We start from the raw sequence: 144,179 nt of genomic DNA, 5'->3' as shown, positions 1-144,179 counted from the left end.
CCGGGACAACACTAGTGACAAGATGGTTTAACATGGGAGAAAATCAATTTCATGGGTTATCTTGGCATATTGATTGTGCATGGAATCATAGGGTGATTAGCCTACTATGGAATGAGCTAGTAGGAGGAGGTGGCATCAGCAGACCACCAGACCAGGAATTACATGGATACGGTGCTCTATTATTGGTATATTGGACACTGGAGCTACTGAGGATAGGCACAATAGTTTCATTCCCATTGGCATGTGAGGATTCAGACCACTCAGGTCTTTGAGGGTAGATGGGGAGATGTATCCCACATCATGGAGGGATTACTAGCATATTGGTGGATGCATTGGCACATGCAGGATGGCATATGATACAGGGTGGTACAACAATAGGTAGTGGTACCTAAGGGTGCACAAGGATATGCCGCAAAGTCCAGTCTTATGCATAAGGATGCAACCTAATGCATACAGACCCAATTTTAGAACCTAGCATCCAGTTTTGTTTAGAGGTATGCAATGATGGGCAATGGCCTACAGAGGAGCATGGAGATGCGTAGTTTTTTGATGTAGCATGTTGGTTTGCATTTAGTGACTCACCTCGCATCAAGTACATGTGGGGAGAGCCAGATACAGTGACAAAGGCAAGATACGAGATGGTACAGGATGGTATAGCAGTAGCACGGGGTATCCAGTGGTGTACAGGAATAGGCTGCAGGGTACAGTGCCAAGTTGAGGACTACAGGGATACTCGATGGGATGCAGGGGCATATGGTGTTGCACAGTGAGGTCTTGTAAGATTACCTCCAAGGAGACTTATGGATGGAGACACCAGGAATACCTTTGGGTGTACTTCACCCAAGATTGACGAGGATGCAGATGAGTGATACTCGATGGTATCCACGGGGACTCACATGCATGTCCCTCTTATAAATCACTTACAGGCACAGAAGACTTGGATGTTGTCCTTTAACACTCTGGGCATGAGCATCTGGGGACAAGGAGCTCACTTGAGATATTGGGATGACACTCAATACACTAGGGGAGAGACTTCTCAGTGGTGTCATTGGGTCGGTGCACATGTTGACAACCACAGATTGGGGGATGAGTTGATCATCTGCAGGGGTGGCATATCGTTCATTAGTGAGCCTACGCCTATGGAGAAGGCCACAAGGGAGACATGTGTCACTCTTTCCATAGAGCATGTCAGGACCATGCATGAGCAGAGGATAGCGTGTACGATTGAGGCAGCTTTCTAGTATGTGTTTGACCTCCAGACATTGTATTGGCACATTATCGAGAGGGCGGATGGCAGACCCAAGGGAGATGGTTGGCAGGGACAGGAAGGGTCCACATACCCTGAGTCGATTACGAGTATCGGATACCCATATTTTGGTTGCATTCAAGGGGTAGCTCTTTGGCACACATGGCTCCAAACGATCATCGGTACTACATAGTGGCAGGCACATGGCAGATTAGCATGCATCAGATTAGCCCACGATATATTGAGCCTATATAGTGATCACATGCAGGGACTAGAGATGAGGGCCAGAGGGATTCCATTCGTTGATAGGGCTATTCCACAATAGGTCTGGCTATGGGATTAAGGGATTCAGTTGATCGATAGATCACTTGTGATGATCGGAGTCGTGGAAGAAGGTGATATAGTTTTCTCATGGGATGACACATGGGCGTTCAAAGAGGGTTTCATCATATGGGGAGGTATACATTCTTTGTTGTTGCACAAGTTCGAAGTTAGATTTGGATGGGTAGGCCTTGGTGCCATGGAGATGCCCAGGAAGGATGTGTCTCGCCTCATTCATTACTCCACCATAAAGTTCCAGGAGAGGAGGATACTATCTGTGTACAATGGAGAGTATTAAATAGTCAGAGTAGCGCAGTGTCAGCATGGTGGCACCACTCTGGGACTAGTAGGGAACTGGGGCATCACAAATCTTCACAGCTCAATAAAATTTAGGGATGCATCGTCTACTACAGGGGGAGATCATACATATCTTCCATTGGGATTTAGCGAGTCACTGATGGAGCAGGGGACTTCTGGTACTTTCATCGGGCAGGATAGTGAATGGAGCGAGGGGAGCTTCATGTTGGACAAGATTGCCTCAGATCCTAGTATTGAGGGATTCTTTTATATCAAGATAGTACAGAGGTGAGGCATGATCCAGTGGCACATCTGGGACCCTGGCACATTTTGCAGTGACAGTGGACAGCAGTAATTAGAGAGGATGCTTTCTTAGGCATTGCTTGAGGACAAGCGATTTTTGGTGCATTGGAGGAGCTTTCCGGATGAGGATGCCACCTGGGAGGGTGAGCACATTTTTGAGCACCCAACTTTGAGGTTGCTTGATGGCAAGCAACATTTGGGAGGGGAGGATTGTCATGTCCCTTCTCAAACACATTTGTAACAGGGTGCTTACACACATTTTTCAACAATTTTGGTTAAGGGAAAGAACCTAGTATTTTCGACTTAGGGACTTAGGAGGAAATTCGACTTATTTTGGTTCCTAATGGAAGGTGGGGGCCACCCACGTGGGAATTTTAACTAGGCCATTCCAATGGTTTGGAGAGAATTCAAAGTGCTATATGGAGGGGCCCACATGAGGCAAGGAAGGCCCACAAAGATAAAAGGAGGAGAGAGCTCTCATTTGGATTCATTCTTTCACCTTGCAATCAAAATTACTTTATTGTTCATTTTGTTGTTTAGCTAAGTCAACCGGTTGTTTAGCCACGAATATCTCAAGTGGGAGATTCAACCTATACTTTGGGGGAGCATCTGTGCCCACCCTAGAGAGGCAGTTCCATAAATATTTAGGAGTTCCGGGAGTGTGTTACAGCACTACCATTCAACCACAACAGAGAGTGCATATTTCTGGCTAGCTGGAGAATACGCAAGATGAGTTTGGAGATATCAGTGATCAAGAATTTGATGGGAGATTTAGCGGATTGGGAGAGCAACAAAAGGGCCAGCCTTTCTTGTGATTTTGTAGCCAGCATAGCTAGCATCCCGGGAGTCCGATTTATAGTTACCTGGGCCTACGCAGAGAGCCATCACTAGGCTCACGTGGGAGTTGGAGGAAGGAATTGTATAGCTAGAGATGGTCGGGAGAAGTAGGATATCACTTGGAGGGCCATTTGAGGAGGATTACTAGAGTTGGGAGAGAATATATTGACAGGATTAGTCACCGCAACAGAATTCAAAATTGGAGGAGGGGTAAGTTGTGAAGGGTCAATTTTTGAAGGTTGGAACCATGGGAAACCCTTTTTGGGTTTTTCTAGGTTTTGGGGAAGGATCACACTCCTAAATTTATAGAATTTTCTGGTCAGATCTAAGTGGTCAAACAGGGGTCCCAACCCAGCCAGCAGCTAGAGGAGCCAAGGGGAATTTTGACCAAAATTCTGAGGTCAACATTTGGCCAATTCCTTCGTGGGTTTTTCTAGGTTTAGGCCAAGGAGAATGGAGCTGAAATCTCATAATTTTCTTAGCATGGGAAGCAATGATTCCAGCCCTTTGAAGTCAGAAGACATAATAGTTTTATGGGGCAACGCAGTTCAGTTCAGTATTTTCTCACCTAGGTTTTGTCATGCTTGTCCATTGAGACAAGCTCAGGTGCACCATTCTATTTTACTATTGTCTTTTATCCTAAAGAAGTAATAAAATGGCTCAGCATTTCTCTATTTCTAGTGTTTCCATGGATGCTTAATGTATATTTCTTTTTTCTTATTGCTGGATTGTTTGCATGCTTTGTATATCGCTTGCATTCTTGTTTAGGAACATTATATTGCATGATCAGGGCCTACCACTACACTTGTGGGTTGAGGCATGCAACACATTGTTTTATGTTCATAACCGTAGCCCACATTGAATACTTGAGATGAAGACACCAAAGGAGGCTTATTCCGGTAAGAGGCCAAATGTTGGTCACTTTAGGATTTTTGGGTCATCAATGTATTTCCATGTGACCAAAGATGCATGGAAGAATCTTGATCCTAGAGCAGAGTTGGGGATATTTGTGGGGTACATTGATACACCTCACAACTATCAGGTGTACTTGCCAACCAACAGGATGAGAGTGGTTCACAAGGATGTCAAATTCGATGAGGAGAAGGCCATGCGATTTTCACTTGAGAGGGAGCTTGAGCTACACGTGGATGAGGATATTTTAGCTCCTAAGGTTGAGGAGCCTCATATTGATGTTGAGCAGCCACATGCAGAGGATTTGGGAGTGGAGACATCCACTCAGGCAGAGTCTTCTGGAGAGGGAAGAAAGCACACCAGAGAGGTTGACAGATTTTTGGATGATGCACAGGAGAAGGTGGTAGCACCCACTTCTCAGCACAGACAGAGGAGGTCACCTAAGAGGTACACGAGATACATGGCTCTTATGGGCGAATATGTTGTGACAAAGCCATCTTCCTTTAAGGAAGCAATGCAACAGCCAGTTTGGGTTGATGTCATGATGGAGGAGTATCAGTCCATAGTCCATAACAGTGCTTGGGATGTGGTCCTGAGACCGGAGGATAATTCAGTGATGAGCTCTCGTTGGATTTACAAGTAAAGCAAGTTGAATATGGTAGTGTGGAGAAGCATAAGGCTAGATTTGTGGCCTGTGTCTTTTCACAGGTAGAGGGGATTGACTATGATGAGACATTTTCTCTTGTTGCAAGGTACTCATCAATCAGATCTATATTGGCAATATCAGCATGGATGGATTGTAAGATACATCATATGGATGTGAAGATAGCATTCCTTAATGGCATGATTGAGGAAGAGGTGTACATAGAGCATCCTGAAGGTTTTGAGACCTTTGACAGTGAGTTGCATGTGTGTCAGCTCAAGAGAGCGTTGTATGGGTTGAAGCAAGCACCCCGTGCTTGGTACACCATGATAGATAGCTACTTCACTAGGTTTGGCTTCACAAAGAGTGAAGTGGATGCAAACCTATACCACATAGTGGTGGAAGGTAAATTGTTGATCATTATACTTTATGTTGATGATCTCACACTGACAGGAGATGATCAATTGATCAAGTCTTGCAAGGAGGACCTTGCAAGAGAGTTTGAGATGAAGGACATAGGGCTCATGCATTACTTTCTTGGTATTGAGGTATGGCAAGGAGATGGTGATTTTCTTGTGTCTCAGAGAAAGTATGCCAACGAGATACTCAGGAGATTCCACATGGAGAGCAGCAAACCCATGGAGACTCCTCTAGCAAGTAACTAGAGGAAGGAGGATGTTACTTCACGGAAGTAGTGGAAGCTATTGTTTACAGGAAAATTGTGGGTTCACTCATGTACTTGGTGAACACACGACCAGATATGTGCTATGCAGTTAACTATCTTATTCAAGCGATGGTTAGGCCTACCAAGTTGTATTGGAAGGTGGAAAATCATATGTTGAGATACATCAGGGGCACTTCTTAGTATGTAATATGGTACATATGGGCAGAGGGAGTGAAGCTTCAAGGCTTCACTGATGTAGATTAGGTAGGGAGTCCATCCAACAATAAGAGAACATCAAGAGGGATATTCAATATTGGGTCAACGGCAGTTTCTTGGTACATCAGGAAACAGAGATCGTTTGCACTCAGTTCAGCAGAGGCAAAGTGCATGGTTGTGAGTCAGGTAGCATGTGAGGCCATCTAGATGAGGAAGATCCTGGTTGGTTTGTTTGGTCAGCAGATGGATCTAACTGTGATTTACTGCAATAATCAAAGTTGTATCAAACTCTCTGAAAAATCCAGTTTTTCATGATCGGTCCAAGAATATTGATATCTGATATCATCATCTCAGAGATTGTGTATTGAGGTGGATTATGTTGTTAGAGTACATTCCCACGAAGGAGAAAGATGCTGACATTTTGACAAAGGCATTGTCAATATGTAAATTCGAGTTTCACAAAGACAGGATTGGGGTAGCTGATAATCCCTTTCTTGTTGAGAGGGAGTGTTGAGAAATGGCAACAAGAAATTCCAGTTTAATTTGTCCTTGAATTAAACTAAGAATTAAAATCAAATTATATTCTCATAGAAACTTTTGAATAGTTAATTAAGCTTAATTGACTTAATTAGCTTATGAGTTTCAAGTTGGAAGTCTTTCTGAACTCGTGTATATGTTCTCCCTAAATTTTAGGGGTCCAGTATGAGTTTAAATTGAGTTGGAAATTAGATCACTCAGTTTACTGAGTTAATCTTAGTTAAATTAGTTCCAAACTATTTGAGGAACTAATAGAGAGTTAACAGTCAGTTAGTGCACTAGTGCATCCACAAGTGTCACTCTAGTTAACTGAAGATTCCCTCATCAGAAACTCATGCATGTTGATTCTGAGAAATACCCAGTTGAGACTAGAGTGTAGGGACAATGTACTATCAGTTGTATTATTTACTGGAGTGTAAATATCATGCATGCATCATAGATTGATCCTATGTTTGGATTGTGCAGTTTTGGGAGCATGAATTCCCTTTAAATACAGGTTGTTCATCCTAGGAATTACGCAAGATATTAGGAGATTGGAGAGCTACTGAATACACTAAGGATTTGGCCAAGAGCTAGCTTGTGAGCTGAGCGAGTTGAGTATACTTGTGTGGAATTGTTCTAGTGAGAACAAGATTTGTATCTTCACTCATATTTCTGATATATGCAATACAGATAGTCAGGTTTTGAGTAGTGGCTTTCCCAAGATACATATTGTGTTATTGTTATTGATTTATTTTATTCTTATTCATATTATTTTCATTGGTCTATTGGCTTCCGCTGGTTGAAAGTAGAAGTAGATTCTTGTCATGTTCTTTAGTACATTGCATGAGCTTGTGAATCTACAGGATTTTCTACACCTCTCACACGTGGGAAGCTGATTATGGCATCTTCTAATTGTAGCAAGACCGAATTGCAACCACCACAAGGGGTCAAATCTAGTGTTAAAAGAATCAAGTTTGCAAATCTAATTTCCAAGGAAGAAATAGAAATCTAAGCGAAGGAGAGAGAAGGATAAAATTTCCATTTTTCCCCCATGTGTGAATTAGGGTTTCTGTAGCAGCAGCCGAAAATTGTAGTCCTGAAGCAATAGTCGAATTTCTGAAGAAGAGGTTAAAATCTGAAGTTTTGAAGCAAGTTGACTTGGGGTTGACTTTGTGAGAAGAAATTTCATCAAGAAGAGGTTTTGACTTAGTCCTTGAGGAGTCTTTGTTAAGGGTCTTAGGTCTTGTAATTTTTCATTTGAAGATTCTATAAGAAGAGAAGAATTCTTGATGGTTTTCCTCTCAAGAGGAGAGGTTTTAGCCCTATATTGCAGCCTATATCTTATGTCCTCTTGTCTTATTGATCCTCATTGTTTGGTAGTTGTTTTATGATAAAGAACACTATAATAATCAAGTAAAGAATAATCTAAATACAAAGTACATCAAGTTAAGTAAAATAACATCACAAGCAGTTATCAAAGTAAGATAAATCACCCTAATCTAGTTTCTCTTGATTTCTCAACATGGAATTAGAGCTAAGGTGACAACAACAAGGAAAGGTAGTTTGAAGATCATCCAATTGAAGAAGGATAAATAAGGGCTGAGCACAAGGAAGAGAATCAAGGAAATCAAATTATCAAGGAGAACGTCCATATCATCACAAGGATCATATCATCTAGAAGGAACTCTTGAATAAGACCTCAAAGACCCTGCCTTCATTCAAACAAGGACTCTACACTTGAAGCATTCTTGGGGAGCTTACACATTCTACAATCATCAATCAAAAGAAGAAATAATAAGCACTTCATCATCATCAAATGAATCAAAGTGATCTCCCTCTCTTAAAATAACACATCTCAAACATCCTTGAAGAAGGTCATCTCTCCCCATCTTGAAGAAAAATTATTTCCTTTTGAAGAAATAAAATCATCAAGGAGGAATCTTTAGTTGTCAAGAACAAAGGATTAGTGGAAGTCAAAATCATCAAGAAGACATTAAGTTGATATATAATCATCAAGGAGAATCTTCACTTGACAAGTAAGTATTCTATATTTTATGTCTCAATTTACAATGACTTCTTTGTATAAGGAGAACAACAAACTTGTTGGGGCATTGAATTACCTTACATGGAATAATAGAATAGATTTGATCCTATTAGATAATGAAGTTAGTGAATATGTAAAATAATCAATCACCAAACCTTCTCAAGAGCAATATCAAGCACTAACAAAGTATATGAAAGGATAAATAAGGGCTCAAAGAATCCTACTAGAGTCAATCACGGATTCTCTCATCCCTTATGTAGAAAAGTTGAATACATCTAAAGAGATCTATGAAAAATTGGTGGAGTTGTTTTTTTGTAAGAACTATAGGATAAATCATATCTTTAAGAACCAAACTATACAAGATGAAAGTCTCAAGGGAAGAAGGGGCGGCTTCATATTTCATGAAGTTATCTCAAATTAAAGACCAACTACATGAACTTGGAGAAATAATGTTTGATCTAGAGATGGCCACCCTAGTACTCAATGCATTACCAGATGAATGGGGGGACTTTGTATCAAGCATCTATGGGAAGAAGGAAATCACTCCATTCAGTGAGTTGTGGTCATTTTGTAAAATTGAAGAAACTAGATTAAAGGAAAAGAATGATGTTGGATAAAATGAACAAACACAAGCATATGCAGCAATGGTAAGGAAAAAAGGGAAATTTGAAAATTTTGAGCCTCGAAAGAAGTTTCAAAAGAACATTGATGTGTCTAAGATTCAATGTTATGAGTGTAATGAATATGGGCATTTCAAAAGGAATTGTCCTAAACTCAAGAAGGAAAACAATAAGAGAAAATAAATAAATGAAGTTCATATCACCGAAGAAGTAGAAGACCCGGAAAAGAAGACAAAGAAGGAAGAAGTGATAGACCTCCACTATTAGAAGGTCTCTCACACATTTAATATACTCTTCAAGTACATAGAAGATAGCAGTCATGATGGAAAGAATCAAAAGTACGATATGATGCATTATAGCATAGATAGATATGACATCATAATAGAGGCATGAAATGATAGTCGAAGCATAAATATACATGGTTGAAGCATACATAGTACATGATAGAAAAGAAATATCTCATGGCATCTATATTGGAAGCGTATAAGGATAATTGAAGTAACAATTTAAAGCGAGTCATCTAGAAATATAGGAAGATAAAATTTTGTCACACCTCATCATCATTGCAAGGAATCATTTGCTAAATAAGGATCATTAATATCCTCCATTGGAACCCTTGTTAAAAGGTTCACCTCCACTTAGAAGAAGCGAGTGTCACACATAGATGGTCTACATTCCACATAGTATGGGATCCACAGTTTAGAAGGATGATGGTATGATGACAAATATGTGCAGCATGTCAAGTTGGTTGAATTATTTTCATCTTCAATCAAGGAAAGGAAGCTTCTAGAAGAAAGTATAGATGACTACATGAAGGAAGAGGAACGTATATATTTGGTAATAAATAGATAAACTCATGTCATCACTTGACTGCAGATAGAACGAATAGAATTCTCTATCTCATGAGCATGATGAAAGAAGAAGAAAATCTTCCATAAGAATAATGCATGAAGGCATGTAGACAATGTTCCTTTAAATCTTCTACATATTGACATGATATGACCTCATAAATAATATGAGGTGGTTGGAAACTATGTTTCCTATAATGAAGGAACTATGTATAGAATATCTTGAGGAAGCAATATATGGAGAAAGGTGAAAGAACAGCTCGTGAAATGTATCTGAAGCCACGTAAAATAAGATAAGTGATAAAAATATGATAACAAGAAGGATTAGCTACATGACATCTCCATGAAGAAGGTATGAATACCCTGATATGTATGTTTGAGAAGGAGAACCTTGGTAATGTATATCTTGGAGATGAATTTATACAATATGTGAAAGGATGTTGATGTTGCAAGAAGTAGATGTCATGACAAAGGGCCATCATAAAGAGGTAATGATGATTTGATGTTCATTTTTTATTTTTGATAGAAATCATCTAATTGGATTGGAACAGGGCTATCTAAAGAGAGTTGTAGAAATTCATCTACAACTAATATTAGATGGAAGATCCTAGAAGGAACATGACTTGGAATAGGTAGCAGTATGAAGGATAGCCAGATGATAATGAAGAAGGTCACATCCTGATGAAGACAAGGATGACATGACTATTGGTTCAACGTGATGTTTCGTTGAAGGGAAGTGATGTAGAAGATGGTCGAAGCCCTACGATAAATTTATGAAGAAAATGGCTGCATGATGAAGAAGTTGAAATTCATCCATGAAATGATGATGTTGAAAGCAGGAACCCTATAAGCAACTGATAGTACCATGATCTTCACCGAAGAGAAGATAGTTGTTGTCGATAAAAATTTCCTATTTAAGAGGGAGATTTGGTATATTCATTTTATAAGAATGAGTATATCCTCCCTAGTTTTGTAGAAATATGGTGATAGAATTGAAACTAATCAAGAAATTTAATCTAAAATTAAGAGACACGATTCTACTCTACTAATTTGTGGAATTTGATTCACAATTTATAACAACATTCGCAAACATGCAATAATAAAAAAAAACACATGCATAGTATTTTTCTATGGGAACCCAACTGTGAAATACCCCTCAAGCCTCTTGCATTAATAAGATGAATAGAAAATGTATTACAATTTCTTTCCCACTATTAACAAAATTTGCAAGTGAATATCATCTCTCTGCTCAATGAGAATCTCTAACCCAAACTTAGTCAATTTCTACCTTATCTTGAGCCCCTATTTCCTTGCGCAAATCCTAATGAATTATGCCCTATTTTTTAGGAATTTTTCCTCCAATTGATTGTGCAATTCCCAAGGATTGATGATCTGTCTACATTCAACACATGTACACTCAAACTAGTTTACAATTACTTGTTACACTGCCTTGGAATCTCCACCATAGCTGAGGAACTCAAATTTCTTGCATGCACTAGCTATTTTGAGCTTATTGATCTATTAACTGGATGATCACTGAGTTAGACTATTGTCCCACTACACAAATTAAATTACACTAGTTCTAGCAACAGTTGGAACTAGTTTAATTGAATACAATTGGAAATAATGGAACTGGATTACTAAAATTTAGAAATCACACATGCTTAGTTGAACTCCAAGCCCTCTAACTCAAATTTACTGAGATAACTAAGTGACAAGAGCCATGTCACCTCAGTTAACTGCCTCCAAGTTGTCTATTGATGTGGAAATTCGAATTTTCTCAATTTGACAAAGGTAAAGTCAAATTGAGCCTTTCTTGCTACACTTCTCTACACTCCCTCTTCGCAAGAAAGGGATTTTCAACCTCCCCTATCTTGCACCTGTGGAATTAGAACTTCCTTATTGACAAGGCCTTTGTCAATATGTCAGCATCTTGTTCCTCTATCAGAATGTATTATAGCAACATTATCTGTCTCTGCACACAGTCTCGTAAATGATGATACTAAATATTTATATGCTTGGATCGATTGTGAAATATTGGATTCTCAGAGAGCTTGATGCAACTTTAATTATAACTATAAATCATAGTTGGATCCATCGCTTGACCAAATATTCCCACAAGTATCATTATCATCCAAATTGCTTCACATGATGCTTGACTTGCAGCCATGTATTGAGCTTCTGTAGAGCTAAGTGCCATACACCTATGCTTCATGTTGTACTAGGAAACCACTGCAAACCCAACACTGAAAATTCCACCTGATGTGCTCTTTGGTTGGATGGACTCCCTGCCCAATCTACATCTGTGAAGCCAAACAAATTCACTCCCTCTATCTTTTTGTACCACAATCCATATTGGGTAGTGCCTCTTTATGTACCGTAAAGAATGCTTAGCTACCTTCCAATACAATTTGGTTGGCTTAACCATAGCTTCGCTTAGTTGGCTAACTGCATAGCACATATCTAGTCATTTATTCATAAGATACATCAGTGAACCCACTAGTTTTTGATAAATTGTATCATCAACCCCTTCACTTGAAGTGGCATCCTCCTTCCTCTAGTTGGTTTTAGAGGTGTCTCCATGGGCTTGCAATTCTCCAAGTGAAATCTCTGCAGTATCTCGGTGGCATACTTTCCTTGAGACACACACAATTCCCCATCACCTTACCATACTTTCAACCCGAGGAAGTAGTGCATGAGACCCATGTCTTTCATATCAAATTCCCTTGCAAGGTCCTCCTTGCAAGAGTTGATCAACTTCTCATCACCTTTCAATATTAAATCATCAACATATAAAACAATGATAAGAAATTTACCTTCTACCAAAATATGATAGAGGTTCACACCCGTTTCACTTTTGGTGAAGCCCAATCCAGTGAGATAATTGTTGATCCGAGTGTACCAAGCTCGAGGTACTTGTTTGAGATCGTACAAATCTCACCTGAGTCTGCACACATGAGACTCCTGAAAAAATGTATCGAAACCTTTTGGTTTCTCGATGTACACTTCCTCCTCAATAACACCATTGAAAAAAGTTGTTTTGACATCCATCTAGTGGATCTTCCACCCCATCTATGCAGCTAGTGCAAGAATTGATCTAATGGATGAATACCTTGCTACTGGAGAAAAGGTTTCCTAATAGTTATTTCCCTCAACTTGAAAGAATCATTTGGTCACAAATTTGGCCTTATACTTATCCATGCTTCCATCTGTTGTATGCTTAACATTGAAGATCCATCTTGAACCCACAACTGATTTATCTGTTAGCCTTGGGACCACTTCCCAAACATTTTTCTTCATGATGGATTTGTATGCTTCCATCATTGCATCAACCCAAACTTGTTTATCAATTGCTTCCTCAAAAGAGGATGGCTCAGCCTCTACAAGCTCAGTCATTAGAGACATGCAGCTAGTGTACCTCTTAGGTGACCTCCTTTTCCTGTGAAAATTTGAAGGAGCTCCCACATCCTCCTTTGCATCTTGCACTAATCTATCAGCTTCCCTGGTTATTTTCCTACCTTCTCTAGATGGTTTTTCTTGAGTGGGTGTCTCCATTATGCCTCCTCTATGTTCCTCCATTTGTGGCTGCTACACAACTTCTTAAGGCTCCTTCTTTGGGGCTAAAATATCTTCTTCTAGGGGCATATGAATCTCCCTCTCAAGAGAGCACTGCATCACTTTCTCCTCATCAAATTTTACATCCCTTCACACAATTGTCATTTTCAGGGAAGTTAAGTACACACGGTAATTTTGTGGAGTTTTTATGTAACCCGCAAAAACCCCAAACTCTACTGTCAACTCAAGTTTCTTCCTCGAATATTTGGAGACATGGAAGTAAACAAAGGCTCCAAAAATTCTAAAATGAGACACATCCAGTTTTCTCCCCGAGAAATCCTCCTCCGGTGTAATCATACCAAGAATCCGATGAGGACTCCAGTTCTACAAGTATATTGTTGTGTGGCATGCCTCTACCCACAAATGCAGTGGTAGGCCTTGGTCATGTAGCATAGCTCTAGCATCTCCAACAATTCATTGGTTATTTCTCTTAGCAACCCCAGTTTTTTTGTTGGTTGTGGCGTGTTGTCAGGTCTCTTTGAATTCCTTCTTTCACATAGAAATCCTTGAAGTCATTCAAAACATACTCAAATCCATTTTCACTCCTGAGATCCTTCACCTTCTTACCGATCTCTTTCTCAACCATTGCCTTGAATTCTACAAACTTTTAGAATGTCTCGTCCTTCTTTCACATGAATAATATCCAGCACTTTCTTGAGAAATCATTAATAAAAATAATAAAGTACTTATCTCTGGAAGTGGAGGTTATCAAGAAGGGTCCACAACCATCAGAGTAGACTCTTTCCAAGACTACATGTGCTTTGGTGTCTCATTCAAGGAATGTGGATTTCACATACGTCCCTAAGGTACAACCTTCGCAAACATCATGCTGCTCAAGTGCTCTTTTAGGAAGGCCAGTGGTTATTCTCTGCATAATTTTCAAGGCACCATGATGTAAATGGCCCAATCTCCTGTTACATATTTCACCAACATCGTGACTCTGCGCTTTCTCTTCCTTATTGCTTAATGCAGCATAAAATTCCACATCCAACTTGTACAGGTTCTTCACACGAACCTTGATCTGCTTCACCTCTCCTGTGGTTATGTGCCTCAGAAAGGCTTTACCTTTATTGAAGATCGCATCATCACCACGGTCTTCCAAAACGTCAATAGAGATGAGGTTCTTCTTTAGGCCAGGAATAAACATAACTTCTTTGAGTCAAAAAGCGGATCAGAATTCCCTCTTAAAGGTTACTGTACCAATCCTAGAAGCATTGTACCTTCCATCGTCCCCAAGCTCAATATGCATCTGGAGATATTTCTCCTCCATGTCACTGGAAAACTCTCTACACCCTCTCATGTGGAACGAGGCACTTGAATCCAAGTACCACACACTCCCCGTCATTGTGTTCGCCATGCAAGTGATGAGGGTGAAGTTTGACTCGAACTATGAATCCAATGCTTCACCTACTTCTCCTCTTGAGTTCTTCTTACTAGACTTTTTGTGTGGACACTTTGTAGCATAATGCACAAATTCATGACAATTGAAGCATTTTATTTTGGAAATGTCTTTCTTCTTACTACCATGGCTAGATTCTGGTTTGATTTGAGATTTCTTCCCTTTTCCCTTCTTTCCCTTTCCAACTAATGCAAAATTTTATTCATCCTCTCCCTTGGATGAGGTTCCATCTCTGATATTCCACCTAATCTCTTCTTGTACCAAATCATACCATAAGCATTCCAAATTTGATAATTTATCCCTCTCGTTCACCGAATCCTGGTAGCTATGACAACTTTTGGGAAGGCCTAGAAGAGTTGGGCTCACTAATTCATCTTCTGCAACATTCACACCAACCCCTCCAAACTCATCCTGAACTTGTGTAAATTTGGTGGGATACTGTAGAATAGTGTCATTCTTCTACATCTTGATATTTCGAAGTTTATCTTTGAGTGCCAGTTTTCTATGGTCACTTCTATTCTTGAATAGCTCCGTCAATTCCTTCCACATTAAGAAAGGAGTTTATTTCCCATGGATATTTGAGACAATGTGGTCTCTCACTCCCTCCAATATTGATCTCCTTGCATTGGCTATATCTTTCTTCCATTGGGCTAGGTTTTGTGCATCAGTTGATCCTAGTTTTGGAACGTTTGTCTTAATATATTCCATCAATTTGTTGTCATCAAGAACTTCCTCCATTCGATCCTTCCAGACTATGAAATTTGAACTACCCTCTAATCCATACTCCAATCTCAGGCCATTGAAAGATAGTCTCCCGATCTTGAAGAAAAAATTGTCGCACTCACTCTGCTTGCACTCACACTACCTGCACTCACACTTCCTGCACTCAAAATTCTTGAGAGAGAAGTTCGAATATTGGTTCTAATTTGATTTCAGGGCTCTAATAGCATGTAGAAATATGGTGATATAATTGCAACTGCTCAGGAAATTTAATCTAAAATCAAGAGATGCAATTCTACTCTACTGATATGCGAAATTTAATTCACAATTTAGAACAACATTTGCAAACATGCAATAAGAAAAACCACACATGCACAATATTTTCTAGGGGAACCCAACTAGGAAAAACCCCTCAAGCCTATTGCATTAATCAGATGAATAGAGAACATATTACAATTTCTTTCCCGCTCTGAGCACAACCTGCAAGTAAATAGCCTATCTCTCTGCTCAATGAGAGGCTCTAACGTAGACTTAATCAATTTCTGAATTAGCTTGAACCCTTATTTCCTTGCGCAAATCATGAGGAATTAACCCCTATTTTTTAGGAATTTTTCCTCCAATTGATTGTGCAATTCCCAAGTATTGATCATCTAACTGCATGCAACACATGTACACTCAAACTAGTTTACAACTACTTGTTACACTACCTCGGAATCTCCAACGCAATTGAGGAACTTGAATTTCCTTGCATGCACTAGCTATTTTGAGCTAATTGATTAGTTAACTAGATGATCACTGAGACTTTTGTCCCGCTGCACAACTGACCTTCCACTAGTTCTATCAATAATTGGAACTAGTTTAACTGAATACAACTGGAAATAATGGAACTGGATTACTAAAATTTAGCAATCACACATTCTTAACTAAACTCTAAACCCTCTAACTCGAATTTACTAAGTTAACTAAGTGACAAGATCCATGTCACCTCAATTAACTGCCTCCAAGTTGTCTGTTGATGTGGAAAATCAAATTTTTTCAATTTGACCAAGGTAAAGTCAAATTGAGCATTTATTGTTGCACTTCTCAACAAGTTGGGAGGGATCAATAGACACATCATTCTTGTCTTATTTATGAAGAAATAATGGAGGATTGGGTAAGCATTTGATAATAATACCAATACTCTTTGAGGATGAGGTAGGGCATCCAAAAGGTAAGAGTAGTCAAAGAGGAAATTCCTTGAGGATGTGGTAATCCAAGACAGATTGATCCTAGAAGGACATACCTTGTGAACATACGGATGGGGTATGTTCCTTGAGAGACAATGATGAAGGTGTCTATAAATCATTTGTCTCACCATCATTGTGCTCTAATCTTGTGGAGAGATAGATTTTTTAGTCAAGGTCTTACTATGTGCAATATTGGTTGATATGATGAGATGGCTTACCAGTATGAATCTTCTTATGAGAATTCCACAGTATGAGAATGTCCAAGTACCTTATATGTATTATGAATACCTCCCTAGTTAAGAGGGAGTGTTGAAATATGTAACTAGGCTCAGTGTTCATAAATATGAAATGTACCCTTGATCCTTGTATATTGTAAGAAGAAAGAAAAAATATTATTATTATTTTTGTATCATGGGTTTCATGCTCAAGGTCAATTTATTTGTAGTTCAACCACCCATTGAGTGCTTCTAGGGTTTGTCATGGATTCAAGAAGTCAATTGAGTCATTGTTGTATTAAAAACCCCATTGGGCACTTTGTAACATGTAAAAGAAATTTATTTAGAGTCAAATGTCCTCCAAGACCAAATCAACCTGCAAGAAGGGAAGTCGGCCTACAAGTGACAAGTCGGCCTCATGAAGAGAAACTCAACCTCACAAGAAGCCTATATATAGGAGCTTGACCTCATTTGAAGTGGCAATCCAAGAAGTTTGTACAAGGACAAGAAAGAGATCAAGAAAAGAGCGAAGAAGAGGAGAAATAAAGGACAAGAAAGCGAATTGTTTGGAGACTATTTTGGGCTACTTCCTCTTACACGTGTGAAGAAAATTAAGGCATCTTCTAGTTGCAGCAAGACCGAATTGCAGCCACCACAAGGATCTGAATCTAGTGTCAAAAGAATCAAGTTTGCAAGGTGAACTTTCAAGGAAGAAGTGGCAATCTAAGCGAAGGAGAGAGAAGGATAAAATTTCCATCTTTTCCCACATGTGTGAATTAGGGCTTTTACAACAAAGGCCGAAAATTGCAGTCCTGAAGCAACAGCTGAATTCTAAAGAAGAGGTTGAAATATGAAGTTCTGAAGAAGGTTGACTTGGGGTTGACTTTTTTAGAAGCAAGTTCATCAAGAAGAGGTTTTGAATTGGTCTTGGATGAGTCTTTGTCAAGGGCCTTAGGCCTTGGAATTTGTCATTTGAAGATTCTATAAGAAGAGAATAATTCTTATCGGTTTTCCTCTCAAGAGGAGAGGTTTTGGCCCTGGCTTACAACCTATATCTTGTGTCCTCTTGTCCTATTAATCTTCTGATTGTTTGGTAGTTGTTTGATGATAAAGAACACTATAATAATTATCAAGTAAAGAAGAATCTAACTACAAAGTACATCAAGTTAAGTGAAACAACATCACAAGAAGTTATCAAAGTAAGAGAAATAACCCTAATCTAGTTGCCCTTGATTTCTCAACAATCAGGACAACAACATAATTCTCCACAAATCGTCTTTTTACTCTGAATCAAAATTCACAATGCTTATATGAATTTTAAGGGCTTCAATTCGCTACAAGAGTAAAATTTTGAAATTGTATCACCACATTTGGCCCAAAAGTGTAACCCGTCTTCATGCATTCACCCAAAACACTCACTACCGTTCTATGCTACGCACGAGAAAATGTGGGCCCCGCTCTAATATTAAATGAAGTTTACTTTTAATGTGTAACTATTAACTATGTTCAGTACAATGTATGAATCTGTACCTTATCATTTAGTGAAACATATGAAAAAATCTTGATGTTCCGTGATAATTCTAAGACACATTGTTGAGAAGCCATATGTGCGAAATGTAAAGATGTTGATAAGAGCTATGTGCAAAGATAAGCGAAAGTGGAGAAGCATTACGAATAATAAAAGTTTTGACTCCACTTTCGTACTCTGTACAAAGATAACATTGATTTCCCTTTTGCACTGCACATAATTAAATGTGTGTTTCCCCTCCGCATTTCGCACTTCCCGCACTTATGCAAACATGCAAATAACAACAAATTGTGGAAACGCAAGTTGCTTTTGAATAATGAGAAAATGTAGACCCTGCAAAAAGAAAGATAGCCTTGGTATCTAAGACACATTGTTGAAGGGCCACATGTGCAAAGTGCGGAGGTTCCGACAATAGCTACGTGCAGAGATAAGCGAAAGTAGAGAAGCGCTTCGTATAATAAAATTTTAGATTCCACTTTTGCACTCCACACAAAGAAAATGTTCACTACCCTTCTACATTGTGGCCTTAGCATCTAATATCAAACGAAGTCTCCTTTTAACGATTAACTATGTTCAATACGATGTATGAATCTGTACCTCCACATTTCATACAATATATCAAAAAACCATGGAATGATTGTATCTTCTTTAAAAACTAACACAAAATAACTTCTTTGTGAATAAGAAAATATTAGAAGAAACAAAACAACAATGCAACAATGCACAAGAGCGGAGGTGTCAACAAGATCTATGTGTGGAGATAAGCAAAGGTGAAGAAGCGTTTTGTATAATAAAAAAATTTACTCCACTTCCACACTCCACACAAAGAAAATGTGAATTTCACTTATGCACTATGTTGTTGGGTTGTGTTATATTCTTTCCATGACTAACCTACGTAGTGAACCGGGGGGTTAGAGGGGGGGCGGAGCCCCCCCTTTGTTGCGTCGATTGCACAGCGAGGGGGTCACAGGGGGGTGGTAGCCCCCCCTATCTGGGGGGTTTGAGGGGGGTGGGTAGCCCCTCTACGAGGTCCGGGGCAGCGCCACGGGAAAAAAAAAATTGGACCCTATATTAGGTTGGGCGAACCTACCTATGGTTTTCGGTCCATGGTATTGGATGCTTCGGCATGTATATATATGTATTGTCACATTGAAAGGAATATAATGAAAAATCAAGCTGGTAGTCTCGATTTTGGGATCCAGGGGAAAATCTCTATGTATATGTGTTTTATGTGTTATGCTCTCGCATTGTTTATTTTCTGTGTTTTAGAATTCGTATGAAGGTAATTTCTGTACGAGTTTAAAACCTACATGTGCACTAGAAAACATAGGCCCTGCTCTAATTTTAAATGAAGTCTCCTGAATATGCGTAATGTATGAATACCTTAGCATTTCGTACAATGTATCAAAAAATCTTGATATTTTATTATAATTCTAAGACACATTGTTGATCGACCACATGTGCGAAGTGTGGAGGTGCCAACAAGAGCTACTTTTGGAGATAAGCAAAAGCGCAGAAGCTCTACGTACAATAAAAGTTTTGAATCCACTTTCACACTCCGCATAAGGAGACTGTTCAATGTCCTTTGTAGAAATTCTCACTGTAGATCACCTAATAATGCAATATACTAAAACAAAATACTTGATCTACTTCTACAAACAAACTTGTGGAAGCTTAATCGATTTTGAGCAAGATCAATTAGAACACATCTAACAGAGAATGAAAAATCAATCACACATTAACACAGAAGAAAACTCTGGGGAAAGCCTCAGCTAAAACCCCCGATCTCTGTATTATTATACAAGTGGAAATATATCTGGATTACACAAAGCTTTAGCTCACAAGCTATCCAGTTCTCAGTACAATCCCTCTGTTGCTCATAGATAGTCAAAGGCTTCTCACAAACCTTCTCCTCTGCCCTCCAAGCCTCCTATTTCCTTGCACAGTTTCTCCTGGGGTCCAATGCTGCCACCTGTGTGAATTCACCTCTCACACTGCTCACTAAACTCAGAAGTAACTGCGTAATCCTGAAGGAGATAATTCCTTCTGCATGGATGAGTTTCCTATATAGGAAAAATCCTAAAACTGATAGTACAGTGTCCCTTCCTCTGATCTCAACTGGGTCTCTGACTGAACTGACATGCATGAGTTATTTATGAGAGAATATTCAGTTATATGAAGTGCAGCAGTTACATGCATGCATGCATTAACTAACTGAACTCACAATTAGTTCAACAAACTATTTGAACTAATCTAACTGGACTTAACTCAGTTAACTGAGCTAACTAATTACAACTCATCCTTATCTCTTTAACTAAGGGATAAATTCCTCAATCAATGGAGAAATTGTTGCATGTCTTCACATAGACTTCATGTTTGATTTCCTACAACTAATTAACTCAAGATGAATTAATTAATTATTTTACAAACAGCTGCTAAGATCAAATTTGAATTTTACTTCTCAATTTTAGTTCAGGGACTAATTAAAATTGGAATCTATCCCGAAATGTTATTTATAGCAATGTTATTTTTAGCATTTCCAATTTTCATTCATTGTTGCTATATCCAACACTGGTACCTAAGACGTTATTTATAGCATTTCTATTTTTAGCATTTCTTGTTGCCATTTTCAACACTCCCTCTCAACAAGAAAGGCATTCAACTCGAACCCGATCCTAAACCTTTGGAATGTTTTGCATGCAACACTTCTACCAAGTGTTGTTGCTCCAACAACTTTAGAAACAAAAAATCTCCCAACTGACCTCCCTGTAGGGCTAGAAATATCCTCTGATGTTGAAGATCCCTTGTCGCTGACAAGTGCTCCCTCTATGACCTCTGAGCTGCTACAACACTCCATGCATCTCGCACCGTTTCACACCTCTCTGTGCCATCCTGCACTGGTGCAACATTCCTGTGCCTCTCGCATTGTTGCAGCCTGCTAGCTCTGCACTGTCTTGGGATTCCTGCACTATAGCTCTCTCTACCACTCCATCTGTATCTATCTCTACCCACTCAGCCAATCCTGCTACTCCTCATCAGGGCTCCCATAGCAAGGTCTAATCAAAGAGGTTAGGTACCTCAATGATCCTACCCCTATTCCAGCCTTCTTGGGACTGTCACTCCACATCGCCCCACCTCCGACCTGGAGGTATGGATGCATGTGATCCCTATGCCCACTTGGCTCAAAATTTCCCCCTACTAGAGGTCTCTGCATGAGTGGATGCCTCCACTCGATCTCCTCTCAACTTTTCCAGTTGTGGCTGCTCCACAACCTCTGGAAGCTGCTTCACCAATTGTGGCTCCTCCACAATTGTCTGAGACTTCTTCTGGCACTACATGTTGAGAGGTAACGTACTCTCCCTCTCAACCACCAAGTCTCCAATAGTAGCCTTGCTCCTCAAGGCTTTGCATGCATCTTGAACCTCAAGAGAATACAGGTTCTTGACTCGTGAACCGATCTGCTTCACCTGTCTCGTGGTGATGTGCCTAAGGAAAACCTTTCCCTTATTGAATACTACATCATAGCCTTTATCTTCCAGCATTACGATCGATACCAAGTTTTTCTCCAATCCTGGCACATACTTCACATTTGTCAAGGTAATGCGAGCTTCATGCTCCCTCTGAAAAATAAATGTGCCTACTCCTGAGACACTATACTTTTCATCATTACCCATCGCTATGAGTATCTGGAGATCTTTCTCCTCCAAGGTACTGAACAAACTCTTATCGTCAGTCATGTGGAATGAAGCTCCACTGTCAAGAAACCAACCACATCCCACCATGGATGAAACCATGCATGCAAAGAGGGTGAAATCCAACTCGAACTGTGAGGCCAATGCCTCACCTTCAGATCCTTCCTTGGATCCCATCTTGGATTTCTTCAATGGACAATTTGTTGCAAAATGGCCCACCTCATGACAATGAAAGCATCGCACTTTCGATTTGTCAAACTTCTTCCCACCATGGGAAGAACTCGATTTGGGATGAGAATCCTTCTCCTTCCCTTTCTTTGCCTTACTTGCTAAGGCACAGTTTTCTTCATCCTCCTTGGATGAAGAACCATCTCTGGTGCTTCTTCTTATCTCCTCCTGCATCAAATCCGACCAAAGTTGTTCCCAATCTGGCAGTTTCTCTCTTCCATTTACCGAGTCTTGGTAGCTATGCCAGCTCTTAGGAAGACCGAGGAGAGCAAGACTCACCATGTCATCATCAGCTGTTGTGATCCCTACACTTCCAAGCTCATCCCTGCAGGTGGTGAGCTTGTTCAGATATGTAGAGATCATGTCGCCCTTTTCACACTTGATTTTTCGAAGCTTGTCTTTCAGCGCCAGCTTCCTCTGATCGTTGTTGTTCTGATATAGATCTTTCAATGTTTTCCACATTGAAAATGGTGTCTCCTTCCCATGGAGACTCGAGACTATGTGGTCTCGAACTCCTTCCAGAAGGATTCTCCTCTCTCTAGCCGCACATTTCTTCCATTCCACCAATTTTGTAGCATTAGTCGCTGCTGGCTTATGGACTTCTTGATCAATGAAGTCCTTTAGACCGTTGTCCTCTAATACTACTTCCATGTGATCCTTCCAGGCTATATAATTCGAGCTGCCATCAAGGGCATACTCTAGTCTTAAACCGTTAAATGTCATTAGTGAAATTTGAGATGTGATAAGAATTCAAATTCTATATTCAAGAACTTGAAACTTCAAACTTCTCCCTTCTTTGTATACTGTTCTTCGCTTTGATCACCTTTTCTCCAATACCATGTAGAAATTCTCACTGTAGATCACCTGATAATGCAATATACTAAAGCAAAATACTTGATCTACTCTACAAACAAACTTGTGGAAGCTTAATCGATTTTGAGCAAGATCAATTAGAACACATAACAGAGAATGAGAAATCAATCACACATGAACACAGAAGAATACTCTGGGGAAAGCCTCAGCGAAAAACCCTGATCTCTGTATTATCATACAAATGAAAATATGTCTGAATTACACAAAGCTTTAGCTCACAAGCTATCCAGCTCTCAGTACAATCCCTCTGCTGCTCATAGACAGTCAAAGGCTTCTCACAAACCTTCTCCTCTGCCCTCCAAGCCTCCTATTTCCTTGCGCAGTTTCTCCTGGGGTCCAATGCTGCCACCTGTGTGAATTCACCTCTCACACTACTCACTAAACTCAGAAGTAACTGCATAATCCTGAAGGAGATAATTCCTTCTGCATGGATGAGTTTCCTATATAGGAAAAATCCTCCAACTGATAGTACATTATCCCTTCCTCTGATCTCAACTGGGTCTCTGACTGAACTGACATGCATGAGTTATTTATGAGAGAATATTCAGTTATCTAAAGTGCAGCAGTTACATGCATGCATGCATTAACTAACTGAACTCACAATTAGTTCAACAAACTATTTGAACTAATCTAACTGGACTTAACTCAGTTAACTGAGCTAACTAATTACAACTCATCCTTATCTCTTTAACTAATCCTTATCTCCTCAATCAATGGAGAAATTCATGTCTCAATAGAATGTTTGATTTCCTAAATAATTAAGATGAATTAATTAATTATTTTACAAACAACTGCTAAGATCAAATTCGAATTTTACTTCTCAATTTTCGTTCAGGGACTAATTAAAATTGGAATCTATCCCGAAATGTTATTTATAGCAATGCTATTTTTAGAATTTCCATTTTTCATTCCTTGTTGCTATATCCAACGTTGGTACCTGAGATGCTATTTATAGCATTTCTATTTTTAGCATTTCTCGTTGCCATTTTCAACATCCTTTGCATTGCACACAATTAAAATGTTTATTGCCCCTCTGCACACTGCACTTCTCACTCTTATGTGAACGTGTAAATAATATTTTTCAATAACGAGAAAATGTGGGCCCTGCAAAAAGGAACATGGCCTTAATCAATTAATTAGTGGTAGAGGTAGGGACTATGCCCTTGTTACTTCTACTATTAAACATATATTGAGGAGTCATCGACTATTTCACACCAAAATTTGAAAACCCTATTCTTAATTTTCATTGTGCAAGATCTGAAAAATCCACACCTTAAGGATCAAAACACAAAAAATGAAAGAAAGGCAGTACAAACAATAAGAATGTAAATTGTAAGTAGTGTGGCAATCCAAAACATGAAGATGTGATTTTTTATAAAGCAGCATAGATCTATCTTAACTGGATCTACCAAGCATTGAGAGGGAAAAATCTCATGAAATGCAACCTCTTATAGAGTAAAAAGAGATTTGATCCCTCTCGATGGATCTTGGTTGTAATTTCCCCCTTTAAATAGGCTATATTCCACATGAATACCATGGGTCAATACCTCTATTTTATTTTAATTATTAATTCTATCTTTTATTTTATATATATTCTTATATTAGAATACCATAGACAAAACTCTGGGTTGTCAAAACCTAGAACCAAGAAACCACCAACTATAAATTGACTATTTTACCTTTATTTTATTTTAATTATTAATTATATTTTATTATTATTATTATTATTATATATACCATGGGAAAAACCAGGATTGTCAAAACCTAAACCAAAAAACTAAAAACCATAAATTGACTATTTTATCTCTATTTTATTTTAATTATTAATTTTTTTTTTTATATAAGTTTTAATTCAGTCCTATTTTATTTTATTTTTATTTTTATTTTTATATAAGTTTTAATATAGTGAAATGTTTACAAAGCAAGACATTACAACATCTCTATTCTATTAAATTAAAAAAAAACCTACTTTCTGACATCATCCAGAAAAACATACTTTCCTAAAAATAAAAAATTTAGACTTTACTACCGGAAATAATTGATTCTGTTAAAAAGTTATGTTTAATTTACTCATTCAAATTGATTATCATAGATGAATCAATGGATAAAAAGTTTATCTCCGTGAACTCATCAAATTGGTCTTGGCTAATCGCCTTGCTTAAAAAACATTAAAGATTAATATCTTTGTAATACCATTTTTTGATGTCATCGTGAAGCACGTGAATTCTCTCACAGCGACACCTTCCTTACATGATATTATAGGTTACGAGAAATAAAATATGTTGTCATTAAAAAGAGATCATCATGTTTCTTACTTACCTAGGTAAATATATATATGATATTGATTTGGTCTTATTATCGCTAAATTATTAGTAATAATTACATGTTACAGATTATACTATTATTATCGTTTCATACTTTGGTGGTGAATTATTAATCATAATTTTTCATTTATTATAATACATAATTAAATTATAAAGATTAATACTCGTAAAATATTATATTTAGTCATGTATTAAACAGGAGCCACTGCCGTGGCGGTAGCCCCTGCCGGGGTCTGCAGGCAGATTGCAAGTTAGCTAACAGCAAATGGATTGCATCAAGCAGGAGCTGGACTGAATTGCAGAACTTGGAAAAGTTGGCCTGGCGGAAATTGTCCCAAGTCTGGAGAGGATGGGAGTCAGAGGTCAAGGAATAAATGGACTGTCATTCAATCCTTTTATTACTTCACTTTGCTTCCTAACGCTTGGGCATTCAATGCCCGTGATACCAAGCAAGATTGAAAGGGCTATATGTATGCTTTTTTCGCCTATGTTGGAGGTGGGGGCTCCTGCCATTTTCAAACAACATAAATGAAACCATTATGAACTTAAAGAAGCTTTATTTGAATGAAGATGCTAAACAGAAATGCACAGAATCATTTAGGAACAGGGTTTGGAGATACAAAGTGATCGAATTCAGCCCTTTCAATAATGCTCAACCACAAATAAACATTTTGTTGAATCTTCACTGAAAAATTAATTGCCTAGACTGAAAAATATCTTTAAATCTTAAAACCAATAATTCATATAAATCGATAAATCGATCTTTAAATCATTTCATAGTGGATGCAAATATTACATAGTAACAAAATAGCTATGGGGCCAGTTTCTTGACTGGCCTACATGCTGCAGAGCAGCGACCATTTGCATCCATCTGTCCAGGTATGACAAGAACCATTATGAACTTAAAGAAGCTTTATTTGAATGAAGATGCTAAACAGAAATGCACAAAATCATTTAGGAACAGGGTTTGGAGATACAAAGTGATCGAATTCAGCCCTTTCAATAATGCTCAACCACAAATAAACATTTTGTTCAATCTTGACTGAAAAATTAATTGCCTAGACTGAAAAATATCTTTAAATCTTAAAACCAATAATTCATATAAATCGATCTTTAAACCTTAAAACCAGTAATTCATATAAGTCGCTCAAGGCAGGCAGGTACTCTCAGCCGTAAATCATTTCACAGTGGATGCAAATATTACATAGTAACAAAATAGCTATGGGGCCAGTTTCTTGATTGGACTATGTCAGAAGCACTTCTTGCTGCATTAGTTGCATCAACAAGAGCAATTCCTATGTCTGCCTTCTTTAGCCTGCAATCGTTTAACAATCTCGTACTTATGCTCTGCAATGACCAGTCAAAATCAGGAAGGATATGGAATCAAACACTAATTAAGGAAATGAAAAAATAAAGGTATCTGAAAAAACACAGAAGTAAAAGATAATTGTTGCTCACCAGGGAAAACATCAGCAAAACCATCAGCCTTCTCTATCAGTTCATCAACTGGCGAAGCTGCAATTGATTCATCTTTGTCCTGACCTAGTAAAGAGGATGATGGATACATGTTTGTACCCATGCCCAGTCGGCGACCTGTCTCCTTGGCAATAGCTAATTGATCTCCTGATGAACATTTGCAAGTAAATAGTTAAATGTCGGCTCGCTGCATTACAAAAACAGTAGTGAAACTGATGACACCATAACCTCACCATACCTGTGATCATTTTGACATTTACACCAAGATTAAGAGCCCTTGTGATTGTTTCAGCACTGTCATGGCGTGGGGGATCAAAAAGAGGCATCAATCCTGCAAACATTTTGAGATAGCTATAAAGATATACATAATCAACAAGAAGAACTTACTGGGAAGATTTAGCCCACGGATAAAGCAAAAGAAGCCATATTATTAACCTGATATGCAACTGCAAGAGAGCGAAGTCCTCGTTTAGCAAACTTGTCAATAACTGTATGAACTCGCCAGTCAATTTCTGGCTTATTATGTGCGAGGTTAAGAATCTAGCAGAAAGTATTTGGTCATTTCAGTTTTAATAGAATGTGTACAAATAAGTTTTGAAGCAGTTTCTAAACAATACAGCCCATTACCAAGCCTAATGAAGAAGGTCAAACATCCAAAGAACAATACCTGCTCTGGAGCACCTTTACTAACTCGATGCATTTTCCCTTCATTGTCAATATAAGTGAGAGTTGTCCTCTTGTCAGTTGGATTAAAAGGAAGAAAATGGACCTCTTGAATGCCTGCCCGCGCCTTTTACATCCATGGATATTAAAACCCACAACAAAAGATACAAATCAGTAAAATAAGCATAGGCCTGCTTATCAACTAAAATTTAATATGATGACATAAAAAAAATACTTGCCTCCTTAGGATCCGCAAGCATCCCAACAATTGTCGCGTCAATGGCATCTTGATTCTCTGTTCTGGATGCTCTTGCAGCTATCAGGACAACAGCATCCTTGTCATATCCTTTCGTGAAAACCTATTCATGACAACAATTAGTAATTGATACTTGTTTGAAGGAAACTAACAGTACTGGATCATCCAATATTACCACGGACCCTAACTAGCCAATTTGGTACAACTGCAGTATCACCAAAAATTATGTATTTATGAAATAAGAGAAAGGACAAAAAAAGAATCAGAAGCCCAGAATAAATAGCAACCTTTTGGAAGTGGCCAACTTGGTTTGTACTGTCCACAATATGTGCTGCTTTACCAAAAAAGGTATGGACCCCAGTAGCAATGACAACACATTCAAGGTCACCCTGTTTGCAAGTAGAGCCAGAATAAACCCCATCGTCAGGACCCTTTGTTACTGGTAATGACTCACCAGTGAGGGCAGACTACACACATTCAAAAATATTGTCATAAAACGTGGCTCAGGAAAAGTACCAAAACAGTCGAAGTTAATCCCAGAAACCATATAAAAGCATACCGAAAATTCCAGCACTTGTAATCAGAAATAAGAAGTAAAGAAAAGGATTGGGTTAAGACCTGATCAATCTTTAAAGGATCTGCTTGAAGAAGACGCGCATCCGCAGGAACAATATCTCCAAGTTTGATGTTGATTATGTCACCAGGAACAAGCATCGCTGCATCTTCTCCACTCCATTGTCCATCTCTGAGAACCTGTTAAGTTCAAAGTCTTAAGTCATTGACTAAGGAATTTAAAACTGCAGCACCCATGATCTTAAGAGGATTCTGAACATCCAATTGCATGCTTCCCCGCAAAACCAAGGATAGAAAACTGAAAATATCGGGGCTACCACTCATACAAAAGATAGTGAACAGACCTTGCTCTTTGGAGCCAGCCGAGTCATCAGTGGCGCAGGAGCATTGCCAGCATTGTTTTCCTCTATGAAACTTATGGTAGAGTTTATAACAAGGAATGTTAGAATACCAACAAAATCTTGCCAGTCAGGAGGTTTTCCGTGCAAAGATACAATTTACATGATTAAAGCCTCAATTAAAAAGAGCGGATAGGGTATGTCGTGACTGATACTGGCTACAAGAGAGAAATATTGTGACACGGTAGAACAAGAAGCCATCTTCTTTTCCGATAATATGCACAGGAACCATAAGGATGAAGTAATACTGTGAACTGGCTATGGGGCCAGTTTCTTGACTGGCCTACATGCTACAAAGCAGTGAGCATTTGCATCCATCTGTCTTATGCTGTCTAGGATGATAAAGAAGACAAGAGCCGTTGGAAGGTGATATTCCGAGTTATATTCAATGGCTTAGTTTTCTCTTTCACTGGCGGCTTTCTCAGAACCTGTAAATTTGACAAAATGCACTTTATAATATAATTCAAATAAGAGACTTTGGATGGCATATTGAACTTTTGAAATAGGAATTCAGTCATTCAAAACTATCATCAGCATGATACTTACAAGTAGTAAAGTTGAACTCTGAACTATGTGTTCAACATTCAGGCATATTTCCAAATTATTTTCCGAAAATAACTTACTGTCAACAATAATATTTATCAGAAATAGGTCTGATATTCAGAAGTTTGACAATGTGTCCTCAAAAATGTGACTTGTTATAGATTGTCGTAGATTCCTATGCTCCTGGTTGGAGATGTTATTATTAGTGGCTATTTCTTGGTTTCTTTTTTCTTTGTGCTTCTACTTTTAGGATGTCCATAATCAAAAGAGTCATGAGAAGAAGTGCTAAGAGAAACGATGCTGCCAGTTGAGTAAGTTGGCTGATGCTAATGGATTCCATGTTATGTGAAGCAGAGAGATGTATGTCAATATGTAGGTGGAGAAGGAAGTTATGTTTTGTAGGCGAGAAAATAGACATTGCTTTTGCCAATTTATAAAAAAGTTCAACGTGTTTGCAAGCTGGTTTTAAATGTGAATGGAACTGAGTTTTTGGGAATATTTTACTATAGGCAAGAGGTAATCATTTGAAAATATTGAAAGACAGTGGGTAATGGGTGTTTGTATAGGCTTCTTCATCCTCGTGGAACGAGCGTTTTTTGAACCTATGCGCTAAAATAGATGTAACCGAGAAGTCCTGTAGAACCAAATAGGGAAACGCGTGCAAGATTGCAACACTTGAATCCGGGATAAATTTCTGACAGGTGCAGTAATAAATACATATACGGACTGATTTGAAATGGAGCTGAAATACTTCAAGATCAGATGGGAGAGGATATAATCCAATATGAAGAGCATTTATTAGAGCAAACCGGTGTTAAAATGTTTTAAATGCTTATTACCTAACGTTGTTGTGGTATTTTTGCATCTAGTCTTTTCAATCTTGATTTCTGTTATGGCATGCAACTCATAAATAGATATACTGTCCGATTTGAAATGGAACTGAAATAGTTCACCTAGAGCTGTTATGGCATGCAACTCATAAATACATATACTGTCCGATTTGAAATGGAACTGAAATAGTTCACCTAGAGCTGTCAAATCGACGGTGATGTGCGGAATTTGATATGCAATTGGTGCAGTTAAGTGAGTACTACAATATAAGAGTAGGGTTGCTTATTGAAAAGAAGTGGTCACCATTTTTGGAAATCATGCACGAAAGGATATAGTACCCTTTTTTTGAAAATTTAAAATTGTACTATTCGTTTCTGAGAGGGCGAAGATTAAGGTATGGTTACGAATTTGCTGACCATGGTGACGCAGCGTAGGCGCACTTGAGAAATGCACCAATAAGTGATAAGATGCCTTAAGAGCATTTAACAAGAAACTGGGGCATAAACCACCACAATATAGTGAGGGTTAGGAGCTAATTAGTCGGTGCTAGGTTTGAAATAAAGTTAATTTACATCAGGATATGCCAAGCAACAGTTAGATATCACCCAATTGATGAAAAAACGAGTTACCTTTTGATGCACAGGAATGACATCTGATAATTGATTGTTTAAACCAAGAGCAAGAGATATTCTTGAGTTACCATTTGAGAATATGTTGAAATAAGGACAACATTGCTGCTGTCCACAGATACCAGATCTAATTTATGATAAAAATATGCATAGAGTGCAGGTTTGGAGAAAGGAAAAGCAACTGACCTCTGACGAAGACCCATTCTGTTTCGCTAAACTGAACCGAACAACAAAGCTTCAATCTGCCTTCGCCGAACAAACTTGCTACCTTCCCTGAAAGATCTTGCTGCTTGGATGGCGTTGCAAATTCAATGTGTGATTCGTTACAAAAATTTCAGTTCGAAGTAAAACATATATTTCAAGATTGTTAAAATATTTTAAATGGTTATTACCTCATGTTGCTCTGGCTCATGCCCATTGCAAGAGACATATGTCTGAATAACATCTATCAGCCCGTCTTTAGACCTGGCAATAAGATTGGATCACATCTGTTTAATAACATGCAAAAAATTTAAGCAAATTGTACAGTTAACAATAAACAGAAACATAGGTAAAATAAAATAATACCAAATGCAATACAAACCTCTGTTGTGCCTCGAGGGCAATGTACAGAGCTGTCCGTTGATTAGCAAAGCTCTCTCATCATAGCTAGTTATCAGTAGATTTTGTATAGCACTATGCCATAATTCCATCTTCAAACAACATAAATTCATTTTAAAGTCCATATAGTTTGGTGCTATTTATAAAGTTTACCTGGTATGGTAACATATTGCTTCTAAGTAGTTTGCAGTACTTAATTTAATAGAGGAAAGTGCCATAGTACAACAAATTAAATAAATTATTAATAATTAATAGATCTATACAGGGAAAATAAATTATTAATACTTAATAGATCTATCCTAGGTATGGATTATTTAGGTTTAGCTATTAAAGCAGATATTAAGCTATTAATACTTTGATATATTTAGCTACTAAATCAGCTATTGATACTTGGGACATCTATGCATTTCGATTTTGTAGTGAGATGAACGTACCATTACAACTGTTCACCAGGGTTCCAATTCCCTATAATCCAACCCAACGTGTATAGCAGAGTAGCAAAGAGAGAGGAGGCTAGGTTGAAAGTGCTAAATAGTTTGGTGGAATCTGGCAGTTAAGCCCACGGAAGTTCATTTTTGCAATGTAGCATTTCAGTGTATGTATCTGAAACTAGGGAAAATTGGGAAAAAAAAACAAATAAGAGATACCACCTCCAGAACTTCATAGCTTTCAGGCATAACATAGGAAGAAACAGAAATGAGTAACCGATTCAATATACAATTTGTCATTTAACTTCACTGGATAATAAGCACCATGTTTAATCAATCTATGGAACCTTTGGTGTTCGCATTCAGCAGCCATAGATACAAAATTATTGCTCATCTGAGGTTGCATTTGTTGTATTCAACGATATAATTTAAACCAAACACGGTACTTTTTAAGATGGAGCAAAAATATAAATACAAAAGGCGGCAAGAGAATGTCTGATTGTCAAGCTTCAACCATGTTGCAGGATGCGTTCCATTTGAAATACAGGACATTTGAAATACAGGACAGAAACAGAAACAGTACAAACACACATGCATAAAGACTTTCCAGCCTTCTTTCCTGAACCGTTATCTACATTACCCAAGAAACAAAAACTAACAAAACAAGATGGCTTACAACAAGCTCATTATGACTAAAATTTGAAGTGACAACAGAAATTTAAAATCTTCTCTTCTCGGTTTGAAGTAGCAATGGAAAAGTTGGCCTGGCAGAAATTGTCCCAAGTCTGGAGAGGATGGGAGGCAGAGGTCAAGGAATAAATGGACTGAACCACAAATAAGTAATTCATATAAGTCGCTCAAGGCAGGCAGGTACTCTCAGCCGTAAATCATTTCACAGTGGATGCAAATATTACATAGTAACAAAATAGCTATGGGGCCAGTTTCTTGACTGGCCTACATGCTGCAGAGCAGCGACCATTTGCATCCATCTGTCCAGGTATGACAAGAACCATTATGAACTTAAAGAAGCTTTATTTGAATGAAGATGCTAAACAGAAATGCACAAAATCATTTAGGAACAGGGTTTGGAGATACAAAGTGATCGAATTCAGCCCTTTCAGTAATGCTCAACCACAAATAAACATTCTGTTCAATCTTGACTGAAAAATTAATTGCCTAGACTGAAAAATATCTTTAAATCTTAAAACCAATAATTCATATAAATCGATCTTTAAACCTTAAAACCAGTAATTCATATAAGTCGCTCAAGGCAGGCAGGTACTCTCAGCCGTAAATCATTTCACAGTGGATGCAAATATTACATAGTAACAAAATAGCTATGGGGCCAGTTTCTTGACTGGACTATGTCAGAAGCACTTCTTGCTGCATCAGTTGCATCAGCAACAGCAATTCCTATGTCTGCCTTCTTTAGCCTGCAATCGTTTAACAATCTCGTACTTATGCTCTACAATGACCAGTCAAAATCAGGAAGGATATGGAATCAAACACCAATTAAGGAAATGAAAAAATGAAAGTATCTGAAAAAACACAGAAGTAAAAGATAATTGTTGCTCACCAGGGAAAACACCAGCAAAACAATCAGCCTTCTCATCTGTATAACAAATAGTTAGTTATAATAAAATGATAACATTGTGAATTGAAGAGAGGACATATTTGAGACAAAAGATGTTAAGGCATATGTTCATGTACCTTCCATTTGTTAGCCGACATGTAATAGCTCACTATCTTCACTGAGTGTGAACTTGGTGTGAATTTTGAAGTCACGTAACATGTAAACAGTGGTAGCTTTCTGTTGCAAATATGCCTCATATGACATTGCTTTTAAATCAGGAAGTAAGTCATGTAATAAGGGTTGCCTGATAATGCACTGGACAAAGTTATTTGTAATGGATTCTATTACAGCATTTATACAATGCTTGTAGATGAAAGGGCAATTATCATTGCATTGTGAACAAAAAATTGTCCCATTGGTTATCACTATGGATGAATTGACTGGAGAGTTACAAATTGCACAAAAAGGTTCGAAAGGAGTTGAATATGGATTTGTTGCCATCAGAATACCTTCGACCTGTTTATAAAATATTCAAACGTTAATTTACATTATTACATGGCAAATGCAAAGCTAGTAAAAACATCATTATTGTTATACTTACAGCATAGGTAGATGTAGTTAGTTTTCTGAGACTGTTCACTGCATCTGTGTTAAGTTGAGTCATGAACGTTGACTTTGATGCCCTGAATATTGTTTCTTTTGTGTTTACCTTTTTTGTTAAATTTTTGAAAAGGATGAGGGGGAAGTCTCCTTTCTGCAGTTGTTTTTCCATTGAAAGGAAAAATTGTTCATACGTGTCAAACAGTTGCAACTGCAAGAGAGAAATTGTTATCTATTGAAAAATACGAAAAGTAATATGCAAGTACATTGTTCGTATGTGTTGAAAAATTGCAAGTGCAAGAGACAAATTACAATAACTATATATTGAAGTGATGCATGTTATCTACTGAAAATTAGGAATAAGTAACATGCAAATACATACAGTTGTATTGTCATTTTCAGAATCTCCATCTTTGATATGGAGTATGTAATGCAATCCAACCCATTTGGCAAGTGTAACGGCTGCAGCGATTGTGCCAATTGGGTACATTTCTTTTTTGTTTGCAAATTTCCTAATGGTTGTATTGGGAATGAAGCAATATTCTTTGCAAACTTCAGGTACAGTTTCTATGATACTTGATTCATTAAGCAAAATTATTTTGTCACAATCACCGCGATCATAAACAATTTTAGGCAATATCCTGAAATTTGTAATTGAGATGTTGTTGCCTTGCAAAATTTTCTGTTCATGTCGCTCCACTAAATGTGCAGGTACAGTTAACGTTATAGTCATCATTCCTTGAGCATCTATCAAATCAGCGCGTAATATTTGACGTGATTTGTTTGCTTTATCAAGGAATGCAGTATAGACAACCATTATGTCTCCAACAAAATAGCTGCCCAATTCTACGACTATTGAGATCTTCAATTGATACTTTAATTGGCAGTATCTGTTTTTGCCTATTAAAATTGCTTAGTTAGAAATTGCTATAAACATTTCTACAATGCTATGTTTCTCCTAAAAACTGAATAAGTATAAATAGATTAGAATGTTGTGTTTCATATGCATACCTTTCTGATGTATCATTTTGTACATTTGTTGAATCAAGTTTTGTTGTGATTGTTTCAGTTGGACTAACACAAGTAAATGCACATTTCAATATGATGTGGATATTATCACATGTATTTTGTGATAAGCAATCAATAAAGAAATTATGATATCTAGCCTGTACATGTCTTCTTGTTGCATTGTTTGGGGGGACTTACTACTAGTGCTTTCTCCACTCGTCCAACATTTTCTAATTTATATACATTTAAATATACATATGTAAAAAGAGAATGCATATATAATAAACATTAATATTTTAAATAGAAAATAGCATATTTGTATAGCTGTCATACACATACCTTTTCAAAACAAGTGGTTGGTTTGCCTTTTCTATTTGAGTTATGCCCTCTATTTCTTCAATTGTTTCTTCTCCTTTTTCAGGATTTATGCTATGTTATAGAATAGCAACATATATTTAGTTCAATTTGAAAGAGCATATAGAAGTAAAAAGTGAACAAGAACATTAAAACCATAGAACCATACATATGTAAAAATAGAATGCATATATAGTAAACATTAATATTCTAAATACAAATTAGCATATTTGTATAGTTGTCATAGACATACCTTAGTAAACATTAATATTATAAATACAAATTAGCATATTTGTATAGTTGTCATAGACATACCTTAGTAAACATTAATATTCTAAATACAAATTAGCATATTTGTATAGTTGTCATAGACATACCTTTGCAAAACAAGCGGTTGGCTTGCCCTTTCTAATTGGGTTATGCATTCTATTTCTTCAATTGTTTCTTTTCCTCTTTCAAGATTTATGCTATGTTATAGAATAGTAAGACATATTTAGTGCAAATTAAAAGAACATATAAAAGCAAAAGTTGAACAAGAACAGAAGATCCATAGGAAAGCAAAAGGCAAGAAGAATATACTCTATTTGTTTATGTTCCATGTTGTTGTTCTTTTTTCTTGGTTGTTTTGTTCAATTGAAAAAGGTTTTACTGGTACAATCTACATTCATAAATAGATGAGGTCATATCTGGAAATTTATGATAGGATGCTTGTGTTGCTTAATTGAAAAGGGTTTCTTTGGCATAATTTGCATTGATGAATATATGAGGTCATATATGTAAATGTACAATAGAATGCATAGTATGTATAGTATTATTATTTGGTTTAGTACAAAAAGAATATTGTAATATGCTTTAGTAAAATAGAAATGGTAAAAACAATGAGGTATTGCAAAAATGTCAAAATTTGCAATTTTGTAAACTGTTTCATGTGTATATCATAGCTGAAGGACAAGAGATATTGTATCATGGTCAGACCAATATGTATCCAATATGAAAATTCTATATTTTATATTAGCTAGATTTGCCCAAACATGGTCAATGAATGATTTATGCATGGTATTAGTTTTGTCAATAACGAAATGAAGATTGTAGTTTTCCATGTAGGTTTCTAGCTACTTTGTTTTTTGATTGCAATGTACCATATCAATATTGAAGTCCCCTAATATAACTATGATATTGTTTAGATCTAACTGGCATAAAGCTTTTGCAATGACATTCAAAATATTGTTTACATTTGCATGTGGCGATGCATATATATTGAGCATTGCAATTTGTAATCCGTGAACTTTTATTTTTGCGAGCAATGCTTCTACAATTGCTCTTCAAAATGGGTATGTTCAAGGATAATGATATTTTTCTTTATCAATATCATTACTCCATGCTTAATGCAACTTGAGATGCAATTGAAATTTTTGAAATATTCATTTTCCATACACAATGACATATGTGTTTCTTGTAAGCATAAGATATCAGATTGCATTGTGTCATAATCATTGCATACGTCAGTAAGATGTGCATGAAGATTATGAGTGCCCAATGAAAGAATAAAGATGGATCGCAATGATTGTATTGATGAAGAGTCATATTCTAATTGCCATTTTGCAGTGGTTTGCAAACGTTGCATTTCACAATTTACTTTTTGCTTAACCTTAAAATTATTGTCTTTAAGAGGATTAAGCAAATACAATGATTCTATGTTTCTGACACGTGATAGTGCTGTGTATACTAGGCCATGCACTTGTACTCCAGTAGGGTCGAATGCAAGCCTATCCAAGGTTAAGCCTTGTGATCTATGTATTGTGCGTGCACATGCAAGTTGAATTGGAAATTGTTTCCGTATTTTCAACTGGGCCATCTTTGATGTGATAGGCATTGCTTTTGATATTCGCAGTATTGGTGTCCAATTATGTGCTATGTCTAAAGTATACAAATGAGCCAGTTTTCTAGATTGTCGATGACCAATATTAGGGTCGTGGAACTTAATCCATAGAACATCGACCTTATCTGTATGGGTATATGATTTAACTATTCCATCTGCACCATTTACTAGCCCATCTGGTGCATCATAATTGCAAGCATACATTTCAACTAACATGTTCAACTTTATCAGAAGTTGCGAAGGCAAAATAGTTGTATGTTGATGGGTTGGGAAATTGTCGTTATTCTCCTCATTTTCATCAATTGCATTAATTAAAATTTCTTTGCCAGGCATCAGCATTAACATTTTCTTGTTATGCATTGCAACATCTTTGTTTTTGTAAAATAAATAGGGAAATGTCGAATCATTTGGTACAGGGCGCATGCAACTTGTATTCATATATGTTATATCATCAAATGTTTGACAATTTGTTCGCATTCTATTTAACACTGATATGAATCTCTCATTTGTTTGTCGCATAGTCATATGCAATTGGAAGCACTTGACATTATCCTTCCAGAAATCATGTGTTATTGTTTGATTGTTGATTCTTGGTTGTTCAAAAATAAGAGAGTCTTGAATAGGTTGTGCTTGATAGAAATCACCACAAAATATGATGTCAATGTTGCCAAAGTATTTGGTTTGGACATGTTTTATGTTTCTGAATCTACTGTCAATAGAATATAAGAACCGACTACCAATCATCGAGACCTCATCTATGAAAGCTAGCTGCAATTCTTGATATAGCTTTGATAAGTTGTCCAATACTTCTTTGCTGAGTGGGAACAGTTGAGACTTGTTAAAAGGCATTAGCAATGCAGAATGGATTGTTGTTCCACCTGCATTATATGCAGCTTTTCCTGTGTATGCTAATATTAGACCTTTTGGTTTCATAGGATCAGTTGTGTTTTGTGAATCATAAATTCGTATAAGCATTTGGAAAATTGCTTTTTATGTGTGTTTTACCTACGCCTGCTCCACCTGTAATAAAAAGGTAAATTGGTTCCTTGGGGTTTTTTTTTTTTTAATTGCAACATCTTTTACAATTGCTTGTTGCTCTTTGTTCAACATTCTTCTAAGTTTGTAATACTCATTGTTCTCCATTAAAAATGGATGGGCAGTAATTTGAAATCCAAGATTGATTTTTTTCTTCATTTCAAACTGTTTTGGAAATTACAAGTCCGATTGCAAATCATATTCCTCATAATGGGAACTGTTCTCTTGGTTTCGCATATTCATTTGGTTAGTATTCAAAGAACTAATTTGCTCATTTGTTGCAGTCTCTAAATCACCCCATGTTGGATTGATGTTATATGTAAATTTGGCTTCATTGGCTTGAATTGTTTTTTCATGTAATGTATATGCAGAGAGCCATGTAGACAATTCTTGTTTCAATGTATTTTCACAATTTTCAAATGGCATATATAATAATAATTTCTCTCGGCAAAAGTTTTCAATATCATTGTGTTTGTTATATTTTACAAATCGTATAACATTTGGCTTTTTCCTTTTAGATATGGGTGTGCCATCTTTCCTGTAATTTGATACAAATTCTGCAAGGCAGATTTTGCTAATGGAACTTGGGCGTCTAATGTAGTAGTCAATAATGGAATGGCACATAACATCTTCTGAATCATCAGGTTCTTGTTTCAAAAGAATAAGCGGTTTAAGCATAAATGTGCGTTCATCAACTGGAGATGTGTTTACGAATATACATTCCCTTGAACTACAACTCAATGGCAATGAAAGTGCTATATGCACTGCTTGTTGAGCTGACATTTGTTGCAGATTGAGTAATGTATTGCCAAGTTTACGAATCATTTGCATAGCATCAATTTCATTTTTCTGATGCTCTTTGTGTATTCTTCTAAATGCATTTGTCATAGACTTGTCAATTTTGGTCATATATGAACTACAATATGATGCTGCGGCATATGCATTTAGCACAAATTGTGCATCTGTATTTGCATTCCATAAAGTAGGCATAGCCTTCGCAAAACTGTTATTCCAAATGTGAGAAGGTTTTCGTTTCAGGAAAATTGTTGGTTGCTTTATTGTATGTTGTAATAGTTCTATGTACTCACTTTCTAGTAGTCCTATTTCCAGGAGGAAATTGTCATGGGTTATTGAATCATTGTAGTTTGTTTGCTCCAAGAATGCGAAAAGTGATATTGATTTCTCTACGATTTTTTTATTTTGTGCATTGGTTGGCTCGATGATCATTGTTGATTTCATTGGTGGCATGGGGAAGTTGTATCTGCAGTTTGAATTTTTTCGCTTCTTACAACTTCTTGTATGGTGATGTTTATGCAATTTAGCAACATCTGGGTCCAAATGATCTGTATTACAAGTTATGTAATTGTCAAGAAACTTCTCAATTTCTGAATTGCTTTGTTTTCCATATATTGGAGCATTCTCTATCCATAACAGTCCATGTTCATGTTCAGTTCCTCTATTTTGAAATTCTGTTACGAAATAGTAATCAGATATTTTTCCAAAGAATGTAGTATCTTGACGTATCAATCGCTTTACAGCATTAATTCTATGTCTATAGTACTGGCTACATGTGACTGGATATTTTCTTATAAGGTAGTCAATGTCATCATCTTCTAATATATCAATAGCATTTTTATTTGCTTTATTTCTAAACAATGTGACGAGTGTATCTACTAATGGTTTCCATCGATGTTCTGCACTTGTAAATGTCACAAAGAAAGTTGGAGGTCCCAATTGTCGTATCATTGCAAATATGTTTTTCTTAATTTGTTCCAAATGATCAGAAGATATGCGAATGTTTTTGAAATCTATGTATCCAATATCAGATTCCAATAACTTTTCCAAATTTGCTCGATACTTGACATCTTTTGCTAATATTTTTCTGCCTTTTAGTTGTCCTTTTCTTATTCATACCCATATGCAAGAAAGCACTTTATCAATTATTATTCGCATTATCTTGAAAAACAAATTTGTTGTATGATATGAGAAGTCACCAGTTTCTTGTAACAATTCCCATTGTACAATTTTTTGGTAACTAAACCTATTTGTGATGTCATGATCACGTGCATCGCCATAAAATAATGTTGGAAAGTTCATTTCTTCTACATATTTGTCCTTGAAAATCCCCAGTGGTCGTTGTCCTTCAGCCGGTGCTAGTTCAATAATCTTGTCTTGCAAATCGTAGATGTGTTGTGACTCTATTAATCCATGCACCAATGTTTCAGTAGGTGCTTCGTTATTTGCATCACTGTCTGTATCACTTTCATTGTCGCTGTTTGAATTTTGTACAATGTATTCATTATTCTCTTGTAAAACATGGGCCCAATTCTCATTTATACAAATGTTCTCAGCTTTATAAAGACTTCTAGAACATAGTTCGTTCAATGCTTTCATGACAATAATTGGACGTACTTTACCTGTTTGGTATGCATTTTTGTATTGCAATCGTCTTTTTAATGCAACTGCAATTGTCATTGTATCACTTAGATATTGTGGCAATGCTTTTTGCACAACGTCCATATGAACTGGTACATTGATAATTGATCCTGTTAAGCCAATTTGTGATCACCTATATCCCCATTGTCTGATTTGTGCAAATGCAATTCTCAATGACACAAGTCTTTCTTCTAGATCTGAAAGTGTATTTACAGTTGGCAATGGAATGTTACGTCTTATTTGTTCAGGTGTTGCAAATTGTGGAAGCTTTCCATTCTTGAGTGCTTTTTTGCAAGCAACACATATGTTTTCATTGCTGAAGGTCCTATTATTAAATGTCAAATTCATATGCTTTTCTTGCAACTCTATAGTGAAGAATCTGATATATTTTGCAAAATGCAATCTGGTACAAACTGCACATGTATTCCTAGGCGTGTCTTCGACTTGTTCCATATAAATATGTACTGCATCTTTATTGCTTGTCATTCTTGACTTCTTATTAGAAGATGCTTTTTTGCATATGTCATTGCATTTGCTTCTTGTACGTATGAATTGCTTCAGTTTGTGATAATTGAGCCTACGACGCTTAGTTGGTCGCATTTGTTTTAAATGAGATGCTAGCCCAGATTGAATATTATTGTTAAAATGTACTTGAGATATACATTGTTGTTTTTCTAGTAAAAAACAATCAATGTTCTCAGGCACAATGCATTGTAATTTGAATTTGTCATTGTCAACATGTATTATTTCTTCCATCATTTCCAATTGCTTACCAAAGTTGCTAATGCAAGAACTAGGTTGTTGATTTTCTAGTACATGATTATCACAAAAGATGTTATCATTGTTATGTACATTGCTGCATTTGCGTTTTGTACGTATGAATTGCTTTAGTTTGTGATAATTGAGCCTACGATGCTTAGTTGGATGCATTTGTTCTAAATGAGATGCTATCTAAAATGCAATATTATTGTTAAAATGTACTTGAGATATACATTGTTGTTTTTCTAGTATATGCTTATGATGCAATTGATTACAATCCTCTTTTGCTTCCATGTACACTTGTTGAGAATTGTGAACATATTTTTGTATCATTGCGTGGTAGTGAATATGTGATGTATCTGTCCTGAATGACATGATGTTAACAATATGATTGCATGTCGAATAAGCAGAACTGTAACTAACAAAGTTATTAGCAACAGAGGACCATACCTGGATATTGACTTTGAATATCACAGATATCCATTGCAAACAGAATGGTCCTCCTTCTACCTGTCCTTTCTCATATGGCATTGCCATATTTATGAGATATTGTTGCCAGTTGTTGTTCATTGCATAGTGTATCACATCAACTACTAGGTATTGTTCTAAACAATGTAATGCATCTCGATTCTTATGCATAAGTGCATTGCAAAAAGATTGGACGATGTAAAGTCGCAAACACTGTGCATCGAATTCTGTTGCCACTAAATAGCAAATTGCATTAAAGAGACTGTCACCAAAATTAGATGTCATTTGCTTTGCGATCGTTAATTCATTTAAAAGCATATTATCTGCAATATGCATCCAGTGGCTTTCAATATCTTTGCAAATAGATGACAGGTAGATATTAGACTGGCTGCAAATGCATATTGGAAACTTTTGGTAAAGCAATGGTTCATAATGACCACTAACAGGATTAGCATCATGAAAGAGAATGCAATATGGAATTGTATTTTCATGTTGATTAAAAAGCAAATATCTTGTTTTTCTTGTCAATTATCAAACTGCAATTGATATATCTAGCCATTTAGCTAACCAACGTATGCAAAAGGTATCACCCCATAAACCTCGGTCAGACTCCTTTATATTTGTAGATGCAGAACAACGCATTTTATGAAGATATGTACCAATATCATTAATTCCATGTAACTCGTATAGGAAGTCAGGTGCTAGTTCATACTCATATGACTCTATTGCTTCAACATCATTATTGTTTAAGAAAAAAAGAAAATGTTCTATTAACCCATTTCGTAGTTCATTTGAAGTATAACGAAAATGTAGAAGCATTTCGAATGAGTCAAATAGACAATCTCCTACAGTATATGAAAATGCATTTAGTCTAAAAAGACCATTTCTTTTTAATACAGTATCAACGTTGTCAGGCAAAATGCATTGTAATATGAATTTGTAACTGTCAACATCTATTATTTCTTCCATCATTTGCAATTGCTTACCAGACTTGCCTTCTGCAATTGTCTTCTACAGCTTTGCAAAAAATATTGATCAAATTAGCAAAAAGTGAAGATAATTGTTTCGAACAAAATATATATATATTAAAAAAATAGGCTCTTGCATTATGTTGCCAAACAAATATCAAATTTCTAGCAACAAGTCATATTTATAAATAACAAAGGAATTGGAAATGGAAACAGTGGAAAGACATAATGAAAAAATGCAGCATAACTTTAAGAATATTTCTGCAAGTTAACAAAAGGAAGCAGTGGAAAGACAAAATGAAAAAATGCACCATAACGTTAAGAATATTTCTGAAAGTTAACATTATTGTTGATTGCATTTGTGAAATATAACAATAGATTGTCTATTGAAATCTATATTTTACTAGTTAAACATGTTGCCCAATGTTGTATATTGCCTTTATAACATCACTTGGATTGTCATGAGTTATGAGCACTGAAAAATAAGCGATAGAACAACAGGAATTTGAGAAGCTTTGAGAAAAGATGTGAGATGTGAGTTATCTAACATGCTTGCTTTTAATTTTTGACGATTGACCAAACAGAACAATATAGGAACTGTTCGTATGCTTTAATTTGCAAATTACAAAGGAAACAAAATAACAAAAACTTGATGAGCGCATACCTTAACATTAACAGAGAGTTAACCTGTTGTGTGAAATTAAGAAAAAGCATACCAGAAATTAACAGTATTGAGAATCATATATCCTGAAAACAAAAATCTTGAACCTAGAAAACGTCAGGTTCCTTTAGAGCTAGTGTAACCTCTCTCTTGAGAAAACCTCAGGTTCCTCTATGTATCAACGGCAAGATGCAAGGATAATGTTTGAAATTTCAATCGATCACTAACTTTTTGGTTTGGTCCCTGACGCCACGGTGAAGAGCCAATTTACTTTAGAAAACACTTGATTCTTGTTATTTTATAAATTGACTCTTCAGCATTAGTTTACTCACATTAACTTTTTGGTTTGGTTACAACATTCAACATAGTGAATTCTAAAGATGACAAAAAACTAATCTGAATGTTGTCAGAATCTTCATGGCAAAAACCTAATCTGAATGTTAACAGATTACTAATATTTATGGCAAAAAACTAACAACATTCAAGATAGTGAATTCTAAAGATGACAAAAAACTAATCTGAATGTTGTCAGAATCTTCATGGCAAAAACCTAATCTGAATGTTAACAAATCACTAATATTTATGGCAAAAAACTAATCCGAATGAAAAGGATTTTCTGAAAATGAACATTTTCTCATGCTTGGCCTCAAACTCTTCATGGACTATGAAGCATGGCAAAGACCTAATCTGAATGTTGACAGATTACTAATATTCATGGCAAAAACCTAATCCGAATGAAAAGAAGTTTCTGAAAAATGATACTGTTTGTCATTGTGCAAACAATTTGAGGGCATAATTGGTACAGGTACCAGACAATCACAGCATGATCTCTAAAGATTTGGGAGCCTGGAATTTTGCCCAGCTATAATTCCCCTGTAATCGTGGCACACACCAAATCTCGTCCTTAACAACCACAGATCTGAACCAGAAACGACGGAGCCTAGGCACAGAAAGAAAGTTTTGTTTACAGTGATGCATTATGTGATGCCAAAGAGAGAAATGTTGTCACTGGATTTATTTTTCAGCACGAAAAAAACTGTATAATTGTAGTCATGGGAGGAAACAAAATACAACTGCATTATCTCAGATATATTGTCAGAGAAATATGACTGATGGGGATTTGGCACATTCTATAAAGATGACTAAAAATATGGACCATATGCAACCTATATTGCGATAGTTACATTGGGTATGGAATCAATAGGACTAGCAAAATAACAAAAACTTGATGAGCGCATACCTTAACATTAACAGAGAGTTAACCTGTTGTCTGAAATTAAGAAAAAACATACCACAAATTAACAGTATTGAGAATCATATATCCTGAAAACAAAAATCTTGAACCTAGAAAACCTCAGGTTCCTTTAGAGCTAGTGTAACCTCTCTCTTGAGAAAACCTCAGGTTCCTCTATGTATCAACGGCAAGATGCAAGGATAATGTTTGAAATTTCAATCGATCACTAACTTTTTGGTTTGGTCCCTGATGCCACGGTGAAGAGCCAATTTACTTTAGAAAACACTTGATTCTTGTTATTTTATAAATTGACTCTTCAGCATTAGTTTACTCGCATTAACTTTTTGGTTTGGTTATAACATTCAACATAGTGAATTCTAAAGATGACAAAAAACTAATTTGAATGTTGTCAGAATCTTCATGGCAAAAAACAGATTACTAATATTTATGGCAAAAAACTAACAACATTCAAGATAGTGAATTCTAAAGATGACAAAAAACTAATCTGAATGTTGTCAGAATCTTCATGGCAAAAACCTAATCTGAATGTTAACAGATTACTAATATTTATGGCAAAAAACTAATCCGAATGAAAAGGAGTTTCTGAAAATGAACATTTTCTCATGCTTGGCCTCAAACTCTTCATGGACTATGAAGCATGGCAAAAACCTAATCTGAATGTTGACAGATTACTAATATTCAAGGCAAAAACCTAATCTGAATGAAAAGGAGTTTCTGAAAAATAATACTGTTTGTCATTGTGCAAACAATTTGAGGGCATAATTGGTACAGGTATCAGACAATCACAGCATGATCTCTAAAGATTTGGGAGCCTGGAATTTTGCCTAGCTATAATTCCCCTGTAATCATGGCACACACCAAATCCCGTCCTTAACAACCACAGATCTGAACCAGAAACGACGGAGGTCCGACCTAAGGAAAGCTAGTGTAACCTCTCTCTTGAGAAAACCTCAGGTTCCTCTATGTATCAACGGCAAGATGCAAGGATAATGTTTGAAATTTCAATCGATCACAGACATTTAAAAGAAACAGGCACCATGATTCAGACAATTGAAATAATATGTTTACTAAATAACAGTTCCAAAGATAAATAAAAGATATACTTAGTTGATAAACCAGTTAGAAGTGGATCAAATGCACACCTCAATATATGTTTATATAGACCAATGATGGAAGGCTAGAAACGAGACGAGGAAACATCAAAAGAGTGTAGTCAATCAAGTCTACTTAAGAAAGGAAAGATTAGACAGGCTAATTGAGCACCAGACAATGCATCACATATTCACTGTTTGAGCTAGCATTTAGGAGGCTAGACAGAATCACTTGAAGCTGTACTGCTTGTGTGTTGATTTTATGAAGGCCTTTCACTCTGCCTCTTTATATGTGAATATTGTGAAAGAATAATGCATACCAGAATACTGCGGTTTGCAGGTCGCCAATTGACCTCAACCGCTGTAGCAATTCAAATGTATAAAAGCAAAGACAAACTGTATTGTAACAAGGTAAACCATAACAAATTAAAGACAAAGCTTTTAAACAAGTTAAAGACAAAGCTTTTAACTAGACACTTGTCACACATGCAAAAAGAAAGGTATAATACAAAAACATATTTCAAACACGTAAACTACCGTGGAGCCCACAACTTTACCAGCTGCCTGCCTCTCGTCCTTCATGCATACCCAACGTCTTTACCTCTGTCTCTTTTGAATGTCCAACATTACAAGGCTTAACCCTGAACCCGGGAATGCGCCAGATGACCGAGAAATCGCATTTACGGAGCGGTTGGGGGAGGGCTGACCTAACTCGAGGTCTATTACAAACAAGGGGAGGCTACTCGGAATGTTCTTTTTTGTTCATTGAATTACAGTCAATTTAACTTAAAATTAATGTTTTGAAAAGGTTTTTCCTTTGAGCCAATTTTTATTAGGTCCGACCTCGTCCATATCGACATAATGCTTTAACTATGATATTTTACTTCTTAAAGCCCTTGTAAGCATATAATTAGGTTACTTCCATTCTTTTTTCCAAATATTACTTGTATACACTTCACTTGAGGATTTTATGAGTCATCTATACCGAATATTGCCCATATATTTTGTTCATGATTATGGACTAATGCCCTATTTTCATATTATTTTTGCAATTTCCCATTTCTACAAGGGATTGGAACCTAGTACTAGTTTGTTGTTCATTCTATCATATTTCTTAACATGGTATACATGCAGAAGAGTAGTTATGCATGATATGCCATTTTGATTTATGATAATATGTATGTGTTAATTTATGCCATTTTAATATTTTTGCATACAAGAAGGGCTTGTCTGGGTAATCATAATCCTCCACTGTCCGGTTAAGACAGTCATTTGCACTCGCTTTCTCAGTAAGGACGGCAAGGAGTTGGCTGGAGATTCTCGAGCTGCAAGGCCTGGCATGTTTGGGATTTCCCCCCTCGCGTTCAGCACATCGGTCCTGAACGCCTTGGCCTATATATGAGATTCTCGATAGAGGGACTATAGACAGGGATTCATCTCGGTGACTGAATTCCAAATCAGTAATAGTCGGTAATAGAAAGTAGCGAGAACGGCTAGGTGTGTGCCTTTGTTTAGGAAGGGAATCCTGGTGAAAGCTTCAATCTTGTAGCAAGGGTGATGAATGGGGCATAAGCTTAATAAGCAGAAAGATCTGTTTCCGAAAGAGAGGATGAAGCCGATGAGACGGTTATAGTGGCTTTTCCAGCAGAATAGGAAGTCCTTGATACGGGAGGCGATGCTTTTCAAGCTACAGGGCAGGGATATCCACGGCTCCATGAGCGACAACCTCAAAATCCAAAGAAGGCTTTTCTTCTCTCTGCACAAAAGAAGCGAGACATGTGCTTGTTGTGAAACACATTACCGTGAGGGCCTGGTCTAGCTAACCAGCGGCTTCTGCGAGATTATCAGTTTCGCTAAAAAGCCACTTATAGAATAACAGAGGTTTTGCATAACTGAGTGTAAAGAAACCCCTTCGAGACGCAAGCCAATACTATCAATCGACTTGAAGCGTCATAGGTCCTGACATAAAACAACAATAAGATATCATGGAAATTTGCAAGTCTGAACAACCCTCGAATAAGTTATTAAACTCTAAATTGTTGGGACTACTGAAAACAGGTCGAAAGTAGCACCTGGAGGAAACAAGCACTTTGTATAAGCATGAGAGGCCCTCGAGAAGATTAGAAAACTCGCCCAAGAACCAGTCAGGAAATTTACCTGCAGAAAAATATTCACCACACTGGTGGAATCAATTAGTTTGTTCTAGGCATGCAACTAAAAAAAACATTTGCTAGAGTTAATTTTGTAAACAAAAAGCCCCGCTTACTTATGTCGGACCTCTCGTCGCCGTGTTGGTCTGCATGTAGCAAAGGGTGTCAATGTACTGCAGTCACCCTCAACACAACCACCGAAGACTTTAACTGAAAAGAAGGTAGTGTGTCCGCTCATGGAGAGGCAAAGACCATACCTGGAATTAACAACAGAACTTGAGGGAGTTTGACTGTAAGATTCCCCAGAAAGCCTGTGCGGTTGATGGACCTGCAGTCACTGCCTTCAATTCCGTTAAATGTCCAAGCAATAAACATGGAAGAACTGAAGGGTTGAACAAATTTCGGAATAGGAAAACTCACCGTGGTGTAGCGACTAAATGGCAACCTCTAGTGTTGAACTCACAGTGAAGGAAAGTGTTTGAATACAAAACCTTAACGCAAGTTGCAGAGCTAACCTTCTAAACGATATGCATACTTCAACGATATCCAAACATCTGGCACACTTCAACCATATGCAAATATATGTCCTGCATGCAGGACACGCAGCAGGTACCAAAAACTTAGGACAAACTAAGTTGTGCTTAAAATGTTCAGCTCGGAATGTCCTGAAACCTGCGAACTTTGAGACAAGTGGCATATCAACCGTACTTTGGATAACATCATATTGCCCCCAATATTTTTGCATCGAACAACGTGAAGCCTGTAATAAGACCCCAATTCTTTTCCAAACCAAAACTTTGGTTAAAAGTTTGTTGAATAAAATTCCGAGCATTATTGAATGAAATTCCGAAAATTAAACTTAGGTTAAAATGCCAAAACACTGAAATAAAAACGGTCAAACTATAAACTAATGCTCGGTCAACAATCGATCGATCGCTAATAGTCCCAAGCAGGACTAATAAGTACTTCTAGTAATAAGTATAATGATATAGATTATATTATTCTCGTTGGTTGTAAATAATTAATTATAATTTTTCATTTATTATATTATATAATTAAATTATAAGAATTAACACTTGAAAATATTATATTTATGTATCCCGTTATAAACACTTCTTAATATTTAATTTAAAACTTCACATTTTAAAATTTAAAATTGGTTCGTATTTGTAATGAAGAAGTATGGTCTTATTCGGCCTGGAGTATGCCATAAAACTGCTTCTGCTTGGCTAAGAGCTCGTCTTCCTCGGACGTAAGGAAACAGGTTATCTGGCAGGAGTGAAAGCCTGCTCCCTTACAGACCACCAGCGGGTTATTACAGGTGGCGTGGTTTTCCTTGATAACAGTGATGAGTCAAACCGACATTCGCGGATAACAGCCAGAGATGGCTGTCCTCACTGTTGGTTTGACACCTGAGTTTGATAGGTTTTGCCACCTTCGGAAGAAGAAGTATGGTCTTATGTGAGTTCATCAAATTCAAATATTACCTTTTCTCAAATACCCCTTTTCATTTTCTTATTTTTCAAATTTCCAAATACCCTTTTCATTGTCTTACTTTTCAAATTTCCAAATACCCTTTTCATTGTCTTATTTTTCAAATTTTCCCAAATGAAATCAAAAGGAATGTTATATAACATGTTATATATTATTTTTAATATTTTTAAAAGTGGTATTAATTATATGTGTGGGAAATAAATTTAAAATATTCAATAAAAATGAATTTTATATAATATGTTTTATATTAAAATTAATTAATTATATATATGAGAGTGAAATTTAAAATGTTCACTAGCCCACAGGACTTTGGATTGACGGTGAATGGGTGCACTGTTAAGGCACTCCTTGTGATAGGTCACTGGTTCAAATCCCCTATGGGTGCTTACCTACCAAAAGAAAATTCAAAAATTTAGTTAACAAAAACACCTCTTAGAATTATATATTAAAATTTTGATATAAAAAAATAAATAAATTTATATATTACTAATTAAATTAACTATATTAATAATAATTAAAATTAATTCAACAACACAACCATATAAATAACAATCCTTGTTGGAGTGAGTTCTAAGGATTATACTAGGGTAGTTAGGTTTAACCCTCCAACATGCGGCAATTATAATGAGATTTCGTGCTAGCAGGTGGGCATTGGAACAATGCCTAGGGAACCTTCTCGATGCAATGTTCATTATATTTACAAGGATAGCAAGAGTGATGGAAAAGCTGATCTACCAAGAAATGAGAACAGGAATTGTAGGGAAAATTGGTTTTGTCATGGAAAGTCTTCTCTAAGCCACTAGCTGGTTCTCTGGAGGAAGGGAGACTCAACTAAATGAGAAACGGGAAATTGAGGGTTGTAGAGCGCCAAGGGTCACTTACGTACCCATTGTTTGTTACCTTGGTGCAAATTATTCTCAGGGATTTGAGGCATTGGAAACATCTTGGTTTGTCATCCTCCCTTCTAGAAACAGGTGGTGGTGGAGAGTATTCATGCGGATATCATGGGTGGGCATGGGACCGTCTCTACTTGTCTCACAGAAAATCAATCTTTCTTCTTTTTTATTTTGGTTGGGAAATTAAGGTGTGTGCATACTTCAAAATCCATCTCTTGGGAACTCTGTGAGCACCCCAAGACTCTCGCATCGTCGTTGTTAGAGAAGGGAGGTAGCAGACTTGTTCAATTGTTGGAACAAAATTGTGGGTGTCGGTCGAAGGCCTAGGATGCATATAAGTCCAAGCCTGGTTAGCATCAATTTTAAATTTACTATCCTAGTGTCGACTATGGTGGTGTCGGAGCTCGGAGCGTGTCTTTTTCTTGCAGGATCTTTGGGGGGTCAGTGGAGCGATAGTGTGCGGGGGTTGTGGAATCACATTGTACCTTCGAGAGGGTCCTCATTTGGCCTCTCTAGTCGGGTCAAAGACAACTCAATGATACTCCGCTAAATTAGTCGACCTCGGCAGGGGGCCTAACCACCAGGGCAAAGGGGATAGACGAGCGAGAGACCAAGCAGAAGAAGGGGAGCTCGTGGCCCCCTGTAGATATTTGTCAGGACATGTATATTTTATGGCCCCCTTGACTCCATAGAAGCCCAAATTCGACTCCTTTAGCACTTAGTGGACTAGTTAGCCCAAACGCAGCAAACATGTAACACTGACTTGGTAAGTTTTTTTAATGACATTATGCACAGACAGGGACGCATTTTGGATCATCATGCATCCCTCCAAAGGAACCAGTGGCGGCTACAAGAATGCATGGACATATTTGAGGGTCGAATGGCACACATGGAGTCCCATATGCACAATGCCTTCCACCATCCAACTGATCGAGGTATTGAAACAAATGACCCTAATGAAGGACATATGTAATGATGCAAGTAGGCTACCTGCAACTTTTTGATAAATTTTGTCTGGTGGGCCTTGGATAAGAGGAGAAACAATTTTACCCAGCTACTTTCAGTTTTTTTCATGTACTTAATGGCCAACAAATCCAACTGGAGTGAGGCCATGTTTGCTAGTATGAAGAGCCTAACACGATGTATCATTTCCATGACTTAATAGAACAATGTTGAATTACAACAATAACAAAAAATCATATAAATAACAAAAAAGGATATATTCATATTATATAAATAACTTCAGCAATGAGTATTAAATCTATTTATTTATCTCGTGTATCTTTCACTTTCTTAAAGAGGTCTTGTGGTGATATTGAACTTGTATCTTTTACTTTCATATACAGGCCTCGTGGTAATATTGAACTTGTGCCTATGAACACTAAGAATCAAGGAAAGAGAATCAAAATTCATGGACCCAAGGGTTTCAAATTACCAATGAATTTAAATCATAATAATTTATTTAAAAACATAGTTAAATTTTATAATTTAAAAGTTAAAATAAAATTAAGTATAATAGAAATATTGAGAAAGATATATACAAGTAGAGACAAATGTATGATGACTTTATGACACAAGAAGAGGAAAAAAATTATATGAAATAGGATTGACAAATTATGATTACCATTAGCAAAATTGGGGGACATCTAGGGAAGATATCATAAATTTATCAAATGATAAAATGCACCTTATAACGCAATAGTTAAAGTGAAGCATGGTGATACCACAACAAAAAATGAACCACCACCAAAAGGAGGGATGGAAGGAGTAGATTTGTCACTCAGTTATCAAGTGCAACCGAGACCTTAAGGGAGGAAAAGGAAAAAGAATTCATTAATTGATTAGACCTAGGTTTAAAGTAACTTAGGGATATAGATTGATTATTAGGTAACTTCAATTAGACTTCAAAATATACATCAATTAGTTACTAGAAATAAATACAATTCTAAAAAGAAATATAGTTTACCTCCATGTTAGACTATGTGTACTATTTATTGAATTGCTTGAAGTAAGAGAGGAAAGGGGCAAGATGCTACCTAGTTTAACAGAGACAAGAAGAGTTGATCCTCTCAAAACAATCTAAAGTCCTAGAACCTTCTTGTTGAACAAAAATGAAAAAACCATCTCCAAAACGATGCAATCCCTACACTACTAAATCAAGCATACAAGCATTCAAGGATAATGTCATCAAGTATGGAAAATGAAGTGTGCCCTTAATGATGAGGTGCCCTCCATATAGATGTCGTGTTGGTAACTCAATTGATGTGTCTTTGTGGATGGTACATAGAAACAATAGGGATTAGGTAAAGAACCCCTACATTCTAAACCATTGATCCAATAAATGACAAAAACCAAACAATTGGAAAAAATAAACATGTGAGGGAAAGTATCTAACTAGTAAAAGATTGAAGGAGACAGTTGGTCAAAGCAACTTAAGACATTAAGAATGAGAATAGATGGCTTTGAAATGTGAATCTAGAATTTCAACACTTTAAACAGTGGGATTTCAAACATAAAGCGAGACACAATGAAGGTACTTATAGAAAAGGGGACACCAAAGGAATGTCAAAATCCTTCATTCATGGATAATAGTTTGTGACATTGATTGGAAAAACATAAGTTGAACAAAGAACTTGTGGGTTTTTACCCACTAAAGACAGTTTTGTTCCATGGATTAAGTTATTACATGGGAGAGAGTAGCAATTCATGCTAATCAACCCATGTATTAGAGGCAACAACAACAGTAGAAATTGGTGAGATTATTGTGGACATGTGCACTCTTAAATGGACTTGAGATTATTGTGGACATCAACAAGGCATCAATAACTAAACAATGGATAAAATATAAGTACACATGTCAAAATTTATCCAACTAAAAATAGAATGTTTAAGTCAAAACCCCAAAGAAGGCCTAACAAGGGCAAATAACAATCTAGATAAAGGGGCTAAGCATCTCACCTAGGTACTTGACATCAAAAAATGGAAAACCACATTCATACATCAAACTTGTCATAGGAGACACATAGGCAAGGATAACTAACATATAAAAACTATGAGACAATTGAGAGGCCTCATGTCATCCAATTTAGGAGTTATGTGCATGGAAATGCCTAGAGAAAAATAACATATTGCAACTAACAAGGGATGAGATATCCATACACTACAAAAGCACAAAAAAGGTAAGAAACCAAAGAGAAGTCAACCATTCCTCAATGGATTAGACCAACAAAGACTTGCATATCAATATTATCTAGCAACAAATCCTCGAGAAGAAAAGCATGATCATCTAGGAAAAGACATGTGAATAATTATAAAAAAATCATGCATGCAAAGAGCCCATGATGGTAGATTAGACAATCATGCAAGTAAAGTACATATAATTCCACCCACCTCCTATATGTAAAAAGCGAATAGAATGATGAATATAAAAGACCGCTACCTAAGGAAGAGAGTTGAAAAAAAAAAAGATGCAAACCCAAGCAACCCCACACATAAAGTATGGAAAAACCCATTGAAACATGAACGAGAAAAAACCTATGTGAGAAGACATACTATTTGCTAAGAGAATTTCTCAAAAACAAAGTCAAATTAACACAAATCATGCACAGTTGGGGGATTTTGTAGATCAAGTGACTAGATCATCAAAGTGCCACAAGATGATTGAAAATGGAGTTGAAGGGAAATTTATTGGTTATTTTGTATACAATTTAGAAGGTCAAAAAACATTTTTCAAGGTTCATTTTCCTAGATCATTTTTAGATCCACAACTAAATTGTCATCAAATGGGGAAATAAATTGAGGTAATGACCTTAGATTTTGGATCTCATATTTGTTGGGTTCATGTAGATAACTGCAATAGGATAGAGATTTTAATGGGACTTTTCATGTTGTCAATTGTATTAAGGGACCGATTAAGGCTCACAAAGATTGTGTTGAGTGAACAAAATAGTGGTGTGAATAGAGTTTCCTCCATGTCATATGGGAATATGCTTGAGCTTTGTCTAAGTCTATTAAGGGAGATGAGTTTCTAAATCACGCAAAAGTGTATCAAAGGAGGCTTTGGATCCTAAGCCAAGTCCTTTAATGTCTCATGGGTAAAGTCTGGTAAAGTGAGTGTTGAAGTGAGGAAGCTAAGAAGAAGACCATTGGTGTTGTGGCACAGGACCATGAGGAAGATAAAGGGGTGCAAGCTGATGCTAGAAATCAATGACATTATGTGTTAACCAAAAGACCTATTGACTCAAATTAGTGTTGGGGGAGGATATATACATGAATGCATAAGTGGTGGAACTTGTAGATCAAGCCCTAAATGGACATTTCTTTTATAAAAGGTTATAAGGAAGATGGTTCTATAATGGATGGTTTAAGTATAGCATTCAATGCTTGCTTATATCCCTATTTATCACTTGTAGGTTTTAGATTGGTTGGAAATCATCTTTAGATCAAAGGGGAATGACTAGTGAATCATAGGTATTCATTAAGGGGGGGCCTTTGTCTTAGACACAAGGAAAACTCTTGAAACTTCATTTATATTTTGTCATTGGAGGTTTTTACGGCCATCAATTTGAATGTTTTTTGGTATTATTAAATATCAAACAAAAAAGTTAAACAATTTTTGTAATCATGTGTTGAGTTATTGAATATATTGTCTTCAAAAGTATTATTTTGTACATTGTATTTCATCCTTGTTTAGACAAGTAACACAAAATAATATATATTAAATGTCTTAATATAATAACTTGATAAAATAACAAAACCACATGTTAAAGTGACATTAAATTATTTGTATATATAATTAGGATTGATTAACTAGAGGTATTTATGTCATACATAATTCCCACATGGAGGTTTTTTGTATTTGTAATCCAACACTGAAGAGACATTAAATTATTTGTATATATAATTAGGATTGATTAACTAGAGGTATTTATGTCATACATAATTCCCACATGGAGGTTTTTTGTATTTGTAATCCAACATTGAAGAGAAATATTGGTTGTTTATTTGTATTTAACATGTGAAATTAGTATCAAATAGCATCATCATTCATTTTTTTCTTACATGAAGGTAGAAGGCAGTCCCTTATGGCTGCCCTTACTAGCATGAGGATCATGGTATATTTCAACTTATATGTTCTGGAATACTAGTCTCAACAAATGTAGGATAATAATTTTTGTATAGAGAAGGATTTATGTCATAGAAATCATTACAAGATTTCTATAATTGAGTATTTCATGTCACACTGTGACGAATCAATCATTTTGTTAATGTAAGGACTTAATTGCTTAAATATCTCCATTAGCATAAAGGCTTTAGGTATAGTGTATCACATGTTGTAAACCACTGAACTCACCCAAAGTGGGATTGCAATTTTTATAGAACAACAATCCAATCACAAATAAATGGATAAACTCTCTCAATAACACCTTTGTGAATAATGTGTTACATATTGTCATTCATAGTCCGTAATAAAGTGCAACTCTAGTTCAGTTAAGATTTGTCATCTATAATGTTAATTTTCAAAATTAGATTGTCACTTAAAAAAATAGCCAATTTAAAAAGAAACATCATAATAATCATACAAATCTATGATAAAATAATCCAACATAAATCAAATTTTACTTGAACAAAAAAAAACACCTCTATTTATTTTAATCCATATTTATGATCATTTAATTTTGAAATTAAAATAAATCTATACTAATAAAATAATATACTTCCAATTTTATTGTGTATTTTTATGTGTAATAAAAAATAAAAATGTCACCATTTATATCTATATAAAAATTAACTTAATACCCTTGTATTATTAAATTATATCACGCACACCATGATTTCAGCCCATATCCATATTAAAATAGTTCATATTCATTTATTATTAGATTGTATGGCACATACTATTATTTCATACAAAATACAGCAATTTTCCAAAACCAAAATATATTCTCAATCAAGTGCTACTTATTGACTCGTAACTTATAATAAAAATAAAAATAATATTCATCAATTTTTATGGTTATTAACAAGTCAGCCACCAAAATTGGTGTTTGATACCTTCTTGATGATGGAACAAGGGTCCCAACTTTGCTCAAGAGATGTGCTAAAGTCTATGGAGGTGTATATACACCCCTCTAGATTTGGTTTTGTAACCTTTTATGATAGAAACAATGCGCTTATAATTATAACTCTAAGATATATACTGAAAATCCATTTCACCAAAATATAACTCTTAAGATAGATACTGAAATCCATTTCACCTAAGTATAACTCTAAGATCGATACTGGAAATCTAAAGTTCAAGTTTCTTTCTTGATAACCAATTAAACAAAAATCTTTGGTAAGCCAAAAACGCTTCAAAATTTGAGCATCATCACTACTAACGAGATATTTAATTTGACTTTGGATAAGGGAGGCTCAATTATAGACTTTATGTGGAAGTATAGATTCTACTATTGAAACGCAAGACCAGTGAATCTTTGTGAGAGAGATGAGTTGTCAAATGACTGACAATCTTCAGAGAAGTTGTTGTTTCGATATGTAAGGGTTGGCGATGGAAAGGTGAATGAACGACATGATGCGGAATTACGCAAGAACGCAACAAACCACAAATATAAACATAAACACAGAGATGCGGCACAAATAAACTTCATTTCTTTAACATCAAAGAACTGAAATATTCTTACATACATAATGGAAATAAACTAGCTTGAGCGATGGTAGTTTATCTCTGAGAAGAGATGGGGTGGCTACAAGCCTCTGAATTGTGTTACAAAGAAGTTCAATGGTCTTTTTATTATTGAATAATAAAAGAAAGTCCTAAACAACCAAAAACCTAACCCAAGGAGATGGAACCCCAAGAGATTGTGGGCCCCGTTGGGGTTAGTTGGGCAGCGAACTTCCCAAGATCATAACTTGGTCATATGATCTTTGTTAGGCGCGTACGATACCTCGTTAAAAATTCTCTCCAAGTACTACAAGATTTGAGACAAGCCCTTGCCTATGGTTATGTGCATGCGACAAACCTCAAAAAAACGTCGTTTAGGAGGTCAAAAAAGCTCTGGGAGTTCAAGACCCAAAAAATTGCTAAAAATAATAAATGTTGCTATAATCAAAGAAACTGATTAAACCAAGTCTACGTATAGACAATAGACAAGTGACCACCAATATCCACCTAGATCACGACATCTGAAATTAAAGTTTGGGTACGTAAGCAGACCTTCAATAATCACAACAAACTGAGGACAATGCAACAAGATCACAGAAATTCAACCAGTTCATCTTGGGATTGCAAGCCTAGCCAAAATATGTAAAACATCATAGGTTAGCAAATATAGAGTGCAGTGGACTAAGTATATATTTCATTAGTGGATTAGTGTATTTTTAAGCTTTATAATAACAAAATTCTAAAGTACCAAATAAATAAATCATTATTCATAAATAAATAAGTAGATTTTACTTAAATAAGTAAATTATTTAAGTAAAACGCTTCTGATAATCCAATTAGTTCAACAATATATATAAAGCTAGCATTTTTCAAGAAAAAAGACGAAAGAAAAGAGACCACCAAGGGGACACTTTAACAGCGATACTAAAGTCCACAAAACCAAAAACTGAGACCAAGGGGACACTTTAACAGCGATACTAATGAAGTCCACAAAACCAAAATCTGATGCAGGGTGCAATGCCTATGTGATGAAAGTGTCCCATTCAATTTCATGAAATTGTAAAACGCCATTTCTGAAAACCATACCATTTTTGAAAGCCATAGCTTTTTCCATGTTCCAGGTAACAGAAAACATTCGTCTATCAAATAGCTAATAAAGCTTTATACTAATTGCACCAAAGGTACACCTATTATGTTAGGGGAAGCACTGATTTTTTATGTAATGGAATGTCAAAAAAAATAATGGACTCAACCCAAATTTTGTGAATTCAATTCCGTTTTCACAAATAATGACCATGAACAAAATATTCCTGGAAAATCTGTGCAAATGCTTCGACAGGCATATTACAGAAACTCAAGGCATATACTGCCAATGAATACTCTCATGTTGAATGAGCAGCTCCAACACAAAATAGAGATTATTTGATCATGTGTTTCTGTTCCAATTCACTGTCAAGTACTAAGCCTCTTCCATAGGCAATCATTCACAAGCTACGTAATCATATGTATACCACTCCAGTAAAAATAAAGTGATACACATCTGCCTTGGTAAAAGAGGTTAAACAGCTATTTCGCCTCTCTGCTACAGCTCTCCAACAGTCATCCCAAAACCAAACTTGTAATCTTTCTTCCAATGATCAATCTGCATTCGAAATAGAGACTCAACTAAACATTTACCAAAAAAAAAATCATTATAAACGAAAATCAACACAGGCATTAGTGATAATAAATAGCAACCGCTCAAGCCCACCTCTGCAGAAAGAACAAAATTCACTCCCATATTCAATCTTTCTTCAAGATAAGCAGCAACACAACCATTCGTATCAATCCTTCCCCTCAGGCGGCACTGTACATCAAAGCCCCAAAAAAGAGATTGGTCATGCCGACTTAGCCTTCTGAATTGAAGTTTACTAAAAAAAATATCATATTCTGTGATTTAAAGTTTCAGCACAAACACAATTATTAAAGGATTCTTCTTTCTCAAATAGATTTTCATAGCTCTGAGAAATCGAGGTCAAAAGCATAAACTCATTTGTGCAATTTTTGGCATCTTAAAGTCTAAAAAGTTTAAAAACTAGGACTGTTTCCTAGTTGATCGAAGAAATAACCTTTGAAAAGCCCAAGATATTTTCGCTCAAACAAGGAAAAAGGAAAAGAAAAGAAAACTCCATAAGCAATACAGTACAAACAAAATTATTAAAGATTCTTCTTTCTCAAATAGATTTTCATAACTCTGAGAAATCGAGGTCAAAAGCATAAACTCATTTGTGCAATTTTTGGCATCTTGAAGTTCAAAAACTAGGACTGTTTCCTAGTTGATCGAAGAAATAACCTTCAAAAATTCCAAGATATTTTCACTCAAACAAGGAAAAAGGAAAAGAAAAGAAAACTCCATAAGCAATACCTGCCGTAGTAGGTAATCATAACCGACACTAGCTGTTGAATCTCTTGACATGTGATTGTACATGAAATCAGATGCCAGTGACACCTGCAAATTCACAAAATGGTCACATCTAAGCTCAAAAGACATGCTGGAAAAAGAATTATTAAATTTTTTATGTAGCTTCTAACACCCAACGTGCTACCTTTTCGGAGACTTTCTGCACGTAGCTCAATGAAACTATCCCAGTGCTTGCAAATTGTCCGATGCCAATCTGTGATAAAGGAGTTCAATCCACAGTTCAGCAGAGCTTCAGTTGTAAAACAACTCGTGAACATAATCAAATCAACAGTGCCATAAATTAATTATTAGCATCACGAAAATTCAAGCCAAAAGCTCACAAATTGTCAGTGAGTGAGCAAAGAAGAAAGACACATACACTTCGAGATTTTCAAGTTAATAACCCTACGTTAGAAGGGCTGAGCAGGACCTTATTAGGTGTGGGTTGACCTTTCCGGACCAACAGTATGCTCCACTTGCACATAAAGGAATTCCCATAAATCAGGAAAAAGTTGGTCACAGTGAAAACCAAAGGTAAGGACTTGAACAAGAACACCAGGAACAGTAACTCGAGTTAAGGGTAAGTAAATAGTCAGGATGACTAATCAGGTCCTTTCCATCATATGCATATATGCTCTTATAGCCCACCCAAGTGTGTAGAGAAACCCCCTTAATCAGCAATGACGTGTTCCCGCTATAGTTCGTGTTTATATTATATAACATAGATTAATATACTTGGTCAAAAAGCTTCACGTCTGGAAATGCTAATAAATGTTGAATGGATAACTACCAACTGGAAAAGTTGTGTCTTGTCTTTCCTCATCTCTCTATACTACATCAGTGAAGAACAAAAATGTCAGCACAGCTTCAGACTAAGCCTGTAATTGTGATAGGATATCAGGTAAAAAAATGAAATGAATATATCCTGTACATTTTGCTTTGAAGTAAAATGAAGTCACATACACCTAACATTGCACTCTTGATTGTTTGCATTGAGCGGCTTTGCAGATGTATTTTTGTTCAAGGGATTTATAAAAATATAAAATAGCCATTCTCTACTTATATTAGACAGCAAGGCACCCACAAAGATACTAATACAGATCCATACTGGTGTACACAGTTTTAGTTTATGCGTCCATGTAAATATAACTGTTGTATAAGGTCTGTACAGTAGTAAATGTTAATTTATTAATACAAAGAGGCTAAAAGGATAAAGCATAAAAACAATAATTGGGACAATACAAACTTGTTAGATTTTCATAATGAACACAATCAGGCGTAATTCAAAAATAACATATATACACAACTCGTCACATGGATGCATATGGGCAATGTATTTACTATTTAATATTTATTATTCATTTTCCCATGATGGCCATCTAGCAGGCAAGAAAGCTTTTAATCCCTAACTTAATTTTGGTTATTCATGTTTTTCACACAATGAAAAATTTATGATTAATAAATGCATGCTTATGAAATGTGCAGAATTGGAAGTCAAGACAATTTTTTAGAGTTTTTATTACCCTAAGAATTCTTGGAAATATAAAGAGCTGATTCAGAAGAGAAGAAACATTATTGGATTTAACTTGTCACTGAATTATTACAAAAATTATGATGCATAAATTATGTGCTTGCCTTGTCCGTAACTTCTTATAACAGTTGCAAACAGTAATGTTCTAACTTCTTACGTTCAGATAATTTGTGTGATTACTCTTATAAAATGAACTCACATTTAATAATAAACTGATCTATATTATTTGAATAACACTATTTTACGTAACAGGTTTCCTCATTTTTAAGCATCCCATCTAATAACTGTAATCTATTAATTATATGCATGATATTTTACAATATTAATACCATAGTTTTAAAAACCAGACGGTCTGAACTGGTAACTCGTTAAAACAGCCTGTCAGCAAAGTCGAGGTTTCCTCATTGTATAAGCATCCCATCTAATAACCATAGTCTATTAATTTTATGCATTAAATTTTACAATATTAATACCATAGTTTTAAAAACCAGCCGGTCTGAACTGGTAACTGGTCAGCAAAGTCAAGGTAATGAACCAGCACATAAATCCATTTTGGGGACCAGTTGATATCGGTTAGGTACCATAACTGATACCAACAGGTCCACGCCGGCCAGTTATGCTCCAAACTGGACCGGTTCAGCAAAATATGCATGTCATGAGGGGGAACTGTGGGTGATTATTTTAGGTCGTTTTTAAGGAAACCAGGGGTATATTTTTTTCGTGGTTACTGCTACAGCTACTTAAGTGATATAGGAGTCTGAGGCGTCCTCAGACTCTAAGCCAGATGATGTTTATGTAGCTCCTGGTGATCATCCCATGTCTAGTAGTAGTGATGAGTTTGATGAGTGATCATGTTGATCAGTTATTTGTAGTCGGCCAATGGCCCAGTAGTTTGAGTTGTAACATTGTTTTTGGACTCTGGAAGCCATTTATAGCCTAATTGATTGTTGATTGTTGATGATATGTATTGCACCTGGTCCCATTTTGATATATGCAACCTTACATGGTATTTAGATGAGCAAACTTTGCATACTTTGTCTCTAATGGTTTGGAATCATGGATTGAAATCTTAATAGTAATTTTATTCATTAAAAACTAATTATTTTCTGTATTTTTTTCAATTCTAGTTCAAACCCCGGTTTGATATGTGATCCGGTTCAATACCTGGTTCCCATTTTTATTTGTAGTCGGCCAATGGCCCAGTAGTTTGAGTTGTAACATTGTTTTTGGACTCTGAAAGCCATTTATAGCCTAATTGATCGTTGATTGTTGATGATATGTATTGCACCTGGTGCCATTTTGATATATGCAACCTTACATGGTATATAGATGAGCAAACTTTGCATATTTTGTCTCTAATGGTTTGGAATCATGGATTGGAATCTTAAAAATAATTTTATTCATTAAAAACTAATTATTTTCTGTATTTTTTTCAATTCTGGTTCAAACCCTGGTTTGATATGTGATCCGGTTCAATACCTGGTTCCCATTTTTAAAACTATGATTAATACCTGCTTGGAAGCTTTTCTAACAAAATTTATGCAAAATATGACAAAAATGTTGAATCACCACTATCATCAATGGCAGTACTTCAAAAGGATTTGCAATAAACACTTCAAGGGATGTTCACTAGATGGCTCTTCCACTCAAAAGACATGACCTTTAATGTGGTATCTAATATCTATACATAATCATCTCCAATCCAGAGATCAATAAATTGAATATAGTGTACAGATGGCCAGCAGTAGCACTATACCATTCATGTACTGGCATGGTTAGTAGGTACATTGCGTGATATAGACAACATTTTTATATCACACAGTTCTCAAATTATATCCATTGAAAGAAAACGGAAAAAGCAGACCTAAACTGAATGTATGAACTTGAATAAAGCATAAGCCCTAATCTTTTGGGGTGACAATAGGTTTTTGACGAAAGTGGAGTAATCAAAGAACTGGCAATTTTACAATTTACAAAATCCATCCTCACAATCAAGATTATTCATAGACATCGTATATGAGAGGACATGCTTGTCACAAGGATATGCTAAACATGTATGGACAAAGCATTTATTGTTGGCTTTTTCATGATGGTCATCTAGTAGATAAGAGGGCTTTTAATCCATAACTTAATTTTTGTTATTCACATTTTGTGGATAATGAAACATTTATGCTTAAGAAATGCTTGCTTATGATATGCACAGAGCCGGAAGTCAAGCCAGACATTGTTTTTATTACCCTAAAAATTCTCTGAAATAGAAAGGAATTAGTCAGACGAGAAAAGATATTATTGGACTTAACTTGTTACTGAATTGTTACAAAGTTACAAACACAATATGAGCCAGCCATTATTGGCGTGCCTTTACTGTCATTCTTGTAAAAGTTGCAAACAGTAATGATTTTACACTCAGATACTTTCCCTAATTACTCTCATTAAATCAACTAACATTTCCTCTATGTTACCAGATCCGGCACAGGGAGGTCCAGGATCTGCAGATCCGATCCGGATCTGGATCCATGAAAAAAAACAGCAACATGGTGGATCCACACTTGCAGGAAACAGATCGTAGGCTGAGGAAACGGATAGTGGGCTGAGGAAATGGATCCCCTGCTAGGTAGACGGATCCTGCAGATTTCAAGTGGAATTCTGTGGAATTTCCTCTGGGGTTGCCAAGAGTAAATCTACCACTTCTTCACACCAGCCCCCAAATAGATTCAACAGCCTCTCTTTTTTACCTGCCGCACACAGCAATTTGACTTGCTTATTTGCCAACAAAAATGTTCTCATTTTTCGCTTTGCTAAAAGAAAGGGAGCTCAGGATCCTTTTCTTCTATGTTGAAGTTTTGTAAAACAAACTATATTAACTGCTGGTATCAAATTTGCATACAATTCAAGTCCCTTGTACAACCAATGATGGCTACCAACCCCCATTTTGATTTTGCGGGCTCTTCATCTATTCCTTGTACTAATGCATCCAAACCCTTCCACTATATTCCTCCCTCTTTGGAGTCCATGCAAAAAAAAGGGTAAGGGTAAAATGAAAAAGAAGGGTGATATGAATATCAAAAGTTATTTTACTGTCACACCCTCCTCTCCATCAGATGCACATGGTCCTCAAGCTAGTAGAAGTCATATGCAGCCCACTTTAGATGACCATTGGAAGAAAGAATTGAGGGAGACTTCTTGTGATTACATATCCAGATGGTGGTATGATGCTGATATCCCATTCAATGCTTCCCGTTCACCATATTAGGAGCCTATGTTTGATGCCATATTTGCTGCTGGAAAGGGCTTCAAAGGCCCTACTATGCATGAGTTAAGGGGGTCTCGTTTGTGAAAAGAAATTTCCTCAATTGATGAGTATTTGAAAGATTTCAAAAACTCATGGGTAAAAACAGGATGTCAAATGCATGGACTGATCAAAGGAACCGTACCATCACAAACTTTCTTATCTTTTGCCCACAGGGAACCATGTTTCTAAAATCAGTTGATGCATCTGATAGGGTGAAAGATGGACAATTGTTGTTTCAGCTATTGGATGAGATTGTTGAGGAGATGGGGGTGGCTAATGTTGTTCAAATCATCACAGATAATGCCTCTAACTATGTTCTTGCTGGTAAATTGTTAGAGGAAAAACATAAAACCATCTTTTGGACCCCATGTGCTGCACATTGCATAGACCTCAAGCAACCCCATGTGCTGCACATTGCATAGAGCTCAAGCGACCCCACGTGCTGCACATTGCATAGACCTCATGCTTGAGTATATTGGCAAATTAGATTGGGTCAACAACACTGTAGATCAAGCCAAAAGCATAACAAAATGTATCTACAATCATTCATGGATTTTGAGCCTGATGAGGAGACACATAGGGGGCAGAGATATTATTAGGCCTGCCATCACTAGATTTGCAATTCATTTTTTGACATTGCAATCTATGCTTTCCCAACATAGAAACTTGCAGAAGATGTTTTCCAGTGATAAATGGAATGAAAACCAGTGGTCTCACAAACAAGATAGCAAAGATTTGAAAAAGAAAGTTAATGAAGGAATATTTTGGAAAAAGGCAGCAGAGATTGTGAAGGTTGTTGAGCCACTGGTTAAGGTGTTGCATTGGTGTATGGGGAAAGATTGGCTATGGGCTTCATTTATGAGGCCATGGATCAAGCAAAGGAGCAAATAAAGACAGCATACAAGGATAAAGTGGCTAAGTATGGGCCCATTTGGGCAATCATTGATGAAAGATGGAACAATCAACTCCATCGCCCTATACATGCAGTTGGATATTTTTTGAACCCAAGGTATCATCATAAAGCTCTAGAGGCAGGAGCTTTGGGTGGGGAGGTTAGAGATGGATTGATTGACTGCATTGATCACATGATCCCATTGGAGAGTGATCAGTTGGAGATACACCGATAGGGCACTTATTTCAGCAAAGCCACAGATACCTTTGGCAAGAACCTAGCAAAGATTACAAGGGAAGCAGATGAGCCAGGTAAACAAAAATTTCAATTTTCAAATTCTTATTTTGTTAAATTGTTTATAATTTGGAAGTTGGATATAATTTGTTGAGCTAACTCATTACACTACTACGTTTTTTGCAGCACAATGGTGGGAGGCTTTTGGTAGCCTTTTTCCTTTGTATTGAGTCAAACTTGCAGTGCTACTGGGTGTGAGCGCAATTGATCTATATTTGAGAAGATTCACACAAAGAAGAGAAATCATTTGGATCATAAACGGTTAAATGATCTAGTCTATGTCCAATACAACCTCCAGCTCAGACGAAACCAATTGCTGAACAAAAGACCTGATTCAAATCCCATTGTGTTGGAAGATATTAATCCAACATCAGAGTGGGTAGTGGAGAGTCATCCAGCAGAGTTTGATTCTGATGAGGATCTTGATTTGGATTTACAGACGGAGGCATTACTTGAACAAAATGTTCAGTTGAATGCAGATCCACTTGCACCAGCCTCAGGCCTAGCCCCAAGTCCTCCAGTTGCAGGCGCTTCCTCTGCTCAGCCACGACAGAAGCGCATATCTCATCTATCTCAGCGTGTAGCTATTGCACAGCATGCCAGTGCTACCACTTCTACAGTTGCAGTTGGAGATGATGATGAGGAGGAGCCATGGGTTTCCTTGTCTGACTCTGATTCAAAGTCTGGGCCAAATGATATTGGCTCCTCTAACAGTAGCCAGTAGTACTAGTGACTAGTGATGTTTCACAGTTTACTTTTGTTGTAGAGGCCATTTCTAGCCTCCTTGGTTATGTGTTTTTGTTTTGATCTCTATATCATCATTCGTGTATGTATTGGACAGTGCATTGGGTGCCATTTTGATATAATGGATATATTAATGAGCCTAATTTGATCATATGTTGTCTTCTCTCTATATTCTAAAGCTTTGTGCTTGAAAACATGAATGAAAACATTTAAAATTATGTTTTTTTATTAAAAAAAATTAATGTACTTTTTACAACGACCGAGTCATTGAAATCAAACCGGCCGAGTCGATACCAAGTCGGAGTTTTAAAACATTGGTTAGACGCACTGCGCATTATGATATTAGTAGAGTGATCATAGATGAGACACTCGTTTTTGTACTTACTATTAAAATTTATGATATTATCCTTTCTGTATGAAGGAGGATGCATCAGTTCAGTGTTCCAGTCTTCATATTTATAATATATTTAATGGTTTCACCGTTCCATTTCTAAATGTAGTGATTTATAAATGGATTTGATTTTGAACTCAAGTGTTTTTTTCTAATTTTTAAAATATTATTATATTCTTTTGTACTTGACGTATCCTTGTTGTATCGAGATCCTGGATTTTCAAAAATCTTGCAAATCCAGATCCGGATCCGTATCCGTATCCGAATCCTGGTAACTTATCATTTACTGCTAGCCTACCTACATTATTTCAATAATATTACATCTTCCATAATAGGTTTCCTCCTCTGATAAGCATCCCATCCAATAACTAATAAATTTATGCATAAAATTTTACAATATCAATACGTGCTTGATAAATATATGAAAGAATGTTAGCAGAAAATATGACAAAAATGTCGAAACACCTTAAATCATGAACTGCATACCTCAAAAATATTTGCAACAAATAGTTCAAGGGATGTTGAAGAGATGTCTCTGTGGTGTCTCTCTCTCACTCAAAAGACATGACCTAAAATGTGGGGCCTAATATCTATATAAAGTTATCTCCAATACGGAGGTCAATAAATTGAGTATAGTGGGCAGATGGCCAGTTGTAGCACTCTAAGCATACACGAGGAATTGGAATGCTTTGCATGTACCATTGTCTGAAACAGGAAGCATCTCGGTTGTTATTGAACCATGTATATTACACAATTCTCAAATTATACCCATTGAAAGAAAACAAAATGACACCCTAAACTGAACATGTGAACTTGAAGAAAGCAGAAGCCCTATACTTTTGGGTTGATGTAACACAAATTAGACTTACTGACAAAACTGTAGTAACCAAAGAACAGGAAATTTAACAATTTGATAATTCCATCCAACTCACAACCAAAATTATTCAATACAGCATACATAAGAGAACATGCACATTAATACCTTGGTACACTCTTCAATGCTTGTTTGATTTCACTTTACATTTTTAAATTTTCAGTGATAACCATAACGGGAAAGAAGGGTTGAACAGAAAACAAAAAGGGCATTGAACAGGCATTATCATTCCAGCATTAAAATTGTGGTGTTCAAGGAAGCATATCCATAACAATGTGCAAAAAATAAGGCCATGTATGTCGGAACAAACCATCTTATCGGTGTTGTATCGAGCTGCAAAACCAACCCCTGATTTCCTTTGGTGTCCCAGCCAAAATATTTCACCTCCAAGTGCCAAGTGTGGAGAGACACTCTGCAAAATAATGAATTGCTTAGAACAGTGGAGTATCCGGCATGTTTTATTTAAGGAAACCAATTTATCTATGACAATAGAGTCAGAATATGTTCAAAATGATAGAACTTTTCACTTTATAAAAGTATCAGACAAAGCTACACTTCATTTATGTAGAAAAACTAAAACTACAGAAAATTCACGAGTGCCTCAACTAACTTGAAAGTGTTCAAAAACATGACAACCAAGAACTAGTAAACAAGCTATGAAAATTTGCATCATTAAGTCTACATGCAGTCTCCAGAGAGACGGTAAGAATATACAATCCTCTAGATGCATGCAAATTGCTGTAGTCACAGTAATTATAATCAGAGCACTGGAGAAAATAGACATTATGGTAAGATGCTATTATGAAACTCTATATGTCCTCTACATAATTATCTTTTACATAAATGATAAAAATTCAATCTGAACGCCAATATCAAAAAGAGACTAACTTGAACCCAAAAAAATACATCAGAAAGCATTATTTTTTATTTAAACATTTCCACACTTCTTATATCATCTATATCATCCCCATGTTGGAGGCTATTAGTAGTAAAAAAAAAATAGCACAAGAAGAGCACAACACAGAATATGTTTTGCCTTCAACAAGAAGGAAAAACAGTCCCTTCAGTTTGAAGGAGCATGAGATACAAGAAAACTACTTTCCAAAAGTTACCATTAGTATGTCCAGTGTTGCATGGCTGTGGTTGGGTGCAAGCGTGGGTGTGGGAATGGTGTGTCACAATCAGAGTAAACATTTTAAACTACAAATGCAGCACTATGCCAGTTTTCCTTGACAAATGAGGAGGTTCTCAGAATGTGTCTACAGCAGACACAGGTGTGGGGAATAGAAGAACCCCTTTAACTTGGTTATGCCTCAGCAATCTCACAATATAGAACAACAAAATACTGAGCTTTTTAACATTCATCAAACAGACTTAATTTAAGTTCAAAGGAATATAATTCCTAAACTGCAGTTAACCAGTTTTACAGCTATGCGAAATGCCAGAGTATCGTTAAGGAGATGTGTTGAGTCAAGTGCCTTGTGCTTCTCCAATGGAAGCTTTTTTCCTCTTTCCTTCAATGACAACGTCTTCTTACTTTGTCCCTTTTATCTTGTCATGTCTCAGCTCAACCCATTGGAATCTACCTATCAAGGCTTTTATGTTGGTTGTTATATTACTATATCCTGTAATTATATATGATCAGCTTGTATCGTGTTCCTTTCTTATAAACTATCTTCCTTACATCATAGTGTCCATTGTCTATCCATCATTAGGAAATATGGTCACCCAAGAGTGGTTTAGATCTGTAATGGTTTCTCCCCTAGTTTTTTCTTGATGTATTAATAATGCCAGCCTTCATGTATTTTTTTCATCCATCAAATCTTCTTCATCAGTCTTCCATCAAAGAAATCTAGTCGCAATGGGCTCTCCCAAATCCCAATGTCACTTCTTTCTCCCTTTTGATGACCAATTACAATGTTGTTCTCTCTCCCTTCCTCTATGTGCCTTCTGTGTCTCATCCGTCAAGGTCATTCCACCATAAAATTGGTCACTCCATATGACATCATATGTAGCTTATGATGACATTTTGTATGCAGTGTTACCGTGAATACTTGGCCATTTTCTTTCTTCCTATTATCAGAGCCCTTTTCAAGTTTCAATGCATTCCATATAGAACTTGAATGACTTCTTGTCGTTCCCTTTTGCAGGTTACTAAATTCTTAATTTCATGAAGTGACCTTCACGATGTCTGTGGGGATATATTATCAACTGCTTTCTTTTCACTTCCATGCCTAACTATACTATTTAGTCTTGAGGAATATATCTTTTGGCAGAGGCAGCTCAAATTTGACGTGTCCTTGACACCATGATGGTGGGTGGTTCATCGAAAGGAAACTCATCTTGCTCCTTAAGAAAATCCCCAAAATCCGTAGAATCTCATCATCCTCTTCCATTATAAATAATTATGAAAATTGTGTTCCATATGAACCTCCCCAAAATCTCAATGGTGAATTGTATGGCTTGTCTCAATGTGTCATCTTATAGTTGGATATGCAAAGCATTGAGAAAATCATTGAAAAGGGCCATTTCAATTCAACCAACTTGAATATCAAACATTGGACTTGACATTTCGACCATGCCAAGGAAGAATTCTCAAGAACACCAAAATGGATCATCCTCACAAATCAAAAGAGAAAATCATATATGATGTATCCACAAATGTATTAGTGATCTTGGAATATTTTGACACTTGGAAGTTAGTTAAGCTCAACTCAATATAATGTGTCTTTAGCTAAAGTGTGTTTCTTGAGTTTTCAGTGCGCTTTTGTACTTATTTAATATGACATTGACAATTATGTTATAAACACAATATGGTCTGATGGTTTATCTTCACCTCAATACTAACAGTGTTTGATCTGTGGCCTAACACTCAATTGATCCATGATATCTATTTAAAGATCGTGGAGGTTTATTTGCTAAAGATTGATTTTGAGAGGTTTATATGTAAACTATTTTCTATTTGCTTTAATATGTTGCCTCAAGTAGCCGTGTCAGTTGAGGTTGTAGATCATTTCCTTCTCTGATGACTTTAACCACATAATACACTAGTGTATTAATCTTTGATCTATTTGTTGTGTGGGCATTTTCCTTAATACGTTTGACCTATGAGAACTACCCCTATTTATTGAACATGGTATTAAAGCTCCTATGAAGGCCTGCCCCTGTTATTGATCGAGAACTTGAACCTATGTCACTACATGCATCAAAGGAATTTGTATCATGCTGTTCCTGAGTAATTATGGGCCAAGTGAACCACTTCATCGCATCTGGAGCATCATTTTCAGCTGGATACCTTTTTGTTACACCCGAATACATTTCCATTCATCCATGATAGTTAACTATATTAAATCTAAATGTATGCAACTTTTTTGGTTTTTAATGTCTCTTTAATATTGTTCTAATAAGACATTTCAGATTTTATGTTTATAAATCGAGTTTGCTTCCTTTCCAATCAATGTATGCTCTTTTCCCTATGACTTGTGCAATCTTGGCAAATCAAAAATAGTGAGGAAAATTTTATGGCCTATGTATGCTCTTTGCCTTGCGCCTTGTGTGATCTTGGCAAATCCGAAACAAGATAAAAAGATCCATTTTCCGAGTAGACTAACCAAGATCTAACCCCAAGCTCATAAAGATACAAAAATAAATAAATAAATAAATAAATTTCGAGAAATTTGCTTTTTTTGTCCAGTGTAGAATGAGATTTATTTTTTGAAGGTAAAAACAAGGGTTTCAAGCAATGTTCCACCAAGACTCCGGTGCAAGGAAACGCACAAGGGGGATGTGTTAGAGTATCCTCAAATTTTAGGGAAATTTTGGGGGTGCTGGGGGACGTCGAGGTATATAATATATATACATATATATAATTCAAGTTCATATTCAATAATGAAACCATAAATAAACTAATAGTAACACATTGATCCACACAAAATTTAAATTCATAAGTGAATTAAATAATGACATACATTGATCCATCCTCATCATTCATTTTGATAAATACATCATTCATATGACATACTCATCATTCATCCATACCATGAGATTCAATAATGAAATATTCAAATACATTGATCCATATCATTCACCATTCATCATTCTATAATCTACATTAATTTAAAAATTAAATTCATCATTCATTATTCTATAAGAGCTCAACGGTGGGCAAGAGATCAGAGCTCAACAGTGGCAATAGACCACAGCTCGATAGTGGGCAAGAGAGCACAGCGCGATGACGGCAAGAGAGTACTCAACAAAGCTTGACAGTGAGCAAGAGAATTTGGGAAATGAATAGATAAGTTAACCTAGGTAAGTTTTAACTTTTTAATTTTTAGTTTTGTTTTATTTTTTACTTTATTTTTTAAGTTTTTTAATACGTGAATTTTCAAAAAAAATTATGTTGAGTGTTATTAGACAAATTCGAGGGGGGATGCACTAGGGGGGACGCCCAAAAGAAACTTTTTTGGGGATTCGCATCCCCCACACTGGAGAGACGCACCTCTATGCATCTCCCCAAGACTCCCCAAAAGTGGTGCATGGGGAAACGCAACCTTAGACGCCCCTTGTTCCGGGTGAGTGGGATGCGAGGGGTGCGTGCACCCAACCCTAGGGGACGCGTCCCCGTGGAACATTGGTTTCAAGGTAAGCATGCACTTTGAGGAGGGCACAAGTTTAAAAAAATACAATAAAAAATTCAAAAAACAAAAACTCCTTTCCAACATTTGTTATATCTTTTGTATATTAAAAATAGAATCTTTAGTTCAAGTCTTTGTTTTGATAAGTTACTTTTCGAAAAAGTGCATGCAACTCTAAATTTTAATATAAATTTATTGTAAAGGGCATAACGTTAAATCATATAAGTGAGCCACTCTTTTTAGTAACATTTTGGTATGCAACTTCAAATTATTAAGCAATTTTATTTTAAAAATGATTCACTTAGAAAAGGAAGGCAAATCTTTTTTACTTTATATAATGCACCCATCAAGATTTACCTTTTATCACCAACTTCATTGTGCACCCATCTTCACCTGTCACATGGCACACTGGTTACTTTTTATCCATTTCTTCAAAAGGGCATAGGGCCAACCTTCACCTGACACGTGACACACTGGTTATACTTTTTATCCCATTCTTCAAAAGGGCATAACATTGACATTTAGAATCTGTTTTCCGTGTTGTTTTTTACACAGCCTATTTTTTCATTCTCTTTCTTTCTAAATACTCAATTTATATTTTAAGCCATCTTATCTACATAATCTGATATCACTACTTCAAATGATCTCATCCTTACTAGTTCAAACTAGTAAGAATGGAAATCTCGAGTGGTTGATTTACAATTAAGTAGAGGACTTTATCAAGTTTCCTTGGGAACAGCAATTACCCTTCTTCAATCATAGAGAACCAAATGCAATAGTAAAATGATGAAGAACCTGGAATACTTAGAATATCCATCTCCAAGGGTTTCTAGTTTCATATTCATGACATTAAGACGCCCGTTGCATGTTCAATAAATAGGTATCTGTTAGGGTTCTACCCTAACCCCCTAATTTAGGATATTTTATTAATGTATGAGGCCACCTTCCTTGGATAAGGCCCACTAAATAATTAGTTAATAAGCCACTTACCAAAAAGAGCATCCTCTTTATAAATAAGGCATGAGTTAGTTAGTAGGCCTTGATCTATAAACTGCCATGGATATTCCCACTAAAACAATTCATCACAACAGATCTAATAAAAAGTTGAAATCCTTAATGTAATAGTTAATTGACTTTAGATCCTATTAATTTTCCATGGCACCTGGGAATCTATGTTTGGTCTTAGAATCTTTGACACAAACATACCCAAATGCTTCAACCATCCTACTTTGCATAGTGGAATTTACACACATCAGCGAATCAACTAGTGCACATGACAATTTTTAAATTTTTTCAACTCTCCTTCGTTATATTAACAAACTATAATACAACAGTCTAGGGCTCTCGTACTAGGGATCGTGGCCCTTATACAATCACTGATACAAGTACATACAACTCAGCTTGGTGTCAATCCTTTGACAAACAATCTACCTTGAACAAGATACAACTGACCTACTAGCTGATGTAAGTGCACCTCACACTTTCCATTGGTTGTACCCTCAACACATCTGCTGGTCCTTCTGCTCCCAATCTGCAACTCTGCCTCTATCAATGAATCTTGCTCCTTTAGGTCAGTAAATACAGCTCACCAATCTGCCCTCTAGCTGATTATTAGTCCATCAACGAATCAAGACATAGGGTCTTCTTGCGAGTTGTTCACGACTCCATTGCGAACAACCCCTAAACTGCCCACTGCTGCTCCTCAACACTTGGGGACTTCTTCCCTCTATTGCCTTCCTGTGTTGCTCCAATGAAGGCAAACTTAGGACACGGAGGCTGCCCACTATGACTGTCAAAAGTCCTTCTCCAACAGTCAACTTAGGGCTGTCCATTTGGCTCTCTTGGCTGCAGTCCCTAAACTCAACTTCTCTGCCTCTCCTAGCAGGCTTGTGGCCCTTAACAATGGCTGGACTTAGGGCACAATGGTTAACCTTCCAACAGCCCTCCACTCTATACTTAGGCTGCCATACATGTGTCCAATCTGGACTCTTCAGATATGCCCACTTACAGTCCCATCTGGACTGATCTAGGCCCTACAGGACTGCCCTCACCTAGGGCTTGTAGATCTGCCCTCTGACAATGATTTAGCTGCCTCCTCATCACTGCTCTTTGGCTCCAACATTCTGCCAAATAATCTGCCCTTATATCTTGGACTTGGCACCAGATCTGCCCTCATCTAGGACTTGTTCTTACTGTTGTTCCACCACGAAACAGACCTCCAATAACCATTCCTCTGGCGCCTTTCTGAAGTATATAACTGTGGATTTTCGGCCCCTCTGTTAGCGTAGTTGTGCATCCTGAAACCAGCCCTAACATGGCCTCAATCTATCCACTTCTCTTGCACAGATCTCACTTTCTTGACTCTACTGCTACAGCATATCACTAGCCCTCTCTCTTGCTCCTTAACGGCCCTCCTTGGCACATCAATACAGGGGTCTCAGCCCTCCTCAAGAAGCCTGTAACCAGTGTCATAGATCTCAGAGATATGTGTCATTTATACTCATAAATCTGTCATCATACTACCCTAAACTAGGGCCATAGATTTCTGTCCAAATACTTGGACCATCCTCCATCTCTGCAAGACATTCCTCACCATTTTGGCAAGCTGCCAACCTTACCAGCCATGCCACACAGACCCTAACCCTTCCACAGGTCTGTAGCCTCCAAAACAGGGCTAGTACAAGGGTTTCTAGAACACACAGGCATTTTCTCCTTTCATGTTGATGAGGTAACATTCTGCTGCTTCTTTCCATTACTTAAACCTCTTATCCACTTCTCAGGACCTACGGCCCTTTCTCCACAAGATTGTCCACTGTCATAGAGGTCTCAGCCTCTCTTCTCCTCACGGTGAAGCCATTTCAGGGTTGCAGCCCTCTTTCTTCTTCTACCAGCGGGCAGTCACAATGATACTAACCAACATATGACAGATTTGAACCTTCTTGTGTCCTCCTTCCACAGACAGCAAGGTCACAAGCGTTGTAATTTCCTCCCGTAGCAGAACTTAGGCATCTCAGCCTCCAGACTAGGTCTGTGGTTCCTCCTCAAACCAGCAAGAAGACCCTTAACTCTTTGGTTGCCAAAACCCTCAAGAAACTTCTCAAACTCGCTAAGGATGAAACCCTTCCTTCTCTGCAGCTTCTTGAGTTCTTCTTCATGAGATGTCTCGCGTTAAGATAGCCTCTCCCTTAGCAACCATCTCAGCCCTCAAAATAGGGCACTCTTAGGACTACATCTTCGACCTCCGCTTTGCTCAATCAAGCTCATTACTTGATTGCCTTTAGCCTCTCCTAGACCTCCTCCTTTAAATAGCTTCTCCTAAGCCTCTTAGGAACCAACTAGAAGTTTAGGGTTTTAGTCCTCTCAGACTTGGGATTTACTTTTACTTTTAAATCTCTTTTTATAATTTTAAACCCCATCTGGGTCTAAAACCCCTTCACTTGGGTTCATTGCCCACAAAATCTTTTCGTGACCAAACTCACACAAACCCCAGATCTAGGCTTGTGGAGTATCTCCCAAGCTACACAATTCAACAAATCTCATATCCTTTATTTATTGTTTTTACGCTTAAATGACTAGAATTGTTGAAATGAAAGAAATTTATAACAATGTTGCAAATATAGGTATCAAGATAAAATCTGCGAGGGTCCAGAAAAACAAAAAATCGTAAAAATCGAGAAAATATAAGTAAAAAGCAGCAAATGTTCACAAAATTAAGATACCGCCAAAATATTGGAAAAAATCAGCAAACATCGGCTAAGCCAAAAACTCGTGGTTCCACAATAAAATCGGGATGTTATCGAGACATATGCAACAACAGTACAAAACAAAAGGAAATATGCACGCCATCCACAATAGACACAAATTTTACCCTAGGAAATCTTTACAAGAGAATCAAACTAGAAGGTGAGGCTACTTTGTTGTCTTTTCTCTAGTATGGAAATATGCAAGTACAAAGGAAGAGGTACTATGTATGGAGTTACCTGAGACCTATGATCCATGAGGCTGCTACAGAACCTTAGGTCCCCCCTTTGTTCTTCTCTCTAACTCCCCACTCCTAGTTGCTCTACTCGACTATGGAACAAAATACAATAGCATGGGATGAAACCCCTACTCATTGCAGTTGGATATTTAATACAGCCCAATAGCCAACTAGGGATAGGGTTTGACACACTCAACCCTCAACTAGAGTTATGATTTGGACCTTCTGGAGTCTCTTGAAATTCCACATGTGGCTAGCCTCTCATATGCATGAGTAACGAGGGTGGACATCACATCCATGAGGTGTAGACCAATTGGTTTGAGTGAGGTTTAGTCCCCACCAGGTCTCAGGTTCAAACCTCATGGGGAGGGATTGACAATGGAAGCCACTTTGGAGGAATTAAACTATCAAATGGCGCATCCAAGCTTGATCGAGCTTTGGACAATCTCGGTTATAGCATCCCATTAGTGGGTAGATCGTTCTTCCTTCCAATAGTCAACTGGCCTTGGACTAGGCTCAGCCTAGTTAAAAATTAAATCATTAAATAAAAACAAGGGTGGACATGGCATCCTCTCATACCACAATGGTCAACATGGCAGGTCAACTTGCAAGGGGCATAACTTTTACACACAAAATCCAACTAACGTGATTCTTGCACCATTGGAAAGGTCTCTAAGCGTACAACAACACCAATGTCACTTTTTTGAAGTTATTCATGCGTGTTTCAAGAGAGATATTCACTATTTGGTGCGACTTGCCAAGTTACTCCAAGGAGGCTCAATCATAAACTTTATGACAACTTTTGAGCAATTAGCCATCTGTATAGAGAACTTCATAGATTCTTTGTCTAAAAAAATGTTTCAATAGTGGCCTCAAGGAGGAGATTCAAGCACAATTCAAAATGCAACATCCTGCAATCTGGTTGGAAGCAACATCTGAAAGGGATCTAGAAGTAAAGACAATAACCAATGCACAAACCAAAAAACCTCTTTCATTATGCACACCTACCCTCCTCGAGTTAATTCCTAAAGCACAACCCCTACTCATCTCTTGAAAGTACAAAGGTCACTCAAGACTTTGACTTTGCTATAATTTTTTATGAAAAATAAGCTCCAAGTCATAACTTAAAGAATAAAAATTGTTCCAAATTGCTATGACAACACAAGTCCTAACAAAAGACATAGCTACCATAGAGAGGTTGGAGTTATGAATTGAAGACACCAACACTGCTACTTAGGAAGCTATTATTGAACCTTGATTCCCTAAGGAAGAACCACTAATACCCTGAATGCCTTATCAAGCATTTCAACTCCACAAACCTTGAAACGTAGGGGCTACATTAGCACCAACAAGCAGTCATCCTAGTTGACAATGGCAATATTGACATTTTCATCCACAAGCTAGTTACAAAAGAAACCCATTATTTTGTCTACCTAGTGCACAATTACCAAATCATGATCGCCAAGGGAGGTATGATGAAATGTGGGGGTAGAGTGAAAATGTCAAACTCCAAATGGGAAACTATCAACTCAAAACCCATCTATTTACATCAATATAGACGGATGTGATATAGTATTGGGAGTAGAAAGGTTGCGCCCTTTGGGACCAACCACCATGAATATCAGGAAACTATAAATGAGCTTCACTCCATGGGATCAAGTACACACCCATCAAGGGCTTAAAGTAGACCCTTCTACAAATAGTCAACTCTCATCACATGGAGAAGTTATGAAAGAAAGGCCACTCCTGTATTATTGACAAATTTAATGCCATATAAGTTAAGGAAAGCTTGACACGAACAATCCAACCAAATTTGCAGCTACACCTCAACAAGCATGATTGGGTCTTTGAGATACTAAAGGGTTTAGCACTTTCTCATGGAGGGCATGACCATTATATTCCCTCGATTCTAAGAATTCTATCACCAAATATACATCCTTATCGACACCCTTTTGCACAAAAGAATGAAAGAGAAAATACCATTCACGAATTGTGAGAGGCAGGGGTCACACATCCCAGTACAAGCACTTACTCATTAAAAGAAGTCATGGTGTCAAAAAGGAATGCACTTGACACATGTCCTGATTTTAGGGCTCTCAATAAGTTGACGATCAAGGACAATTTCCTATCCCAATTACTAATGATCTACTAGATGAACTTCATGGAGCCAAGTTTGTCACAAAGCTTGATCTGTGTTCAAGATACCGCCAAATCAAGATGAAAGAAACAAAAACCCTTAAGATAGCATTTCAGACACGCAAAAGTCATTATGCGTTCAAGTGATGCCTTTCTACCTTTTTAATGCCCCATCCACTTCCCAAAGCCTCATGAACAATATTTTCAAACCCTTCCTACACAATTTTGTGTTGGTGTTCTTCTATTACAGCTCGGTCTATAGTAAAGCATGGGCGTCACACATAGCTCGTTGATAAGTCCCTGTGACTCTTGAGGGGCAACCACATATTTGTGAAGCCCTCTAAATGTGTTTTTGGGGCTCCCAAGGTTGAATATGTGTGTCACAATGTAAGTCAAGAGGGAGTACAAGTAGATCCCAAGAAAGTGGCAATTATGCAAAATTGGACACAATCCTAAAACATTGAAGAGCTTGTGGGGATTCATAGTATTTTCAGGCTACTATAGGAAATTTGTCAAAAAATATGGCAAAACTGCAACACCACTGACTTCATTCCTTAAATACCTCTCTCTAGAGTGACATAGCAAAATAAGCCTTTGTTGCTTTAAAGGATGCCATTTACACTACTATAGTATTGGAAACGCAATATTTTAAAAATATTTTTGTATCGAAATGTGATGGCTCAAGAAGAGGTATAGGAGCACTCTTCATGCAAGGAAGAAACCCCTTGGCATTCACCAATAAGTAGTTGTCTGACTACAATTTGAAAAAATTCCAAGTATGAGAAGAAACTGATAGCTATCCTTCCTACAATGAAGACTTCGCAACCATATATCGCATAGGGGTTTCTAGATAACTGCTAAACATCATAGTTCAAAGTACTTCCTCGAACAACGATTGCTTCACCATAGCAACATAAGTAGGTCGCTAAAATGTTGGGGTATGATTACGAGATCATATATAAGAAGGGTAAAAATAATGTTGTCGTTGATGCTTTATCAAGGCAATTTGAGGAGGATGAATCATTACTTGCCTTATCCTTACCAAGTCTAAGATGGCTCAAGGAAGCCTACAAGGAATCACTAGCAAATAGTGCTTTAAGGCAACCCACCCAACAAGGAAGGAGAGGATTATGCTTTTATTGGAGGAGGTAGAAGTGTGGGATGTTGTTGAAGCAGTTGTGCAAGCACCCACTAATCCAGCTCAGTTGGTGGAGTTCAACAAGAAGAATGTGAAAGCAAAGAGGATCCCTCTAGATGCCATCAAGGACCATTTATTCCCTCATGTTTCAAGGATGTGATATGCATATTAGAAGTGGGAGTCCTTGGTCTCTTTGCACCAGAGTTCTAATGAGAATAGGAAGATGGTGTTGAGACAAAAACTACGCAACGTCAAGATGACCAAGACCGACAATGTCACCTCTTTCCTCACAAGAGTCGCACGGGTGAAAGATGAGTTAGTTGCCATTGGTTACGAGCAGTTGGTTAGGATTTCCTTAGATGGGTTCACCGAGAAGTGGGATGGATTTATCCACGGCTTGGTGGCTAGAGAGCACTTTCCTGGTTGAAGGAGGATGTGGGGACGATTTCATCCAAGAGGAGATCAGGAAGAGCACGAAGGGTGGTAGCAAGAGTGGTGGGGTAGGTGAAGAGGGGAATGTTGCTCTAGCGACTAAGGGCAAGAAGGGAAAGAATATCAAGAAGAGGTCTTTTAGTGGAGCAAAGCAGGAGAAATGGAAGCAGAAAGCTAAGGAAAAGGACATGAGCAAAGTGAAATGCTTTTCTTGTGGGAAGAGGGGTCACTATGTTGTTCAATGTCCCAACAAGAAGGGTAAGAAGAAACAAGGAGTTGTAGCTTCAGCAAATGTGGATGATTTTGCGACTATGTTTGATTCAGAGTGTTCTTTGGTGGTGAGCTTAGCCACTCATGTCACATCTTCTCGTGCATGGTTCATAAACAGTGGAGCATCCTTCTATATGATCGACGTTAGAGAGCACTTCACGAGCCTTGTAGAGGATGATATTGACTTGGAGGTTGTGCTTGGCAACAACTCCAAAGTCAAAGTGGCAGGGATAGGGACAGTTTCATTTCAAAGGGAGTCATCACCTCCTCTGAAGGTGAGAAATGTTCTTTATGTTCTGAGGTTGAAGAAGAGTTTGATATTAGTCTCTAGCTTAGGGGACATGGGGTATGAGGCACTGTTCCGGAAAGGACAAGTGTTGGTATATCCCAGGGGATCCAGTATCAAGTCTGCTTGTGTGATTGGAGCTCACAATGGGAGACTATACAGACTTATATTTCAGCCTCTTAGGTCTATGGTAGCGCAAACCAGTAGCAGTGAGTTATGTGAGTTGTGGCACAGGAGGATGGCCCACTTGCACCATGGAGCCTTCATGATGTTGAGGGAGATGGTTATAGGGTTGCCTGACTTAAACACAGAGCATCATGATGTGTTGAGGGGGTGTGCTTTGGGAAAATACACCAAAACACCTTTCTATAGCTACAGCAGAGTTGCAGGTATCCTTGACTTCATTCATTCTAACATATGTGGTCCTATGTCCCATGTTTCATTGAGTGGATATGAGTACTATGTGACATTCATTGATGACCACTCTAGGAGGACCTAGATTTACTTCCTGAAGACCAAGGATGAGGTCTTCCGAAGATTCCAAGAGTTTAAGGCTCTTGTGGAGAACCAGACAAGGAGGCAAATCAGGGTGTTGAGATCAGACAATGGGGGTGAGTACACTTCTGCGGAGATGAGGGATTTTTGTGGGAGTGTTGGCATCAAGAGGGAGCTCATTGTGCCTTATAACCCTCAGCAGAATGGGGTGGCAGAGAGGAAGAACAGGACCATTGTGGGTGCAGCTAGAGCGATGTTGCATGATCAGAGTTTACCTTTCTTCTTGTGGGCCGAGGCGTGTAACACTGTTGTATATTTGCAAAACAGGAGCCCACACAGAGTCTTGGGGAGCAAGACTCCTGAGGAGGTGTATATCGACAAGAAGCCGAAAGTTGGGCACATCAAGATATTTGGGTGCCTTACATATTCACACATCCCTGAGGAGAAGAGGACGAAGTTGGAACCCACTACAAAGAGGGGTATCCTAGTGGGTTACAGTGAAACCAGCAGGGCCTACCGTAAATCTCTCCATAAAAAAGTTGAACACTCTAGAAGCATGCTTCGACAAATGGGTTTATCTAGTTCGATAAGGAGAGTTGAAGCATCTACCGGGAGGATATCTGGCCGACCTATGGGTGTTTGATGTCCTGATCCCAAAGAAGGAGGGTGGTGTTGGTCTTGGAGCTCTAACCTTGGATGTGCACCTAGATCCCTCGGTTGATGGTTATTAAGCCTGATGATACCTAGAGTGGTTGAAAACTTTAGCCAATCTTAGTCCCACCCAAATAGATAACTCTGGTCAAGTATCTAGTCTGTGGCACTGAGTGTGCTTGAACTCTTCGTAGTTCATATTGGAGATCTTCCATGTACCTCTATATGGTTGTAATTATGAATAGCTCCCTAGTTAAGATGGAGTGTTGAAGAGTGTAACTACGTTCGGTCTTCATAAATGTATTTAAGTATCAATATAATGTATTTGTCAGAAAAAAGAAAATGAAATTTTATTATTATAAAATTGACTTATTAAAGCATGGGTTTCATGCTTGACTCAATTGTTTTTAGGTCAAAACCTTCATCGTAGGCTTCCAGGGTTTATGTCAAGTGTACTTATCCATGTCATAATGTAAAGAACCCTTCTTAGGAATTATTTGTCAAGAAAGAAATTTATTTTATATTAACATTTGTCTTCTAGGCCTCCTCCACCAAGTCGGCCTCAAAACTAGACAAGTCGGCCTAAAACTGGACAGCAGAATCACTATATAAAGGCAGCAACTCCGCCTCATTTGTCACTCACACACAAGAAGTTCGATCTGCAACTTTTGGGGCCAGAAAAAGTATGAATTTCAAGGAAGAAGAGGAAGAAGGATAGCTAAGGAGAAGGAGGTTTCTCACAAGCATAAGAAGTCGAAATTTTCTCTCTTTCCCACACGTGTGAAGTTGTGCAGTTGTTGAAAGGGGGCTGAAATTCTGCATTTACTGGGAGGCTGAAATTTTGGTGCTAGGGGTCGAAATTCTACAACTAGGAAGTTGAAGTGTTGGATTGTTGTTGGGTTGAAGTTGTTGGATAAGAAGAGATTACTGCATCGTTTTATAAGGTTGACTAGGTGGAGGAAGAAGGTCTATTGGTCTAGGGTCTTGGTCCATCTCAATCTAAATTACTGAAGGAAGAGTTCTTGACTGGGATTTCCCCTATATAGGTGTTTTAGCCTTGGTTGTCCACCTACATCTGGTGTCCCCGATCTTCATGTTTTGTTTTTTATAATTGATTGATGAAACAAAGATAAAAGAAGAACATAAGAAAGTTAATAAGAACGTAAGAATATCACAAGTAATTATCAACAAAAGAAAATTCTTTCTTTTCTGATTTTCTAACAAGAATAGCCTCTCATCACATATAACTTTGGAAGTCAATGCTTTTAGAATATCCTCCTCCACAAGCTATGGATTATCACACAACATGGCACTGGATTAGAGTAAGATATTTTATCTATCCAATGGAAAACAAGAAATGATTATTTAAGATTGCACTACAACATGATATTCTATCAATCCTATGGAAAACAAGAAATGATTGTTTATTTAAAATCACACTACACAACACTGCATAAAATTTCCCTAACATGATAACTCCTTAAGATATGCACATTTTATCTATCAATCTAGAAACGACCACAAAAGGTGGAATCATACCTAGTGCATTTGTGCACACTTATGGATTATTTGACCAATGCACCCTACATAATGAGCAAAGTCCCACCAAAGGAGCACTCTCTAGCACATTTAGCTCACCCTAGAGCTTTTGGTGGTCATTAGCCTCAACACAAGGCAAGTCATGTTGTACGTGACCACCAAAAGAGGTAACGGAGGTGGTTGTCGTCCTAGGCCTTAAAAGCCCCCAAATTTGACAAGTGTTTGACCATTACTCTAACTATTTTTTAAACCAAAGCATTATAATGAGTTCAAGTAAGGATATGATAGACAGGAGCCCCTCAAGGCCCATCATGATACCATAGTCAATGGATGGGGTACACCCATCAAGGACAAAGAAACCCCTCAAGCCACAAGCAAGACTACAACAGTTGCTTGACATGACATCTCCCTCTAGCCAGCCACTTGTTTATTATGTTGTTTCATGTTTATTTGCCTTGGAGGTTGTGGCACTTGAGAATTATTATTTTTTGTCGTCATGCATGGCAAAGTTGTTTAACTAGGTTATTTTGCCTTTCATCCTTAGCTTGTGGTGGTTCCTTGTTGTGCACTATTTTGAATATAAATAGAAAGCAAAGCATTTTACATTATATATATCTATACACACACACAGCATTTTATATTGTGTGTGTGTATGTGTGAGGATGTGTGTACACACAGTCTCGAATATATATATATATAGCCTGGTTTGTGCTGGTTTTGTCCCAAACCGATCAAGCCTGTTGTGAACCAGCCGAGCCCATTAGGACACAAGTTGGTCCGCCATGAACCACCTGAGCCAGCTAAGGGACCACAAGCATATTTTTGGTTCTGCACTCGGGTTGAGGCAGTGAGACAATGTTCTGACTGTGACACACACACAGCATACACGCAGTCTCAGATATATATATATATATATATATATATATACAGACTGGTTTGTGCTGGTTTTGTACCGAACCGATCAAGCCTGTTGTGAACCAGCCGAGCCCATTAGGAGACAAGCTGGTCCGTCATGAACCACCTGAGCCAGCTCAGGACCACAAGCATATTTTTGGTTCTGAACACAAGTTGAGGCAGAGAGACAATGTTCTGACTTTGTATGTCCACACAAGCTGGTCCGTCATGAACCACCTGAGCCAGCTCAGGGACCACAAGCGCAATTTTGGTTCTGCACACGGGTTGAGGCAGTCAGACAATGTTCTGACTGTGTATATCCAGTATATAATGTTTGTGCTTTAATTGTCCTTTCTACCAGCTGGCCAGAGCTGGTTGTCTTATAGAAAAGTATTTAATAAGGACCTTCAAGCCGTTATCATGAGGGTGGCCTTAAATATGCATGGAATGGGTCTAGACTCTAAAGAAAGGATCACTGCATATTCACATCAATAGAATGTTGTTCTCTAGGCAGTGTTGCAATAATCCTACATGTGGAAAAAAAAAGTCACCAGGAGCTGACAGAAACATCATCTTTTCATCATTTTATGAACCAAGAACCAGTGTCAGGTCAACGTGGGAGAAGATCTTAAATATGTTGAAATCCAAAAATTAAAAAAAAAAAAAAAGAATAAGCTGATGCTATTTGCTGGCAAATGCTATTCTTCACCCTATATTATGTTCATATTATTGTTAACTAAGGCACATCCATGGTTTTTGAAGGCTGTCCAAGGTTTCTATAAACAAGCAAGACTGTCTTGCTGGCCAGAATAAATAAGGATCTAATTGCATTTCCAGCAAATGATTCAGTTAATGGGGTTATTACATGCAGACAAAAGATTGGAAGTTCTTGGTAGCCTGCCTGTTTTCAAAAAATCTTAAGTTGTTGTCAGCATAATCTAAAAAATATTTTTTTCATTGAAATTTTAATTATTTTATGTACTTTTTGAAAACAGAGTCATCAAGTCCCTGTGGAAACCCAAGTTGTAGGTGGCCAAGTCAAAGTCTGACCCAAAGACATTGATATATATATGTATGGCCCCTCTTGCATGTCACTCACATGCTAGAAAATAATTTCATTTGAAGTTCTGAATTAAGGTGTTTCTTAGCAGTTTGCATTTCCCTTGCAGCTATTATAATAGAGAGAAATCACTCTCTTCTTTCATTATGGTTGAAGGGGACTTTCTTAATTACCAATCATGAATGTTTAAAAACATTCACCTCCGTTAAATAGAGTTGGTATGCATAGCAAGGTTGCTTTTGCTGTGAAGATCTCATTTATAAATTTAATATAACAAATAATGTTCAAGCCATTATTATCCTTTGATCTCGACCTCATATGACTGTTTAATTTTTGTTAGGATTATTTAGTTAACATAGATTGATGCTTGTGACAAGTATTTCTATCAATACTCTGATGTCTTCTTAAATGGTATTCTGCAATAGATTTAGGGGCTTATTTGTTGTGGAAAATTAATTTTCAACATAAACATGGTAAGGTTAAACAACCTCTGTAACCAGCAATTGTAACCATGTTTAAAGGACTGTGGATAGGCACCCAGTCCATAATTTCCAACGCCCCACCCCCGGCTCTATTGGGAATCCTCAAAGGAAGAAACTATATTTAATTTGGTGTTCTTCAGTCTGATGAGGACATCAAGTAGATTGATGGCAAATACCACTTTCCATTAATAAATGGAACCAAAACTAAATACAGCTAGCATGCTATTGTTTACACATTCTCACCAGAGACCATCAGCATAAACTCATTATTCTTCCTGCTATTCTGTGAAAGAAAGAATATATGGCTTTATGCCAAATTCTGTTCTGAGTTTGCAATCTAGTAGAATAGTTAATTGTTTAGAGTCTGTTTTCTTAACATTTTGGGCCTTAGATGTTACGTTTCTGTGATCCATTCTATTTGAAAGACAGTTGATGAAGGCAGGATCCAGGATCCTGTTCGGACTTCAGTGAATGAAGCATTGGTTTTAAGTATACTTAATTAATTAAAGGTTTTCTTTAACATTTAGGGCATTTCATCTCTTCTGGGGTCTATCATTCTCAATACACAGTTGATGAAGTCAGGCTACAGGGTCATGTTTGGACTTCACAGTCACTTAAAGTGATCCATGCATTTGTGTTAAGCATATACTATGCATAGACCGCCTTTTGTGTTTCTCAATGACTGTTCAGCCACCTCCCCCCAACAGCCATTCAACAGAAGACAAATGCTTGCTCATACTACATATTGTGCCACTTAATTTAGTGAAACTTTCTGTTTGAATCCTTCGGTCTTCGACGTATAAAAATGAGTAAATGGGGAATTATGAGATTGTAACAAACAATATCATTTTATGAATCTCATTACTAAAATTAATGCAATTACCACCAGGCAGAATAACATACCTGGATATAGTTGCCACCATAAAAAGCATTGTTCCCCAGTTGAAGTTGACTCCTGAAATCTTTTCCCTGTGCATAAAAATGTCCAATGTTTATTCTCACTTGGACTCAGCCAGAAATTAACGCAGCAAGCTCTACATATCTATAATACAAATTGAAAGCAATAATCAGAACCATTTCAATAAATTGAATGTTGTTAGCTCACAAGATTTAATTTAATTTAAGAGGGTCATGATTAATGCTAATGACCCACATGAACTATGCATAGATAACTTATCACAGGGTGTATGAAAGACAGCCTTGTCAATTTATTCAATGACTCATTAGTAAGTGATAATTTATCTCTCTCATGTGATGATCGAGTATCTTTCAGATAACAACAGTTCTATCATAGCATTTATCAATCTGAGCCTGGTGTTAATGTTTGTGTTTGGTGGCATCTCAAGAAAGCTAACGTGAAATAATCATTTCAGGAATAAATTTTAATTGGAATATGTGAAAAATAAGAAGGGAAAGTTTCATTTTTAGTCACAGTATGTTAGTTGTACAGTAAAGCATAAATTAAAAATGAAGTCCCTGTCAGCACATTCCTCGAGAAAACAAGAAATACGTGAATTTAGAAGTTGCCAATTAAATCTGCCCCGTCTTCAGCGAACATAAAGTTGATGTATATATTAAAAGCACTATTATATGGACAGAATTTTTTTTAAAGTTCATAATTTATTTATTTAACTTGGCTGATCCGCAGCATTCATAATGCCATCACATCTTGACCTGGTCTTTCACAAATTACGTTCTGGGCTTTACAATTATAATTCCGTTGCTCAGCATATATAGAATGCTTGATCATCACCATGCCCATCTTGAAGTCAACAATAGGAACCCGCTAAACATTTGGTGAAGTTGTCATGCCTGGAAACACAATTCACCGTAACTGGAGATTGAAATGAAATCAACTCTGTTATTATTTGACATCAACTTCTACATACACTGTGCTATGCAGTGTTGCAGTCTGCATAAATGAAAGAAGTGGTGTAAATACTGAAGAACTGCAGCAGCATAAAATGACAGCATAACAGCTGCAACTTTATGGGTAGAGTAGACTAAAAAACAAATAACCATTGATTATAAAATTTGGCTTCAATTAAAACTCCTTCCTAAGCGACCACATGTGAAAGTTTTTGCAAATAATTAAAATGCTCACTGATTAAACAAAGTCTACTTTCCTAGGGTTTTAATATGATCTTCATTTAAATCAGAAAAAAAACAAAGCATTAGAGGAGTCACAAAGACCACCCCCCATACACCTTAATTTATTAAGGTTGACAATTTTCATTTAAATTTCTGCCACTCATTTCATATTACATCATCCATGACTTGGTCTACCAAATACTTACGTAGGTCCATTGACTAATATATCCATTTGTCCTTCGTGATGGAATGGTAGGGGTGATCATTTTTATGCCTTTTTGGAAAATAGAGGGTAAGGTTGTTGTTCCGATGTTTTGTAAGTTTATAAGACATTCATGGATCTGGAAGCAAAGTAGGATCTGGAAGCAAAATAGGATTGGGGTTGAGAAATCAATGCTAGTAGGATTAGGGTTAGATTTCTCTTTCTTGATAATTACTTGTGAAACATGTTGGCTTCTTTTACTTATTTGTTATATTATCTTTCATCAAGAAATTACCAAATTATGTGTGCATGAAGATCACAAAAACACAAGACACAAGATGTAAGCACTCTGCCAGGGCAAAACCCCTATCTAGGGGAAAACTCAGTCAAAATCTCTTGCTTCAATAGTTTTTCTTGAGACTCTTCAACCTAGACAAAGACCTCCTCCACACCAAGCCAGCCTCTTCTTCTTCAATCCAACCTTCGACCTAGTAGCAACAGCAGCTTCGACTTTCTGGCTTCAGTAGCAACTTTGACCTTGACAAGGAAACTTTGATCTCCTAAACCAGCCCACACGAGAGAGAGAGAGAGAGAGAGAGAGACCAAAACTTTGATTTTCTTCTTCCCTTCCTTCTTGACCAAAACTCGCACTCCTTTTAGCCCCTTCCTTCAACTTCGCACTTTTCCAGCTTAAGATATCGAACTATGCTTCAGAGAGATAAGATGCTACAAATGAAGTTGAACTGCCTTGTATATATAGTCTTCTAATGAGGTCGAATTGCCTTCCCTAAGGCCGACTTGATCTTCTTGAGGCCAACTTGGTGTGGAGGTTACAGAATTCATTTTATACTCAAAATTAATTCTTTTTACATCGTTCGAATAAAATGTTGACCCAAGCATGAAACCCATGCTTTAATAAGTCATTGTAACAATAATAAAAATTCTTTTGACAAATACATTTTATGAAGACCGAACCTAGTACATTTTTAAACACTCCCTCTTAACTAGGGAGGTATTCATTCGAAAGATCTCAAACTATATGAATTCTGAAGAGTTTAGGCTCTGCAATGCCATGGACTAAATTCCTGACTAGGGCAGTCTATCCAAGGTCTCTCAACAGTTTAGGCACCGCAATGCCAAGGACTAGATTCCTGACCAGGGCAATCCATCCAAGTGAGACTAAGATTGACTAAAGCTTTCAGCCTCTCTAGGTACCATCAAGCTTACTTACTAACCATCAACCCAAGGATCTAAGTGTGTATCCGGGGTCAGAGCTCTACGACCAACGCCACCCTCCCTACTTCGGGAACTAGACATCAACACATAGTGTCGGCTAGATGTCCTCCCAGGCAATGTCTCACACATAAAGCCTCAACTTCCCGATTATTTCAATCGGTAACAAATCCTCTCCAATCAAATAGATCGGCATGAAATCTCTCCCAATCAAACTGATCGACAACTCTAAGCATGTAAAACATGTTATCAAACTTCCGAGAGATTTACCTGTACAAACACAACCCCAATCAGCGACAAAGTTTCAAATGTCTATAAATATATACAAACCTCTAGGGTCTTCCAAACAACTTGATGTTGATTCTGATCTTTTCATAGTAGGACTTAGAGCTTTCCCAATGAATCTTGACAGAAGATTCCTCAACCATACAGCTTCCTTTCCTACTTCTCATGCAGCAACATATTCCACAAATCGATCTAGCTTTTCTTATCTCAACAGCCCTTCAAAATACATTCGCCAATTTTCTTCTCTCACTCGTGGCCTTCACTAAAACTTACGATTGTTAGTCCTGGTCTAGTGCATAACACATGAAGTAGAGAACCATATCCATCACTCCCTCTTGGCCAAGGAGGATCTAATCATTCCTACACAAGGAATATACCCTAGCTCCCTCTTATCCTAGGGAGATTCCTTTCATTCAAGCTCCCTCTTAACTTAGGGGGCTCAACTTCTTTTCTACAACATCGGAGAATCTTTCATGGCTTCCATCCTTCTCATCAATGTTGTCATGACCATCATTATTCACATCATGCTTATCACATCAACTTTACTTTACGAACATCTTCACTACCTTGAAGATCGCGTACTTGCACAACTTAGATAGCAAGTACAACCAAATCTATAGAAGCATGAAGTTAACCATATTAAAAATCACGAAAGCATTCAACTTTATATATCAGATGCCCAAACTTAATTATAAACAAGAGACACATACTCTTCAACTTCTTGTTAGGGATTTTGTCATAAACCCTAGACTACTTCATCAAGACTTTGAGCATTTCACAACAACTAGGGTTTCAATGTTTCTTCCAGAGGTATGGCATACCCTACTACAACATATAGCAAACCCTAGAAACAATTCAAACAAATATAGATCTACAAAGTATCTAACAAATTCAGAATTCACATGTTAGACTTCCTACTAAGATTTCATACATGAGATTTCAATAATCAAAACCAATCACAGCTCAATCAACAACATGACTAGCTTCCACTAGGGTTTGTTGCAAACCCTAGATTTTCTCAATCAAACATCAATCACAACTAAAACTCATATTTCAACAATCTTACATAAATCTCACGTTATCACATTGACATCATATATAAAAGATTTGGACCTCTACTATGGTTCAAATCCCTAGAATTCACAAATACTATCATCCTAGAGAATCAAACTTTGACTAAGGCTTAGTTCCAAACCCTAAGACTCATGACCATCAATAATTAGGTCAACTCATATATCTAGGATCTCATCATCATGCACAAGCACATTATAAATGTGTTAGTCAAACCCAACTACACAATATCAATAAGAGTTAGACATATAACAAACTTGATCAAACTAGGGTTTGATCGGACAAACACATACGTGCCAAGGATTTCATTTATAAGACATTATAAGGGTCTTGTTTATACATTCTACCAAACCCTAATGATCTAGGGTTTCAATACAAAACATGGAAAACCCTAAATTATCAATATTTCAAAGGTTCGATATTTCGGACATTACCATTCAACCCTAACGAGTTAGGGTTTCCATATCCATACCAAAATCCCAAACATGACTTCACCAAAACATCAGACATTTTCTTTCAACAATAACCCTAAGCATATTAGGGTTTCACACATAATCATCGACATACCCTTAAGTTAAGGTTTTCACAATGAACCTTTTTAGGCTTCCACAAGAATAATCAGAGATATAAGGAGGGTAGATAGATTTATCTAATGATGAATCACCTAATCAAGAATCTTTAAGATTCAAGAAAGCTAGACAAAAAGATGTTATTAACAGTTTATTAAGAATAAATATCAAAAACTTGTAATTCAAAACATATCTCTTGTTTCTTAACAAACCTTGTAATTCCAATGCTTTGTTTTGTGAAGCCTTCTTCCAAGTTCCTTGAGTATTCAACAAGCCTTTTCTAAACAAAAATATGACTAGAAATGTGATTAGTATTTAATATAACAAACTTAGATAAGCTATGTTACACCGAAACCGCTCCTGAGATGCGGGAAATCCATTCCAATGGTTCATGCACTCCCAGGAGCTTTGGAACTATATGGGAACGTTCCCTTTTCAACGGGACTTGCAATGGGAGCTGGGGAAAGTTCCAGAAGCTTTGAAGACTTTTTTTTTTGGAGTTTCAGGGTTCCCTGGGGTTAGGGAATACAAAGCCTATAGAGAAATATGTTGAACTACCCACAAAACATGAGCCTATGTTGAAACCTTCACAGGAAGAAAGGCCAAGGACATCCTTAACACCGATATCCTTAATTGAGACACTGGAGCAATCTCTTGATGGGTTAAGGAAGCGTGTGGCACCTCGATGTAAGGGTGATATTTGGGATGTCATGCTGATGAGTATTTCTTTTGTTGTTTAAGTATATATATCCCAGAAGATTGTGTGTGCATATTGTATTTGGCATTCAATGCTTAAACATTAGATTTGTTTTACTTTTTTTCTTAAGAATAACTAGAGAAACACAAGTAAACTTGTTCCTTTGTATTTTTAAGCCAAATTGTTTCAAACACTGGTCATGTGTTAGAGAACTGATAATGAACATGACATTTTAATATTTTATATATATATATATATATATAAGGGAGAGACTCAGGGAGAGAGACACCTAGAGAATATATTTATATATAAGAGAGAGAATATATTTATTATTTATATATTTAAATTGATTTTAATATTTGAATATTTTGATTCAATATTAATTTTGATTATTATATAAATATATAATTAAAAAAATTATTTTTTATTTTTATATTTTATATTTTTTTATTATATAATATTACCACTCCCAATTAGACGTTTCCTATAAATTTTGGGGAAACCTCCAGCCGTTCCCGACACCCGTACCCAAGTTCCCAACGTTCCCATGTTCCAGAAACTCATGCAACATAGTAGATAAGTAAGGGAAACCAAATATAAAAGACAATACAAGGAGTAAGATACTTATCTTTGAAAGTTGGCAAGGGCTCCTTCCAATCGCGAGGGATGCAAGGGATAGAGTCCCTAAGAGTTCCTAGCAAATAGGTCTTTGAAGTCCTTCCATCATGTTCTTCTTTGGTGAAACTTCTTCGGCAAATTTTGCTTGATCCCTATCCCTTCTTTCATGGCCCTTTAGGCTTCTTGATTTCTTTGAATACTTCTTCACTTTTCCTTTTACTAGATCCAAGACTTTATTCTTTTCGAGGATGAGATCTATCCTCTTTTTTCAAGGATTGAATAATTCTTCTAGTTTGTTCTTTTCCTTTATTGTGTTAGACATTCTGCTTGAAGATAGTAAGCTTCTTTCCTTAAAATCAACTTCTTGAGGTTCCGTAGATTAATTTCACTAGATCCTTAAACTGTATTTTTCCTCCTTCTTCACCTTAGCTCCACTCTCCAGCTTTTAATGATGTTGATCCCAGGCTTCTTAATAGCTTTTGTTATCTCCCAATTCCACTGTATGAGAAGATGATTCATTTGATAGAGTGTGAGGTTGTTTACTCTCTCTTGTCATATGCCTAGATGCTTCACTGTCAATAATCCATGCATTGTCATTATTAAGTGAACCTGTAAGTGCAACCAGGAATCCTTAGCTTTTGACTTTGTTGAATAAGTAGTAGAAGATCTTTTTGATACAGCTTCCTGCAGTATTGAGTCCCATTCTTATCATAGAGGGAGTAATCATTTCCTTCAAGATGTGATTTTCAATCTTCTTTGACCTTAGCTCTGATACCATGTTGAGAAATCAATGATAATAGGATTAGGGTTAGATTTCGATTTCTTGATAATTACTTGTGAATTATGTTGGCTTCTTTTACTTATTTGCTATATTATCTTTCATCAAGAAATTACCAAATTATGTGTGCATGAAGATCACAAAAACACAAGACACAAGATGTAGGCACTCTGCCAAGGCAAAACCCCTATCTAGGGAAAACCTAGTCAAAATCTCTTCCTTCAAAAGTTTTTCTTGAGACTCTTCAACCTAGACAAAGACCTCCTCCACACCAAGCCAACTTCTTCTTCTTCGATCCAACCTTCGACCTAGTAGCAACAGCACTTCGACCCTAGCAACTTCGACTTGGCAGCTACCGACATCAGCAGCAGCTTCAACTTGGCAACTTCTAGAATTAGCAGCAGCTTCGACATTCCAGCATCAGTAGCAGCTTCGATTTTGACAAGGAGACTTCAATCTCCTAAACTAGCCCACACAAGAGAGAGAGAGAGAGAGAGACTTCAATTTTTTCTTCCCTTAACTCGCACTCCTTTTAGCTCCCTCCTTCAACTTCGCACTTTTCCAGCTTCAGATATCGAAGTCGAACTTTGCTTGAGAGAGATGAGATGCTACAAATGAAGTCGAACTGCCTTGTATATATAGCCTTCTAATGAGGTCGAATTGCATTCCTTGAGGCCGACTTGGTGTGGAAATTACATAATTAATTTTTGACTAAAAAAATAATTCTTTTTACATCGTTCGAAATCCCAAGAAGGGTCTCATAAAATATACAATGACTTTAATGACTCTTTATTAATCCTACAAGTCCACAATGGGGACTTTTAATAAAATGACGACCCAAGCAGAAACCCTTGCTTTAATAAGTCGTCGTAAAAATAATAAAAATTCTTTTGAAAAATACATTTTACGAAGACCGAACCTAGTTACCTTTTTCAACACAGAGCTTGCATAGTTGTTCAATAAGTAACAAGTCATCAAACATAAGTATGCATTGAATCAACAGCTAGTATCTTGTAAGAATTAATAACAAAATTTTCTTGATTCTCTTTCCTGAACTTAATGGCAAATTTTATCATCATTTTTGCCGCTGTCAATTTTTTGAATTTCATTATGCCAAATTCAAACATGACCAAATTGACTTAGGTTTGAAAGTTATAATCAATAGAAATAATAGGAAATGTGAAAAACACAATTTTAAATGACAACAACAAAGTGATGGCAGCAGACTTGAACACATTCAATGATGAGATTAGAGCCTGAATCGCAAATCTTCCTCAACCCTCTGCCACAGACAGCTTCCAGTTTATACAATAATACACTAAGAGAATATTTTACACAAACCTGATTATTTGTGCATCCCAATTGTAATTACAGCTACTTATGCATCCCAAAGACCAGACTGACTATATCTACATCCTGACTGCTATTGTTTCCACGTTTGCCAACAGTGAAATTCCAGAGACAGTCAGGAGATCCAGCCATGCCCATGTGAAGAAGAGAGAACTTGGCATAGGAACCCAAAGGCATAGAATACCAGTGTCCTATGGCAACATATTTCTGACAACAAGAACTTCAAACCCTAGCTGTATTTTCAAAGCCATATCCAGATATTGGAATCCATATATGCAGAAGCCATAAATGCAAACCTACAATAGCTATACAAAGAAAAATGCATGAATGGAGACCTCATGAATAGCGCCAAAACTGGAATCTCAAACAGAAAACTAACAGGTCTAGAGCTGAATCATATTTGAGAGTAGAGAGCAGAGAGAATGTTTTCCTCTCCAGGGACTACAGATTTACAGTCAGCAGCCAGAAGGCAAAGGTATTTTTTCAATTTGTTTAAAACTGAGAAACAGAGGCAGTTAGCAGAGTTACAGCTGATTTTTGACATGTTGGATGCTGGTCAAATCAATCAGAACTGTGATATGTATAAAACCAAACAACATTTCTTACAGCAAGACAAATCTAGAATGATACATACAGCATATATTGGTCCCAAAACTTGAGCACCAAAAATTGTTGCAGATGACCTACAAGAAACATTTCCAATTCTGCCCTGCGCCCACCCCCCTCTCCTCCCCCAATTTATTTCTTCGATGGAAGTAAGACCAAAACAAAGGAAAAAGGAGAGGTAGAATATCATTGATAATACTACTGACAGAGTGGATGGGGATGATACTGATGATGATGATGATTAAGACCAAAATAAAGGAGAAAGGGGTGGTAGAATATCATTGATAATACTACTGACAAGCAGGATGAGGATGAGGAAGGCAGTTCTCTATTTGAATTTGGGCGTTCAAAAAATACCTCATCCGAACAAGCGAACCCTGCGCATTAAATAGATCGGCGTTAAGGGGGGAGTTTTATCACATAGTATACCAAACAATGAAATATTCATTGTTTGCTACTCGCAAACAGGATCTTTCTTATTTGGGGGATCTCGGGGGGCAAGGGATTTATCACTCTATTTTCCCAAACTATTTACCCAGCCACCCCAATCCCCTAGACGAAATAATAGGCTCTGCAACCCTTGTCATTTATGCTGCTTAGACTCGATAAATTGGTGCTTCAACTCCTGCATTTGCTTCAATAACCCTCTATCTATACAACTGATGCCTTTGCAAATACTTATGATAATACTATTAACGGGACGTAGAATATCATTGATAATACTACTGACAAGCAGGATGAGGATGAGGAGGGCAGTTCTCTATTTGATTTTGGGTGTTCAAAAAATACCTCAATAAGGTGACAACAACCTGATGGAGCACCCTACAAAAGTTCCAGATATGTTGAGGAGAAAAACAACATGAGATCAGGATTTTTGGAAACCATTTGTCATATATTACAGTGGTAGCTCATCTTAAGGGTGGCTGTCATCAATAGGATTTATCTCGGGTGGCCGGGAGGAATGATTGTTATCCTCGCCACCTAAGTTCAACTCCCACAAGTGACATGTTGAGGCCATGTTGAGTATATTGCTGTAATGGCTTCAAGCCTTGTTACCAGTCTTTCGCCCTGAAGATTCCAGTGTTTTCCCTGAGCAACATCCACAAACTAAGGGGATGTACTCAGGGGTTTTCCTTGGGCTTCCCAATCAATGAATGTGGGTGAGGATGGTTGGACTCAAGTTATAAGGAAGAACAAAAATGTCAAGGCAACTAAAACCCAAGCCTCAAAAAGGCCTTGAGGCTATAATGGCCAGTAAGCCTGGAAAGTCTCACTAGCTATAGTGGTCAATAAGCCTTCCAATAGCTTGGCCCAACAGGGGAGTGGTAGTCATAGAGATCACTCTCTTCCGTTTCCCCTTCATGTTCTAGGAAATGAACTAACAACTAACCTTGATGATTAAAGGAAATGGTCAATTGAGAATCGAGATTACCCTGTGGGATTGGCTGCTTCGACCCTCAGCAACTATGGAAAACCCCTTTGGCACTCTCCAAGACCTCAAGGGCAATGAGGCACAATGCACAATTTACTGGTTTGGAATTGTTTACACCCAAACCTCATTACAGTGGCCAATAGAGACTCAGAGCAACTTTAGACACATCACCCACTATCACCTTAGCAATCATGTCTGCTTCAGGCTGGTGCTTTTCCAACCTCAAGGAGTGGCTTTAAGCGCTACTTCTCACCTGGAAATCATGCTCAAAAGGAGTAAATTAAATCAAGAAATAGAGAAAACTCAAAGAAGGATCAGATGCACTATGTTACTAGTTTAGAATTGTTTTCTTCCAAACCACACTACAGTGACCAATGGAGACATGATGCAACTTTAGACACAATACCCAATATCACCTTAGCATTCATGTCTCTTGATTCAGGCTAGTGATTTTCCAACCTCAAGGGGGGGCCCTAAGCCTTGCTTCCAATCTGCAAATCAAGCTCAAAACAAGTAAATTAGATCAAGAAACAAAGAAAATTCAATGAAGGATATATCAATGAGGGAAGGATGAATCCAGGAAGACAAATCCCTGCTCCCTAGGCTCTTAAGTCAAAAGAAAAATAGATGTCAGTGAGGAAATCCAATCTGGCATCTGGTTCAAACGAATCCAACTGGATCAAGGCCAAACAACCTCCTTATCACTAATGGCCAAGTGTGACCCATAGGGGAAAGAACCATGCATGCAATTCTATCCTGGCCACTTCATGACCAAGTCAAGCATAGGGGAAAAGTAAGTACTAAATTCAAAGCTACAAGTAGCAAAGTCTGATTAACAAAATAATTGAACCTTACCCTAACACTATTACATCCAGGGATTGAATCACAACGTTAATCACAAATGCTCATACAACTAAGGAAAGAACGAATCCACATAGCATACAAAAAAGAGAAACTTAATCAAACAGGAAAATCATTCCAGCAACAAGATAAATCAACATGTCAGGAGAAACAAAAAATAGGGCCAAACTACTCATTTTATTGACATCAAAGCCCAAGAACAAATTACAAACATGGGGGAGTGAAGCCCCATGATTCAACCACTTTCTCCTTCTCTAAAAACTAAATAGAAGATAGTTATTATTCTAAGTGGTTGTGACTCATCAGCCAAGAATAGTCATGCATGCGGACTCTAACTAAACCTTGAGTTGAATTTTGAATAGATAAGGTTGAGTTTCACATAAAGTGTGTATCCACCTCAAGTAGTGCACCCTCCTTGTGGAAAAGGGTTTACTTCTTTGCCATAAATAATCTTCACTTATGCTACCCCTTGCATGGATAAGATGAAATCTTTTCTAAATATATCTTGGGCAAGAGATATTGTTAAAATTATAATATTTCCATCTTTATCCTCACCAAGGCACAGGTCAATATCCTCATGCTCATCAAATTATAATTATGGAATGATGTTTTCCGCACACTTCAACACATGGCACCATCCTTTGACCCATCATCTCCATGTAAGCACCATGTCATTGCCTAAAAATAGTAGTGACCCCTTCTAAAAAAACAAAGTCTCAAAATGTGGAGTTGAGCCTCATAATATAGGAACCTCAAAATACCAGAATATCGCCCATGGCAACACTTACTATAAAATAAATGTCTAAAAATAGATGTTGCTAAAATAGCACCACCTGGCATGTCATCCATCATCAAACTCTCTACCTCTAAGGAACCTCAATATGTGCTCTACTTTGCCATGCAAGCTCTGTAGAGTCTCCAGCTTTGCCATGAAAGCAAGTCTCCAGCTGCAAAAGATTGCAGTACCGCAAAACACCTCACCTGTCAGGCATTCTTCTCTCGGGACTATCATGTCTTTGGCATCAGTTTTTGGTTGGCAATTATATCAGATGGATGTAAATACAGTCTTCCTCAATGGTGTGAGAAGTATACATTAATCAATTGAGAGGATTTGAGGCGCATGGACAAGAGACCCATGTGTGCACATTAAAGAAAACCCATTATGGGCTGAAGCAAGCACTTTGTGATTGCTATTACAAGATTGATGAGTACATGTTACATTTGGACTTAAAACTTCTTCAAATCCCGTTCTTTATTATTTAATTGATAGATTTGATCTGATTGTTTTGGTCCCAAGAACCTCATAGCAGGATGCAAGGAAAAGTTGGCAGAGCCCAAGTAAGTGTGTAGTTGAGATTCTAAAGAGGTTTCAGATGATGCACTATAAACCATTAGCTACTCCTATGATACCTAATATGATGTTGAATCCTAATTTGGATTCAGATTTGGTAAATCCTTCGATGCATAAACAATGGATTGGACCTTTCATGTATATGGTTAATACCAGAGCTAATATATGTTTTTCAGTAAGCACTTTGAGCCAATATATGGTTAAGTCATGGCAGAGTCACTAGGTAGCCACAAAACATGTGCTATGCTACTTAAAGGGCACAGTACATTATGGTAAGTTGATGCCATATGGGGTTGTTGATTCCAACTGGGAAATGGATTCTAGTGACATGAAAAGTTCTTCAAGTTGTTGCTTTGGTTTGGGTTCAAGAGTGATATCTTGGTTTACAAAGAAGCAAGCATCAGTCGCATCGAGTTCATCTAAGGCAGAGTGCATGGCAACAAAGACTGCTACTTTTGGCTTCACAAGTTGATAATATAGCTGACAGATGAGATCTTGAAACCTACTATGGTCTATGAGACAAGCAGTGCCATATCAGACTCTTAAATCCCAGCATTCCATGACTACTCCAAGACTATTGATATTAAATACCATTTTCTTCACAACATAGTTGAAAAGAGAGTAGTGGCTCTAGAGTATTATCAAACAAGTTCGCAGGTTGCAGACATCTTGACTAAGCCCCTGGCAAAGGGGAAGTTCAACATGTTCAACAAGACACTAGGTTTGGTGGAGAAAACTTTCCACACTAATGGGAGTGTTAATTTTTTTTACCTTGTTTAGCTCCAATCATTTTCTCCACAGTACCAAGGCACACTTAGTAAGCAGGTACAACAACAGATTCATACAGCAACAATAAGGGTACACCTATTGCAGATCCATATAACAACAGTATGTTCTGGTACCCTACCCACAGTAGAGTGTGGGGAGTCTTGATCCATGCACCTATCTTCGTATATTTCCAGCTTTGCCACCTTCAGTGAATTATAGTTTGCACATTGTTTCAGAATTAGCCATTCCAATTTTGCTTCAGTTCAATTTCAAAATCAGATTCAGTTCAGTTCAGTTCGGCGAAAGTAGATCCCTAGTTAATCAAAGGGCTTGTGCGTAATAAAGTTCAAGCTTAGGTAGAGGGCGCATTTCTCAGGGAATGGGATGCATTCCTGCATGCTCCAATTCATCTTCCAGTTCAGATGCACTTACCTGGCACACTTTATCCATGCAGTTGGAGCACACTGGGTGATTAGACTAGGTTAGGGCTTCAGTTAAGATTAGCAAGTCTTTTGTTTTGAGTTATTGCCATGTATTTTCGTCTTTCTATATTCAATAGAAGATAGATGTGATTCAAAGCTCAGATCTATGCACTTGCTATTATTATTTTTCTGCAATATGTGTCTACAGATTTGTAGATTCTGGTATTTGAAGACTGTTGTTTTGATAGGTTTCAAGATTTAAATTTACCTAGGATTTAGGGTCAATCTTTGAGTGCAGAATCTACTTATGATGGCCAGAAAAACAATGATCTTGGAAGCAGCCACAATCATAATGTGGTAGCATAATGATTTTTCAGTGTATGGTAGCAGATTTCAGCAAATTAAAAGAAGGACAACACACCTTAAAATGCAGTTTGTTACATAGTTTTAGATCTGGTTTTTCTTTGCCCTTAATCCTTACATGTTTTCTTGATGGTGGAAAAAAGCACATCTTGTTTGCATAGTTATCTTAGAGCCACCAAAGATAGCCTTATTACTTGATGATGTGCAGGAGAAGTTTTATTGAAACAAAGAAGAAGCATTGGAGGATGTAAACTAGCCACTGGATGATATTTGTTGTGGTATTTGAAAGATCTAGCAATAGCCAGTTGCCTGCTCTTTGGTTGTCTGATTTATGTTTGGACTACATCCAAAAATGGATGGACTATGTTTACAGGGGCACAAATCAGTGATGGTAAGATGTTGACACTTCATTCTATGATCAGAGGTTAGCCTTATTTTTGTTGATCTTTATCCTATGTGTAGCTACGACTATGTTCCAATAATGGCACCTTGCTCTTCCAGGTGCAGCAGCAGCAAACCCTCCTCCAGCAGCTTTGTACAGTGACAAATGAGAGTGGAGGGTCATTTATGGAGAGAAAGAGGGTCCATGCATGGCAAGAGCATACATGCACCATCCTCACTTCATTTCCAGTTTAGTGCTGTTCCATATTTAGCAATTCAGTGCTATTTCTCAGTTTTCATTACTTACTAGTGTCTGTGCACAGTTAGTTAGAAGGTACAATTTCCTAGATAGACTAGGTGCTCATGCATGTGGATTATTGGTGTTAGGGCACAAGTCTTTAAGAGGGATGCATGTTTGCATGCCTCAGTTCATCTCCAATAGAGGCACACTTCATTTGCCTCATCTAACCATGAAAGGAAGGTGCATTACAGCTAGGATTAGATACTTTAAATTGGCACATTATTGTGCATGTGACCATTTTAATTGTACCTTCTATTTCTCCTTGTCTATTAAAGGGTTAGATGGTGGCCCAATCAGCAGTTCGAGAGTACATTAGATTACTGTTTTCAGAGTTGATTAGAAACAGAGATGCAGATTTGAGTCTCAGTGCCAAGTGTATTCCTTTTTTGTATTTGCTGTTCATGTTTTCAAGATATTGTGTTTGTACATTACAGCATTCATAGGATGCAGTTTTGATTTAATTACAGTTTTCAATTAGCTAGTTATAGCAGTATTTTTCTGAGCGCAGAATCTGCTTACCATGCACTAAAAATTTAACATGTGGCACATTAATTAAACCTTCTAGAGCCTATTGATGGATGGCAGAGCTTCTACCAGGGATAGGGAGTTGTCAGAAGGTTCTGGAAGTGAGATAACCAATATCCATGGTTGAGAAAAGCATTGTGGACCTACAATAGCTTGTTTTAGGTTGCTGCCTTGTTCCTTTCAGCAGTGTGTTTTAGCAGCAGCAATATGACCATCTTCAATCACAGATTCAAAGATATATTTGAAGGCGCTTCCAACATTGTTTCATGGAGGTGTTGGTTGCAAATGCTCACCTTGGGGGCAATCAACATCCTCATGCTATCTCTCTTATCATATCAGTCCATAAGCAAGAAACTCCTACTAGATCGTTCGTGGGAGGATCTAGAACATTGGGATGATTTGCTCTGAGATACGTCTCACTATCAAGATGTTGCAATCCACAGCCAAGACCTGGAGGAGGTCTTCTAACTATAGGTGTGGTGTGAGTTATCTTGAGATATGAGGTGACATGTCCTTAAGTAACTTGTTGGCCAATCACATAAGACCTACCAAGCTCTCAAATATTTGAAGATTAATGTAGTGTTGTTGTCTGCCAGCCTTTGATTACTTCAATCTACTAGGGGCACAGGAAAGAAAGTTGTAATCAGCCACACAAAGCTTGATCTAGGTTGGAGTGGTCCAAGTGAGTGTGACTAAGTCCAAGGGCCCCTGGCATGTATAGGACCAGGCATCTCTCATCCAAGACACAAAAGAAAGTAGATAGAAAATTTAGGACATCCAGAAGACACTAACATCCTCCAATCTCGTAATAGATGGGGCATTGGAAGATGAAATGCTCCTCCATCTAAGTCTAATGAAGATTGCAAAGTGATACGGCACAAGCTACCTAAGAAACAAACCAGAGAAACAAGAGCACAAACAATGCAGCTGATCTGAAGAAAAACACAGGATAGAACAATGAAGATCTAGAAATTAGAATAGATCAGATCAAGTAGCTTGCTTTATTCATATAATCAAAGGCCTCTTTCATAGATTTACAATGAGTACACAATCTAACTACCAAGCAACAAGAAATTATAAACTATTGCAAGCAGCTCGAAGGCTAGAAACAAAATGATAACTAACTAAATGCACCTATATTGAGGGATGAAAAAAGTAATAAATAATGCAATGCATGCAGCTGGAGGGCACAAAGATCCAACTACCCTAATAAATGCCATTGGCTTCCTTGAGAAAAACATTGTCAAAAGTGGGTGCACATTCTTGGAGGAACATGCATGCTGAGGAGATGTCCATGTTTTGTATCCCAAAGTTGGCAGATCATATCCCTTGAAGTGATGTGTCGGCCAGTTTCAACATGAAGATGATGAAAACCAACATGAAACTAGCCAAGGGGATTCGAAGAGCATGTATTCAATGTCAAAGTGTGTAGAGGGGTTGAATAATAAGGTTGTCTCTGAGCTCTATGAAGTGTTATGCATAGAAGGCCATCTTGGGGGTTAACAGTCTAGTAGTTTGACCTAAGTAACCCAAATATAATGTTTGATGATGTCCTCTCTAATGATCCTATTCAACAGTTTGAAGTTTCCTATCAATACATCAAGAGTATCCAAGCAAGGAAGGTGATCCATCAAGTTACCAACCAATTGACATAGACACATAGCCTTGACAAAGCAATAACAAGCCCAATTAGAGGTATTAGTAGTGGCTATAGCCTTCGAGGAAGAATAGTAAAGATAAGGGTAGCAATATCTTCCAATTAATGAGTCCACCAAGCACTAACCCATGCATAAAGGAAACTAATCTAAAGATGGTTTCTATCATGGAGAAGGGAGTTGCAAACCCTACCTGAAAAATGTCCTAGGATACTATCCTCTTGCATCTGATGATGCAGTGAGAATTTGAACTCTTTCTATCATGGCCCAGTCCAACTCCAATAAAATACGTCCCCAAACCTCCCAACCATAGGAAATTGTGGGTCAAATGAGGCTATCTATGAGGTGACTCTCGGATTGAATGTCCCAAAAATGGTTCCAAAAACATTGAAACTCAAGAAGAGAAAGGGAGCTATAGCCTTTGTTGATCTAAGGATGGAGGGCTTTACTCAAACCAAATTTGGGCCTAGAAAATTGAACACCCAAATAGCCTCTTTGGAAGAATAGGCAAGATAAGGGTAGCAATCTCTTCCAATTAAAGAGTCCACCAAGCACTAACCCATGCATAAAGGAAACTAATCTAAAGATGGTTTTTTATCATGGAGGAGGGAGTTGCAAACACTACCTGAAAAATGTCCTAGGATACTATCCTCTTGCATCTGATGATGCAGTGAGAACTTGAACTCTTTCTATCATGGCCCGGTCCAACTCCAATAAAATAGGTCCCCAAACCTCCCAACCATAGGAAATTGTGGGTCAAATGAGGCTATCTATGAGGTGAATCTCGGATTGAATGTCCCAAAAATGATTCTGAAAACATTGACACTCAAGAAGAGAAAGGGAGTTATAGCCTTTGTCTTTGTAACCCCTCCAAAGTGGAGGACATGAGGTTCACATGATAGGAAAAAAAAAAAAGAGGATGGAGATTAAAACCTAGTGAAGAAGGCATTAGTCCCCTTGCTAGATGTGCTCAATATATATACCAAATAATGTAGGTAAAAGAGAACAACCATACTTCTCCCTAATGGCACTCTTAATGAAGTCTAATACTCCATGAGTGTGTGGAATTTACCAAGGATGAACTCATCAAAGTGTGTGACAGTCATGATAAGAATGTCTAAGATATCGATGTTTCTAAGCCTATGGAACAAGGCCTCCCTTAGGACTGGGCAAAATGCCTTTCAAAAGATGACAAAGCAACAATGACTTTCAAGGAGTGACGCCTTGCCACCTCAATGTTGACTTTAAGTGCGAGAATATGTTTAATGGTTTGATACTCCACTCTAAAATTTCTTATCCTCTGGCCCAAATATGTTTCCTCTCAAGCTCCCTAGATAACTGTAAATGAAAGGTAGTTGTATAGAGCTTAAAGAAAGTGTAGTTGTCCATGATAGTCCAATAATTGTTCAAATCAGAGTTGTCTCCCAATTTGTGGATCAAATGAATAGTGTGGTGGGCCCTAAGGCAAACTCGTGTTTAAACAAATCAGTGATGCAATCAAGAAGTGTCAGTCTACCATGTTTGAAAAGTTAACTTGAAAGCCCTCCTTGTTGACTACTCTAGTGGTGTTCATCTCATATATCACCTATTTGATATCCATGTAAAAGAGCAAGCAACAAAGCATGTGAGTGACTTTTTTGAGAGAGAGAGAGGGTGTGGGGCAGTGGAGGGGTATGGCCGTGTTGTTGGAGAGGACGTGACTACAAATGAAGTCTACCCACCCAGGGATATCATAGGCAATCTAAGGGTGAACATGGATTTGGGATCAAGATCAAAGTTGAGGTTGCAATGGTGGGGTAATGTGATGCACCAAAAGGTTTTCTCGGAATGGCAAACGAATGGACACAATCACATCTCCAATGTCAAACAAAGAAGCATTTCTTACAATATAGAAGATTGCAATAAGATTTTTTTAGGATGGGGTTATGACAAGGGCCATGACCGAGTTGTCTTTGATGGGATTTGTAATCATTCTCATACCACCAATTCATAGGAATGGATTTGTGGTTTGTGGGACCAAAAGGAGTGCTAGTACAATGAGGATAGGAGCTAAAGGTTGCATCCCAAATAACAAATGAGAGATGACCACGGTTAGAGGCAACTAACTCGATGGGTGAGAAATGAGAGTGGGATGAAGTAGTTATCAAAGGAAAGAAAGGCATCTAGCTCCACATTGTCAAAAAAAGAATGGTGTGAGGGAGAATTGGGGGAGGAGGGGAGTAGTCATCTATAATGGAGAACAATAAGAGGAAGAGATCAACTAGAGGAATGGAGATGACAAAAAAACTAGTGGATATAGGGGAGGAGATCTTAGTTAGCCAAGATATAGTCGACCATGTTATGCCCTCGACTATGAGGAAAACATGTGAGCTTACTATAATCCAAAAAGCAAAGGAGGCAATTAAGGATCAATAGCAAATGAGAGTTGTTGAGGTGCAAAAGATGCATCATGTAAGCTATAGGGGGTTCCAAGGCATCATCTAAAGTCCTATGGAGGTTCACTAAGCAAGGAGCATACTTGGAACTATAGCAAATTGGGATATCATATACTAGTGTGCAAGCATTAAAGTCCCCTAATAAGATGATATCCCCCAGGCTGAGTATTAAACAATATTTGCATACAAATATTGCTAAGAGGGAGTGTTGTTTTTTTATCTAAGTCACGTATCACAAGGATATAGGACATGGAGGACACAAAAATACAAGTATCTGACGCTTAACACAATGATCCCCTGAAACATGACACAAAGGACACATTATATACTATATATTAAAAATTAAAAAATTAAAAAAAAAAAAAAAAAAAAAAATGAATTACACAACATATGAAATATATAAAACATTTACATGATGATGATACAAATTCAATTATACAACTAATGCATATATAACCAAAATAGCATTGAATGCTATCCATTTCTAAACCAAAAATACATCAACAAAGAGGCCCTAAATGGCCTATGGAGTCCAAAAACAAATCATGCTACAACAAAATAACTAGTACTACATATCCTCAAAATCGTTGCCTATATTGGGAATCGGGATCCTCATCATCAATGTCACCCTCTAAGCATTAAAATAAGATAGAAAATGCTTGGAATGTCAAATCGAGATTATGTTTGGGTGATGGGTACATGTTTACTAGGGTCATGACAGAGAAGTTCAACAATCAATGCCACCAATAGCGAGGTACATAGATGGCTTAGTCCTATTAATTAATTGCTAGTTCCATACCCTCATACATCACATACTCCAATGGAAATGTTGCAATCCCCCCCCCCCCCCCCCACAATCCTTAAATCCTGAAAATTGTTAAGTTTGTTGGATTTTGAGTAGGATCCAAAATTCTACTTTCTCCATATGAAATCCAACGAATGAAAGACACCTCCATTTTGCACTGAAACAAAACTGCCACAGGATACAGATCTTTGGGGATTCACAGCTTGTTATAAATTGGATCAACATTGCATATCATTGTCACTTGCACACACTCAGGGATTCACTAGATGATGTCATCACTCTAAAATCACAATTTGATTTTATTGTATGCTCTCACATATACAGGGAAAGGAATGAGATCGTTGATCGTCTTTCCAAAGAGGTCGCGCAGTTGAACAGGGGGCAGTGGATGATACAGGAATTCATAGATGGTGCTTTTTTTCCAATTTTTCCATCATCCATTCATCGAACTGGATGGAAATATTTTGAAATGATCCTCATGATCATTCCATGCTTTTTTGCTTTTTGTTTTTACACAGTTTCTGGACTCATTATGGACTTATGTTAATACCGTTATTTACTTTTTATGTAAATATTATGCTGATATCTGTAAATATTGAACAATGACTGTTTCTGACCACAAGTGACTGCATCTCATACATGTTGAAGATACAACATGTAATTTTCTTAATCTATTAATGAAAATTGCACTCTTTTCCTAGAAAAAAAAAAAGAAATCCAACGAGGTCAAAACTACTCTCAAACATCATGAGTCAAAAAATGGTAATGTTAAAAATTTAGGTAAAATGATGTAAATGAAAGATAAGGAACATGAAATCGATTTTGAGATGCTTTTTCATTGGACATGTGTCCAAATTTTGAGACACAAGCAAGGCTCGTGTCCAACACCAGTCAAACTCATGTCCTGCAAACAAGACACGAGTCAAACTCATGTCATACACATGCCATGTCTGACATGTCAATATCTAAGACAAGAGAGGGAAAGGGGGGGACGCGTCATGTTACTTAGTTTTTCATGTGTGTAGCTTGAACTGTGTTCCAACTATGGCAATGAATTGTTGTCCCAATAGAGTAGGCAACAACAACAACATGCCCTCCTTAAATAGTTTCATAGAGCAATGAATGAGGGTGCAAGGATAGAATTTATGGAGAGAGAGATAAAGAACCCATGCATGCATTTGCCATCCTCATTCCAATTCTAGGTTGGATGCTTTTCCAAATTTAGCAATTCAATGTTATTTTTGAGTTTTACTCTTGTTAGTAGTCGCATGCATAGTTAATTAGAAAGTGCAAATCCCTATATAGACTAGGCACTCATACACGTGAATACTTAGTTTTAGTTATGGCACAAATCTCTAGATGCATGCATGCTCTCATGCTCCAATGTTTTTGATCATATTCCAAGTACATTCAAAAGTAGAGATGCACATGTGTTGGAGATTCTAGAGTTCTCTTGCACTTTGCAAGGGCATTATTGTGGATATGGAGCCACTTTTGATCCCTAAAAATGCATGATTCATTTTACATGCTTCATAGTAGTTATTGGTCTTAAAACGTCTCTCAAGGGTAGTTAGCAAACAATGGAGAGGTGAACACTTACATGAAGTAAAAGATTTTTTGCAGTTACAAGTGGTGAAACGTGACTTGGAAAACACTTGTCCAATTTTGGTCATGGTACACTTCTATTTGTCATTCATGACCATATGAATACAATAGGAGGTTGGCTGTTGGTATGATGGTAGATGGAGTAAGCTTAAAGGTGTTGTCTTCAAGGACAATAATCAAGTTGCGACACTTGGTACCCCTATAATCCTTGTGCATTGAAGGAAGATTCAAAGGAGGCCTTCCATGATGTATGCAACATAAGACATGGCATAGACTAACTACGAAACATGAGCATTCACCTTCGAGAGGTTCCTTGGGGACATAGGTCACATGTGGCACATAAATCAAGCTTGATTACACACCTTTTTAATGGGCACTATCCTAGGTCGGTTACCATCTAGATCCTAATCCCATTCACATATTTGGAGGCACTTCTACTTACTTGATGGTATTATTAATATTTGAGAAGGACTTTTGAGGTTTAGGGCATATTGTTGGAGCCATTTTCTACATGTTTGGAGGAGAGTGTCTTGGCTGAGAAGATTCCATTTGGCCTTCGTGGCAACCTCAAAACCTAAAATTAAGTCAAAATTGTCTTTAGAAGGGGAGCTCTCCATCCTTGAAAGAATCTAGATACTTCTTAATAATATTAATGGGAGGAAGTTAGAAGGAGAAGCTGTAAAATAAGGAAATTCCTTTGCAAAAAGCAGCATTCAAGAGGAGGAAAGAACCACTACCACACCACACCACACCCCCCCCCCCCCCCAAAAAAAAAAGAGGCCAAGTTGTTCTTTGTTCTTTGGCAGGCTGATGAAGGGTTATGACACTTAATGGCTTCCATTTCTTATTCCTTTTTTGTAGGTTAAATGTATGCTAGCACATCATTACACATTTGCTGCTGTACATTCCTGGCAGAAGCTCTGTACACTAGCTTTTCGAGGGCTGTTTGGGCTGAATAAGAGGTTAAGTGGTAACTATGATGGTCCACTTATACCTATTTACATAATCAGATCTGAATTAAGATTGCTGCTGGCTGTTTATTCTATTACGAAAGCTGTTCTTTTGTACTCTTTCACCTATGATTACATGGTATGGCTGCACAACTTCAACTGAATATGGAATTGTATCATTTGTGAGAATTTCATGTTACTTAGAACATCAATCTGATTGATATTGCTGGTAGTGACTGCTATTAATGGCTTTACTATGCTTTTTTCATACATGTTCAAACTTATCTGTTGCCCTAATTCCATTGCTCTAAAGACAAGACACTATTGTCCCTTAATTCCACCACTTATTTACTGAAAAATCTTTTAAACGCGTCATTCACTCATCTGATATTCAAATCTGCTTTAAAGGGCAGATTATTATCTTATTTGAGAGATTTCTCCTTTGTCCTGGAAAAGAACCAGTCCAAAGAGAGAGGAACCAATGTTGTGATCACAGTGAGCAGCATTCCTAAGTTTCCCTAGGGTTCCACTTTGTTCTTGGACTTGAATACAATTAAAGTGCAGGTTTGGGAGTCAACAAGGATTTGTCCTGAAATGATCTACATAAATGTGGATGTGCATCCTATTAGAGTTTGATCACCATTGTGGATAGTATTAGTACATGTTAAATGTGTAACAAGAGGTATCAAAGTCAAAGGACAGTTTTGGGAGGATCTGAACCGAAGGTGACTTTTAAAAGCAATGTCAGTTTCAACGGTAACAGTGAAAGATTTGATTGTAAGGAGATATGTTGTAATTGGAGTAGTGTTTTAGTGGGAGCTATCCACTGGTTGATGAGATGACATCCACATCAGATAATAATTTGATGGTGAAGGATTTAACCACTGGAATCTCAAGATGGAGGATCCTGAATGAAAGGGAACATTCGATCGTTATGCAAGGCATTAAGCTGAAGGGCAAGTGATAATAGAAGGCAAAGATTAAGCAGCATCTGAAAGACTGAGAAGCACTTTATTTTGCTAAAGAGAAAACAGCAAAATGTATTTGATTGGCTCTGTGCAATCATTTTGACACGAAGTGAGAAAGAAGCACTAGTTGGCCATATGAACAGCACAATGGCTTTGGCCAATCTACTTGCAGTGGTTGGGATCAATATCTCAAAGGAGGATAAAGCCATAACCTTATTGTGCAGCCTTCCTAATTTATGTGAAAATCGCAAACTAGCAGTGGATCACAAAGAAGCTAGGGTTGAAAAATTTGATCGGTTTGTTCCTTCATGATGGAAACCAGACAAGATATGATTGCAGAGTATGGTCATAGTTGAGGCAGTGGAATTTACATTAATCACCTCTCAGTTAGTGTCCTCTTTCTTCTTTGACCTCTTCAGTACATAGTACAAATATGCTGGAAAAACAGACTATCTGAATCATTGGACATGCATAATTAAATGATGGGAGCAGGCACTGTATGTATTTAATAAAGAATTTCTTGTATGCAGCATGATCAAGCATTTTCAGTAATGGCCATATGAACAGCACAATGGCTTTGGCCAATCTACTTGCAGTGGTTGGGGTCAATATCTCAAAGGAGGATAAAGCCATAACCTTATTGTGCAGCCTTCCTAATTTATGTGAAAATCGCAAACTAGCAGTGGATCACAAAGAAGCTAGAGTTGAAAAATTTGATCGGTTTGTTTCTTCATGATGGAAACCAGACAAGATATGATTGCAGAGTATGGTCATGGTTGAGGCAGTGGAATTTACATAAATCACCTCTCAGTTAGTGTCCTCTTTCTTCTTTGACCTCTTCAGTACATGGTACAAATATGCTGGAAAAACAGACTATCTGAATCATTGGAGATGCATAATTACATGATGGGAGCAGGCACTGTATGTATTTAATAAAGAATTTCTTGTATGCAGCATGATCAAGCATTTTCAGTAATGATTGACAGTAATATACATTTATATTTCAATGGTGAAGTTACCATTTTCATCATTCTTTTGAGCACATAGGTGAGATATTTCTTTCTTGTATAGTTTGTAAAAAATAAATTAAAGAATATATTTCAATATATGATCCACAAGAATATAAATCTGATTTGTGCTATCTCATAATTTTTCTGAAAAGATATGTAACCACATGTAGCATTTCATTTCTTTGTTAATGAAAAAATCTTCTTCATTACCAGTAGAAAAAAAAAAAGCCTGAAAGAAAAACAGAAACTAACACCACTCAATAACATCCTATTATTCTTTCTTAAGTGCCACCATTAGGCTTCTATTCTGCCTAATACTTCACAGTTCACAGACAAGAAATCACCTTGTAATCAAAGTTGAACATCCCTTGTGAGTAATGCGGCTCATTAGTCAGCTGTACAATGGAAAATCCACAGAAATTAGCTCTCATTAAACACAGATTATGTTATTCTCATCAATTCCCTGTACATGTTTCTTACCATTTACAGCCATACACATATCAACTAAATAAATTATTAACATATACAAGAACAACAAGCCTTGCATTAATCCAAGGGGGAGCCTGTATGAAGATTATATACAGTGAAATGAATACGAAGAATATAAGCCAAATAAGAAAGTCGCAAGAAAGACCTGTGCATTGATTTTCAGCGCCAGATTGTCTGTCAAGTCACACTTAACTCTTGCACTGAGCCTTCCGTCTGTCAATATCCTTCCAACAAGCATGCACTGAAATACCAAATGCAATAAGCTTTCTCATTGGATATCACTTCGAAGTTTAACATTTCATATATAGAACTTCTGACTATTCCTCGGTCCAAGTTCATTTCAAAATAGGCATATGATCATTTTGAACAACACAAGAAAATAAAATAAATAGAAAACAGGCCATTAAGGAAAATAACCTCGTTCAACTACCTTTGGGTCCAGGAAATTGGCACCAAACTCATAATGCGCAGACGGAACCTTTACTGTATCGGTTGACTGAGAAGGTACCTCCGTGGAACCCATGAATACACTGATGAAACGAAGCCAAACAGTTCAAAAACACTGCTAGGTGTTAAATATCGACTTGTTACTAGTTATCTTTGGCACTGCTCAATAGTTGGTTGAGACATAAATAATCAAATGTAATGCTAACCCCACCCCTTCATAGAATGACTATCCATTTTCCCCTGTAAAGTATGAGGATAAAAGTTGAAGAGAGCACCTGTGGCTAAGAGAAAATTTCTGATTTAGAGGCTTTGTGAAATCAAAGCGCAACCCTTCAAAAAGATCAGGCTTCAGTGACACTGCAAAGTACATAACACAGAAAAGAAATCCATCACCTTCATTGTCGACACATTCTTTTCTTAGAGGTCACTGCCAATGATTGGACATGAATGTTCCAATCAGATAGAGGTTGTAGAGTCAGTAATCAAAGAGATCCGGCTCCAATAATGCCACCAAGTCATACAAAAAAGTTGTCCCGATATTTCTTTTGTAAAAAAAACAAGATAGTTATTAACCCACGAGAACCCAGCAATCTGTGAGATCAATTTTTGAATTCATCTCAAACCTAATCCACAAATAATGTATATTCATACATCAGCTTGTTGATGGTTGATACTTGAAAAGGAACCATACAATGAATTAAAGAGGACCTACAAACAAAAATTTCAATGCCAGAATGAAGACAAACAAACAATACAAGCTTCGATGACACAACGTAAATAGAAAAGTAATAACAAACATTAACAACCCTACAACGCTTCAAAAGTGAAATTTTAGATTGATTTAAAAATTCCCAGACATATTAAACTTGTAAACGATCAAACTACAAAAACAAGTGTAGTTTCTAAAGTATCTAGCCTTTTGATTTGACAAAACCTTGTAAACATTGGAACTAAATCTGTATGGATTAATACAGAGAAGAAACAAAAAAATAAAGTATGCCTATCAGGAAAAACAAAAGGATATATTATATATAGTAGACGGTGATAGGGTGTTCTGTTAAGGCACTCCGTGGTGTAAAGGTCAGTGGTTCAAAACTCCATAGCCAAAAATCCAGCCATGGTAAGGGCTAGTGTGGCCAGGCCAGGCCAGGTGCGATCCCTGGGTGATTTTGACAGCTTAGATGCCCCTGGGTCATGGCTACTCAAGCCACAGGTTAGGCATGCCAGTCATCTCAGAACTCACATAATCTAGCAAACAAAAATGATAATGCAACAATAGAAAAATATGAAGATTCTCAACTGTATATTTGGATCATTGAAGAAAACAGATTGCTATATAAATGAGGATAAGACAGCAACTCACAAGAACTAATCATTTGGCATTGAAATTTACAGGCACCTTAGGTCAATGTGACGCTGGAAATAATGCAAATTAATAACAGTATTGAACAATGTTGTATAGCCCCTGATTATGATGAACTGAATTTATTTTGGCTGAGATAAGTAATTGATATTTAAAGTGAGGTTCATTCCTCCATCGGAGGTTTTTCCCACCATAAACCTTGTATCTACTTTTTCTTGGAATGTTCTGATATATGCATAGTAACTAATAATACACATAATGATTAATAATGGAATGTCTATTTTTTGTTACTTCTCAGATGTTCTGTGATTTTCATTTGTTTAAATTAGTATCTAATGATATCAATACCTGCTCTGTAAGAGATGTTATGTTCTATTCCTTCCAGTAACAGTTATGATGTTTTGATGAATGTAAAATCTGTTCCAATAATGCTAGAATAAATCATTGAGTTAAATTGCTACTATGTGTTAGTGATGGTTTATGTTATTTGGTAGATAGTATTTCGGTGCTTTAATATCTGTCTTACAGGTCGATAGGAACACCTTGGTCCAATAACTAGAAATGTAAAAACATCCAATGTAGGTAAAACAAAAATGAGAAATCCATGTGGAATAAGATAAATTTATTAAATAACGTAGTAATGATTAATGATGATACCACTCATGACGTTATTGCTCTGAGAGTAGAAAGGTGCTCTACAGCCCAGTATGGGGGAGATGTCATGTAATGTTATATTAAAAATATTAAAAGATTAAAAATTAATTAAATAAAAAATAAAAGAAATAACTACATATGTATGTGGCAACATCTAAAAATAAAAAATAAATCGGCCTAGATCCATTTTAAACCTGAATTTATCAAGCAGCAGGAGGAATCAAATTTCTTAATGTGCAAAATTCTTAATACATTACACAATTAAATGATAAAATAAATAAATAAATAAACATTAAGAAATGTGATCCCTCTTCGTGCTTCATAGATCCAGGTTTAAGATGGATCTGAGCTGGTAAATAAGATTGAATAGTCTCAAGTATGAAGTGACATGACTTGTGACCTTATAGTATTATTATATAATATAATGTAGTCTATGTACATTACACAGGCGCATGTGCTAGGGTTTTGATACACAAGGACAACTGAGGAAATTCATGCCACAGAAGTATCAGTGAGGGAAAATTTAGCAACCAGCAAATAAAGAAATGATAGGTATTGGTGCTAATTTAAATCCTTGGTGTATAAAACGATAAAATAAAGCATGGAGTTGTGGCCTTAGGATAAAAGGATACGTGTGTTACAGTTAAACACAGATTACAGCAAAAGAGAACACCCTTCACAACAAACGATAGCAGATATTACCCTGACCATGGCAGGTGCAGATGGAATAATGAGCACCCTAAAAAAAGGGGAAAGGAAACATGGCTGGATTATTAGTCTGGTAAAGGATAGGATGGGAATGGGGAAGGAAGATTATTGGAAAGTAGAAATTAGCATTCAGCCTGTATAATCTGTTTGAATTTTTCAGCCACCTTTCCAAACAAGTTGCAAAAACAAAGACAACATCTAGCAACCAGAACTGTGGTTGGAGGGCTTCCTACTGATAGACGACTGCAAAGGAAAAAAGGAGCCCGGAGGAATACTGGGTGGCTATGCTAAAAACGAGAAAGGCCCCATCCAGATTAACGAACTGTCAACTTACAACAGTTGTTCAAATTTTGTTATGGAAAGCCATAAATTATGAAAACACAGGCTAAATATTTAATATATGCAACTGGCAATTTTAACAGCCAAGTCTATGAGAAGCCAGCCCAGAAACACAAAACATGCTACCCAGGTCCCAAATGCATATAGTTTTTGCTATGGGAATGGAGAGCAGAAGACCAGCCAAAGCAATGGAGCTCAAACATGCACATGAAAAAGGCATAGATAAAGGATGATTTTTTGGAATGCTGTAATACATAGAGAGCGCATTGATGGAGTCCAGTCGATAGAAAACCGCAAGTCTCACACTTTATGCATCCAGTAACAATATTCCAGTTTTAAGTCGGTTGGATTATACTGTTGGAAGTTTCAGATCTGAAATATTATAGATATGGAAGTTTCAGATCTGAACTATAAGCCAAAAACCAAAATTATTGGCACGGACAACGTCATTTTGTAAAAACTCTTCTGTAATATTAATATAAAATTATAAATCTCTACTTTCTCTGGAAAAAAAATATATATAAATCTCTTCTTTAATTACCAAAAATACAAAGACATAAGAACAAAAGAGGTCATCTGATGTCAACTCATGAAAATAGATTTCATCAACGGATAATGAACCATGAAACTTGGAAGAAAATTCAATCCCGTGCCACTGAAAGAGCTTTATTTTCCATGCAAACAAAATTGCAGAAAGGTCAAGGACGATGTTGCAAAGAAAACTTTAACAAAATATCAATTAGCAAGGGTCACACAGGATTGTGATTCTCCCTACCTTCTTTAAAACCTAGGTAAAATTTAAAGAAGTATATGCTCATAACATATATATCAGAAAGTATAACATATTGTTCATCACTTTTCATATATCTTCACGAAACTAATTTACATGCATCAAGTGGTTACAAAAGAATATAGAAACTATAGGCTGCCACTTGAATTGAATTGAAAAAAAAATCACAAACAAGTAAAGGAATACAAATTCCTACCAACTAAAACGTGTGAAAATGTCTACCTATAAAAAGAGTTTGAAAAGGTGTGCTTCAAATTCAAAATCCTAGTTTACAGCGAAGTACAAGGGAAAACTGATGTTAATTATAAAAAAAAGAATGCGTGTAATAAATAATTAGTAGTGAACACTGGCTGGCCTATTATACAGTTTCAACATAGGAGTAACATTGAGATTAATTATACTAGGAGGTAAGAGATTAGGAAGAAAAGGATCTTAGATCTGTGCAAATTAGAAAGCTCCCAAAGTTAAGAGCCAGTGCAGATGATTTTGAATTGTATTGTTGGTGCAAATTAGTCATACAACTCCTAGCCTATTTCACATTCATTTTTATCATCTAGGCATGTCTTGGATACACAGAATTATTAGATAATCGACCTAATTTTACCATCTTAGCCTAATCATGACCGGATCTTTTTCTCAATTCTACTTGGTATGTATTCGTAGTAGATCTCTCCAATTAGCTAGGTAGAAATTCAACTAGACTTGTCACACCTCCGTTACGATAAACCAACACGTTTTTTCATAAGGCTTAAGATAATAGATGGTCCTGAAGGTCATGAGTAAACAGCGCAGGCCAAGACTAAATCTAACTTTTAACTGTGTTTTAAGATTAGAAACTACTCTGAAATGGAATAAATCAAAGCACTTGCTTTAGTTTGATTTTTTTTCTTGTGAGGTCTAACCATGTGCCAATCCAAAGAAGCAAACAATTTGGAAAGTATTTAAATAAGAAACAGTAGAAGTAGAAGATATCAGAGGAAAAAATGAAAGCAGAAAGAACAAACTTAACCTAAAAAGAAAATCCATCCAGGAAGAAGACGTGAGATGAGGCTGAGAACAAATGGTGCAGCATACAAAAAAATAGGGACAGAGAGGTGTAACTAGGGAGAAAGAGTACTGTAGAATTTGTATATTTTCTATGATGATACACATACATGTTTTCTAAACTAAATCGTATTTCCTTTTGTTAATTTTTTGCATTAGTTCTCTTTGCGAAAGAGAAATTTTCATCTTTTCGGCCTTACCTTATATTGAGTTTTCTGCCTAATTCTGTCACACTTCAAACACATGTTCATAGACGGATCAATAATGATAAATAGATAGCTAAAAATGTCTTTACTAAATATCACATTTGTGTTGCTGCATAATAGTATCATACAATGATAGTACACGATGACTAACACAATGGCAGCAGAGGAGAAGTCCGTGAAAGTCAATAACATCAGACCAAAAACGGTAATCAAAACATAGAAAAAATGCTAAAATGTGTTCGATCTCTTTGAATAGGTACCACAGGCATATGGGTGGATCAACAGCGATTTTATTATTTATGGGTGCCTAACTTATTTATTGTTCCTTAGGTCTCTCCTTCAGTAAAACTTATTGATTCTGCAGACCAACAGAGATTTAATATTTATGGGTTTACAACACCATGGGGACAAACTGAGCTTGGCCTTATTTGGATAATGTATAGCTTGCAAGAATCTGTTTGGCTGTGATCCAGAGGCAAGTTGAACTTGGCTTGATGATGACCAGGTTCAAACCTAGTGTAGGCGTGCTCCCTATGATAATGCACGCGGTTGCACAAGGCATTGCTGAGGTGTGAGGTCATGTTAATGCAATAAATGTTGGTTCCCGTGCTAATACGGAGGTGCTGTTAATGGCAATCCCTGCACTAATGTAGTACATGCAGATGAAGCTATGTGCAAGTCTTGGGTGACTTAAGCAAAATAGATACTCTTCAGGTGTGGCCTTGCAGACAAAGGTCCTGGAGTTGATCTTACGAAGCTCTACCCTATGCAGCCGAAAGGGGCTAACCGACCAACAAAATTGGTATAGACTACTGCATAAACGTGAAGGGTTGCCATACAAAAGTTTAGGGCCTTGGTCTTGAAGAATTCTTATTTTTTGGAAAATGCATCTCAAATTTAAGCGATGATCAAAAAAGTGAATCATTCGATCTATTGGACCAACGCTTGAGCATGCAAATTAATCTTTAAAAAATTAATCAGGAATAACAGTAAAAATAAAAATAAAAACCCAATAAAGTTACAAGGAAGAAAGAAAGAGAAATTGCACTTACTCATAATTTCACGTTGAATCTCGTCATAAGGGATTGGGCATGGTAAGTTAAGCCAATCGACTTTGCCTTTGTCCTTCATGGCACCCTCTGCTGCTGCTGGTGGTGGAGGAGGTGCGCCTAATGGGTGTGGGGGAGGAGGAGGAGGGGCGTCAGCATGGCTTACTGAAGCACCCATTCTTCACCAAATCAAATCCCGGACTACCGCTATAACTGTAGTACTTTCTTTATTAACCCAATGAATACCAAAACACAATATCAGCCTTCTGCCCTGCAATCTGGCCTCGGCATTCCACAACAATGTCAGTTCTACCCGAAACAATCGTAAAAATCAAAGGTTTAAGAGAGGTTTATAGAACAACAAAACAGATTTTAGTCCAAAATTTGGGGTGAGATGCACCTATTGGCAGCTGCGCTATCATCAGCTACACTGCCGGTTTGCAGGAGGAAAAGCAGAAGGAAACCCACCAGAGAAAATGCTGAATCTTCTAAAGTCCAAATGGGGTTTTCCTAACCTTTACGCATAGATTTTTGAGATGAGACATAAGACAGTGAAACGGAGGGCTAAAATTTTGAGTGTAGTTGGCCGCCTCAGCTAGTTTGGGTTTTTCCTCTGCCCTCCCTCAAAAGATTTGAAATTACTCGCATCTCTCGTCCTTCCCGTTTACCCTAATTCAAGCCATGGTTTCCGTGTTAAGAATGAGATCGTCCATTCAAAATTTCCCATGAAAATATCAAAGTCTGGAAGGTATGTTGAGGAGTTACTTCCATTTTTAAGTTCCATTCATTTTTTCAAGGTTAGGGTTTTTGGTTTAGCATTAAGGTCAGTTTCTTATCGGGTCTTCCATATTTTTCGCTGATGTGATCTGAAAAATAATATTTTAATTAAAAAAATCAGTTATTATAAAGAGTAAGTTAGGTATAATTATAATGTAATTGAAACTACAATTAAAATATATATATAAATAACTATGCAAATGAATTTTTTATTTTTAAAATTTTAAATAAAGATAAATTCATGTTTATAAAAATATATATATATATAACTAATTCTCGAAGAAGGAAAAAATTATATATAAAATTGAGTGTCTTTAATGATTTTGGAAGATAAAATGTAACCACCCATGCTTTGTAATTTTGGATAAATATGTTTTTCTACAAGATATTTTTGTAGTCAAAGATACTTAGATTAAGCATTTTAATGTAATGGAGTATTATGTGATGCTAATTAAATCAATGCTATATATATAATTGATGATATTATTTTTATTAAATATCAGTGGCATGTGAAAGTGTTTTTTATGATTTTGGAACATAAAATGTAGTCATTTATGCTTGTAGTTTTGGACAAATTACCAACAACCATGTAGATATATGCTCTTCTACAAGATATCTTTATAGTCAAAGATGCTTAGATTAAGCACCTCAATGTAATGGAGTATTATGTGATGGTAATTAAATCAATGCTAGATATAATCTACACATGAATGGTATGTTAGCTCGAATCAATAAGAAAATAGGTTGCTTTCCACGATATATCCTTATTTCATGTGCAAAGAGGCTTCAATGTGATTATTGACACATGCGCTAGTAGGTCTTTAGCTCTAAGCCTTAACAACATTTTAAAAAATAGGGAACTTCTTATTAGCCAAATGCCTCAATGAATACATGATTGGGCATACATATCAATGTGCATTAATACCACATACAAAAATGCAAACAACTCATCAAGTTAATGGCATTGGAAAGTGTGATTTTACAACACCAACTAGTACTTGTTCTATGTGCACATTAATCGTCACCCCAAGTGAAGAAGAATATGACTTGAAACTACATAGATGTTGTGGGACAATGGAGAATTTTGACAAAGAATCTGATGCAAAATTGTGCTCGCTTACATTGTTTACTTACAAATAATACAAACACATATCTAACACAAACGAAAGTTGTCTCATCAAATGGCCAAGGTCTAAGTGACCTTGGTAGGAAACATACAACTTGTTAAGTAAGAACTTTGACCTGTAAAAAAATATTGTTTAAAAGAAGATGAAATTGATAATTACATCTCTGTATTTATTTAGTGGTGCACTATTTGTTTTTTCTCTCGTTATACTAATGGGAGGGGGTGGAGTTTCCACCCTCTTGTCGCCTTAATTAGCTTTTTTCATGGTTGGGTGGGGCACATTGCCTACTTAGAGATGAACTTAGGTACATTTGGAGATATATATCGGGATTAGACATCATACATGCCTCTAATGACACAAGTGACATGGCAACATTTTGAAGGTGGATGCTTAATGAAATATCAAGGTTTCATTATGGTTTGTGAAGATGTTAACATGGTGGGGAATGGTCAAGAGAATAAGGAAGGTGCCAAAACAATGTCAAATCCTTATGGGAGAAAAAAACTTGGATAACCCTAAAGGCTTAATTAGGGTTTTATGACCCTCATGGGTTTCAACACCGTGACTCTATGGAAGATATGATCAACTTTAAATTATTTTAAAAAATCTTCAAAGGCTTGACAAAGCCATTCATTTTAAACAAAATTGGTTTTGCTTTGACTCCTTGAGTGGAAGGTTGGTTCATGTAGACGAGAATACCACTTTATCATACCACCAACCTATTAGGTTGGCTTTATCATGAGGTGCTACAAATTGTGTATGCGCAAAATATGATTCATTTTGAATATTTTGCTCCTTCATAGCTAAGGTTCATGTAGAAAAAACATTTGGAATTTTATTGTATAGGCCTCGAAGTGAAAATGAGCGAATTAGTCAGTAAGAACTGTTAATCAAGACTGTCATTGATGTCAATATGGAATTAGCCGAGATGGCAAGTATTCTTGAGATGCCTAGTTCCAGATGATGATGAGGTACATGTTCAACAAACTCTTGTTTGATAAAAATGCCATCAATGAAGATGTCAAGCTATTAATATGTCAAGCCACTAATGAAGTCCTTGAACTAACTATGATGTTGCCAAGTGTCAATCATGTGCCTTGATTGATGATCTAGACATTAAGTGCCAATATACAAGTCTTTGATGTGGAGGACTATACTTGATGAAGTCATACACGTGATGATGGCATACTCTGGAATAACCACACTTGATAATGGTCTTGATGACATGGTTGGAAGACTACTTTGGAACTTTCCTAATGATGTTGCACTATAACATATCATTGCACTAGTATATAATGATATTGTTGGATACGTGATGACATGGATATTGCACTCCTACATGATCCTATGATGATGAAGAATCCAAACAATGGAGAAGTTATATTGTCCCAAACATTTTATGCACAAAATTTGAGGACAATTTCAAAGAAAAATAAAATTGGGCAACTTGGAGGCAATCTTTCAACATGGGACCTAGACCATCTTAAAGAGGATTTTTTCCTCTTTCCAATGAGCCCTTACTTGCCCCGAAATTCCAAATAGTTTGTGAGATATTGAATTTTCAAGTTAAACATACATATTTTGGCAATGACCCGACCTGCACCTTGTCTTTCAAGTCGGCCTCCATACAATGACATGTCTCTTCGCTTTGGCTTGCAAAAAACACTATATATATAGTTCAGACTGCATTTCTCCTCAACAATTTCGGTGATCATTTCAGAGAAGGAGCACAGAATTGTACAGAAGGCCGAGAAGACATAATAGTCTACTATTTGGGCTGATCTTTTTGTTGAGTTGACATTCAAAGCTAAAAATATATAGCTCGGATCACAAAATTGTGGACATAACTTTTTTTGGAAGCTCACTACAACAGAGACTTGTGAATGCGTTAAACTCTTGGACAGCCACCTGTGACAAGACACAAACCTCACCTAAACTCGGATTGCAGTTTTGTCTATGATATTTCGGACCTGTGGTCTATAGACTAGTGCAGATCTCAGAAAAATTACACCGTGGAGAAGTGGTTGGACAATATTTTGTGAAGACTACGATCTGCAAGTTTGTTAAGTGCTCGGACTATGAGAACAATCTCTTAAAGAAGCTCGGTCTTCAATTGCAGAAGATTGTTACTAGTGCAGCAAGTTGTGGGAGCCACCTGTGATTAGTCTCACCTTGGAACAATTTTCTGCATAACTAAAGAGCAAACCTTAACACCATATTGAAGCAGTGTTTCTCAAACTTAAAAGGCAGTTTGGGAGAGATCTTTATAGCAGTTTATTGAAGGTATTTGTGGAGCACCTTTTAAGGCTGTTAGAAGCTAGTTTTGGACCAGTTGTAGCAGTAATTGAAAGTCTTTTTGAAACAGTCCTGAGGTACCCTTTTGTAGCACATTGAAGACCTTTTGAAGGTGGATTTATAGCAGATCAGATCTTGGAGCTTATGTGAAGCAGACTTGAGTTTTGATTGAAGATTAATCCTATATTGGAGAATAATTGAAGGACGCTTCAAGTTTTGATAGCCTGTTAAAGAACACTCTAAGAGTGGTGTGTACGCATATTGAAGAAGCCTTTGTAGATTTGTCTTGCAGCCATTTGAAGACATTTTGTTGAGAAGCTTTAGCTGATCTTGGAGACTAAGATGCCTTGAAGCAATCATGAGGCGACTTTGGAGATATGTGTTTTGGGTATCATGAAGAACAATGGAGACACCTTCATGTGAAGAACAATGTTGTCAGTGATGATATAACATGGAGACCAAAGTGAAGACTAAGCGAAGATTGACAGGGCTCGTTGAAGAAGACATTGGGAACCGTGAAGTATAACCAAATACATCTTTACAAAGTAAAGTGAGGGTTAGAGCCTCGAAAAGACAAGGTTGGTGCCTTGGAGGATAGGGTCGGAGCCCTAGAGGATCAGAGTCCTTAAGAAACCTAGTTGAAGCCTAAACTAGATATAGGGTTGGAGCCCTTGAGGTTGGTGCCTCAAAATTGACAAGGTTGGAGCCTTGGAAGTCCAAGTTGATGCTTGGAAAATACAGGTTGGAGCTTGAGAGATTGAATATCGATGTCTTCATCTAGGGTTGGAGCCCTACATATATTGTACTTGATTTATTATAAAGAAGAAATTAATAAAAGCATTTATTCTTATTGTTCACTTTGTGTTCTAAATATAAGCAATCTAACTGGTAAAAGTAACAATTGAAAAGAAATATTGATTCACCCCCCCAGTATTTCCAACATGATCATGCCATATTTGTTGAGTTTTGTAGCTTGGGAGGTACTCCAAGCCTTGAGGAGTGAGGGTTTGGAGAAAGGAGCTCCACAAGTGGCCTTGTGGGCTTGAAACCCAAGCTTGGGGTTTTGTACCCATCGTGATTTTGGCCAAAACCATGGACACATTTTGACGATCTAATTCTTCATCTTGTCGTGACAATGAACCACACTTGCTGGTTTGAAATGCATCGACAAATGAATTTTGATGTGATTATCACCGAAAACAATTCTCAAAAAACATGATAGCTCTCCTCGAGATGAATCTGACGTAATGAAAATCATCTAATTCTGAGTTGTAGAAATGGAGTTATGAATTTTTGAAGTTGATAATGGGTTTTTGGGCATTCAAGTCATGTAGGCTTGAAGTGATTTGTCCAAAATACATGTCTATTCATTGACCCTTCTTATGTGTATAAATAGAAGGTATGTGAGGCTCATTTAGAGTATCCAAAGTGCATCTTTCATAAGGAATGTCACCCTAAGGCATCCTCAGCTTAAGAAGGAAGAAGGCTTAAGTGGAGGAGGATTGTTTTGGTCTTGTTTGGGTGGGTTTCACAAGTCTATGGAGTAGCAGGAGTAGAGGAATCATGGGCAAAATTTTAAGTGTGGGTCTTCTCCTTTTCTTAGGTCGCAATCATTGGAGGCACAAATAAGTATGTCGCAGGCCTCTTTTCCTTGAAGTAGGTAGGTCGTAAGGTTGCTTGTAGCTACAGGAAGGTCGCAGGCCTTGCCTTATTTGAACAAAGGGCTGAGAAGGGTTGTTTGGGGCTGGATTTAGCCCAGACTTCGAGAAGATTATGGACATGATATAGGAAGGGAAGACCGCATCAGGAAAGGGAGGTCTAGATGTGAGGAAAGTTTGTTCTTGTAGTGTAGTTGCAGCCCTAACCAGTGGGCCAAACCTATAGCAATGTTGATAGCCCATGATTGGAGAGGTATGTGATAGTTTCATATAGATTAGATGCTAGTTGGAATAGTCCTAGTGTGGACATATTTGGTGAAGTCTATTGGAAGCTAAGAGGAAGGGTCTCCATAGGTGTTGGATGCCCTAACTAGGAGCAGATGCTACAATAGGATTAGTCACTCATGGACTATTGGAGAGCAGCATGAGAGTGGACCATGTGTGGACGTGGATCAAGAATTTATGGTTTGTTGGAGGACAATGTGATAGTGCCAAGTTGGAGCCTGATGTGCACCATCTTCATGGACCTAGATGGTTGCTAGAGTGGAAGTTGTTGGAGCTCAAGGGTATTATTAGCCAGGAGCAGTTTGAGTGGCCCCTTGACTTGTGTGTGGAGAAGGACTTCTACAACAAATGATGGGAAATCCTCTTAGCCTGTGTTCATTGTAGGAGATGGACATCTTGCAGTGATATGTGGGAGCCCTTCGTGCCCTATGTTGGTCTTCAATGGAGCAACGTAAGAAGACCATAATGGGCTGAAGTCCCTAAATAGTCGAGGAGCAGCAGCGGGTATATTGAGAGTTGTTCACAAATGGAGTTGTGAAAAACTCAACAGGAGTCTCGATGTGTTGTGCCCTTGATGGACTAAGGCACAACTAGAGAGCATATTGACAACCGAGGTTTAGTGGCCAGATGAACTTGGAGCATTGATAAAGGCAAGAGTTACAAATTGGGAGCCAAAGGACCAAGCAAGTACAAGTACAACCGAGAGGAGTAGAAAGAGCATGCGACAACCAGATGATCTGAATATCTTGTTAAGGGTAGATTGGTTGTTGATACTGACACCAAGCCCCAGTTTTGTATCTTGTACTAGTGGATGTATGAGGGCCATTATCCCTCGTACGAGAGCCCTAAACTATTGTATTATATGTTGATTAATATAATGAAGTTGGGTTGAAAATTATAAAAAGTTGTCCATATTTTGTGCACTAGTAGATTTACTGTTGTTTATATTCTTTTGTGCAAAGTAGTAGCGTTCTGATTCTTGGTTTGGTAGCGTCAAAGATTCTAATATTCTATCCTAGACCCAATATCGTGGAAAAACAACAATCTCCAATATGATGATCTTAGTTTAAGACTATGGCTAACATATAGCGACAGTATTATGTAACTAAAAAATGGTCATCTTAGAAGAACTTGAGGTTGTTTATTATTCCCTTCTACTTAGTCCTTTTGATGAAGAAATACAAGGTTGAGTAACCAACCTACATCACTTTATTAGAGTGGATAAAATCTATCAAGCTAAAGGTGCCCTAAATTTTGTCACTAGCATTATCCAAAGACAAGGGATGAACATAGTAAAGCCTTTTTAAAGCCTTAGTAATCAAGGAGGTGTTAGGAAAAAAAAATCTATTAAATATGGTTGAATGTGAGGACGACTAGAAGTTTATTGAACATTATTTTGTCAATATATATTGATATTTCGATGTGGTCCCAACAAGAGTCATGGAGAAGCATGGGAAATGGTTGACTAGGCCTTATCCATAGATGAATTCGTTATTTCCCTCCATGAGATGATTGGTGACCAGGGTCCTAGACTTGGAAGCTTCCCATGTGAATCTTAGAAGGCCACATGGACTTTTCTCAAGTTCAAACTATTACCTGTGCATGATGAATTGAAGAGGGAGTGATCCCAGGGTGAACATATCAACCAAGGCCTTATCAATTTTACTCCTAAGGTTGATTATCCTATGCTAATAATGAGTTATTTACTGATCACCGTAATGAACATGTCTTGTAAAATTATAGTCAGGGCCTTACTTGTAACATACACAACCCCTTAATGCCTAATTAATGATGTGAGCTATCGAGACCCAACATCTTAGATTACCTTAAGGAAGTGGGGTTTATCAAAATTATTTTTCGTATAACCACCTTAAATCTTATTTGAGAGGCCACCATCATCTTCTAATCGTCAATATCTTTCCAATGCTATATATTTCATCTCATTTTGAGCTCTAAGCACAAAGTTATTCCCATTTGAAAGTATTCCCAATTCAAGTGCCACATCAACATATGTACCATGTCATGTGACAGTCCTTGTCCACGTGTCACCACCTCATAGGGGCACATCCTTAGTTGTACCACAAACTGTCACTTTAGCTTCCACCTGGACACTTTCATCCACGTCATTCCATGCCCTGATAGGTTGCCACACCCACATGCCACGTGATCCTGCCATGCCAACACACCACATCAAATTTATCGGAATCTATCAATATCAGGAGGAAACCTCAATAGCCAGTTTCCCCAGCTCCCATTACCTTACCTCTTGATACCGAAGAGTCGATAGCCTGAAAACTCAATGTAAGGGTCCCAATAATCGATACTCCAACATCCAACAACTAAAAGTTGAGACACTATAGTTAATGGATGAGAAACAATTCATTAGAGGACATATGTTATTTGGGTCCATCAGTACCGAGGTTTTGTGCAAACAACTGTTTGGAATGTTCCCGATACTGATATCCTAATAGCCCAACATCCCATCCTCTAAGGCTTAAGCTCCTTTCAACTAAGCTCATGATCAAGCCCCCTTACTAACCCATGTGACCAAGGACCAACACTAAAGCCTCCAATCCGTGAAATTTCTAAACAAATTGAAACCAATGAATCAATCCCTGAATTTTGAACTTCCACAAGTATTTTCAACTTCTTGCTTGAGCTAATAATTGACGATAATTGACAAAATGAGCCAATAGACATATAAGGATCCCTTAGTATGAGGGAATTCATGATGGAGGTTATTCAAAGTGTTTCCAACTCCCGACACTCGATACCTCAATGGCCTGATATCTCATCCCCCATACTTAAACTCCTTTCAAATAAGCTTTTGGTCATAGCCTCCTATCAAACCATATGACTAGGGGTTAGGGCCAAGGGCCCCCAAACCCAAATTTCCAAAACTTCACTAATAATCCCCATAATTAAAAGGGTCATCCCCAAATTTATGATTCTTTTTCTAAGTTCTCAAGCTAGTTTCAAAGATCTAAAACTAACTCTAGCAGGGTGAAAAACTTACCTAGAGAATTTTGAAAGTTCAAAAATATTTTCTAACTTATATAAAAGCATCCTCAAATATTGTCTTAAACAAGACATCTACACAATAGAATGACATAAGATGGCAAGTGGCCAGGTCTTATTGATTTCACCTTGTTAAAAGGGAACTTTTCTCATTCCTTTGAAGCTAAACACTCCGGACTTTAATTCCAACATTCAAACTTGAAGGTCAGTATTATCGCTTATCTCACAAGGACATATGTCCTTTTAACTCTTAATAGTAAATCAACTTTCCAACATATTTAAGAATTAAGTTTTAGAGTTGTCTCAACTAGGGATTTTATCACGCCCCTTTCAAGGTCTCTAATCTAATAAAACCTCCAAGTATTCTCATTCCCAACAAGGATACAACATAGTTGTTCAATCTTCCAACTAGCCTAGTAAGACTATACACACTAGCATTAAATACAAAGAGCCTTAGAGCTCCATTCAACCTTTGGTTTCTAATTCACAGTATAACACTACAAAGCTATTATGGGAAACATACTTTGATGGATACCTCTATATGCATATTTCCTTCTTATAAGTATTCACAGTTAGTGATCAAACACATTTAGAACAATTCCCAATACCATCATTTACATATACTCACTGAACCATCATAACAACTTTCAACTCATTATTACAAACATACATAATTATCTAGCATAGTAATATCCATGATACAACGAACAACAAAGTTCATTTCATTAGCAAGGAAATAGATACACTTATCTATTTCACTTAAATTTGTTGGAAACTAAAGAAGGGAGAGTCACTCCCCTCCCAACCATATGCTTAGTTATATTGTGGTCTTTCTTGTAGTTGGCCCCCCACAAGCCAAATCCAATGCCTTGAGAGGAAGCATCACTTAGGATTCAACAAGGTTCACATCAAGGTAAAGAATATGAACACTAATCTCCTTCAACCACAAAGATTCAATATGTTGCCTTTCAACCATTGAGCTGGGGCCTATTATCTATCACAATGTGGCCACTTTACACCTGCATAAGACAAAGGGAGCCCTTCTCTATGACAATAGTGCTTCAGTGCTTCCCTTTCTTGTGTTTTTTGTGCATACATATCAACAAGCTCTTTTAGTAATTCCAAGTGGCCCTATATCTCAAGTTGAAAGCTTCAACACTAACTTACCTAACCAAATCTAGTAACCCACAACTCTCCAAATGCTACTACATCTCTAAAGGATTTTTTTTTCTATCACCTTCTACTTAGAGTTGCAAATTTCGAATCCTCTTGTAGTTCCAATTCACTTAACGCACTCAACAACTTTTTGTTCATTTGATTGTCTCTCTCTCTCCCCTCATAACCCCATGAGTGTTTTCCCTTCTCAATCACACACATTGTTAGTCATGAGAATTCAAGTCCCTTCCTTTAGGTTGTGGTCAATATGAATTCTCTAGAATGGGTACATAGCCCATACCCTAGAGTAGTTCAACACCACTTCCCCCATTCTTCTCATAGTTGTTAGCAATTGGGTAGTTCAATGACCAAGTCAAATCAAAATAATAAATTTAGGGTAAAATAGGAAGCTTTCTCAAATCCCTCTTACAACCTCTCTCTTAGGCATCAAGATCCATGTTGCTTACTCTCTTCTTCAATCTCTGGTAATATATTGATAAAGACAAATATTACATTGTTCCAAGTCTTTTTTACCCATTTACACTTACTTTCCCACATAGGCATCATTGACATAATTAATTGTAATTACAATTCCACCGAGGGATTAAGGGACAAGGTGTTACATTAACTTTATGCATATAACATATCTAGTCCTAAAATAATATGATTGGAGTAAACACACTTTCTCGAGAATCGATAGATTTTTAGTAATGTCACTTTTGCACAAGAATGGGTGGAATGGGCTCATACCTTGGGCTTGAATATTTTCTTCATTAAAATTAACTTTGAGAAGGCATGTCATTGTGTTGAGTGCCCCTTTATTTTAACGATGTTAAAGCCACTAGGTTTGGCTCCTCCAATGAATAAGTGGAAATTACATGATTATCCATTAACACATATAAGTCTAAGGAAATTGGATCATTTCATTCCATTGGGAAAAGATGTCCTATGTTCCTTGCATTATGTGTAGAGCTTGTTGAAGCCTCAAGATATTTATTACGTAGTAGGAGTAGATGAAGGGGGGGTGGGGGGGTGTGATTAGATCTTATTAATGATATTCCCTTTCTAAAATTTGATGTGTGACAATGAATGGGAAATTTGTAGATGATCATTTATTTAACATTATTTAGGATCAGTTATGTAACACCCTCCTCCCACATTTAGCCAAGCTAACCAATCCATCGGGGTAAACATGTGACAAAGAGTTGCTATGATATGATTCAACTCCCCAAGTATAGTTAAGGAAGTGGAATCGACAAACCAAAACCAAACTGACCTTCATGAGGAGCTACAAAACCTTCAGGAGCCAACCAACCCCTCCAGGTGTCCAACCCCTAAGAGAACTTGCTTCTTCACTAAACTAGACCCCCAATCATTCCCATGACAAGCCTTCCATGCAACTAAGACCCTCCAGTCACTCCCACAACAAGGAATCCATGCAACTGTTGCCTTTTTTAGGCAGTTTTGTGCCAGCGACCCTGGATTCTAAGCCACTTTTTCAGGGCTAGGACTCAAGCCTGTTGATCCTCTATTTTGTTCCTATTAATAACATCTTCAATCCCCATTTTGACCTCTTTTTGACACTATGGAACCTATTTCCTTGCTATTTTGCTACCCTATCATGATCCCAATCCCTATTTGAGGTAAATCTTTTTATGGTTACATTTGGCTATTTGTTAGTGGATTTAAGCAGATATAGGTAGCTGATTCCTAAAACTAACTAATTATTATGATCAAGTGTAGACTTCTCAGCAAGATGTGCAGGAGGATAATGGAAAGAAGCAGTTGGTGTACCTTGGCTCCTTACTACTGTACTCAAAAGTTATATTCGGATTCGGTACTCAAACAGTGCAATGGATAAGAAGTTGTGTGCTTCTGGATGATGAGATGTCACCAGCCTTGCAAGGAACGCATTTGATCCCAAGATCTTCATTCTCTTTTCTCTGGTTGCGACATACACCAAGTTTGGGAATTGGTTACAAGTTGTTGGACCAATTCGGGGCAGCCGTTCGAACCTATTTGCTCTAGAGAAGTCGACTTGTTAAGACTGTTATAAATTACCATTTTTAGTTCAGTGTTTAACTATAATTAAATGCCTATAAAAGGCAGGGGATGTAATATGTCAAGTTAGTGTTAAAAACTATGAAGTACTTTGCTGTGAATTATATAACTCATCTTTAATAATATTGAAATGGTTCTACTCTGAGTTTGAGAGTAAGCATTGATGGATTGCTGAGGATAGTCGATTGATTGTGTTTGAGATTTCTTCTTTACTGTAAGTTTATCTAGCTCCCAGGTGTGGCCAGGGCCCACCCATCTAGGTTGCTTTGTATATTGCAGATAGAACCACTGTGTGACTAGTCACGATTAGTTTTACTTGCATTACGAATTGGTTTGGCTTGACTATATGTGAATTGCATTCATTTGATTGTTTAAAAGAGTGTAGAAGCATTAATGTACTTTCATTCATTCGTTTCCATAATTCACAGTTGAATTTTGTGTGAACCTTGTTTTGATTTCAGAACAGAGCATGCTTGCTATCACATTGAGTTGTAATCAGTTGAGAAATGCCATATTATCACCTAATGAGTGAAACATATTATCTATACATTGAGAATACTGTGATTGTTTTGATAAGTTAACTCTATTCGGTGGATTTGAACTAATTAAGAACGAAATTTGTCTGGCTATCAAATTGCTTTGTGTTCCCTCAGGATTTGGAACGGATTGACTTTTTATTTAGATTATTTTACAGGAAATTCCCCATAACAGAACTCTCGTTGATCATTTTTGGTCTAGTTTGAAGTTGTTTAGATTGAAGATCGCTTTCATAAATATTAGATGGTTTATTACCAATTATCTCTATTTCATTTGATGAATAGACTCTTGGATTGCGAAGTGGATCGAGTGGATTGAACATGGCATACCCATGAGTGCTTTCGATGATTAGTTGATAACTGTGATTTCATTAAGTTTAATAGATACATGATTTCTCTATTTTGAGTGTTGATTGATTTCATTGAGTTTAGTAGATAAAGGATTTTGCCCTGTTTCGTGTGAAGATTAATTTTATTATTTGTCTAGATAAACGATTTCCTTTGCTTTGTGAGGTGGTTGATTCCAATTTTCAGGAGTCAGGTATCAATTAGATTTCAAGCAACAGTACATTGGCTCCAAATAAGGTTATTTACCAGTAAGGGTTGGTGTGATTACAAAAGAGTTTAGAGTACAGTTTCTTTAAGGGTTGTTTAGTTGAATTACTAGGTGTCGAATAGGCTAACGGTTTGAGTTGTTTTCATCAGATTGAGACCTGTAGATTACTATAACGATAAATTAGTAAGTGATAGAATAAAATAGAGTGATTGCTCCAGATTAGTACTTAACTTTCAAATCTTTGTTAAGAGGATAACCAACCATTAGGTACAGATCGATTGTTTGATTGAGTTGCTATTAGTATAGATTTCTTGTTTGCTTAAGAATTGAATTGTTATAGACTACTTAGTTGCTTCAGGAATGAATTGTGGTTTGTGTAGATTGTTTAAGGATTGAATGGTTATTAGTACAGGTTTGTTTGTCTGCTTAAGGATTGAATCGCTATCATTATAGATTGCTTGCTGAGTGATGAATAAATTGTTATTACAAATAGAAAGTATAGCACCAACATTTAGGGATTTGATTGAGTAAAGTCTTGCATGAGAAGAATTCCATTTTATCGCTTGAGATTCATAGCTCAGTCATTTATTGAGTTCAGATTTGAATGCTAGGGTTTGTAAAGGCTTTTGAAATCTCTAGATTGAATTTGATTGTTGGGTCTGCTTTTGACAGCTAATTGTTTGTAAGTGTTAGTGCGTTTATTACTCCACGAATCATTATCAGGAAGTGTTAAAACTCTAATTTAAACCTGAACGAAGAAAGCGCAAGGAAACTCATGTTTATGAACCCCGGGTTGACAATTAATATTAAGGGATTTAATCTGACAATTTAATCTCTCAACATTTTGGCGCCGTTGCCGGGGAGATTGTCATTTCTTATTCAGGTAATTATTATCATCTGAGTTTCAGGGTCTTGCAGGGCTATCAGAGGGCGAAGAGAGTACGGTAAGACGTGAGTGAAGAGCCACGCATCCACTTTTGTTGGGGTTGCTCCAAAGTCTGACCGATCACTGCTTGTCCTTGAATATTTGTTATTTCCTTTATCTTTATGCATAGGAGTGCAGGTAGACCTAGGGATAGTAAGGGTATATTTATTTCCAGTTCTAGATTTCCTTCAACTTTTGGATCAATTAATATACCTATTCTCATCATTGCTAATCGATATGCAGGATTGAGACAAGAAGGAGGAAGTGTTGATGCTAACGTGGTTTCAGACCAGGAATTCTTAGATCAAGGAGAAAGGATCATTCAACAGATTATCTACGACAACCCTGTGGAGGAACCAATAGAACAACAAAACCTCGTGGACGAGCAATCAACCAACATATACCGTGTTCCAATACCCTTGGGCCACCCCATAATCAGCAAACCTCAGCGGGTGCCGGTTGCAGAAATGGATCACCTAGATGGAGAGGACAGACACAACGAAGAACGTCAAGAAGAGGGAGAAGGCCCTTGATGCAATGGGAATCTCTTTGGAGGAGGCAATCAAGGCGAGGAAGAAGTCACCTTCAGATTCCCTATTTTAAATGTGACATGTGACATCACAATGAAGAGCATTCCAATGGCATCTCTCCCATTGTCTACAGTAAATCATTTGAAGATCCTGATGCCTTTCTTTTTTAATTCGATATTCTATGTCGCAGTTATAATTATTATGATGATGCTCATAAACTCAAACTATTTCCCGCCACATTAAAAGATGCAGCCCTTAGGTGGTTCATGAGTCTAGGGCAACACACTATATACACATGGGATGACATGAGATCAATTTTTCTTAAAAAATATCAAGGCTTTTGTAAGAGTAGGGACATCAATGATATCCTTAGGATGCAGCAAAATGAAGATGAAAATGTAGAAGAGTATCTTGAACGGTTCCTATACAATTTCCACAGATTTTGTGGGTCCAACCTAGATGAAAAGATTATCAGAACTGTTTTCCTAAAAGGGCTAAGAGATGATTGTATTGAGACATTAAATTTGCTCAGTGGCGGAGACATTTATAAAAAGCAATTTGCTGAAGTCATTGAGTTGTGTCACACTTACTCTAAAAGCCAAGCCAAAATAGGTAAAAAGCTTTGGGAACTTAGAGACAATTCTAGAGACTATGTGCAAAAGAAATCTGCGGCTAAGGCTGTTACAAGAGTCGAGCTAGGGAACCTATTAGAAAATTTTAAAACTGATATCCTAAACACAATCAGTGACCAGCTATACACCATGAAAATTAAACAAAAGCAGGAAGCCGAGAAGGTAACCATGGTTGTATTTTGTTCCAAATGTAGGCGTAAACATGCAGAAAGTGAGTGTCTGTTAAACACCATCGAGGTCTATGGAATCTGTACCTTAGAACACCCGACCGAGAAGTGTCCATCACTTCCCGGCTTACAAGCCATCTACAAGGGGAATGCTGAAACTATCGACCAATCACAAGCAACCAAAAGACCCACCTGGAGAGGCCAAAGTCAGAATGTGTTCCCAGATCCAAATCTTCAAGGTTATAGCCAGACTCAACCATGGACCTTTCCCGCATCCTACCCTCCTTGGGTTGCTAAGCAACTGCAAAATATTGCTTGGGACTAGAATTCAAGGTCAAACCCTTATGCCAACAACTATCAACCTCCACCTCAATTCTATGCGCCCTATCCAAACATGCCAAGTACTTCATATAATTCGGCCACACAAACCTATCAACAAGCGTATAACCCTAATATGTATCAACAACCTATGCTGCCACCACCTCCTTTACATCAATTATTACCTGCACCTACTAACACCTCATCTTCGCAGGCACCAACCACCATAAACCCACCACGACCAACATTGTTACCTGCACAACCCGTACCTAACCCTAATCACAATAGGTTACCTCAACTCCTGCAAAACATAGACATACAACCCTTTCCTACATACATGATCACTGCACAAAGGAAAATCAGTTGTCATCATCTAGGAAGAGGTACCCTCCACGTCATCCGAAAATCATTCACAAAATGAAAAACAACAACAGAAAGAAGAAGAATCACTTGAACCACCATACCCGGAAAGACTGATAGTAAAGAAAGAGGAAGTCCCGCTTGAATATGACCTGGAAAATGAACTTAGGAATGTCTGTATTAAAATCCCACTTTTACAGGCAATTAGAGACATTCCCATATACACTAAAATTGTCAAGGACCTCTGCATTAAGAAGCTGAGAAGAAAGGGGCATAAGAACCAAAATGTCAAAATCATGAGCCAGATGTCCACAATGATCTATGACATGCCTGCCAAATACAATGACCCCGGGAATCCCATTGTCACTATTGAAATAAATGGAGTACTTCTGCCTAACACCCTGGTAGATTTAGGAGCGGCCATAAATGCAATGACTTATGAAACAATGATGTCGCTACAACTACCTAGACTGAAAACCACCCCTATCCTCTTAGAGATGGCAGATAAATCCGTTGTCAAACCAATAGGATCCTTGGAAGACATAGTAGTCACTATTGCCTCTTGGCAATACCCTATAGATTTTGTAGTCATTTCTCCCAAAACCTCTAGACCTGGACACCCTGTGGTCCTGGGAAGGCCATGGCTGGCAACTGCTGATGCCGTCATTGGATGCAGGAATGGGGAAATGATTATTTCAAATGGTTCTCACAATCAAACCTTGTCCATCTTTCCACCTGCTCAGATAGCTGCCGAAGTACCATTATGGCTCGAAAACCCATATGGAGACGAAGATTGCATGTTCCCCTTGTTAACATTAGATCAATCTAGAGGTCTCCAGGAGCATTCTAATGAGCATGTTTTGTAGCAATATTTAGCAGATAGCTCTTGTATCAATTATCCTATCTCTTTTAACGGTTATCAGCATGTGTTTAGTGATGAGTTTCAGGAAACCTGCCACCCGGCTGTCTTTGCCTCATTTGTAGCAATGGAGGAAAGCCATGAGCTCACCACAGAACCTGTGGAAATATTCGAAGGGAAAATTTTACACATTGGTACAAGATTGACTACAAAACAAAAGTAGTAGTTGATGAGTATGGTTCGTGAACAAACGCGATCATTTGCATGGGATTACTTGGATATGAGAGGTATACATCCAGACACTTGCATCCATCATATCTACATGAATGAAGAAATGAGACCTGTTCGACAACCACAAAGGCGTATGAACCCAACATTAAAAGACATCATTAAAGAGGAGCTTCAGAAACTTTTGGCCGCAAATTTCATTTACCCCATTTCTGATAGTAAGTGGGTATCACCCTTGGTAGTAGTTCCAAAGAAGAACGACAAGTGGTGAATCTGCATCGACTACAGAGAATTAAACAAGGCCACATTGCACGATTATTTTCCATTGCCTTTCATTGATCAAGTTCTCGACATGCTTTCAGGTAAGAAATATTTTTCTTTTCTAGATGGTTATAGTGGGTACAATCAAATTCAGATAGCCGAAGAAGACCAGGAAAAGACTACTTTCACATGCCCATGGGGTACTTATGCATATAAAGTCCTTCCTTTTGGTCTTTGTAACGCCCCCGCCACCTTCCAAAGAGCTGTGCTTGCCATTTTCTCTGATCTGATCCATGACTGTGTGGAAGTCTATATGGATGACTTCACAGTCTATGGGGATGACTTTCTACAGGCTTTGGAGAATCTAGAAAAGGTATTAATCTGTTGTCAAGAAGCCGATCTAGCCCTTAGTAGTGATAAATGTAGAATGATGCAAACTAAGGGAATTGTTCTAGGCCATCATGTGTCAATTGAAGGGATTCAAGTTGACCTAGCAAAAATCGAGGTAATTTCGCATATCCCTATTCCGAGCTCGCAAAAAGAGGTAAGAAGTTTTTTAGGGCACGCAAGATATTATCAATGATTTATTGAGAATTTCACTAGAATTGCAGCACCATTATTCAAGTTGTTAACTAAAGATGCTAAATTTGTATGGAATGTTGACTGTCAACATGCTTTTCAGGTACTGAAAGAGAGATTATCTATCGCTCCAGTGCTAAGAGGACCAAATTGGTCCTTACCTTTTCACATTTGTACAAATGTTCTGGACACTGCACTAGGAGCAATGTTGGGACAAAGTGAAGATAACTTTCCCTATGCCATTTACTTTGTTAGCAAAAATCTCTCTCCCACTGAATTAAATTATACGGTTACTGAAAAAAGCACTGTTAGCAGTTGTGCATGCTAGCGGAAATTTTAGACATTATATTCCGGATATGAGACATTTGTCCATACCGATCATTCTGTTGTTATATTTTTAATGAATAAACCTGTTACTAACGATAGGATAACTAGATGGTTGTTGCTTCTACAAGAATTCAATATAACTATAATTGATAGTCCTGGAAGAGACAACTTAGAAGTTGATTTCTTATCTCGTTTGAATCTTATGCAGGGTAGCATGCCAACGCCAGTGCCCGACGAATTCCCAGATGAAGCTCTATTTTCCATTTCTACTGTTACTCCTTGGTTCGTTGATGTCGCCAATTATCTGGTATCAGGAAAACTACCTCAAAACCTGTTGGCCCGAGAGAGGCACAATATAGTGTAGCGCAGTGCTAGTTACTCCTGGATCAAGGGAGATCTATTTTATATAGGGTCGGACTTGATTATGAGGTGGTGTGTGCAGGAAGATGAAATGCACGATATATTAAGTGCCAGTCACAACGAGCCTTGTGGTGGCCATTTGCCGACAAAAGAATGACATATAAAGTTCTCCATATCGGATACTATTGGCCGACCTTATTCAAAGATGCCAAGAAGTTTGTTTTGAGTTGTGACACTTACCAAAGAATAGGGAGACCAGTTGCCTTAGATGAAATGCCTCTTAAACCAAAAATTGCTATTGAACCTTTTGAGAAGTGGGCATTGGATTTTGTAGGGCCCATCTCCCCAATGTTAAAGAAGAAGAAATATATTTTGGTATGCATTGATTACGTCACCAAGTGGGTGGAGGTCAAAGCATTGTATGCTGCCATTGAGAAGGCAGTAGTAGAGTTTTTGTTTGAAGACATCTTTACAAGATTTGGGGTGCCTCGTGAAATTGTCACTGATCAAGGAACCCAATTTACATCAAAGTTGGTCAAGGCACTCATGGAGCAATATCAAGTTAAGCACCATAAATCGACCCCCTACCACCCCAGGCTAATGGGCAAGTGGAGTCCACGAACAAAGTGTTGGAATCTATCCTTACAAAAATAATTCAACTGCATCACAAAGATTGGGCAGAAAAGTTACCAGAAGCACTTTGGGCTTATCAGATCACTTGGAGGAATGTGACCGGACACACACCTTACGAATTAGTTTATGGTAAACAAGTGCTCTTGCCCATCGAATTCCAGGTAAAAACATTTAGAACTGCTGCTCAGTTGGGCATGAATTTAAATGAGGCTCAAGAACAGAGATTGATGCAATTGAACGAGCTTGATGAGATCCGACAAGATGCCTACCACAGAACTGCATTAGTACAGGACCAAAGAGCCTGATGGCATGACAAATTTATTAAGAAGAAAATCTTTCGTCTAGGTGACTGGGCCTTGTTATACGATAGTAAGTTTAAGCATTTCAAAGGTAAATTTTCACTAGATGGTTAGGACCGTATGAGGTAACTGAAGTCTTTAATAACGGTTCAGTTCATATTTGTACTATCGATGATGATAAGATTTCTTTTGTAGTAAATGGCCATCGGCTTAAAGTTTATCATAAACCACTTTCACGTGATCAATTTTTGCAGGAAGTTCGAGAGGATCCAGGATTGGAGCTGATTCATGTCAATAATCAGCCCCTTGCTGGTTCAGTTGATTAGTTATATATATATATATATATATATATAAACAAGTGGGTTGTCGCTTTTTATATCTACAAGTGGTCCTCCCCACATTCCATGTAGAATAAAGGGGGAATCCATCAGAAGGAAGTTTATTCCTTTATCCAGGTTTGGTGGATTATCTATGGAAAAGGAATCGGTGGAGTCTCCTTTGGAAGCCTTTAGACTCTCTAAATATGAAGCTCCCGAGCATTGACTGATCCAGGCTCGTAAATGAAATGGACCAATATTAGCCTAGGGATTCCTTGAGCATAGAATTGTTCTTTTCCGGGCTCAAGGAAATGATTACGGAAAGGAAACCTGTGGAGTCTACTTGGGCAATTTAGACTCTCTAAATAAGAATGCCTCGAGCAATAACTACTTTAGGCTCGCTAAAATAATAAGGTAGTAGTAGTATAGGGATCCTCTGGGTTGTGAATTATTCTTTTTCGGGCCCAAAGGAATAAACTATGGAAAATAAGCCCCCTTGGAGCTCTCTTCTGGCCATTTCCAGCTCCCTAAAGAAGAAATGCCCTAGGCAACTATCATTCCAGGCCTGGTTAAAATCCATGGATTGATAAGTAGTCTCCTTTTCTAAAATAATTGAGCATCCTGGTCTATGACATTCAATCTAAAGGTTCCGAAATCAGTACAGACAGCCGATATCTTATACTCTGTCCAACTTCAGTTGTTATTTCATGAGGATCTCAGAATTTGATTCCACATGTTGTTCAAGATACCTATGTTTCATGTTTTGATCAAAATATGATGTGTCGTTTTATGTTAAATGTTTATGTTCTATGTTATGTCCATAATGCAACTCATATTGCATACGAGGATCCGGAGATCTTGTTTAAAAATTGGGGCCTATAACCACACAGTGCTGTGACAACATGCGCAAGAAATTTTTGTATCATAAACATAATCATCTTGTTTTTGTTAACATGCTTTGATGAGTCGGGGCCTGTCTTCATAAGCAGACAAGAAACGATCAGGGCTACCAGCTCACTCTAAGTTAAGTACAGGTTTATGGCATCAGTACCCAACTCGCCAAAGGCACAGTATGGCAATTCTCTACAAACAAGGCAATGGGCACATCATTACAGAAGGCGTAGCTTCAGCACATCAAATGCACACTCAACCCAAATCATTTAAGTGGTAAAGGTACGCACCTATATTCGCTTAAGTTTAACTGACAAGTAGTTAAAATGTTAATCATTGAAGGATGCCTCTAAATCTATCATGTGATCACCATGATCATACATCCTATGACCTCACATGTCTATTCCTGATCTTGTAAACACTTATCCTCCAGCATGCTAATAAGACGTCACCACCACCGCCATGATTTGTTCTTGTTATGATGACTGCTCACCCACTTGACCATTGTTTCATGACACCCTTTGTCATCATGGTAAAGATGCGCCATTTCATAGTCGAAATGCTCACATGCTCCATCCATGGATCGCACACTGCAACCAGTTTCTCACGCTCTAAACTAGTCGAAGATGGGATTATCACCATCATGGCAATCGATCCGTTGTATCTGATCCTCCATTACGACGGTAATTCATCCGCCATTAAAACAGAGATCGATTGTGAGCATGGGTGGAGGGATAATAAGGGACCAACAATATAGTCAATTGAAGAAAAAAGGGAATTTCAATAGAACGCAGGCACCATGGGAGTAGACAGACATGAACCCACTTTTGTTCAATTTTTGTGAAGTCCATAATATGAACAATGTAAGGGAATTCTAGAGGAGAAAGGATGGATGATCTTTTTACGAAAGTTTTAGGGCTATAACAATCAAGTCACAATGGCATTCGCTCGAAGTTTTAATGGTGAGCACGCCCAAGTCGGTGACCTCAACTTCAGCGTCACAGAAGAATGAGCGAGCAGGCTATTGGGCTACCAATTGTTGGTGAGCGATTTTTCAAGGGCGGCCAGTTAGACATACCAAATTGCACCGTGTTCTTGAAACCGACCTACAGGTCAATTAGTTGGGCGAAGGGAGTGCTTCGTAACTGCATAGAGGACCAATGGCATCCACTCCTGACAATGTTATAACGCTTTGTGACCTGTGAGGGAAGGTTTGTCGTTCTATTCCTTTATCATATTTGGCTCATGGTTCATTTTATTGAAGATAGGCCACTAAACATTCCTTATTTCCTAAGATTAAGCTTGCATAAAATGGCAAAGGGTGTATAGTATCATGGCAAGAAGCTCGAAACTGCATTGTATCATCATAATTTAATTAAAATTTTATTGGTGGTCGAGCTTAAGAAACGAAAGCGGTCGTGGGAGGACTTCCTCATTGAGGCATTCCCTGGACAGGAGACACAAATCAAGGGCAAGCAACGCGCAGTGGGCCGCTCCCTAAAAATAGATGACGCAATGCCCCCATCTAAGTCTAAGTCCACACCTACCCATTCCCCTACTCCTGGTTCCGAACCCCCTCATACAGTTGCAGATAGTTTAAAAGATGGCATAAGGAAGGGTTCAGTGGAAATCCGTTGGGCTTGCAGCGAAAAAGGAAACATGATCAGGCAAAACCCACCCAGCCAGAACTAAGTCCCATGGCAGAGAGCAATGCTCTGGAATCTCCAGTAGAACCCTCCTTCAAACTCGGAAGCACCACCCCTAAGGCTAAACACCAACGACCCCTGTTCCCCTACAACACTCCCCCAATTCCCGTGGCTGAAACCTCAACTCAAGGCCATTGTCGGACTCACAGCATGGCTCCTACCTTGCAGACCAATGCTGAAGGCACTGGCCTTGCACATATTCCTATTTCATCCTCCCATGATGACGATCCTCTGCAATAAAAAATGCCCCTTGAGGAGGAGCCCACTGCTATGACTAAGCTTAAAATCCCTGAGGATATTGCCCAGGATCTGGAGGCTTTGTCTCCCACTGGACCGACAGCAAGCAAAGACACTACACAGGCTATTCCGCATCAGTCATCTAAGAAACTGAGAGGCAAATCATCGGGAGGAAGTACCTCACAACAATCAACGACCCCGACTAAAGCCCCCACACTGGATGCTGAAGAAAATTTGAAGATCAGGCTTATCAAGCTATGAAAGACAATCACCAAGCTTAGGGAGAAAGTAAATAAATACAAGGTTTTATTTCATTTTGTAAAATATGTAAACCAGCAAGTCAGGGACTCTAATATGAAACTGTATGCCCATAATGATGCCTTGACAAGGAAAAATAAGCACCTTCTGAGATGGAAAACAGCCCGAAACAAGCCTATCAGATGATTGAATGCAGTCTCTTTTTTGTGGATGCATGAGGGCATGCATCAGGATTGGTGTGGGAGGATGTTGATCCTCTGTTTTGTTCCTATTAATACCATCTTCAATCCCCATTTTGACCACTTTTTGACACTATGGAACCTATTTCCTTGCTATTTTGCTACCTTATCATGATCCTGGTCCCTATTTGAGGTAAATCTTTTTATGGTACATTTGGCTATTTGTTAGTGGATTTAAGCAGATATAGGTCGTTGATTCCTAAAACTAACTAATTATTATGATCAAGTGTAGAGTTCTCAGTAACATGTGCGGGAGGATAATGGAAAGAAGTCGCGGTGTACTTTGGCTCCTTACTACTGTACTCAAAAGTTATATTCGGATTTGGTACTCAAACAGTGCAATGGATAAGAAGTCGTGCGCTTCTGGATGATGAGATGTCACCAGCCTTGCAAGGAACGCATTTGATCCCAAGATCTTCATTCTCTTTTCTCTGGTTGCAGCATACACCAAGTTTGGGAATTGGTTACAATTTGTTGGACCAATTCAGGGCAGCTGTTCAAACCTATTTTCTCTAGAGAAGTCGACTTGTTAAGACTGTTATAAATTACCATTTTTAGTTCAGTGTTTAATTGTAATTAAATTCCCATAAAGGTAGGGGATGTAATATGTCAAGTTAGTGTTAAAAATTGTGAAGTACTTTGCTGTGAATTATATAACTCATCTTTAATAATATCGAAATGGTTCTGCTCTGAGTTTGAGAGTAAGTGTTGATGGATTGTTGAGGATAGTCGATTAATTGCATTTGAGATTTCTTCTTTACTATAAGTTTATCTAGCTCCCAGGTGTGGCCAGGGCCCACCCATCTGGGTTGATTTGTATATTGCAGATATAACCATTGTGTGACTAGTCACAATTAGTTTTACTTGCATTATGAATTGGTTTGGCTTGACTGTATGTGAATTGCATTCATTTGATTGTTTAAAAGAGTGTAGATGCATTAATGTTCTTTAATTCATTCGTTTCCATAATTCATAGTTGAATTTTGTGTGAACCTTGTTTTGATTTCAGAACAGAGCATGCTTGCTATCGCATTGAGTTGTAATTAGCCGAGAAATGCCATATGATCACCTAATGAGTGAAACAGATTATCTATACTTTGAAAATACTGTGATTGTTTTGATAAGTTAACTCTATTTGGTGAATTCAAACTAATTAAGAACGAGATTTGTCTAGCTATCAAACTGCTCTATGTTCCCTCAGGAACTAGAACGGATTGACTTTTCATTTAAATTATTTTACAAGCAATTCCCCATAATAGAACTCTTGTTGATAATTTTCGGTCTAGGTTCAAGTTGTTTAGATTGAAGATCGCTTTCATAAATATTGGATGGTTTATTACCAATTATCTCTGTTTCATTTGATGAATAGACTCTTGGATTGCGGAGTGGATCGAGTGGATTGAACATAGCATACCCATGAGTGCTTTCGATGATTAGTTGATAACTGTGATTTCATTAAGTTTAATAGATACATGATTTCTCTGTTTTGAGTGTTGATTGATTTCATTGAGTTTAGTAGATAAATGATTTTCCCCTATTTCGTGTGAAGATTAATTTTATTATTTGCCTAGATAAATGATTTCCTTTGCTTTGTGAGGTGGTTGATTCCAGTTTTCAGGAGTCATGTATCAATTAGATTTCAAGCAACAGTACATTGGCTCCAAATAAGGTCATTACTAGTAAGGATTGGTGTGATTACAGAAGAGTTTAAAGTACAATTTCTTAAGGGTTGTTTAGTTGAATTACTAGGTGTCGAATAGGCTAAGGGTTTGAGTTGTTTTCATCAGATTGAGACTTGTAGATTACTTAATTGCAAGTATAACGATAAATTAGTAAGTGATAGAATAAAATAGAGTGATTGCTCCAGATTAGTACTTAAATTTCAAATCTTTGTTAAGAGGATAACCAACCATTAGGTACAGATCGATTGTTTGATTGAGTTGTTATCAGTATAGATTGCTTGTTTGCTTAAGAATTGAATTGTTATAGACTTCTTAGTTGCTTCAGGAATGAATTGTGGTTTGTGTAGATTATTTAAGGATTGAATGGTTATTAGTATAAGTTTGTTTGTCTACTTAAGGATTGAATCGCTATCATTATAGATTGCTTGCCGAGTGATGAATAAACTGTTATTACAAATAGAAAGTCTGGTACCAGCATTTAGGGATTTGACTGAGTAAAGTCTTGCATGAGAAGAATTCCATTTTATTACTTGAGATTCATAACTCAGTCGTTTGTTGAGTTCAGATTTGAATGCTAAGGTTTATAAAGGCTTTTGAAATCTCTAGATTGAATTTGATTGTTGGGTCTGCTTTTGACAACTAATTGTTTGTTACTGTTAGTGTGTTTATTACTACACGAATCATTACCAAGAAGTGTTAAAACTCTAATTTAGACTTGAACGAAGAAAGCACAAGGCAACTCATGTTTACGAACCCCGGGTTGACAATTAATATTAAGGGATTTAATCTGACAATTTAATCTCTCAACAAAGCCTCTGCCCATAACTTCATGAAACTTCCAGAAATGATAAATAACATTGAGACAAGGCTACTAATACAAAAACTTGAACAAGGACTTGACCTAACCCTAACAACCATGATAGGCATTCCGTCAAACACATCATGAACATGTAATCTACAGGTCATATAAACACATCTGAGCATAACGACTTCATACTTATCTAAGAATCGTCAAGAAGGTCTAATGCCCTCTCATAATAGTTGTAATAT

At 37.3% G+C, this 144,179-nt stretch overlaps 1 protein-coding gene and 1 pseudogene across 1 annotated transcript; both read right to left on the bottom strand.

The window, feature by feature from the left end:
- Nucleotides 1-26,490: 26,490 nt before the first annotated feature.
- On the bottom strand, nucleotides 26,491-28,857 carry LOC149249050 (plasma membrane ATPase 1-like; annotated as a pseudogene).
- Nucleotides 28,858-58,221: 29,364 nt separating this feature from the next.
- Nucleotides 58,222-118,671, bottom strand: LOC149249049 (mitochondrial import receptor subunit TOM40-1-like). Its single transcript, XM_089458605.1, has 12 exons — nucleotides 118,254-118,671; nucleotides 117,857-118,131; nucleotides 111,976-112,057; nucleotides 111,684-111,783; nucleotides 111,399-111,494; nucleotides 111,109-111,159; nucleotides 86,336-86,401; nucleotides 67,747-67,848; nucleotides 59,564-59,632; nucleotides 59,383-59,466; nucleotides 58,729-58,824; nucleotides 58,222-58,620 (listed from the first exon to the last, which is right to left on the bottom strand). Exons 2-12 carry the CDS (start codon nucleotides 118,029-118,031, stop codon nucleotides 58,561-58,563), a joined length of 981 nt encoding a protein of 326 aa, XP_089314731.1. The 5' UTR covers nucleotides 118,032-118,131; nucleotides 118,254-118,671; the 3' UTR covers nucleotides 58,222-58,560.
- Between the last annotated feature and the right edge of the window lie 25,508 nt (nucleotides 118,672-144,179).

This window comes from Pinus tabuliformis, chromosome 7 (genome assembly GCF_031772625.1).
Source record: "Pinus tabuliformis cultivar Carrire ecotype Pingquan chromosome 7, CPIR1, whole genome shotgun sequence".
Classification (NCBI taxonomy): domain Eukaryota; kingdom Viridiplantae; phylum Streptophyta; class Pinopsida; order Pinales; family Pinaceae; genus Pinus; species Pinus tabuliformis.
This window is presented reverse-complemented; position numbering and strand designations above follow the sequence as displayed.

Bases quoted from the DNA above. Each gene is read 5' to 3' on its own strand.
- LOC149249049 (XM_089458605.1), bottom strand. From the start codon at position 118,031: ATGGGTGCTTCAGTAAGCCATGCTGACGCCCCTCCTCCTCCTCCCCCA. The intron at 111,495-111,683 runs GTAGTTGAACGA...TTGGTATTTCAG, and splicing joins CCAATTTCCTGGACCCAAAG to TGCATGCTTGTTGGAAGGAT. The intron at 86,402-111,108 runs GTGATTTCTTGT...TTTTATGCACAG, and splicing joins TGTTCAACTTTGATTACAAG to GGAAAAGATTTCAGGAGTCA.